Raw genomic sequence first — 144,179 nt, forward strand, 5'->3', positions numbered from 1 at the left:
CCCCAATTATTTCTCTAGATACAGATGGTATTATGCCTGATTATTGCACTGATGGAATTAGCAAGTCCATTAAGGTTGATCATCACCCCCATGTTGCTGTAAGGATGTACAAATAATTGTTGATGATTATATGCTAAACTATGTTGTACCTATAAAAGATTTCAAGTCCTATATTTTCTGGCACCTTCAGAATTTGATGCATTTATGTAGGTTTCTGTCATTCCATCATAGTTATAACTTGAGTAAATAGATCTAGTATCTATTATAGGAAAAGGGAACACTGTGCCATCTTCTTGTGCAAAAAAAGGGTCAGTTTTCCTAATAGCTACCATCTGAAAGAAGGTTAAAAAAAGAGAAGGAATTATGGAATTAAAACTGGGTATACAAATTCCCTATTGACATAGCTCTTCTGGGACTGATTTCAGTACCCTCTATGCCTAATATCACAGTAGTAATGTTAATTGACTATATGGGGGGGGGGGAATGACCTATTCATTTCAATTTATTTTTAAGATTCCCACTTTATGTTGAATGTAGTTCATAAAGGAATATAAATTAGCAAATAAGGGGCAGCTAGGTGGCACAGTGGATAGAGCACTGGCCCTGAAGTCAGGAGTACCTGAGTTCAAATCCAGCCTCAGACATTTAATAATTACCTAGCTATGTGGCCTTGGACAAGTCCCTTAACCCCATGGTCTTGCCAAAAATAAAAATAAAAATAAATAAATTAATTAACAAATAAGATGTGGTTCTTTCCTTCATATTACTTAAAATTTAGTGATGCTATTAAGACATATATACAAATAAAATGAATGAAATTGGGATTTAACAAGTGCATAATTAGAAAATAAAAGATAGTTGTCATGAAAGGTGAAGAACAAAGAAAGAAGAGAGCATTTGAGTAAAGATAGGGACATGCCATTTAGACACAGAGAACACTATATGAAAATAGCTAATAGATCCCTTTGACTAGAACACATAATGCACTACATGTGGGGGAAAAAAAAGAAAACAAGGGGAAAAAAGTAGATTGGAGCTACATGTTAAAGTTCCCTGATTTCCAGGTTAAAGAATTAATTTGTACTTTTTTTTTGGTGTTGTGGATTTCCTTCCCTTTATAGTCTTTACCCTGTAGTTAACCAGTTCAACTCTGCATCACCCTTTTTCCTTGAGTTCCTTATGTATGTGTCCTCCCCTGTTTATGACAGGACAATCTTCTAAGTTGGGTGACCCCCAACATCTGTCTTCTTCCATGTCCTTCATGTCATTCTAAAGGGGAAAAAAAGAAAAGAAATCAACCAAGTCACATAACAGTGCTAATTACTTATGTGTATTTATTGCCTGTAGCTAAACCTTCACTGATACACATCAGCTATTTTATTGTTTTTTTGATTGAACTTATCTTGCTTCTCACTGACTGTTCTGAACCTTCTCTTACCTTGAGCACTCAATGCCACATAAATTCATTGTCTTTCAGCAGATTATCCTGCCTCCTAGTTGGCCAAGAAATCTTTTACTCAGGGGCCTTCTACATCTTCACCAGTCTTCTCTACTCTTCTATACATGTTCTAGTCCAGAGATATCAAACTTACAGCCCTGGTCCATAGTATTCACAAGTGTGGCCAAACTAGATTAAAATGTAATTGATAATTATATAACTAAATTAATGCATAACCCCCCCACAAAATGTGTTTTTCTCAATCAATATATGCCTGAAGGGGTCCTTTTGTATTTTTGTGGACCCTACTTCTATTTGAGTTTATCACCACTGTTGCAATTTCCTAAAAATGTGATAAAATTTTTCCTCTGTCAAGGCTATACATTTCACTTATTCCCTCCTCCTCCATTTTCACCTTCTTCCTCTTTCTTTCCTATTTACTCTCTGTTTCTCACATACATATTTATATGCTATATACATATATATGTCTTTGCTTTATATATATTTAGGTATGTATATATACACACATTCACTCTTTTATATAGGCTTGGCTATCTCTCTTCTATCTTTAATATAACAAGCACATCCTTCATCCTTCTGCTCAAGCTACCCTTAAATATTTTTCTCCCCATTCATTCTCAAAGTCAGCATGGCACAGTATATAACAGATAAAACCTGAGACTAGAAAGATCTGACTTCTCAACTTGTCTGTCTTTGGCACTTAAAACGGGAGGCTAGAGTTGAGTTTTCAACATCTCTGAGTCTCTCTAGTTCAAGGATCCTTGAAAGTATTGATTATTGTCCTTGCTTTTCTCATCAATAAATGCTCATTTCCTTGCAATAAAATTCCTAATGTCAACATAAAATGAAACTGCTTACTCAAATATTTATATAACCTTAATATCAACCAGTAGGATACAAAGCAAAACAAGAGTCCTAGGTCTAATGGAACTCACAATCAAGGAAAGACAATACACCAAAAACTATATAAAAATAAATTATACACAGAATAAATAGAAAGAAATTAAGAGGAGAAGTTATAGAATTAAGAGGGATTTGAAAGACTTCCTGTAGAAGGTAGAATTTTAACTAGGAAATGAAAGAAATGGGGAATACAGGTAGAACAGAATAAAAGTGAATTCCTACATGCTAGGTGTCTACAGTAAAGACTGAATAGTCATTTGTGAATATTTTCTAAAGGAGATTTTCATTCATGTATGCTTCAGCCTTAATGTAAAGGTAGATCTGAAATGGTAGGGAAAAGATAGAGATTTGAATGAACTTTACCAAATTCCCCTCCAAACAACTTTAAAAAATATTTCAAGATGAATTATAGAATGGCAAAACACACAGAGGGATGGAGTGGAACAAATTCCTATCCCAAGACAAATTACAAGGTTGGTAGAGAAGTAATTGGCGGTGGCAGCTACTAGAACTCTAAGCCCACAGATAGGAAAAGAGTGACCACTGATCAGAAAGGGAGTATAGGGGTCCCTTTGCTAGCACTGGATAAAGAATTCTGTTGCATTGCCTATATGTAAATCCAGATCACAGACTTAACTTTCAGTCCCAAGATGAAAAGGAAGACAAGAGCAAAAGAAGTTGACCATGGGGACCAGGGACGCAGTTCACAGTTCTAGCGAAGAAAAGAGTGCATGTGATTGTTCACAAACCAGAGCACAAGCAAGGGAGTAAGCATATATCTTGTTAGTTCATATCATCATGGAAGAATCAAAAACTTACAGATCCCCAGATTAGCTCACTTGCTCTTCAGAATATCTTGTTCCAAGCCCTTTGATCCTTTCATGTAATGTAAGCCGAAGCTTAGAACAGTGCCTTTTATCATCCTGCAAACAGAACCCAAATTTAACACAAAGTTAAAAGTCAAGAAATATAATGATAAAATGGAAAACATCAAAACAAAACAATCTTACTGTGGTGATAGGGATGATTAAAATGAAAACTCAAACCAACAAAGACAGAACTCCTACATTCAAAACTTCAACAAAATGATTATTAGTAATAGACTTCACCAAAATTTTGGGAAGACCTCAAAAATATATTAAAAATCAAATAAGAGAGGTAGAGGGAAAATGGAGGGAAGAAATTAGAGTCATGCAAGAAAATCATTGAAAAAAGGGTTATCAACTTGTTTAAAAATATACAAAAATTCAGGAAGAAAAATAAAACCGTAAAATAAAAAAAAAAAAATAGGTAAAAGGCTAAAAAAGCACAAAAAAAAAACCACTGAAGAAAAGAATTCCTTAAAACACAGAATTGGCCCCATAGAAAAAGATGTACACAAATTCACTGAAGAATAGAAGTCCTCTTTTGGCCAAGATAGTGGAGTGAAGACAGGCACAATTCTAAAATCTTCTGATCTTTCCCCATATATGCTATGAAACAAAACTCTTAGAAATCCAACCAAAAAAACCCAGAAAGAAAAGCCAGGAGAAAGAACATCTATCTCAGGATTTGTCTTCTGCAGTCATGGGTGAGTCCAGTCACAGAGGTTGGATCAGCCATGGATCAGCCTGATCAGCAGCAGGGTTGGAGGCTGGGAGCCTAAGGGACTAAGGGCCCAAAAACAGGACCTGCTTGATCAGCAGTTGGGCTAAAACCTGGTTGACCATGGGGTCTTGGGTCAACTAGGGAGCAGAGGCATTGGTGTTGGCTCTGACCATCTGGAGCTTGCTGACAGGGCTCGGGGAGTATTCCGGTGCAGGAGAGCTGTGGATATCATCCCTGGGCTTCTCTGGTTGGGAGTCCATGTCTCCATTTCAGCTGAAGCTTCTTCCCAGAATAAACACAATTAGAGACCTTCTGCATCAGGCATAGGTGTGTGAGAAGCAAATAACCACTCCTTCTGACAATAGGGAGAGTGACAAACTCACACCAAGTTATAGTCCACCACTGACTGAAGACAAAAGTATTTAACAGCTTCAATCACTACCTCCAGGCCACAGAAGAGGGCCTCAATCAAGGTCACAGACACTCCAGAAAAGCAACCAGCACCCCCTACTGACAAGCTGGAGATACTACACTCAGTGAGTAAAGGCTCTAGGGATTCCAACACCAAATCTCTGTGAACCAGCCCCTCCCCAACTCAAGGTCTTAGAAAAATGAAGAAAGGCCATCAGAAAGGTGGATCCATAGAAAAAATCTAGGAAGAAAATGACTCTAACTCAGAGAAACCTAGACCCTCTGAGGAGAATATGATCTGGTCTCCAGCACAGAAAGACTTTCTTGAAGAAATAAGGAAAGAGTTTAAAAATCAATTGGAAAATCTGGGAAAAGAAACCCAAGAGAAGATTAACACCTTGCAACAAGAAAACAATCATTGGAAATTACAATTGGACAAATAGAAAATGAGACTAATTCTGTCAGCTCCTCAATTGGACAAATACAAAAAGGAAATAATTTTCTCCTAATGACAATTGGCCAAATGAAAGCTATTTCAAAAATAGAATAGACCAATTGGAAAAGGATTGCAAAAGGCAAATGAAGAAAACTCTCTAAAAATAATAACAATGGAGTCTGTGGAAACTAATGACTTCATGAGACAGAAAGTCTATTAAACAAAATCAAAAAAATAGAAAAAATAGAAGAAAATGCAAAATAACTCATCAGCAAAAACACTGAATTCGAGAATAGATTGAGGAGGGACAATATGAGAATTATTAGTTTTCCTGAAAATATCGAAGAGAAAAAAAAAGCCTGAACTTAATATTACAGGATGTAGTGATGGAAAATTGCCCTGATATCATGGAACAAGAGGGCAAAATAGTTATCGAAATAAAACATAGCTCCCTTCTGGAAAGAGATCCTAAAATGAAAACACCAAGGAATGTTACAGCCGAATTCCAGAACAATCAGATAAAAGATAAAATCCTGCAAGTAGCCAGAAAGAAACAAGGAGTCACAGTAAGGATTATGCAGGACCTGGATACATCAACATGAAAGGATCAAAGGGCTTGGAACAAGATATTCTGAAGAGCAAGTGAGCTTGGAAAACAGTCAAGAATCCATCATCCGGGAAAGCTGAGCCTGCTTTTTCAGGGGAAAAGATGGACATTTAAGAAAATGGAAGAATTCCAATAATTCTTAAATGAAAAGGCAAGAGCTTAATAGAAAATTTGGACATCAAACAGGAGGTTCAAGAAACACATGAAAAAGTAGAAAAAAAGAGGGGGATAAAGAAAAAGAAAACTTCTATCCAATGAGATGAAACTGGCTATATCCCAGCATGGGGAAAAGATTCTCATAACTCTTGAGAATTGTAATCCTAACAGAGAGAATATACCTAGTCAGAAGTGATGGAAACTCATGACTTATCCATGAGACTGCTATCCAATGGGATGAAACTGACTTTAGCCCTATTTGGGAGAAAGACTCTAATAACTCTCAAGAATTGTCAGACAGAATGATTTCAAAACTCTTCCGCCTTAAAAAGGGGGATGGGAAGGAGTCAGGAAGAGGGAGGAGACTGAATGGGGAAATCTCATTACATTGAAGAGGTACAAAAGACTTAGGTTTAATAGAGGGGAAGAAAAGAAGAGCTGTGAAACATGTGAATCTTCCTCTCATCAGACTTGACTTAAAGTTAACTTACACACACACTCAGTTAACTTAAAAAACATTTAACATTTCAAGGATTAAAAGGGGAAAAGGTGAGGGGAATGGAGACAGGGAGGGGGAGAAAAAGTGGAACTAACAGAAGGAAGGGAAGGGAAAAGGGGAAAAGTAAAAGGGGAAAAGAGGGGAGGGGGTGGAAATAGGAGGGAAAATACACTGAAGGGAGTGGTATTCAGAAACAAAAAATACTGGGTAATATGGATAAAGGGGAACCAAGGGGGAAAATACAGAGGAAAGATAGCTTAGAGGACAATAAAGATTTAGTAATTATAACTTTAAACATGAAAGGGATGAACTGTCCTTTACACCATAAGCAAATAATAGCCTGGATTAAAACATTAAAACCCTACAATATGCTGCTTACAAGAAACTCATTTGAAGCAGATATATACATATATATATATATATATATATATATATATATATATATATAGAGAGAGAGAGAGAGAGAGAGAGAGAGAGAGAGAGAGAGAGAGACTAAAGGTAAAAGATTGGAGCAAAATATATTTTTCTTCAGCAGAACTGAAAACAGCAGGGGTAGCAATCCTTATCTCAGACAAAGCAGCTTCCAAAATAGATAATGTTAAAAGAGATAAGGAAGGAAACTATATCCTCCTGAAAGTTATCATAGACAATAAAGTAATTTCAATACTAACTGTGTATGCATTCAATTGTATACTATCCAAATTTTTAGAAAATAAGTTGAAGTAGTCACAGGAGTATATAGACAGCAAAACTCTACTAGTTGGGGACCTTAACCTCCCACTCTCAGATTTAGATAAATCTAATCATAAAATAAACAAGATGGAAGTTAAGGAGGTAAATAGCTAGTTAGAAAACCTAGATATGATAGACTTATGGAAGAAATTTAATGGGGATAGAAAGGAATATATCTTTTTCTCTGCTGTACAAGCCACTTATACAAGAATTGATCATATACTAGGGCCTAAAATGCTAATAATAAATTGCAGAAGGGAAGAAATAGTGAATACATCTTTCTTAGGTCATAATGCATTCAAAATCATGAAGAGTATTGGACCAGGGAGCTATAGACCCAGAACTAAGAGGAAAATGAATAACCTCATTTTAAGGAATGAGTGGATCAAACAACAAATTATAGAAAGAATTAATTACTTTATCCTAGGTAATGACAAAAATGAAACAACATACTGAGTTTTATTATATCTTTAAATGCTTACAAGAATAAATTATAGAAAGAGGAAATCAATGAACTGAATATGCAACTAAAAAAAACTTAGATAAAGAACAAATTAAAACTCCTCAATTAAATACCAAATTAGAAATTCTAAAAATTAAATGAGAAATTAATAAAATCAAAACCAATCATTTAATGAATTAATAAATAAAACCAAGAGTTGGCTTTATGAAAAATCAATAAATTTGATAGACCTCTGGTCAATTTGATTAAAAAAAGAATGGAGAATCCCAAATTGCCAGTATCATAAATGAAAAATGTGAACTTACCACCAATGAAGAGAAAATTAAAGTAATAATTCAGGATTATTTTGCCCAAATTTATGCCAATAAATTTGACAATCTATGTGAAATGGATGAATATTTGCAACAATATAAGTTGCCTTGGTTAAATGAAGAGGAGATTAAATACCTAAACAAACCTATTTCAGAAAAAGAATTTCAACAAGCCATCAATGATCTTCTAAGAAAAAATCTCCAGGGTCTGATGAATTCACAAGTGCATTCTACCAAACCTTTAAGGAACAATTGTTTTCAATTCTATATAAAATCTTTGGGAAAATAGGGGAATATGGAACTCTGCCTAACTCTTTCTATGACATCAATATGGTGCTGATACCTAAACCAGGAAAAGTTAAAACAGAGAAGCAAAATTATAGACCTATCTCCCTGATCAATATAGATGCAAAAATCTTAAATAAAAACTTAGCAAAATGATTACAAGTTATCACCAGAATAATACATTTTAACCAAGTAGGATGTATCCTAGGAATGCAATATTAGGAAAACTATTGGTATAATCAATTATATCAAGAATAAACCTATCAGAAATTATATGATCATATCAATAGATGCTTAAGAAGCTTTAGACAAAATACATCACCCATTCCTACTAAAAACACTAGACAGTGTAGGAATAAATGGACTGTTCCTTAGAATAATAAACAGGATCTATCTGAAACCATCAACAATTATGTTCAAAGAGGAGAGGCAAGAGGCATTCCCAATAAGGTTGGGGTGAAACAAGCATGCCCATTATCACCATCACTATTCAATATCATATTAGAAATGTTAGCTTCAGCAATTAGAGAAGAAAAAGAAATTGAAGGAATTAGAATTGGGAAGGAAGAGACAAAACGCTCACTCTTTGCAGGTGACATGATGGTATACCTAGAGAAATTCCAAGAAATCATCTAAAAAACTACTGGAAACAATTAGCAATTTTAGCAAAGTTGGAGGATATAAAATAAACCCTCATAAATCCTCAACTTTTCCATATATGACAAGCAAGATAAATCATGAAGAGCTAGAAAGAGAAGTCACATTCAAAGTAAACTCAGACAATAAATAATACCTGGGAGTCTATTTGCCAAGGCAGACTCAGAAACCTTTTGAAAAGAGTTACAAAACACTTCTCACACAAATTAAATCAGATTTAAATAACTTGGCAAGCATCAATTGCTCATGGATAGGTCGAGCTAATATAATAAAAATGACAATTCTATCAAAACTAAACTACCTGCTTAGTGTGCTATCAAATTTCCAAAACATTACTTTAATGAGTTAGAAAAAGTTGTAAATAAATTCATATGGAGAAATAAAAAGTAAAGAATTCCCAAGGATTCAATGAAAAAAGTGCAAAAGAAGGTGGCTTAGCCCTACCTGATCAAAAAATATATTATAAAATATCAGTCATCAAAACTGTCTGGTATTGGCTAACCAAAAGAGTGGTTAACTGGTGGAACAGACTAGGTGCAATAGCAGGAAATGACTATACTACTCTGCTGTTTGATAATCCCAAAGAATCCAGCTATTGGGATAAAAACTCTCTCTTTGATAAAAAAAAAATGCTGGGAAAATTGGGAAATAGTATGGAAGAAACTTAGATTAGACCAACATAAGATCCAAATGGATACAGGATTTAGATATAAAAACAGTAGTATAAGCAAATTAGAAGATCAAGTTGTACCTAACAGCAAAATGGGAGTGATGTTCAACCCTGAAGGACTTGCTCATTCCATCAGTGCAACAATTGGGAACAATTTTGGGCTGTCTGCAAAGGAGAGTACCATCTGTATCCAGATAAGGAGCTGTGGAGTTTGAACAAAGTACAAGGACTATTCCCTTTAATTTGGAAAAAAAAAATCAGATATCTTATTGTCTGATCTTGTTACCTCTGAGAATTCTGTTCTCTTGAAGGATATGATTTCTCTCTCATCACATCCAATTTGGATCAAGGTACAACATGGAAACAAAGTAAAGACTGATGGAGTGCTATCTGTGGGGTGGGGGTGGGGGAGGGAGGCAAGATTGGGGGAAAATTGCAAAACCCAAATAGTATCTTTAATAAAAATAACAAAATAAAAAAAGAAGATCAAGGTGTAATTTACCTGTCAGATCTTTGGAAAGGGAAGCAGTTAATAACTAAGGAAGACATGGACAACATCACTAAAAGAAAACAATGTGATTTTGATCACATTAAATTAAAAAGCTTTTGCATAGACAAAACCACTATAACTAAAATGAAAAGAAATGTAGTCAACTGGTAAACAATTTTTACAACTAATGTGTCTGACAAAGGATGCATTTCTAAAGTATACAGAGAACTAAGGCAAATTGAAAAAAATAAAACCTATTCTCCAATTGACAAATGGTCAAAGGATATGCAAAGGCAATTTACAAATAAGGAGATCAAAGCAATCTATAGTCATATTAAAAATTACTCCAAATCATTACTTGTTAGAGAAGTGCAAATTAAAGCTTCTCTGAGGTACCACCTTATACCTCTGAGACTGGCCAATATGACCGGAAAGAATAATGATCATTCTTGGAACAGTTGGGGAAATCTGTGACACTATTACATTTTTGGTGGAGCTGTGAACTCATCCAAACTTTCTGGAGAGCAATTTCGAACTACACCCAATTTGCAACAAAAATGTGCATATCCTTTGATCCAGCAACACCACTTCTGTGTCTATACTCTGAAGAGATCATGAAAAAGGGTAAAAACATCTCTTATACAAAAATGTTCATACCAGCCCTGTTTGTAGTGGCAAAAAATTGGAATCAAGTAAATATCCTTCAATTTGGGCATGGCTTAGCAAACTGTGACATATTTATGTCATTGAACACTATTGTTTTATTAGAAACCAAGAGGAATGGGAATTCAGGGAAGCCTGGAGGGTTTTGCATGAACTGATGCTGAGTAAGATGAGCAGAACCATAAAAACACTGTACACCTTAACAGCAACATGGGATGGAGTCAATGATCAAGCTTCATGGACTCACTCATTCCATCAGTGCAACAATCAGGGACAATTTGGGAACTCTTAAATAGGGAATATTACCTTTATACAGAGAAAGAACTGTGCAGTTTGAACAAAGACCAAGGAATATTACCTTTTATTTAGAGAAAAAAAAAACTGATATCTTATTGTCTGATCTTGCTATCTCTTATACTTTATGTTTCTTCCTTAAAGATATGATTTCTCTCTCATCATATTCAATTTGGATCAATGTATACAATGCAAACAATGTGAAGACTGGCAAATTGCCTTCTGTTGGGGGGGAAGTAAGATAGGAAGGAAATTTGTAAAACTCAAAATAAATTAATTCTTTAAGTACATAAAAAAGATTCACTTTGTGAGATGATCGACTATGATGGAAGCAGCTACTTTCAGTAGTTTAGAGATCAAGAACAACCCTGAGAGATCTACTATGTACAATGCTATCCATAAGCAGAGGGAAAAACTATGAATTCTGAATGGTATGTTCACTTTTTAAAAACTTCCTTTATGTTAAAAAAAAAAGTATTCTGTACAATTGAAAAAATTAGTTTAAAAAATTTCACTGAAGTAAACAATTGCTTCCGAATTAGACTTGGAGGTCAGCTAGGTGGTATAGTGGCTAGAACATAGATCTTGGAGTTAGAAAGACCTGAGTTCAAATCCAGCTCAGACCCTTAATCTTTGCTTAGTTGTATGACCTTGTTCTAGTCACTTAACCCTAATGCCTTGCAAAATATATAAAGCAGGGGCAGCTAGGTGGCATAGTGGATAAAGCACTGGCCTTGGACTCAGGAGTACCTGGGTTCAAATCCTGTCTCAGACACTTAATAATTACCTAGCTGTGTGGCCTTGGGCAAGCCACTTAACCCCATTTGCCTTGCAAAAAAAAAAAAACCTAAAAAAAGGCAAACAAATAAAATTGGACTTGGACCATTAAGAATTAATAGTTTCATGAGATACCAAGAAAAAAATAATACAAATCCACAGAAGAAATGGAATGGAACAAAATGTGAAATATTTCATTGGAACTGAACCTAGAAAATAGATTGAGATGATTTAAAATTATTATATTACCTTAGAATAATGAATTAAAAACAAAAGTAATTTAGAAAACATCCTACAAGAAATTATCAAAGCTTCAAAAATTATTTTACTGAGCTAGAAAAGATAATACCTAGATTCATATCAGTGGCAAAAGGCAAAGAATATCAGGGTAATTAAGGGGTAAAATGCAAAGGAAGGCAAACTAGTCATACCAGTTCTAAAATTAATTAAAGCATCAGTCATCAAAACTGTTTGGTACTGGCTAAGAAATAAAGTGGTATATCAGTGGAACAGATTAAGTGCAAAAGAGACAGCAGTAATTGACTATAATAATCTATTATTTGATAAACCCAATGATTCTAGTTTCTGGGATTAAAAAAAAATCACTCTTCAGTAAACATTGATGGAAAAACTGGAAGATAGAGGAGTAGAAACTATGCATAAACCAATATTTCACATCCTTATACAAGATAACCTTGAAATGGGTGCAGAATTTAGACAAAAAGGTTATAATATCAAGTCATTCCCGAATTGATAAATGGTCAAGTGATATGAATAGACAGTTTTGAAATGAAGAAATTAAAGGTAGAAATAATCACATGAAAAAGTACTCCAAATCATTATTGATTAGAGAAAAACAAATTAAAACAACAATGAAGGTCACCTCACACCTGTTAGATTGGCCAAGATGAGAAAAAGGGAAGATGATCACTTTTGGAGATATTGTAGGAAGATTGGGACATTAATGCATTGCTAATGGAGTTGTGAATGGCTCCAACCATTCTGGAGAGCAATATGGAACTATACTCAAAGAACAATAAAAATGTTCATTCCCTTCGACCCAGCAGTTCCAATTCTAGGCCTATATCAAGAGGAAATCATTAAAAAATGGGCAAAGTCTCACATTTCCCAAATATTTACAGCTGCTTTTTTTATAATGACAAAGAATTGGAAATTGAGTGGATGTCCATCAATTGTAGAATGACTAAACAAGTTATGAGACATGAATACTATGGAATGTTATTGTCCTATAAGAAACCGTAAATGATCAAACTCTAGAGAAGCATAGAATGTTTTACAGGATCTGATGCTGAGCAAAGGGAGCAGAACCAATAGAAAAATGTACATATGAACAACAACATTGTAAGATGATGAACCTTAATGGAAGCAGCTCCTCTCAGCAGTTCAGAGAGCTATGATAACCATTTCAGACTGGCTTTGGACAATTGTATCACAATCTAGAAGAAGAAAAACAAAACAAAACAAAGCAAAACAAAACAAAACAAAACAACAACACAAAACAACCCTTCAGAATCTGATGAACACATTATAAAAATTATCTCCTATATCTCTTTCTTAATTCTAATTTCTCATACTGAAAATGACTAATCTGAAAAAAATGTTTATCCAAAATATGTATGTGTAATGTTAATCTGACTGTTCACCACTAAGGGGAGGGTGGGATAGGAAGGGAGGGTGGAAGGAAATTGTTCAACTTAAAAATATACATGTGCATATGGATGAGAAAAATAATAAATAAATTAAAAAAACAAAAAAGTTATAATATAAGCTAATTAGAACAAGGAAAAGTTTTCCTGTCAGGTCTATAGAAAGTGGAACTGTATATGACCAAAGAGTAACTATATAATAATCAAACTGAATAATTTTGATTACGTTAAATTAGAAATTTTTTGCACAAACAATGCCATTGCATATAAGATTAAAAGGAATGAATTAATCTCATAAACAAAACTAAGATTTAGTTTTTTGAAGGAGGCAATAAAATAGATAAACCATTGGTTAATTTGATTAAAAAAGAAAGAAGATAATCAAATTGCCAGTATCAAACTGAAAAGGGTGAACCAATCACCAATGAGAAGGAAATTAAGGAGATAATTCAGATTCACTTTGCTGAACTGTATGCTAATAAATTGGATAACTTGAGTAAAATGGATGAATATTTACAAAAATATAAATTGTCCAGATTAAAAGAAGAGGAAATAAATTACTTAAATAACCCCATTTCAGAAACAGAAATTGAAGAAACCATCAATAAACTCCCTTAGAAAAAGTCTCCAGGTCCAGAGGTATTTACAGGTGAATCTTACTAACATTTAAGGACCAAATAATTCCTATTCTACATAAACTATTTAAAAACAATAGACGAGGAGTTCTTCCAAACTCCTTTTATGACACCACATGGTGCTGATACAAAATCAGGAAGAACCAAAATAGGCAGTTAAAATTATAGACCAATCATCCTAATGAGGATTGATGCAAAAATCTTAAATAAAATCTTAGCAATGAGGTTACAGCAAGTTATAAGTAGGATAATGCACTGATAAGGTTGGATTAATATCAGACAGGCAGGGATGCTTCAACATTAGGAAAACATTCAACATAATTAAGCATATCAAGAGAAAAACCAACAGCAACCATGTGATTTTCTAAATAGATGCAGGAAAAGCCTTTGATAAAATATAGCACTCATCTTTTTAAAAACACTTGAAAGTTTAGGAATAACTAGAGTTTTCCTTAAAAAATAAATAGTATCTATCTAAAACCATCAACAAATATTATATTTAATGGGAATAAACTGAGCATTTTCAGTAAATTCAGGGGTGAAACAAGGATGCCCATTATCACCATTACTCTTCAATATACTATCAGAAATGCCAGCAGTAGCAATAAGGGAAGAAAAAGAAATTTAAGGAATTAGAATTGTCAATGAGGAAGCACAGCTTTCACTCTTTGCAGATGATATGACAGAATACCTAGAGAACCTGAGAAAATCATCTATAAAAAAATCCCTTGAAGCAATTAACACATTCATCAAAGTAGCAGAATATAAAATAAACCCATAATAATCTTCAGAATTCCTATAGCAAAGATATTCCCATAACAAAGCCCAAGAGTAAAGAAAGAAAGAGAAATTCCACTTAAAATAACTATAGAAAACATTAAATACCTGGGAATTTATATTCTAAGACAAAGGCAGAAACTATATGAATACAATTATAAAGCACTGCTCACTCAAATAAAGTCAGATCTAAATACCTGGAAAAATGTTAAATATTCATGGTTAGGTCGAGCTAATATAATAAAAATGATAATTCAACCCAAATTAAATTACTTATTCAGTGCCATACCAATCAAACTACCAAATAACAACTTTACCAAGCTAGAAAAAAATAGTAACAAAATTCATCTGGAGCAACAAAAGGACAAGAATAGAGGGAAAAAAATATAAAGGAAGGTGGCCTAGATCTACCAGATCTAAAACTATATTCTAAAGCAGCAGGCATCAAAACTGCCTGGTACTGGATAAGAAATAGTGTAGGATAGGTTCAATAGAAACCACAGTAAATGACTATAGCAATCTACTATTTGACAAATCCAAAGACATCAGCCTCTGGGACAAGAACTCACTATTTGAGAAAAATTGTTGGGAAAACTGGAAAATAGTATGGCAAAATCTAGGCATAGATCCATATATCACACCCTATACCAAAATAAGGTCAAAATTGGTCCAGGATTTAGATATATAGAGTGATTCCAGAGATAAACTAATAAGCCAAAAAATATTCTATCTATCTAATCTATGGAGAAGGGACAAATTACTGACCAAACAATAATTAGAGCACATTATAAACTGTAAAATGAATGATTTAGACTATGTGAAATTAAAAAAGGTTTTTTTTTTATCTAATAAAATCAATTCTACCACAATTAGAAGGAAAGCAGAAAGTTAGGAAACAATCTTTACAACCAGTAGTTCTTACAAAGCCCTCATATCTAAAATATATAGAGAATTGCCTCAAATTTATAAGATCAAAGGTCATTTTCCCCTTGATAAATGGTCAAAGAATTTGAACAATTTTCAAATGAAGAAAGTAAAGCTACATATATGTATATATATATATATATATATATATATAAACATATGAAAAAAATGCTCCAAATCACTATTGATTGGAGAAATGCAAATTAAAACAGTAATGTGCTATCATTTCACACATACTATTTAACCAAGACGAGAAAAAAGGGAGGATCATCAATGTTGGCAAGGTTGTGAGAGAATGGGGACATTGATACATTGCTGGTGGAGTTGTGAACAGATTCAACCTTTCTGGAGAGCAATATATAACTATGCCCAAAGAACAATAAAACTGTTCATATCCTTTGACCCAGCAATTCCAATTCTAGGTATATATATATAGAAAAAAATTATCAAAAAATGGAAAAGTATAATATGTTCTAAAATATTCATGACTTCTCTTTTTGTAGTAGAGAAGAATTGGAAATTGAGAGGATGCCCATGTATAAATGTATAAACAAGTTACGGTGCATGAATACTATGGAATAATATTATTCTATAAGAAACCATAAATGGTTGGACTCCAGAGAAGCATTGGAATGACTTATGGCTTCTGATGCTGAGTGAAAAGTATAGAAACTCTCAACAACAACCTTAAGAGATAAACAACCTTAATGGAAGCAGCACCTCTCAGCAGTTCAGAGAGCTAGGAAAAACTATATTCAACTTATATTTTCCCTAATCTGAGGAAGGAAACCAAAAGAAAACAAAACACACAGAAAAAAAAATCACTTCCGAATCTGATCAACACTTTATAAAAATTTTGTCTTATGAATCTTTCCATTAATCCTAATTCCTCATTCCAAAAATTTATAATTTGTAAACATGTTTGACAAAGTATGTATGCAAAATGCTAACCTGATTGTTCCCTGCTGAGGGGCGAGAGGTGGGTAGGAAGCAATGTATTGAGTTGGGAAACAATTTTTACAGTTAGTGTTTTTGAGAAAGCAATCATTTCTAAAGTATAGAGAACTGAGTCAAATCATGTGTGTGTGTGTGTGTGTGTGTGTGTGTGTGTGTGTGTGTGTGTGTGTAAAAGAAGTCATTCTGCAATTGATAAACGATATAGAAAGATAATTCTCAGTAAAAGAAGGCAAAGTTTTCTGTAATCATATGAAAAATTGCTCTAAATCATTATTGATTAGAGAAATGCAAATTAAAACAGCTCTGAGTTACTACCTCACACCTCTCAGATACTGCAATAAGACTAGAAAGGAAAATGATCAATGTTGAAGAGGATGTCTCAAAACTAGGACACTAATGCATTGTTGGTGGAGTTGTAAACTGATCCAACATTTCTGGAGAGCATTTTTGGAATTATGCTTAAAGGGTAAATAAAAAGTGCATACCCTTGATAAGATCTGTATCCTGAAGAGATAATGAAAAGGGCTAAAAATTCCACATGCCCATGCTCTTTTGGTAGTGACAAATATTTGGAAATTAAAGGGGATGTGCATCAATTGGGAAAAGGCTAAACAAACTGTTGTACATATATTTGATGGAACACTATTATACTATAAGAAATCATTAGGGACGGGATTTCAGAAAAACTTGGAAAGGTTTATATGAATTTGATGCTGAGTGGAATGAGCAGACCTAGAACATTATACACATTTACAACATGAGGTGATGATCAACCATGAGGGACTTGTTCATTTCAGCAGTAAAATTAAACAAAGAAAATATTCAAAGAGTTCTGATGGAAAATACTATCCATTTTTAGATAAGTAACTGCTGAATTTAAATAAAGATCAAAGCTTAATAGCTTCAATTTTTAAAAGTTGTCTCTCATTTATTCCCCCAAATGTTTCTTTTTTCCATTTGGATTGATTTTTCTCTAACAATATAGATTTATGTATAGTACGGTTATAAATATAGAGCTTATATCAGATTGTTTTCTGTCAAAGGAAAGGGGGAGGGAAGGGAAAGAGGGAGAAAAAAATTTTAAAATTAAAATCTTGCTGGCTTAGCCTAACCAGATCTAAAAATATATTACAGAGCATGAATCATCTGATATTGGTCTGGTATTGTCTAAGAAATAGAGTGGTAGATCAGTGGAACAGACTAGGTGCAATAGCAGGAAATGTTTATAGTTGGATATGCTATTTGATAAACCCAAAAACTCCAGCTATTGAGATAAAAGCTCTTTCTTCAATATAAACTGTTGGGAAAACTGGAAGTTAGTATGGAAGAAACTTGGATTAGACCAACACCTCACACCCTATACCAAGATAAGATCAAAATGGATACAGGATTTAGACATAAAACGCAATATTATAAGCAAACTAGCTGATCAAGGAGTAGTATACCTGTCAGATCTATGGAAAGGTAAGTAGTATATGATGAAGGAAGAGATAGAGAACATTATTAAAAACAAAGTAGATAATTTTGATTACATTAAATTAAAAAGTTTTGCACAGACAAATCCACTCACTGTAACCAAGATCAAAAGAAATGTAGTAAATTAGGAAATAATTTTTGCAACTAGTATTTCAAACAAAGGACTTATTTCTACAATATACAGACAACCGAGTCAAATTTTCAAAAAAACAAGCAATTCCCCATCTGACAAATGGTCAAAGGATATATGCAAAGGCAATTTATAGATGAGGAAAACAAAGTGATCCATAGTCATATAAAAAATTTCTCTAAATCACTACTTATTAGAGAAATGCAAATTAAAGCATCTCTGAGGTGCCACCTCACATCTCTCAGACTGGCCAATATAACCAGAAAGGAAAATGATCATTGTTGGAAGGGATGTGGAAAATCTGGGACATTATTACATTGTTGGTGGAGCTGTGAACTCATCCCTTTCTGGAGAGCAATTAGGATTTATGACTAAAAGACAACAAAAAATGTGCATACCCTTTGTCCAACAATACCACTACTGTGTCTATACCTTAAAGAGATTATGAAAAAAGGGTAAAAACATCACTTGTACAAAAATATCCATAGCAGCCCTGTGGCAAAGAATTGGGAATTAAGTAAATGTCCTTCAATTAGGGAGTGACTTAACAAACTGTGGTATATGTATGTATGTCATGTTGTTCTATTAGAAACAAGGTGGAATGGGGATTCAGGGAAGCATGGAAGGATTTGCATGAACTGTTGCTGAGTGAGATGAGCAGAACCAGAAAAACATTCTACACCCTAACAGCAACACTGGAGTGATGATCATCTTTTATAGACTTACTCATTCCATCAGTGCAACAATCAGGAACAATTTTGAGCTGTGATGGAAAATACCATCTGTATCCAGAGAAAGAAATGTGGAGTTTGAACAAAGACCAAAGACTATCACCTTCAATTTCAGAAAAAATGTCATCTCCTTATGTAATTTTGCTATTTCTTATGCTTTAATTTTCTTCTTTAAGGATATGATTTCTCTCTCATCACATTCAACTTAGATCAATGTATACCATGGAAACAATGTAAAGACCAACAGACTACCTTCTATGGTGGGGGGGAACAAGAATAGGGGAATAATTGTAAAACTCAAAAAACTCAAAATAAATAAAATCTTTCTAGAAAAAAACTCAAAACCCTGCAAAAAAATCCCAAAAAGATTGGTAAGGAAAAAAAGAAGATTTCAGGGAAAACTCCAAATAGCTTAGACCAGGTTTGTTCAACTTTTCTTTAAAAAATTTATTTAAGCAATAGACAATGTATTTTGATTTGCAATTTTAGGGATTGTTCTGTGGTGTCTCCATTTCATTAACTAAAGCATTTAGTAAATTCACAGTGGGTCTCAGAAAATTACATTGCAGCAGGTCTATAGGCAGCATTTTGGAAGGCCCTGGCTTAGACCTATAGGGTAAAATTAAAAAAATGTAAGAATCCAGCAATCATCTTCTACATTTACATGGTTAAAAAAAAGCCAAATTACAGAGCTCATATGTCAAGGAGGAAATATTGAAATTAACCAGAAAGAAACAGTTCACAAATTGTAGAACCACAGTCACAAAATTTGATAGCTTCTACATTAAAGGAAATGAAGACTTGGAATATGATCATCTCAAAGGAACAGGAGCAGGAATTATAAAAATCTCCTATCCAGCAAAACAGAGTGGGACATGAATAGTCAGTGAAACAGAGTTGTAGTCATCCCTCATGAAATGATCACAATTCAAAAGAAAATATGACTTTTACAAAAACAAATTAAGATATAAACATAAGGGATTTAATATCTTAATAGTTTACACCCTACATGTACTTTAGCATATACATTGATTTTCCCTCAAAAACAATAACCCTCAAATACTCATCATCAGCTACTCCTCCATCTCATCCCAGTTTCATACACAAAATGGACATAGCCTTGACCTTGTCATCATTGAGAAATTAATATCACCTCTATATTTAAGAATTCTGAGATCCTTTTATCTGGCAAAATCCTATTTTTAATTATTTTTATATTTTTATTTTAATTCATATACTAAAAACATTTTCATAACATAGTATGATAAAAAAGACACATGATACTGCAAATCTATTATGTTCAACTTGCTATTTCTTTTAAATATATAAGAAATATTCAGTCTCAATTACTTTCCTTTAGATATTTCCCACTAATGGACAAAAAAAAGTAACATAGGTATTTCTTACCTTAATCTTAGTTTTGCACTGATGATAGTGGTATTGATATTGCTATTATTGTCATTATTTACTTTGACATTTTGACCAGAGTCATTCCGTGGGCCAAATGCAACTAATAGAGTGATTCTGCATTGGCTATTTGGTGACTATTTCTTAACATATACAAAATTTGATAGAGTAAAGAATATCTATCAGATCTATGGAAAGGGGAGAAATTTATGACCAAACAAGATTTAAAGTACATTATAAATTGCAAAATGGATGATTTTGACTATATTAAATTTAAAGTTTTTGCACTAATAAAACCAATGCTGGCAAGATTAGAATGAAAACAGAAAACTGGGAAACAATTTTCTCAGCTAGGAGTCCTGATAGGGGTCTCTTTCCTAAAATATATGGAGAATTGAATCAAATTTGTAAGGTTGTAAGTCATTCCCCAAATAATAAATGGTCAAAGGTTATGAACAGGCAGTTTTCAAATGAAGGAATTAAAACAATACATAATCGTATGAAAAAATACTCCAAATCATTACTGATTAGAGAAAGCAAATTATGAAGCACCACCTCATACACATCAGATTAGTTAGGAAGACAAAAAGAGAAAATGGTCAATGTTGGAAAGATTGTGGGATTGGGACATTAATGCTCTGCTGGTGGAATTGGGAACTAATCCAACAGTTCTGGAGAGCAATATGGAACTATCCCAAAGAGCAAAATAACTGATCCTACCCTTTGACCTAGAAATAACAATACTTTAACCTATATCCAGAAGAAACGATAAAAAATGGGAAATGGCCCATATGTTCCAAAAATATTCATAGCAACCCTTTTTGTAGTGGCAAAGAATTGGTAATTGAGGGGATGTCCATCAGTTAGGGAATGGCTGAACAAGAAATGGTGTATGAATATTATGGAGTACTATTGTACTATAAGAAAGCATGAATGATCAGACAGTATAGAAACATGGAAAGAGTTATATGAACTGATACTGAGTGAAGGGCGTGAAACCAAAAGAACATTATATATATTAACAACCTGTGAGTTGATCATCCTTGATGCATATAACTTCTCTCAGCAGATCAGAGAGATAGGACAACCCTGGGAAACCTGTTATGTACAATACTATTCACATTCAGACGAAGAAAATAAAAACAATCAAAAACAAAGAAAAACCTACAGAATCTGAATGTACATTATGTTTACTTTTCAAAGATTTCTCTTATGTTTTTCTTTCCTATCTCATGGTTTTCTTTATTTCTCATACAGGAAATAACTAATCTGGAAATATATTAAACACAAATGTATATGTAAAATGATCACCAGACTATTCACTGTTGAGGGGATGGGGGTGGGCAAGGAGGGTGGAAGGAAATTATATAGTTATAAAATGCATATGCATGTGGATAAATGTTGAAAACTTTCATAACATGTTATTGGAAAAATAAAATATCAATTGTGAAAAAAACAACATTCACCTATTCCAAAATTGATCATGTACTATGACACAAAAACCTTATAATCAGATACAGAAAGGCAGAAATAATATACATTTCTCAGATCATGATGCAATAAAAATTAAATGTAATAAAGGGTCATAGAAAGATAAAAAATAACTAATTGAGAAATTAAATAACTTTATCTTAATGGGTGGATCAAACAGAAAATAATAGAAATAAACAATAATTACATTCATGAAAATGATAATAGTGAGACAATATACCAAAATTATAGAATGTAGCCAAGGCAGTTTTGTGGGGAAACTATATCTCTAAATGCCTATAGGAATAAAATAGAGAAAGAGGAGAACAATGAATTGGATATGCAACTAAAAAGCTAGAAAAAAGATGAAATTAAACATCCCCAATTAAATACCAAATTAGAAATTCTTAAAATCAAGGGAGAGATTAATTAAATTGAAAGCAAGAAAACTATTGATCTCATAAATAAAACTAAGGATTGGTTTTAAGAAAAAGCCAATAAATAAGACAAACTACCAAATAACTACTTTACCAAGCTAAAAAAAATTTCATCTGGAGCAACAAAAGATAAATAGCAAGGGAACAGAATTAAATAAAATGTAAAGGAAGGTAACCTAGCTCTACCAGATATTAAAGTATACTGTAAAGGAACAGTCATCAAAACTGCCTGGTATTGATTAAAAAATAAAGCAATGGATCAGTGCATTAGGATACATTCAAAAGAAGTCTCAGTAAATGACTACAGCAATGTACTATTTGACAAACCCATAGACATCAGCATCTGGGATAAGAACTCACTATTTGACAAAAATTGTTGGGAACTGGAAAATAGTATGGCAAAAGCTAGGCATAGATCAACATCTCACATCCTATGCAAAAATAAGATCATAAAGGGTACAGGATTAAGACATAAAGAGTGACACCATATATAAATTAATAGATCAAGAAATACTCCATCGGATCTATTTAAAGGGGATAAATTTATGACAAAACAAGAATTAGAGCACATTACAAACTGTAAAATGATTGATTTTGACTATATTGAATTAAAAAAGTTTTTTTTTTCCACAAATAACATCAGTGCTGCCTAAATTAGAAGGAAAGCAGAGAGCTGGGAAATAATATTCACAACTAGGAATTCCAATCAGTGTCTCATTTCTAAAATATATAGAAAATTAGGTCGAATTTATAAGGTCACAAGGCATCCCCCAATTGATAAATGGTCAAAGGATACGAAAAAAACAGTTTTCAAATGAATACATTAAAGCTCTATATAATCACATAAAATGATCCAAGTCATCATTGATTAGAGAAATGTAAATTAAAACAACAAGGAGGTATCATCCCACACCTATCAGATTGACCAAGATGAGAAAAAAAGGAAGATGGTCAATATTGGAAAGGTTGTGGGAGGATGGGAACATTGTTGAGTTTCTGGTGGAGTTGTGAACAGATCCAAACTTTCTGGAGATCACTATGGAACTATGCTCAAAGAGCAATAAAACTGTTCATATCCTTTGACTCAGAAATTCCAATTCTAGGACTATATACAGAAGAAATTGTAAAAAATTGGAAAAGTCCTGTGTTCCAAAATATTCATAGAAGCTCCTTTTGTAGCAGAGAAGAACTGGAAATTGAGGGGATACCCATAAATTAGGAAATGGCTAGACAAGTTATGGTACATGAACTCTATGGAATACTAATGTATAAGAAACCATAAATGGTTGAACTCTAGAGGAGTATGGAATGACATAAGAGATCTGATGCTGAGTAAAGGGAGTAGAACCAAGAGAACAATGTACACATCAACACCATTGTGAGATGAAAAGCCTTGATGGAAGTGCCTCCTCTAAGCAGTATAGAGAACTAGGACAACTGTATTAGACTGGCTATGGACTATGTTATCCCCATCCACAGGAAGAAAAACAAAACAAAACACACATACACTTTACAAAAATGATCTCTTATGTATCTCTTTTCCTTAATCCTAATTCATCATACTGAAAATTACTAATCTGTAAGCATGTTTTTGAAAATATGTAGCACTGGCCCTGGAGTCAGGAGTACGAGTTTCAATCTGGCCCCAGACACTTAATCATTACCTAGCTGCGTGGTCTTGGACAAGTCACTTAACCACATTGCCTTGCAAAAACATAAAAAAAGAAAAGAAAAAGAAAATATGTTTGCACAATGCTAACCTGACAGTTTGCTGGTGAGGGGTGGGGTTTAGAAATGAAGAATGGAAAGATATTTCATACCTTAAAAATATACATGTGCATATGGATGAAAATAAATAATTCTTTAAAAAAGGAAGGAACAAACATATAGACAATTTAATTTTCTGTGATTCCTTCCTATCTTTTTTCCTTGCTTTAAGTTTTATTGATCCTTTTCTTTTTGCATCTTAATTTTGTGAACTTTTGTTATCCTGATATACTAATCTCTACATACTCAGTAAACCTTTCCTAGAAACAAAATAAAAAAGGAAAATTAAAAAAACAATCATCATAGTACTTGCAACTTACAGTATATACAAATCTCTTCAACCATAATCATTTTACTTCAACAATGAAGTTTCACATATATTATTGTTGTATTTCTTTCATTTGTGTTATTGTAATCATTGTGAGGATTCTTGTTATTTTTCTCTGTATCAGTTGATACAAGACCTCTCATGTTTCTCTGAACTGCCTCATTTATCATTTCTTATGGCACCATAAATTCTATCACATTCATACACCACAGTTTGTTTAATGTTATTGGATTCAGTGGACTTTGTTTCCAGTTTGTTATCACAAAAATGCTCTTATGAATAATGTAGTGCATACAAGACTTTTAATCCTTTCTGTCTTTTATATCTTTCAGTTCTTTTTGTTTTTCCCTAATTATCTTTATAGTTCTATTTACTTTTCAAAGGGTAGGTGTGGTTTAATAACAGTTTGCTTACTGAGAATGGTTGGATTAATTCACAATTCTATCAACAATGAATTAGTGTCCCAATTTTACCACATATTTACATCATTTGTTGCTTTTCCCTTCAATTGATTTTTATCTGGCAGGTATAAAATTATAAGTCAATGTTGTCTTAATTATCCTTTCTCTAATCAATAATGATTTAAAGCATTTTTCTATAACTATAAATTTTTTTATTTCTTTGTTGCAAAACTATTAACTTTGAAAATTTTTCAAATGGTGAATGATTATTAGTATCATATATTTGACAATGTTCTTTATATTTTTGAAATATGGAAACTTTTTTTGAGAAACTATCAGATCCTCTCCTCCCCAACTCTCTACTTTTCTTTTGAGCCTATCTACATTCACCTTATTTTCACAATTTAAGGTAATCAAAATTATCCATTTTATGCCTAACTTTTCTCTCTATTTCTTGTTTATTCTTAAATTACTTTGCTCATAAATCTAATAGGTCATGTATTTATGTTATTCTAATTTTCTCATAATATCTCTCTTCATAACTAGGCTCATACATCATTGCTGAACTCTTTTGGTAAATGGGTAAGATACTGGTACATGTTCAATTTATGTCATACTGCTTGCTCATTTTCCTTACAATTTATAAAAAAAATAATGAGTTCTTATTCCAAAATCTTAAGACTTTACACTTATCAAATGTATGATTATTATATTTCATTGATATCTACACTGTTCTGACCTATTTCTTAGCCAGTACCAAATTGTTACTACCTGATCATTTATTAACTTATAATATAATTTAAGATCTGGTGTTAAACTGTTTTCTTTTGTTTTTTTTGTTCTTCTAAATAACTTTTGTTATACCTCCTAATTCAATAAATTAATTTTTGGTTATTTAATTGAGATGGCAACAAACATAAAAAATAATTTAGATCATTTTTTGTATTGGCCTACCCTATCAAAATATGTAAAAGATCTGCCAGTGTGCATACATATATATATATGTACACACACATACACACATACACACATATATGAATATATACATATATATATATGTATATATACATTAATTTTTTAAATGGACCAGTTTTAACTTTAATGCCTTGGCCCTAATTTATGTTGGGCCAAGGCATTAAATATTAAGTTAGAAATGAGATTTCAGATAAGGATTGCTATCTCTGCTTTTTTCACTTCAGTTGAAGAAAAATGTATTTTGCTCCAACCTTTTACCTTTATTTTGTATGTATCTCTCTGCTTCACATGAGTTTCTTGTAAGCAACATATTGTAGGATTCTGCCTTTGTTTTCACTCTGCTATTCCTTTAAGTTTTATGGGACAGTTCATCCCATCCACATTCAAAGTTATAATTACAAACCCCATTATTGACTTCCATGTTATCTTCCCACTGTTTGTATTTCCCCCTTTTCCCCTTTATCCATATTCCCCTGTATTTTTTCTGAATACCACCACCTTCAGTGTTTTTGCCCTTCTATATCAACCCCCTCCCCATTTTCCCCCTTCCCCTTTGCCCCTTCTTTCTTCCCTTCCTTTTGTTGACTCCCCCTTTCCTTCCCCCCTCCCCTTTTCCCCTTTTAACACTTTAAAGGTAAGTTTCTCAAGTTAACTGAGGGTGTGTATGGTAACTTTAAGCCAATCTGATAAGAGTAAGATTCAGGCAGTTCTCACCTCTTCCCTTCTTCCCCTCTATTGCAATAAGTAATTAAAGTAATTAATGCAATAAGATTTATGCCATTCAGTCCCCTCCATCCTCCCATCTCTTTACTGTCCACTTTTTTAAGGACTTATTTTTAAATCCTTCTATCTGAGTCACAGGAAGGTCATGATTGTCCATCACTTCTGGCTGTTCTCTCTACTAGAATTACAATTATTGAGAGTTATTAGAGTCTTTCGCCTAGGTTAATACATATCCAGTTTCATCTTATTGGATAACAGTTTCTCAAATAAGTCATGCATATCCAGCCCTTCTGGCTATTTAAATTCTCTCTAATAGAGTTACAATTCTCAAGAGTTGTTAAAGTTTTTCTTTCAGGTAGGGATATTGACAGTTTCATCTTATATGATAACAGTTTATTTCCCCTTCCCCCTCCATTTTAAAAAATTTTACCTTTTCATGTGTCTCTTGAATCTCCTGTTTAAAGTACAAATTTCCTATTAAGTTCTGGTCTTTTCTTCAGGAAAAGTTGGAAGTCTCCTATTTCATTAAATGTCCATCTTTCGCCCTGGAAGAGAACGCTCAGTTTTGCCAGATATTGGATTCTTGGCTGCACTCCAAGCTTCCTTGCTTTTTGGAATATTGCATTCCTGACCCTTCGATCCCTTAATGTTGATGCTGCCAGGTCCAGCGTAATACTTACTGTGGCTACTTGGTATTTAAATTGTTTCTTTCTGGCTGCTTGCAGGATTTTCTCTTTTATCTGACGTTTGTGGAATCTGGCTACAATATTCCATGGTGTTTTCATTTTGGGAAACCCTTTCTTGAGGGAATTGATGCATTCTTTCAATGATTATTTTACCCTCTGGTTCCATGATATCTGGGCAGTTTTCCATCACTAAATCCTGTAATAATAAGTCCAGGTATTTTTTTCTCTTCAATGTTTTCAGGAAGACCAATACTTTTTTAGGCAATCTTTTCTTGATCTATTCTCAAGGTCAGTGGTTTTGCTGATGAGGTATTTAAAAATTTCTTTTATTTTTTCAATTTTTTGGTTTTGTTTAACCAATTCTTGTTGTCTCATGAAGTCATTTGTTTCCAAAGACTCATTCCTTTTTTTTAGGGAAGAATTTTCTTCATTTACTTTTGCAATTCCTTTCCAATTAGTCAATGACTATATCAATAAATGCTGGAAAAGATTTTGACAAAATACATCACCCATTCCTACTAAAAACACTAGAGAATGTGGGAATAAATGGATTGTTCCTTAGAATAATAAACATTATCTATCTGAAACCATCAACAGGCATTATGTGAAATGGGGATAAGCTGCAGGCATTCCCAATAAGATCAGGGGTGAAATAAAGATGCCCCCTATCACCACTACTATTCAATATCGTATTAGAAATGTTAGCTTCCACAATAAGAGAAGAAAAAGAAATTGAAAGAATTAGAATAGGGAAGGAAGAGACGAAACTCTCACTCTGTGCAGATGGTATACCTAGAGAATCCCCAAAATCATTTTAAAAACCTACTATAAATAATTAGAAACTTTAGCAAAGTCAGAGGATATAAAATAAACCCTCATAAATTCTCAACTTTTCTGTATATGACTAGCAAGATATAGCAGGAAGAACTAGAAAGAGAAATCCCATTCAAAGTAACTTCAGAAACTGTAAAATACCTAGGAGTCCACCTACCAAAGCAAGACTCAAAAACCTCTTGAAAACAATTACAAAACACTTCTCACACAAATAAAATCAGATTTATGTAACTGGACAAATATCAACTGCTCATGGATAGGAATAAAAATGACAACTCTACCAAAATTAAAATACTTATAGTGTCCTAGCAATCAAAATTCCAAAAAAAATTGCTTTAATGAGTTAGAAAAAATGCAATTAAATTCATATGGAGAAATAAAAAGTTGAGAAACTCCAGAAATTTAATGAAAAAAGTGCAAAAGAAGGTGGCTTAGCCCTACTAGATTTAAAATTATATTATAAAACATCAGTCATGAAGAGTATCTGGTATTCGCTAAGAAATAGAGTGGTGGATCGGAATAGACTTAGGTGCAATAGCAGGAAATGATTATAGTAATCTGCTGTTTGATAAACTCAAAGAGTCCAGCTATTGGGATAAAAACTCTCTCTTTGATAAAAACTGCTGGGAAAATTGGAAGTTTGCATGGAAGTAACTTAGATTAGATCAGCATCTCACACCCTATACCATGATAGTATCCAAATGGATATAGGATCTAGACATAAAAACAATATTTTAAACAATCTAGAAGATCACAGAATAGTTTACCTGTCAGATCTATGGAAAGGGAAGCAGTCTATGACCAAGTAAGAGATGGAGAACATCACTAAAAACAAACCAGATAATTTTGATTACATGAAATTCAAAAGCTTTTGCACAGACAAAAGCACTGCAAACAAGATCAAAAGAAATGTAGTAAACTGGGAAACAATCTTTACAACTAGTATTTCTGTCAAAGCACTCATTTCTAAAATATACAGAGAACTGAATCAATTATTTTAAAAAAAGACAAGTCACTCCCCAATTGACAAATGGTCAAAGGATATGCAAAGACAATTTACAGATGAGGAAATCAAAGCAATCCATAGTCATGAAAAATGGCTCTAAATCACTAATTATTAGAGAAATGCAAATTAAAACATCTCTGAGAAATGAGATTTCAGAACAGAAATTTTGGAGGAGTAACCAGACCTAGTTCAAGTGCATGCAAAAGAAATCTATGGTGGTGGAAGGACAGCTTTGGAAGCAGAGATCTTAATTTGCAACCAATGTGAAGTATATAGTCAACCATAATTTATGAAAACTGAACCAAATGCCAGGAACTGTGCCAAGCACTGAAGATACAAATAAAGTCAAATATAACAGTCTCTATTTTCAAGAAATTCATATTCTATGGGGAAACAATGCAAACAACTATATCCATAAAAGATTTTTAAATTTATTTTTATTAAAGATATTATTTGAGTTTTTTCAATTTCCTCCCAATCTTGCTTCCCTCCCCCCCCCCACAGTAAGCACTCTGTCAGTCTTTACTTTGTTTCCATGTTGTACCTTGAACCAAATTGGGTGTGATGAGAGAGAAATCATATCCTTAAAGAAGAGAAGAGAAGTCTAAGAGGTGACAAGATCAGACAATAAGATATCTGTTTTTTTCTAAATTAAAGGGAATAGTCCTTGCACTTTGTTCAAACTCCACAGCTCCTTATCTAGATACAGATGGCACTCTCCTTTGCAGACAGCCCAAAATTGTTCCCGATTGTTGCACTGAGGGAATGAGCAAGTCCTTCAAGGTTGAACATCACTCCTATGTTGCTGTTAGGGTGTACAGTGTTTTTCTGGTTCTGCTCATCTCGCTAAGCATCAGGTCATGCAAATCCCTCCAGGCTTCGCTGAAATCCCCGTCCCTCCTGGTTCCATAAAAGATTTATAAAATAGATGGGAGGTAATCTTAGAGGATGGAACAAACTTTGGAGAAGACAAAGATAATTCTCCTACCAGATGATGAAATCTGAGCTGAATCTTAAGAAAAGTCAGGAAAGTCACAAAATAAAAATGAAAAGACAAAACAATCTAGGTATAAGGGAAAACTTTTGAAAAGACATGAAGTTGGAGATTGAGTAACATTTGTGAAGAACAACAAAAAGATCAGTTTTGCTGTAGAGAGTGTGTGTGTAGAAAGATGAGCAGGACTGGGAAGGACTCTTTGTATGTGAAACAGATGATTTTGTATTAGTTGCTCATATGAATAAGGATGTTGAACTAGAAGCATGAAATCACTTGTGAGGTTAGCTCTCAATTTATAAATTATGAATTATGAAATTATGAAATAATTGGGAAACTGGAAGCAATACTGCCAACAATAATAACAAAAATAAAGGCAGTAACAATGTGACTTATGCCCATTTTTCCATACCTAAGAAATATTCATGAGAATGTTTTAGTCATATATTAGGGGCATGATACCTGAGAATATCAGAAGAGAATAAGATGATTTTGACAACTGATTTCAAGTATAAAACAAAATATTCACAATAATATAAGTCACTGAGAGTTGTAGGAAACCTAAGATTCCATTGTGTTTATTATTTGTTGATAAAAACAACCCCATTGATATTTGATCAGTGTATACTAAAAGGCTTCTTAAAAGCTCTCCATCAATAAAGAGACAAACTTATGGTAAGATCATAAAAGAGTCCTTGAGAGCTATAACCACAGAAATAAATTTTGTTCAACAACCTTCTGGTTATCATATCAAAAGAAGCATAAAACTATCAAGCATATGCTCACCAGAACTGTTGCCCATGTTCTTAGAGTTTGTCTTGCACATGGTCCAAAGGGAAGAATGATTCTTTATTGATGATTTCTTCTTTCAACTGTTATTAATTGCAAAATTTCACTACTGGGATTACTATTCAATATGATCTGTACTGTGATTATTCAAAATAATTTGATCTAACAATCCACACATGAAAAGAAAAATACTTCCTAGAAAAACTATATTATATTCTTGGCATTTCAAGGGAAAAAAATGAGCTGGACCTAAAATCACATAGAAGGGGGTAGAAAAGACAAGATTACATTTAAAAAGTGTGTGACACCTTTAAAGATTCTAACTTGTTCTTGAATATAAAAACCTCATTATTTTAACATAACAATGTTCTCTCTAGTGGAGAGGGTTTAGTGGTTTAGAGTGTATTAGGAACTGAAGTCAGTCTGAGAGCCCTGAGTTCAAGTCCTATTTCTGACATATACTGAGCAGGTGACAACGGCAATTCACTAAACCACAAGATACAGAAAAATATATATTTTCAGTGGTAGTGATTCTGATCAACAAGTTTATCCCAAGTTTATTAAAGAAATTCAGTTTGCATTAATTCAATCCCATTCTTCCAATGAGTCTACATGTCTACGAATCACATGAAATCACAATTTTTGAATAAAAATTCCAGATTAGTTAAAGAGTAGACAAGAGATACATAGTAGAAATAAGCATACTACAAGTTATTCAACTCAAAGTGACTATATTGTGTGGCAACAATATCTGATAAGCAAAAGGAAGTTTAAGCAATACTATGCAGTATATTAGCAACAAAGTCCATCAGCAAGAAATGGGGGGAAAGAGCCTTTACAGTAACTGTAAATAGCATATAATACTTGGTAGTCTACCTGCTATTACAAACCCAGGTACTATATGAACAAAATACTTTTCACATAAAGTAAGTCAAATGTAAACAACTGTAAGAAATTAATTGTTCATGAGTAGACCCAAGCTTATGTAATAAAAATGACAATTCCTCAGAAATTACTTAGATTATTCAGTGCCATACTAATAAAACTAATAAAAATTCATTTAATAGGTCTTAGAAAAATAGTTACAAAATTCATCTGGAGGAATATATTTTGAGGGAAAGGTGAAAAAAATACAAGGAAGGTGACCTAGCGATGCTACATCTGAAACTATATTAAACAAGTGACATCAAAAATATTTGATACTAAGTATCAAAAGTGTGAAAGAAATAATAGTGATCTACTATTTGATAAACCAAGGACTCGTTATTTTGCTAGAAAAACTGGAAATTAATATGGTACCAACTAGGCTTAGACTAACATCTCACACCCTATACCAAGATAAGGTCAAAATGGATTCATAGTTTAACCTTTTCTCAAAAATTAATTAATTTATTTTTCCAACTACATGCAAATATAGTTTTCAACAATCATTTTTGAAAAGTTTTGAGTACTACATTTTTCTCCCTGTCTTCCTTCCTTCCCTCCCTCCTCTCTCCCTGTCAGAGAGCAATATATATATATATATATATATATATATATATATATATATATATATACACATATATATGTATATATACATATATACATATATATGTGTATATATAAATATATATATATATATACACATATATATGTATATATACATATATACATATATATGTGTATATATAATCTATAAATATAACTATATTTAACATATTTCCATATTAATCAAATTTTGAAAGAAGAATCAGAACAAAGATAAACATGAGAGGAGAAAAACCCACAAAATTTTAAAACAAATTTTAAAAATTAAAAAATAGCAAGCTTTGGTCTGTATTTAGGTGCTATAGTTCCTTCTCTGTAGATGGCATATTCTGTTACAAAACCCTTAAAATTATCTTTGAATACTGGGGTACATGATTTAGACATAAAAATGATGCCATAAGCCAATTGGAAAGGATGGGAGTTTATGACCAAATAAGTTATAGAGAGCATTATAAAATACAAAATGGATAATTTTGATTATATTGTATTTAAAAGGCATATGTACTTAATAAATTTTTTGCTGAATGAATTGGTGACATAATTTCTACTCTCTGGTCAGTTCTCCCATGTATTAAAATATATGTGCAGTATGATAAGTTCAAAGTGCTAGTATCCTTACATTAAAATGTTTTCTAATCCCATCAAGATGATAATCAGAAAATAAAAGGGGCAATATTTTAAACTGGCACGTTGCATTCAGAAGAAGAAAAATAGCATTTGAATGTATTTTATAAGAACTACACTTTTCTACTTTACTATTTCTTTTGCAAAATATGAAAATTCAGTACTAAGCTTAATCAGCATATTCACAATTACTGATTTCTTTGGGAGCAATAGTCTTAGACCCCAACCTCACAATTTACCCCTTAGAAATCTGAGGAAGGATTTTTTGGCCTAGTCCAGCAACACTTGACTGGGTGACTAAACTAACAATTAAGCCTTTGAGAAATTTGAGAAGATTTTTTTTTCTTTTTGGTCAAAATAGCTGCTCATTTAAATTTTCATTTGAGGCTTTAAGATATTTAAGATTCTAGGGTAGATTTCAAGAAAGGAAATATTCTGTTATGCCCCTATAATACTCTCCATCTTGATTCTCTGCTTCTCAAAACCATCCTTCATACTGCCCCCAGAATTTACTTTTATGTTCATATTTGGTCATTTCATCTCCCTGTCCAAAAATTTTCAGTAGTTCCCTATTGCCAGTTAAGTAAAATTCAAATTTTTTTGCATTAATATTTGAAGTAATAATACTTGATACCCAATTTCTCCTGTGGACATCTCCTAAAATCTAGAAATCATTTCATTAATCCCATTCACAACTGGCAAGTTAAATCTTCAAAGCAAGGCATATCTCAGCCCTCAGGATTCTCATGGTAAATATGAATGTTTGGAGTGTCTAAGATTTTTGCTCACAAGTCTCCATCTGGTGTGTTCCCCTTCAATACATGTCAACCAGATAACACTTCCCTATTATAAATTGACCTGTTAATCTCACTATAATATCAACCACCTAATTCATATCGGTCAGCTTTCACATAGGAATATTTATTAAAATTGTATTATATGAACCCAAATATAACAATGACAATAATAACATCAAGGTAGGGGAAAACTTTGCACACCCACCTGATCCTTGTGGAAGAGTACTCAAATATCAAATGGTGAGTAGCAGACATTTTCCCCATGAAATTCACATCTGGTTATGACACAGCCAATGGACATAATGATTTGTAGGAATTTTGATTGTAGCAATCAGTGTTTACATTGCAAAATCACATATTGCTGGACTGGGCCAAGCAAGTCCACCCTTAGGCTTCTAGAAGGTAAATATGTGAAATTGGAGTATCTAAAACTTTTGCTCCCAAATATCTTGTGTTTTCACCTCACCTTTACTGGACTTGGTACTCTAATTAATGGTAGACTCTGGACTCTAATTGTCAGAATTCTTTGATGGATCTTCTGACATTTTGAAGATAAGAGTATATCCTGGTTCATTCTCTTTCTGTTATACATTCACCTAAGATCAGCAAAGAATGAACACCAAGAAACAAAAGCAAGCATATTCAAGGCTATTTGGTGGTTCAGGTGAGGTGATAAGGCAATTATTGAAGTTCTTGCTACTACCTCTTCACCTATGATTCACAACAATTCTTCTTTCTCAAATGATGACAAGGTGCTGGTTTTGATTTTTGTATGCTCACTCAATTCTAACTCAATAGTCAATTAAAATGCCCTTTTAAAAAAAATTGGAACATTGTAAGCTAATAGGAAACAATTTATAGAATTCCTTTACCTTCTCTGGATTGGAGGTGGTATAGTGTATGTAAGTGCTTGGCCTGAATACAGGAAGATCTGAGTTTTGATCTGGTGTCAGACACCTTCTAGCTGTGTGACTTTGGGCAAGTCCCTTAATTTTATTTGCCTCAATTTATCCATCTGTAAAAATAATCTGGAGAAGAAAATGTCAAATTCCTCTAACATTTTTTCAAAGGAAACCACAAAAAGGGTCACAAAGAGTCAAACCCAAACAAAGGAACAATAACAATAGCAACACTTTGAATTGAACAAAAGTTCCCTCCTTTACAGGTCTCCAAAAAGAATGACCAACCTCCTTGTAGATAATTGTGAATATCTTAGGTTGTCATCTAAGTGAAATAAGTGTCAAATATGGATTTAGAAGATCTAGTATGTATCTCTACTCTGCTACTTAAGCAATATAGTATAGTGGAAAGAATTATCATGTTTCTATGTAACCTCGGACAAATTTCTGTCTCCTAATCAATAAAATAGGAATGATAATTGCTTTTGCATAATTTTTATGAAGCTCAGATGAGATAAAGTATGTAAAGTATCATATAAATATTAGTTATTCTTTATCCAGATAATCTTGGGTGAGTCACAACCACTCTGTACCTCAATTTTCTCATTTATAAAATGAGAGCTGGGCTAGATCTCTTCTAACACTAAATGTATGATCCAATGAACCTCAGGGCTATTTCCTAAGAGTTTAGGGAAGAACTACATTTAGATAAGCCCTCTTTGTAAGTAATGACATCAGTTCATAATGTCACCATATGGTCAAACAAGTCCTTCCTCAGGTTTCTGTGGAGGGGGGGTAAATATGTGAGGTTGGAGTGTCTGACTTTTGCTCCCAAATATCTGGTGCTTTTCCCCCTTTCCTTAACTGGACTTGGTACTCTAGTTAATGGTAGACTCTGGACTCCATCAGAATTCTTTGGTGGATCTTCTGACATTTTGAAGCTAATATTATATCCTGTTCATTCTCTTTCTGATATACATTTACCCATGGTCAGCAAAGACCTCTCACTTGAGACCTGGAAATAGTTGAGCCAATGTCACATAGTTCACCAAGTTATTAGTTATAAATTTTCCTCACTTTCATTTCACAAATCAATTCTATATCACTATAGATATTCCTAGATCATGTTGAGCCCTCCTTTGAATAGAGCAGAGAAACTCTCCATTTATTTATGTCCAAATTTTCAAGATTTCAAAGTTTCTCCTAATTCCCCAATCTACCTAATTCCCATATTCATAGATCTCTCCTGTCACATATGGTTATTGTCACATTCTCCCTCGCACATCCAATGATGCAATTACAATGACACATGAAGACACACAGAAACACAAATACTTCAGTCCTCTTTCACTCTTCCCATTTACCAGGCAACTGCAAGGCACATATGCTCTTATTGTATCATCCAACTCCAACTCCCCATAAACAAATTGGCCTAATAACCAATATTCTTTACCCTAAAAACTCTTCTCTATTCTGTATTTACTGTCTTTATCCTGCCCTTCCTTGTGAACTGATAAGAATAGGATTACTTTTTTAAAGATTGCTTGGGAAGTGGTAGAATTACAATAATTCAGTTTAAGAAAAATTTGGCTCTTTCCACTTATGCCACCACTAGCTATGCCCCCATATTTAACTCATAAAATCCCATCTATAGTAGAAACTGGAGGAAAAGGGAATATAGAGCAGTTATAATCATCTTAAGTGAGCTCCCTTCTATTAGAAGCTTAAGGCAAGCCCTAGGGTAATTTTCCTCTACCCCCAGGATGATCATAGTTTAGCCGAATGGGAATATTCTATGTTTTTCAGGTGTCTGAGCAAATAGCAAGTTTCATTCCTGATTTAATATTATGTATTTGGATGCTTCTCTGAGGATAGAAGCAATGAAGAAAGCTTCACATTTCTGGGGAAACATAGAAAGATGGCATTTTAAGGAATGATGAGAAAAAAAAACTTTCAGAATTCAACCAGTCATGTTTTAATGAAACATCGAAAAATCATGCCCTGCTAAATTAATCAAAAGTATAATTCAACATATGATAGATCTAGTTTTACTTGGCTTAACCCATCGTTCATCCTTATGTTCTGTCTGTACAGTAGGAGTGTTTATAAGAAACCAGCAGTTATACAATTTGTGAACTTATTAAAGCTTCTATTTGTTTTTCTCTTTTTCTATTACCCCATTTCTTCTACATACATAAAAAAAATCCTTCACCTCTCTACAGTCCAATTTGTGGATTGTTTCTTGCAAGCAAACGCTTTGCCTTCTCCTTGCTCATTCTAGTTATTATGCATTCAAAGTCCATGACAATATGGAAACAAATCAACAGCATAACTAAAGAATAAACATGGTAGAAATAATGCCTTCCAAATGTTTCAGGTAAGCCAGGTCCTTGTTGAGTTCAGGCAGTCAAAGAAACCTCCTTTAATAGGGATTTTATATGTTTTTTTTTTTTCTCTTTGTGGCACATCACCTTCTGTACCTTGTTATAAAATTGCAATAAACCCAACTTGGATTAAGAAGTTTTCCATGTCAACCCCTTAGGGCAGCTGATTATAGGTCTGACCTTTTGAGATTCTGTGTATTTCCCACTTAATCAGTGCTGGAATGAGCTGCTGCTAAGTAGGATCTATAGCATCCCGATGGGAAAAGGGAAGCCATCTAAAAAATAATGAGTCTCTTTTCCATCCCCTCCCCCCTTCCCATTTTGAGCTCTATTAGGCCATGATAACAGTCTTAATCTGGGCGACACTAAAGCATAACACAACATGTTATGTTTGCATTATACCGGGGATAGAGGGAAGCCAGAGAAGGCTTTTTGGCAGCTAAGAATGTAAATGAAGCTTTACCACTTGGTTAACAAAAACAGCTTCACTTTCCCCTTTTTGGGTAGGAAAAAAATGTTTGGATGAGAAGAGGTCTTGTGAGCTTTTAAGCTCCAGCACCTCAGATTTTGACAGAGTAATTGGTTCCCTGTTGCCTGGGCAATAATACAAAATTGGCACCATCTCCATTTTGTCTTGTTACAGTAACACACTTGGTGGTTTAGGTATAATCTTACAAAGTACTCTGATTTTGGTCATCAGTTCATTTCTCAATAGCTGAGGCCTCTACATGTGGGGTATGTGTGTGTTTGTGTGTGTGTGTGTGTGTGTGTTTTCCCCTTACAATTCTTTTTCTTATAATCTATCCTACTTCTTCTTCCTTGTCCTTTCTACCAACCCCCACCTCTTCCTGGACCCCCAACCTTCCACGAAACTGAACAGCATAATAGATGTAATTAGATCTTCAGTAATAGGACTGAATGGAACAAGCAATGAGACTCCTTCTAGGGAAGCAATCAGTGCATTAGGTCCCCAGGACTGAAACTGCATTTAACAAGGTTTGGGGCTTAGGGATTGTCAGTCTAGGCTTCTATTGCTTCCCCAAGAGAAAGGTCTACCCAGAATGCAAATCTTCATTTACCATTTCTACAAAAGGGAGGAAAAGAACATTAGCTACTTTATTACACACATAATGAAGCGAACTGTAGCTGTTAATATATTTTTTTTCTCTCCTTGGCAGTAAATCAACTGTTCACAAGTGCTCCAAAGGATAAATATGTATTTCATCTGTATTTTAAAACCATTTCCTATGTTTTCATCACCAACTTTTAGAAGAAGATAACACTGAGTGGTGTCAAACAAAAGCAGTCTTTTCTGTTTGCAGGAGCCTACTGACATTTTTCTCAGATGCAATAAGAATTAGGCTAATAACATACTAGAAACCTATATTTAAAATCATTTTGATCAAATATCAATGCATATTCAGCTTGTTTAAAAAATTCCATTTGGTTGTTAGTATTTCTTTTTTATTATACACACATGTAAACACTTGTAAAGGAAAGTGCTCTTCCTATTTATAGTATGGAATGAATTTGAAAAGACCCATAACAGCAAAATGGTCTGTGGGAGAGATTCTTCTTAATCAGTGGCTAATTTCAACCTTTCTCTAACAACAATAGCAATTAGTTATGCTCTCTTCAGAGAGGCAGCAACCAATATATCTGGCTTCATGGTCAGGAAGATCTGAGTGTGAATCCTTCTCCAGACATTTATATATACTCTATGTATTAACTGTATCCCTGAAACATTTTTGCTTCAGTTTCTTCATCTGGAAAATGAGGAATTGTGCTTAATCCCCACTAATGTCCTTTCCTATTCTAATTCCATGATCTCTAAATGACAAGAATATCAATTTTGTTAATGGAAATTGAATCAACTAATGAGATGCATCAACTTAGAAAGATCTGAAGTTTTCTTTATATTGTTTTGTTTCTGGAAGAGTTTTCTAAAGACATAACTAAAACCATCAAGATTTTCATGGGCTATTAATAGGGTCCCTGGTGAGCTAGTCAAATGGGCTGAACATTATGATACCATATCCAATTAACCTATTCATTGTAAATCCAATGGAAATGTTGGAATAATTAATTCAGCTTAAAGAATCAGCATATCTTCCTTCTTCCAATGAAAATTTCTCTCTTTAATAAGTGGTCTAGTCTCACTTCAACAACTAAATGTGGTGAATACTCAGCATATGAAGAAAAGGAAAGAAAAAAAGGAGGGAATTGACATGCAAAGGATGACATATAAGCAAGATACAACTATCCATTCGACATCACAACTTGCCCAATTAAGGTTTCATATATCAGTGGGTAACATTAAAAATAATTAAATAGGCATTTGGGGGGGATTTTACAGAAGTCACAGGAGACATACAGAGACCAGCAGAAAACACAGGGAAAATTTAGAAACTCATAAATGCATAAAATATATGAATTAGCTTTATGTAATATCAACATGTTTCATCTTTTAATACCAAAATAATTCAGATTTCTTTGATATGAAGGAAGAACAAAGAAATTTTATGTGAATTTTCCAGATTAACCCTCATGATGTGGAAGGGATGACTGTATATCCAGGATAAAAGGATTGTGAAAATATTTTTTGTAGAAGGTGGGACTTTAGAAGTGACTTGAATGATATAAGGAAAGCCAGAATGCAGACATGAGGAAAGAGAGTTCCACCCATGGTAAGACAACCAGTGAAAATACTCTTTCAAACTTGATTGGACTGAGCCTTATATACCAGTCTGTCATTAGCCTCTTACTTCAAACTTTTCCTGTATGATAGATCCTATCAAGCTTAACCTTTACTAACAAGGGCTTAGATGAGAATTCAAAGTAATTTTCACTCCATGAAAATAAATTTTCCAATGAGGACTTTAATGGAGAGTTAGAAAACTCCTTCAAAATCTTTACTAACTAAAAAAATTAATTAAAAATCATTTTATGAGCTTTCCATATGCTAGATATTTTTATAAGTGCTGGTAAAACAAATATAATCAAACAAACTAGAATGTACCCTAAATCTGTATACATTCTAAAAGATGAAAACTATACATATAGGGTTGAATGGTGACCAAGGACATGCTTTGGTAAAGGGAAGACATACAGAATGCTGATTAAAATTATATGGAAAACATATAATATGCAATCCTAGGAATTAATGTTAATATTTTTAAAATTAACTTCCTTAATACTTTGTTAATATCATAGTCATTTGTATATATCACCACAATTGCTGCCTTCCAAGGAATGTGATGATAAATGCTTAAGAATTGGCTCTGGGGCCACTAGAGCACCAGCTCTGGAGTCAGAAGGCTCTGAGTTCAAAATGGCCTCAGACACTTAATAATTACTTAGCTGTGTGACCTTGGGAAAAATCACTTAACCCCATTGACTTGCCAAAAGAAAAATCCAAAAGCTGGCTCCCCAGAAAAAATAAAGTTTGATCTGCATTAATATTTTCTTCTCTTTCTTAAGCCTAGACAATCAGCAATGCAACAAATCTAGCCATGATTTATAACCTTTTCTGATTTCTAAAACGTAAGTACCCACAACAAAAATTTGACACTACACCACAGGCATTGTACCTACTCCATTCGCCAAACTAAATAATGTTACCTAGTGATAAAATGTAAAGAGGAAGTTCCTTTTGCTTATTACATTCCAATTAGGAGGAATTCTTTTATTATTAATAACATTTCTTGCCTAAATCAATTAGCATTATTATGAGAGGTGGGGGGAATAAGCATTTATCCATAATCTACTATGTTTACTCATTGTACTTGATGCTTTACAATCAACATCTCATTTGATCCTTAAAATTACCCTACAAAGCAAGTGTATTTTCCTTATTCTTATCTCAGTTAAGAAACCTGAAGCAAATAGAGGTTAAGTGACTTACCCAGAGTCATATAACTAGGAGTAGTAAGAGAAGGTAGCTATATTGAAGTACCAGGTACTACATTTAAGACTTTCACAATTGTTATCTAATCTGATCTTTCAAACAACTTGGGGAGGTAGGTCCTACAGTTATTACTATTTCCTATTTTACAAATGAGGAAACTGAGGCAAATGGATTAAGTGATTTACCCTATCATGCAACTTGTTAAATGAATAAGACTAGAAACAAATTCAGGCCTTCCTGATTCTAGACCCAGAAGTCTATTAAATTCAACTCTATTCAACCAGCTGTCTCACTAGTTATAAATAAATCCTATATACCTCCATGAAACAAGCATAGATATTTCAAGAAGTTTGACAGGAAGATTGTTTTGACCAGGTGTAAATTTGGTTTTACCTTGAAGCACTTGTATAAAAGTAGGCACTAATTCAAAACCAGAGAGAATTTAAGGGTCTGCCAGTAGAGAGGAAAGAATTGGACCATGAGTTACACAAGAAAGAATCAGTAGCACAGAGCAAGCAATGAAGAGAGAAAGAGAAAATAGAAATAGGCTACTGCAGAGAAGGTGGAGACTGAGAAGGGTTTCTGACCTTCAGATATCTTAGAGCAGAAGACAGTAGTGACATAGCCCAATGATCTTACAATTTACAAAGGCAAAGTCAGAAATATTTTGAGGTTTTTTTGTTTGCTTGGTTTTTTGTTTTTTTGTTTTTTTTTTTTTTTTTAGTTTTTGCAAGGCAATGCAGTTAAGTGGCTTGCCTAAGGCCACACAGCTAGGTAATTATTAAGTGTCTGAAGCCAGATTTGAACTCAGGTACTCCTGGCTCCAGGGCCGGTGCTCTATCTATTGTGCCACCTAGCTACACTAAAGTCAAAAATATTTTTGAAAAACAAAATGCTGCCCCAGTAGATTGGTACTATATTGAAGCCAGATTAGAAAAGACAAACCAAGAAGCTTCAAATAGTAAAGGAAATCTCAGGCTGAAATTGAGGCATATTTTGAGGGAAATAGTCTATATTATAGTGATAAAAAAGGGCAATCTAGCATGCATTGTAAATAACAGAGGGTTATGCTTCACATGAGGATCCCCCCAAGATAAAGAATATTCCAAATGGATTTGGAGCTGTTCTTAACCCACTTCTAGTCCCAAGTCCAGAATCCAAGCCCAGAGTGATCTTCCAGTGCTGCCAAAGGTTCTAGTGATCCTTGAGGAGAATAGCATATTTCTACCACTTTGTTCATGTTCAGGAATTTGGATCATCTAACAAAAAACTTATATTTGTTTACCAATCGATTGCTATCAGCCTCTATTAGTTGGAACCCACATGTTTCCTATTTCTTTGCTACAATAAAAATTGTTGCTATGAACTTCTTAAGGTAGAATATCTAGCAGTTGAAAAATTTTGGTCAAGTGAATGAATCAATTCCATTTAATAACTCTAAAGTATTTTATGTTTGGACCAATTCTTAACTCCACCAAAGGTGTCCAGTTTGCCTCTCTCTTCACAGTCCTTCCAATGCAAAATTTCCCGCCATTTTTATCATTTTGACATCTTGCAGGATATTAGATAAAATTTCAGAGTAATTTTAATTTTAACTTTCACAATTATTTGTGATTTAGAGCAAGTTTCTATATGAGTATTGATAGTTATCTTTATTATAAGTTCGTTGTGAATATTCCTTGATGTGAGGCATTGGGGAATGACTCTTTTTAGTATATTTGTGTCAATTCTATATATACATACGTATGTGTGTGTGTGTAAATTTTTGATGCCAGATTTCATTAATGATATTTGATTTTAAAAGCTTTTCAAATTATTATTCTAATTACAGTTCAAAGTGTTAGGACAAGCTCTTTTTTGGTTAAATTCTCCTGAAAAGTAGTAATGTGAAAATAATACCTTGCTGTATCATTTGCATTTCTCTTGTGTACTTCTGTCTTATTACATTTCTGTTGACCTTAAGTGCATTTATTTTTGAATCTGCAAAAGGTCCCCCAAAATATCTCTGAAAACATTTACATGAAAAGTGCACTGTCCATACTGGAAGCAGAGTCCTACTTTAACAATTTTGTTGTACTATTTCACAGCAAATTTTTCTTTACTTATTTGTGTGCAATTTCTATCAACCCCATGGAACTTGAGCTCTTGGAGGTGAGGAATAGAACCATTTCATTTTTGTCTTTGTATCTCTTGTGACTTGAACCTATTAGACACTTAATATTTGTTTAAAGCCACAAGACTGATTAAACTGTGGTTCTTGAGTTTATTCAAGGGACATATTGCAGATTTAAAATTAACAATTTGAGTTAAAATCAAGCCATAGACTGAGAAAATAAGTAAATAATCAAATAAAAATCTGACCATAGAAAGTTACTATGGTGACATGAAAGATCAAACAAATGAAGATAATAAAGTCAAAGCACTTATATTCAAAGGCTCCAAGAAAAAAAGTTAACTGGTTTTAGGCCATGGAAGAGCTCAGAAAGCATTTTGAAAATCAAGTAAGAGACATAAAAGAAAAATTGGGAAGAGAAATGAGATTGATGAAAGAATAATGTGAAAAATGACTTAGCAGCTTGTTTGTCACAAAAAAGTACTGAAGAGTACCTTAAAAAGACTAAGGCGAATGGTAAAAGTGGAATTAAAGACCAGTGAGGAGAATAATAGTAAAGAAGGTACAAAAGTTCACTGAAGAAAATAGTTCCTTAAAAATTAAAATTGAGCAAATGAGAAGTCAAGAAGCAGTAAAATAAAGTCGAAAGAATGACAAAAATAGGAGACAATGTGAAATAACTCAATGGAAAAACAATAGACCTAGAAAATAGATCCAGGAGAGATTTAAAATCATTGGACTTCTGAATGTCATAAGCAGAAAAAAGAGCCTAGTCATCATACTTTAAGAAAGTATCAAGGAAAATGCTGATATTCTAGAACAAAAGTATAAAATAGAAATTGAAAGAATCTATCAATCACAATCCAAAATAAAAAATCCCAACATGAAAACTCCCATAATGATTAAAGACAAATTCCAAAGTTCTCAGGTCAAGGAGGAAATATTGGAAGTAGTAGGAAAGAAATAATTTAAGTATTAGGGAACCACAGTCAGTATTGCACAAGATTTATGATATTCTTGGGAGCAAAGGAGCTAGGCTAGCAACCACAAATTACTTACTCACCAAAACTCACCAAATATAATTTTTAAGGGGAGGGGAATGAATATTCAATGAAATAGAGGATTTTCAAGCATTCTTGATGAAAAGACCAGAGTTGAATAAAAAATTTAACTTTCAAATACAAAATCTATAAGAAGTATGAAAAGCAAACAGGAAAGGGAAATCATAAAGGACCAAGGTTAATCTGGGCTACATTATTGAGGCAGATAGTTGGAGCATAAATAAAGAAAGAGGGTAGAGGTGTGAGTTGAATATTAGAAGATGATATGTAAAAAATAAAATTAAGGAATCAGAAAAGAATTGTTAGGAGAAAGAGAAAAGAGATATAATGGAGTAAATTATCTCACATAAAACAGGCAAGGAAAAGCTTTCAAAATATTGAGGGGAAGAAGAGGGAGGTGAGAATGTAAGTGAACCTTGTTTTCCTCAGAAGTGACTCAAAGAAGGAATAACATACACATTCAATTGAGTATGAAAATTTATCTTACCTTAAAGGAAAATAGTTGAAGAAGGGATTAGCAAAAGAGGGTAGAGAGCTGATATAGGGGAAGACAGATTGGGTAAGGAGGTAGTAAGAAGCAAAACAATTTTTAGGTGGAACAGGGTAAAAGGGGAGAGAATAGAAAAAGCAGAAGGAAATGGAATATAGGGAAATACAGTTGGCAATAGTATCTGTAGAAAAAAATTGAGGCAAGTTTTTCTGATAAAATTTTCATTTTTAAAACATATAGAGTACTGAGTCAATTTTATATAAAAAGTCATTCTTTTGATTAATGATCCAAATATATGAACAGTTTTCAGATGAAGTAATCAAAGTTAATTATAGCTATATGAAAAAAACCTCAAACTTGTTATTGACTATTGAAATGTAAATTAAATTAATTCTGAGATACTATCTCATGCCTACTAGATTTTCTAAAAGGATAGCAAAGGAAAATGGCAAATGTTGGAGAGGAGGTGTGTAGTTGTGAACTGAGTCAACTATTCTCTATAGCAAAGGGCTATAAAAATCATTGACCTAGCAATATCACTACTAGGTTCATATCCCAAAAGATATTAAAACAAAAAGGAAAAGGAGCTATATGTACAAAAGTATTTATAGCAGCTCTTTACTAGTGACAAAGAAAATTCAGGGGTGTCCATTAAATGGGGAATGGCTGAACAAATTATACTATGTGATTATTATATACTATTGTTCTCTGAGAAATGATGAGCAGGACAATCTCTGAAAATCCTGAAAAACCTTGCAAGAGTTGATGCAAAGTGAAATGTATGGTGAACAAAATAGCAATACTGTTAGATGATCAGCTGTGAATGACTTAGCTGTTCTCAGAAATATGATTCAACGCCACTGTGAAGCACTTATGATAAAAAATGCTTTTCATCCAACTAATGTCTGAATACCGGGTGAAGGATACTTTTTTAACTTTATTTTTCTTAAGAAAATTTTTTGGGGGGCATGTTCAATATTCAATATTTTCTTTCACAATGTGACTATTATGGAAATGTTTAGCATGACTACACACATATAACTTATATCAAATTGCTTTCCTTCTTAATGGGGGGAAGAAAGGAAATAATTTGAAACTCACAGTTTTAAAAATCAATATGAAAAATTGTTTTTCCATGGAACTGTGGAAAATTAAAATGTTAAATACATCTTAAAAAAGAAAAAAAAAACATTTATTTCCCTCCACAAAAAAAGAAAAAAAATTCAAAAATTTCAAACCTTAGTGTGTGAAAGGATAGTTTTGCTACTAACATAAATTGGAAAGATTTCAGAGGAGACATTAATTACATGGGATGTCAGGGTGGGATAAATAGAATAAATCCCACCTTGTACATGTTCCAGTTTGAGCTGCCTATGGGACATCCAGATAGAGATGCCAAGTCATTTTGGATCTCCTCCTGGATTTAGCATAATGTTCTTTCTGTCACCCCTTTGTTTGTTGAATTGATTCAAGTTGAATTGAGGGGAAATTGAAGTGGGTGCAGTTTGTGTATAGTCTTGTTAAGGTCAGTAGGGTAGTGTTAATTATTCGGCAGAGGTATCTCAATAAATTAAACAGTCAAAAAGAGTGGATGACCTCTGAAAAATGCCTAACAGAGCTAGGTGAGACCTAATTATCCCTGATAGTTCTGGTCCCCAGTGCAGTAGTTTCTGAATTTGATACATTTGAACTGGCAATAAGATCAGTTGATGCAAAGGCTAATGGGTTGAGTGAGAATAAAAAGGATTTCTGTCCTCTGTGGTTTGGCAGGGCACAGTGTTATGTTCAGTAGAATAAAATGCAGGTGAGTAGGTTAGATAAATTATTTACTAATAAGGGGACAAAGTAAAATTGGAATCCTGTCTGCAACTATTTTCATGAAATCTTCCACAGGAGCACTAAGTCCAAAGTTCATTATAAGATAATTTTTCTTTTGAATTATCAGTAAAGGGTCTTTCAACCAGGAAGAGTTAGTAGGTCACCATTATGAGTGTATCTGAAATGAAAGCAAATATAAACCATCTGTCAGGCTGTAGTTGACATAATAGAACTAGATGACTTAGCAGTAGGAGGAAAAGGTGAGGAGGGGACAATTGATATGAGCCTCCACCCAGAAATCTGGAAAAATACCTCCATTCAACTCCCAGAAGGATGGAATAAATGACAATGAAATGAACATTTCTCCTGAATTCTCTAAACAATGTTTTTTATAATTGTGTGAAAACTTATTCTGATTACAATAACAACAAGAAAAAAGGTATAGTAAGTAATTTTTCCAACTCAGGACAATAAAGAATGAGCTCTTTAATGGTGCTGGACAGGAACACAGGAGCAAGATGGAAGAGGCTTCTGAGGTCAGGGGCTTAAACAAAAGTGACATCAGTGGTAATAACAACAGCAACAGCAGCAGGGATTGTAAGAGGACAACATTTATTTAGAAGATCACAGGAAGTTCTAGTCCTAGCACTGGGTATAAGACCTAGTGCTATTTGGCAGTTCCTTTGTTCCAGTTATAAGTCACAGTTCAAAGATGGAGAGAAGTATGAAAGCAAAGGAGCAGAAATTCTACCTCAGTAATGACTGGAAAACAGACTAGGAGTTCAGAGAACAGAACTGTTCTTGGATCATATCACCTTGGATCATATCAACATTAAAAACCTAAAATCCTCTATATAGACCTGCAGAAACTCCTGTTAGCCATTCCTCCAGAGATGAATAGAACCTTATTCTAACATAAAGCACAAAGTCCAGAAATAGTTTGGGAAAATGAGAAAACAAGTAAAAAAAGAACTTGACTATGAATGTTTCTATTCAAGATATAAACGCAGGAAAAAAAGACAATGACTTAAAAAAACTCTTCAAGCAAAACCCCACAGGGAAAAAAAAGCAGATTGGGCACAAGACCAAGAAGAATCTCTAGAAGAGCAAAAGTAAAAACATAAAGAGAACCAATTTTTAAAAATCAAATAAAAGTGTTAGAGGAAAGAAAGAAGAGTAGCTTAAGGAAACTATGAAAAAGGAATTAATAACTGCATAGAAGAGCTACAAAAATACAAAAGAAAGTAACTTTAAATATCACAATGCTCAGGTGAAAGCTAATGACATTATGGGATATCAAGAAACAATAAAATGAAGTTGAAAGACTGAAAAAATGAAAGAAAATATAAAATATATTATAGGAAAAGCAAATGCCTTGGATAATACATTGAGGAAAGAGAATTTTAGAATTATCAAACTACCTTAAAACTATGATCAAAAGAGAGGCTAGACATCATGTTTCAATAACCATGATGCCATGATGTATCAAAAAGAAATGATGAAAAAATAATCAAATTATATATATATATATATGTTCATGCATGCATTTATATCCATATACCCATACAAATAAGAAAAATCAGCAATAAATGATTTGTAAGCATCCAAAATCCAAAGATCTTCCGAAAAATATCTAGCATGATTGAATCCTTAAATTCAAATTCTCCATGAGTTGCTCCATAGACACTTTAATTCTGATAAATCCAGGAACTTTCTCATGCATCTCATAGAAGGGTTGCTCTAATGCCATCTCTATTGTATTCTGCGTGTTTCCTCAAGTTTTCATGAATGGCCAAGAAAGACTAAGATTTCTCCTGGTCTGGTTAACAGTTACACTTCTTTGCCTAAGAACTCACAGTTAAAAGGAACAAGGGCCTCTGATAAATCACGCAGTACTACTTCTTATGGGCCAGCTACCACTACATAACACATGCTAAGATTCCTTGAAGAGTAGAAAATTTTGATTATGTTTGTAGAGTCTCCTTTCAAGTTTTCTCTTTGGTCCTCAGCTATGTGAGATCTAACATCACTAATTCAACTTAAGCCAGAGTCACTGAATCCTCTCTCCAAGTGCATTTGGTGCTTGACACACTGGTGCATGAGACAACCACCTTAATGTGAGCCCATAAATATGTGCAGCTTCTTTATGTTAATAACAATATTCCAATATGGGTGGTTTTCTTTGTAATATTATGCCTTTTATTTTTTGTCTTTAAAAACATACTGCTAGGTATGATGCCATAAGCCAATTATACCTGTTAAAATAGGATAAGCTGAGACTAGTGGATCAGTTAAGCTCAAGAGCATGGAACTGCAGTATATGAAACTAATTCAAGTGTCCAAATCAAGTCTGACACCAATATAATGGTGTTCTGGCAATAAAGGACCACCAGATTGCCTAAGAGATATTTATCAGTTCAATTTCAAAATGGAGCAAGTCAAAGGTCCCATGCACATAGCTCAATAGTGACATGGAGCTAATGATTGGTTGAGAGAGACCCACTCCCCTCTATTCTAAGACATCCATAGAACTGAACAAACTATAAAATGGGTGCCTTGCCTTGGAAAAATCTATTTTTTGCAAGGCAATGGGGTTAAGTGACTTGCCCAAGGCCACACAGCTAGGTAATTATTAAGTGTCTGAGACTGTATTTGAACTAAGGTCCTCCTGACTCCAGGGCCCTAGCTACTCTAAAAAATCTATTTTTAACATTAAAATATATATTCTTTCTTAAGAATATATGTCTCCTTAATTAGTTACTGACAGGCATGCTTAATTGCCCCTGATGTTCCATAAATTGAAACTAAATAACTGGTTTTCTAAAGAAAAAAATGTGTATCTGACCTATTTCAAAGTTTAATCTTTATTTTAATTTTAATTATTGAAATTATTGTAATTTTCTCTTTCACTTCCCCAAGCCTACACAATTGATAAAATAATAAATCAAACCCTAATTTGTAGCATTTGTACTTTTTTGTTTGTTTGTTATTATTAAGTGTCTCAGGCTGGAGTCAGGTACTCCTGACTCCAGGGCTGGTGCCCTACCCACTGTACCACCTAGTTGCCCCTGCATTTGTACTTTCTAATGTATAATTCTAATACTGAAAATTTAGTAATTGGGTTTTTGAAATTTGTTTGAGTTGGCTGCCGCAGGTGTTTGGCTGTTTCCTGAGTTAATCTCCTTAATTATGAGTAGATAACTCACAGGAAGTAATCTTTAAGATTTTAAGACTTTACCACCAATTTTATGAACAAGCTTGGGGAACCATAACCTTTGACTCAGAGCAGCTACAAAAGGCAAATTAATCCTCTAAGATGCTTGCTTCTGACTTTTTTTTTAACAACTGTACTAAGCAAGGTCACCTCTAATTTTTTTTGTCAAGCTATTAATAGATGACTAGGGTATTTGAGCAATAGAAACTTGACACACAGAAAGATTTTAGGATTGTCTCCTAATAAAATCTACAACAAAATTAAATTAATCTGATACATATTAATGACCTGAAAATAATTTATTAATCCTATGGTAATGGGGCCATAAATGACAAACAAATTTCATAAATGACTAAAATTAGTATTACTTTAAGACAGACAAACCCTTTTCATAATGTTTCATTTCTATTGACGAATTCTACAATGAATAAAAAAATGAAGGAAAGCATATTTATTGAGAATGTAGAATGTACCAAACTAGAGACACAATTGAAAAAATAAATAGAAAAATATTTTTGATAAAGTGTATAGTATAATAATTTGATTGTATATATATATATACATAAAATATATATTATATATATATATATATACATATATAAACTGTCACGAAAATCATGTAAAAACAGCTGCATTCCAGTGGGTTTTCCAGAAGTTGGAGTCTATGTCTTCATAGCAATTTCAATCCCCAAAATTCACATGGGGAGAGGTGAAGATTTAAATTCCAAAAACTATATAGTTCAAACCTTCTCAGTTATCATAGGAGGAAATTGAAGACTAAAGAAATGAAGTTGTTTGCCTGAGATTACAAAGATGGTGTCAGCGGAGAGACTGACTCTGTAACCAATCTTCTTCCACTACCCTTCACTAAGAGAACAGGGAATGGGAAGGGAAGGATAAAATCTTTCTTTTTTCAAAACTATGTGTGATGTGTTTTAAAAAAAGTAAGAGAGAGCTGGTAAGGTTTGATAATCAAGAGATCTGAACTCTAAGGCAGTTTCTTCCATTAATTCAGGAAAATCCCCTTCAGTTTCCCCTGTCCATAAGAGAGACTTCAAATATTTTCTCTTTTTTAATATACCCTCCCTGAAAAGAAATTGCCCATTCCCTGCCATTCCCTTGCCTTGTGTATCACAAGATTGATGAATTTTTCAGGAGTCTTCTGATGAACTATATGAAGAAAAACTATGACACGGAGAGAGACTCTAAAAAGCCATAAAGCCCACCTAAAGATGGAGTAATCCTTAGGACCATTTGTATTCAAGTAAGACAAGGGAAGAAGCTGGGAGGAGAAAAACATAAATTTTTGAGTCCATAACCTGGTCAACAAAGTTTGGAGTTATAAAAATGGAAAAATAAGCATAGGCAGAGACCAAGGATATAGCAAAAAAGATTAGGTTCATCTCTTGGAAGAGTATGGTAAAAGTGACACTGCATTATGGAAAGAAAAAACAAAGAGGTGTTGGAGCCAAGATGATAGAGTAAAAGCTTGGACTCACCTAAACTTTCCTTCAAATCCCTCCAAATAACTTTAAATAATGATTGAACAAATCATAGAGTGGTGGAATCCTCCAAAAAAGATGAATTGAATTAATTTTACAACTTAAGACAACTAACTTAGAAAGTCATCAGGAAAGGTCAGCAGGAAAAGAGAGGAGTACATTCCAGTGTAGGCTGCTCTAGTGTAGTCAGACCCCTAGAAACATAAGATCTGCAGCAGTAATGGCTTCCAGATCTCTCATCCCACAGATACAAAGACAGTTTAGAGGGTTAGCAGAAAAGGAAATTCATACCTGAGTGAGAGTAAGAGCATAGTTCATCACAATTCATTCTAACACCCAATGTTAAAAAGCTAAGACCAGAATTCCAGTCAGCATTGGAAGCAGTTGCATCTAATTCCTCAGGTGATAAGGGCGCTGAACAGCATGTCAGAAGATTACAAGGGTCTCTTTTCTTGCCCTGAGGACTCTATTGCTTTGCCCATACTCAGATCTGGGTCACAATTTGAGGTTCTCGACCTAAGAAGAGGAGGATCAGTAACACACTAGAGCTTGCTACTGACAGGGAGCAGGACCCCTCCTCTAGCTTCTAGGGCAGAAGAGAGTGTTTGTGGACACTCACAGATCAGAGCTCAGATCAGGAAAAGAATAAACACCTCACCTAAGATCATACAACCTTGGAAGAACTGAAAACTTGCAGGTTACCAGAAGTATCTGAAAATAGCTGCACAAGATCTCAGAAACTTGGAACAGTGCACTGTCTGTCCTGGTAGCAGGCTTACTTTAACAAGGAGTTCAAATCAAGTCATAGTTTGTCAAAATGAGCAAATGATAGAAAAAATATCTGATCATAGAAAGTTGCTATGGAGATAAGGAAAATCAAAAGATGCTCTGAGAAGAAGATAACAAAGTCAAAACTTCTATAACAAAAGCCTGCGAGAAAAAATATTAATTAATCTCTGGGCCTTTCAAAATGATTTTGAAAATCAATTAATAGAGGTAGAGGTAGGGGAATAATTAGAAAGGGAAATGAGAGTGATGCATGAATAACAAGAAAAACAAGTCTACAGCTTGTTAAAAGACACACACACACACACACACACACACACACACACACACACACAAATACAGAAAAAAATAGCACCTTAAAAATCAAACTGGTCCAATGAGGAGAATACCTTAAAAAACAGAATTGGTCAAATACAAAAGAGAGACACAAAAGTTCACTGAATATAAAAACTCCTTAAAAAGTAGTATTGGCCCAATGGAAAAGAAGGTTCAAAAGCTCACTGAAGAAAATAATTTCTTGAAAATTAGAATTGAGCAAATGGAAGCTAGAGATTTTATGAGAAATCAAGAAACAATGAAACAAATCGAAAAGAATGGAAAAAACAGAAGACAATATGAACTATCTCATTAGAAAAACAAGTGACCTGGAAAATAGATCTAGGGAAGACAATTTAATAATTATTAGCATAACTGAAAGCCATGATTTAAAAAAAGAGCCTAGACATCATCTTTTAAGAAATTATCCCTTGGGCAAATCACTTAACCCCATTGCCTTGCAAAAACATAAAAAGAAAAAATATGATCCTGAAACACTGTCCTGATAATATAGAACCAGAGCATAAAATAGAATCCACCAATCACCTTCTGAAAGAGATCTAAGAATGGATATTAGAAACAGTCAGAAAGAAACAATTCAATTTTTCTTTATCCATAGTTAGGATAGCACATGATTTAGCAACTTCTACATTAAAGGATCTGAGGGGTTAGAATATTATATTCCAGAAAGCAAAAGAGCTTTGATTAAAAAAAGTTTCAGATAGCCAGATAAATTGATAAATCTCTTTCAGGTGAAAAGACTGACATTCAATGAATTTGGAGTGTTTCAAACTTCTGAGTTGAATAGAATATTTGACTTTCAAATACAAGAATCAAGAACATAACATAAAACATGAAAAATTAAGCAGGGAAGGGAAATTAAGGGACATAATGATGTTGAACTATTTATATTTCTGAATGGTAAATTGATACTAGGAGTTCATGCAATTTTTTCATAATTAGGGGAGTTAGAAAGATTGTATATAAACAAATGTATAGTGTGAGTTGGTATGTAAAAAATCAAATTTAAAGGACAGGAGAAAGGGAAAGGGGGAGGTGGAATGGGTTAAATTATCTCACATTAAAGAGGCAATAAAAACTTTAACAGTGGATGTTGAGTCCCTTTCTGGACTCTTATGTTGAGTTTCTGTTGGTTGAGTCTCACTTCTGGACTCCCTCTATCTTCCCCAGGTGAGCTTTGGAGGTCCAGGATACAAGGATGACAAAGGAGACAAGTACTCCATCAAGATCTCCAAGTGCACTATTTATTTACCCAAACACCAGTGCTTAAATTCCTTTTCAGTCTCTAATCCACTCCCACTCCTGGGGTACTTAGTAAGATAAGACTGGTGCTCAAGGACACTAGGTGAAGATAATTTGCAATGCTCTCATGCACAACAGTCTCTAACAAGTGGATGAGAATAGAGAGGATGTGAGAGAGAGTTAACCTTACTTTCATCAGAGTCAGCTCAAACAAGGAATAATATACAAACTCAGTTGGGTATAAACATCTATTTTATCCTACAGGAAAGCAGGAAAGAAAGGAATAAGAGAAAAGGGCACAGAGGAATAATGGAAGGAGGGCAGATTGGGAGAGGAATAGTGAGAAACAAAATACTTTTGAGGAGGGACAGGGTAAAAGAAGTGGGAGAATAGAATAAATGTGGGTGGAAGGATAGAATAGAAGAAAATTAAATTAGTAATAATAGCTGAAAATATTTTGAAGCAAATTTCTCTGATTAAGAGAAATTTTTCAAACATATAGGGAATAGAGTCAAATTTATAAAAATAAGAGCCATCCTCCAATGGATAAATGATCAAAAGATATGAAAAGTTTTCAGATAATGTTATCAATGCTATCTATATTCAAAAAATGTTCAAACTCAATGTTGATAGGTGAACTGAAAATTAAAACAATTCTGAGGTGATAACATATTTTAAATTAGTCAATAGTAGAGAAAAGGAAAATGACAAATGTGGGAGGGGATGTAGGGAAAAAGAGACATTAATGCACTATTGGTGGAGTTGTGAACTAATTCAACCATTCTGTAGAACATTTCGGAGCTCTGACCAAAGGAAAATAAAACCATGTATGCCCTTTGACCTAGCAATACCACTACTAGTTTTTACCTCAAGATAAGAAAAACAAAATGGAAAACGATCTATAGTACAAAAAGATTTATAGCAGCTCCTTTGTGATGGAAGGAAATTGGAAATTGAGGAGATGCCCATCAGTTGGAGAATGATTAAACAAATTGTGTGGTATGTGATTATAATGGAATACTTTTCTACTTAAAGAAATGATGAACAGGATGCTCTCAGAAAGACTTACATGATCTGATGCAAAGTGAAATGTACTGTGTGCAAAATAACAACAATACTGTAGGATGTAAAGATAAGAATGACTTAGCATTTCTCAGAAATATAGTGACTCAAAACAACTCTGAAAATCATTTGATAAAGAATGCTAGCCATCCTCAGAGAAAGAACTGGTGGTGTCTGAATACAGTTAGAAGCATGCTATTTTTTTACTTTATTTTTCCTGAGATTTCTTTGTTGGTGGTTGGGGTCTAGGTTTTATTTCATGACATAAGTATTATGATGTTTTTCAGGACTACAAATTTTTAACTTGTATTAAGTCGCTTGCTTGTTCAAGGGAGTGAGGGGGGAAATGGAGACTGGGAAAGAATTTGAAACTAAAAGTTTTAAAAACAGATGATAAAAATTCTTTTTACATGTAGCTGAGGAAAATAAAATATTAAATTAAAAATAAATATAGATTAAAGAAACAACAAAATGTATCTCTAACAAAAACAAATAAAAAGAGCCAAAGGGAGCAGAGGTAGAGATATGATGGAATTGAGTAGAAGACTTGAATTTTTGAGCTAAACATAAAAGGAAACGTGTCATACAAAATATAATGTAATTAATTGCCTGGTTTTATCCAGCAGGATAGTCACCAATAAGGAGTATTCTTTTCTAGTGTATATGATAAAAGATCTGCTCTTGAGGCATCTAAGTGGCATAATGTACAGAATGGTAGATGTGAAGACAGGAAGATAAAAGTTCAGATTCTATCTCAGGTACTTACTTAATGAGTGATCCTAAGTAAGTCGCATAACTTTCCTCAACCTCATTTTTTTTTTCTGTACAAGGGGGATGATAACAAATAATAATAGTAGGACTGTTCTTAGGGTAAAATGAGGTAACTTGTAAAGTGCTTTGTAAATTATAAGGTATCATTTTTGACTATGATTTACTTGATTCTTCAAACCTTAAACCTTTTGATCCATATGTTGGAAAGGAATATTGATGACAATCCATTTGATGGTGCCAGATAATTCCTAGATTAAATGAGAGCAAAGAGCTACAGACATATAAGAACAAATAAGAATCCAAGTTATCTTCACTGGGTTCTTAGTGCAGACATATAAGAACAAATAAGAATCCAAGTTATCTTCAATGGGTTCTTAGTGGCAGAACGGGGATCCTTAGCAAAAGATTTCCTGTTAAATGAAGGACTTGGACTGGCTCCATAAAGTTCCTTCCACTTCCATATTTTATGATTCTATTACAATGTGATTGTATCTTTCATACATGAATCACTGGGCAAAGGTTAGGAGAACATTTAGGATGAATTGAGTTAAATAAAGGAGATTGTACTTAGGACCTTAAAAATTGTTGGGAGAAGATGGTAACCTTAGAGATAACTCCTCCATTTCCCATAGTTCTTTGACCCAGAATATCAGATTGGAACCAACCTCTGCAATTTATTCATACTATGAAATAATAATTAGTGGCTCTAATTTAAGAATTGAAAAGATTTTCCTTATGATATCTATGTGAGGTAAAGGTATAGGCAGTAAGTATGATGTTGAAAGAGGACTAGATATGGAATTAGGTCGTCTAAGTTTAAAACTGGCCATATCATTTTATATATATATATATATATATATATATATATATATATATATATATATATTATGTACATGTAATGCATATGTTGTGCATATATATTGTATATATTAAATTTCCTATATTATATATATATATATATATACTAAATCTCAAGAAAAAACATGACTTTGAAGGAACTTCTAGTTTTAAGTCTCAATATTTGCAATGCAAGTTTTAAATACTAGGAAATTCAAATATCAAACCTTTAAGTGACTAACATATTTAAACAACTATGTCTGAGATAGGATTCAAAGTGATATTTAAAAAAAATTATTCCAGGGGGTGGCTAGGTGGCGTAGTGGATAAAGCACCGGCCCTGGAGTCAGGAGTACCTGGGTTCAAATCCGGTCTCAGACACTTAATAATTACCTAGCTGTGTGGCCTTGGGCAAGCCACTTAACCCCATTGCCTTGCAAAAAAAAATATTCCAAGTCTTATTCCATTATGCCAAGTTTTTTTGGGGGGAGGGGAGAATTAGAAAGTAGGATAACATAAAGATGCAGGATTGGAAAGGAGGCAATTTAATTAAATTTTTTCTCCTCCTTATTGGGGTGGGGGTGATTTGTGGGGTGTTATTTATGGACCTACAATTTCATCTGTTTGGGGATTTTCTGATAGGGTAATTTCTTCCACCAAGGCAGATTGACAAATTATCTGGGACCCTTAGATTTAGGCAGTTGCATGAATGTAGGGGTCAAAGGATAAATGGAGAAAGAACTAAGAGATTTCTTGCCCATGGTCACAAAGGTTGAACTAAGGTTTCCTAAATTCTAAGTTTAGCACGCTCTCCACTATGCCATGCTTCCTTTCCAAGGACAACTTTTTATAGATTAATGAAAGCTTAGGGCAAACATATTTTTGTTTAGAATGTCTGTACACTTACAGCAGAGTGGGAATGTTGGGGATAAATATAGAAAGTAGACTCAAAAGAGATCTGCAATACACACACACACACACACACACACACACAAACACACACTTTAATTATGACCATGTAATACAACAATGTCAAACCATGTTCTGTAGGAAAAACAAAGATCAAATGTCATTAGCCTTTCCCATAGGTCAAGGTTATCTTAGATTGGTGGGTAGCTGACGATGCACAGTAATAATCTTGTATTTCCAACCTAACCCTTTCAAAAAAATCTAATTTCTTATTGTAAAAAAATGTAGAGGAGTACAAAAATAAATCAAATCCAGAAGACACAAATAAATCACCATTCATAAAACATGTGCAATAATGGGAAGGAAACAATTGGGCTAGGGAAAAAAGCCAAGCAAGAAGATCCAAATAAAGCCTATGTGAATGCAACCGATTAGCATTAAGATCACAATTTGAACCACATGAAAATCAAGCTCGTTATGGATATTGCCCTTGTATTTGGTGATCATTAATCCACCCTGGAAGGATTTCAAACCCAGTCAATTGTCATGTCCTTTGCCAAATGAATTGCTGAGCAGCAGGGTAAGACTGATGCTGAGAGAGGAGAGTAAAATTCAGAGCCTTTTCCAGCTAGCTTGTGGGAATTTCAACGTAGCAGTGTTCTTACCAAGCAGACTAAAGACAAAGGGAGAGTAAAAACTGTTCCTTTTGTCTCTTACATAATCTTTTAAGAGTTGTCGCTCTTATTAAAAACATTCTGGTATTTTTTGTTTTAAGATCTTTGTTTTGGAGTAAATGCATCCTACTTCTCACTCCTACAGAGTAATCTCTTGGAACAGAAATTTCAAAAAGTGATGGAGAGAAAGATACAAAGACAGAGAGACAGAGAAAGACAGAGACAGAGAGTTCTGTAAAACAAATCACAACAGTTAAATGTGAAGGCATATGCAAATTTCTGTACCTCTAGTTTCTCATTAATGCATTAATTTCTCTTGTTTTTAGCAGCTTCTATTTTGAAGACAAACACACACACATACACAAAATCTTTTTTCTCTGTTTTATGACCACCTCGCAATACCTTGCATTTATGTTTTCCTGTAGAATTGTTTTTGTATGTTAGATCATTAATTATTTTGTCTACTGCTTTGATATATCTTCTGACTACAAATATTTGGTACGTAACATTTGTCTAGTGCTTTGGAATTTTCAGGGTATTTTTCTTATGTATTATTTATTATTGTTATTGTTTGTCCTTCATTTTAAAAAGACCATGACATCAGGAGGATGAGGTCATGACATGCACATGAATTGGATTTGAGTGAGCAGGTGCTTTGCAAAGTAACCAATCTTGCTTTTTCTCTCTGGAGACATCTGGGTCCAGTACTCATATATGAATCAGGACAATTGGGCATTGCTCTGATTATGAGGCAATCAGGGTTAAGTGACTTGCCCATGGTAACACTGCTAGTAAGTGTCAAGTATCTGAGGTCAAAACTCAGGTTCTCTCGACTCCAGAACCAGTGCTCTATCCACTGTGCCACCTAGTTGTCCTGTATTATTTATTAGAGAAGTATCAAAGAATAAAAGTTGTTATGACTATAAAATTAATCACCTGTTAGGTAATGAGATGATATGCTTAAGGAATAGATAGACTTAGACGTGAAAAGCATCTCTTGAAGTAACAAGGTAACTGTATCAATTATTCCATTTATGCTTCATTTGTATAAGAAAAATGCTCCTTTTATCTCTCCTTATACTTTTATTTTTTTAGAATCATCCCATCTAGCAGTTAAGTCCAAGTCTTTCTTTCGAACTACCCAAATAATGAGTATTGATAACATTTTCATATATGAGAAGTAAACAATTTGACCACATTGGGTCCCTTATAATTGGTTTTTAATGTTTACCTTATATTTTTCCTGAATTGTATATATCAAAATTTCCATTATGTTCTACTCTCTTTGTCACCAATATCTCCAATTCTTTCAGTTGCTAAATCACTAAATGTCATTTTTATTTTTTTTTCAGTTCAGGATTATACCTAACCTTGCTGGGTAAGTTACACTTGGTCATAATCAAAGTTCTTTTGCTTTATAAAATATAATATTTCAAGACCTATAAATATGTCAACTTGGAAGTTGCTAGATCTTATGCAATACTGATTGTAGTTCCATAATATTTAAATTTGGGTTTTTTTTCTTATTGCTTGCAATATTTCTGTTCTTAACCTGGGAGTTTTGAAACTTGACTATTATACTTCTGCAAGTTTTCCTTTTGAAATCTCTTTCAAGTGGTGATTGGTGGATTTTATCTATTTCTACTTTCCCCTTTTTGCTTTTAGAATGTCAGGTCAAATTTCCTTGATAATTTCTTATCATGTTGTATCGATTCTTTTTCTATCATAATTTTCAGGTGGTTAAAATATTCTTACACTATTTCTCCTCGATCTGTTCTCCAAATCAGTTGTTTTTCTGATGAGATGGTTTACATTCTATTCTAGTTTTCCATTCTTTTGATTTTGTTTTGTTATTTCTCGGTTTTAGAACATCATTATCTCCCCAAATCTAGATTCAGAGGACTTATTTTCTTCCTTAAGTTTTTTCATTTTCTATTTCAAGTTAGTTAATTTACTTTTTGTAATTTTCTTGATTTTCTTGGATAGCACTTTTTCCCCCTAATTTTCCTCAGGCTCTCTTAATTGATTTTAAAGTCCAACAATTACTTTTTCTTTTCTTTTTTTTGTGCTTGAGGCCATTTGTCATTTCGCATTGAAAAAGGAATGACAATTTAGTTCCATTATCTTCCTTTGAATATGAATCTTGATCTTCCCTATTCCCATACTAACTGTGGTTGGATACTTCTTTGCTTGCTCATTTTTATTTTGTAACATTTTGTTTTGAGCAGTTATTTGTATAATCAAGTTCTAGTCTTAAGTTGTGGGGAATGATACCCCAACCCTTAGGTTGTTTTTACTGTTATTTTCTGAGATCTATTTCAGGACCCAACTTTAGACTCTTCCCTCCACTTCTAAGTCTAGGGTCGCCAGTCACACTGACCTACAAGTGATCTTGTTTTCTGCTGTACCTCTGATGTCTACAAAATTCCTCTCTGCCCTGGAACTGAATATAGGGACCTGATCTTGTGAGTGTTCACAGGCAATAAGGTCCCTGTTTCTCTGTCACAGAGCTCACTCAGCATTTATTAGCTCCTTCTTCCTGCAGCTGCAGCCTGGAGCAATTTGGTCAGCACCATAACACTTGTCATCTCTTGACAATGAAAGTTCCTTCCATCTTCTCTTAGTCAGCACTGTCACTCACATTCTTAGTGGGGTGACAACTTCTGAGGCTCAGGCTGCCTCCCAACCCAATTGTTCCCAGGGCTTGTTCAATGTAGATTCTGCAAAGTCAACTTTGAAGTATTTGTACTTCACTCAGACCTATCCTCTGCCCTAGGAGCTACTTGAAAGTGTATCATGATGGGTGTCACTCCTGGGTATTGGTGTCTCCATGCAGTGATATCCAGTCTTGGAGGATGGCACAGGTTTTTCCAGTATGCAGCTTTGCAGGGGGACAGGGGTCTTTTTGAAACACTAGTCTTATTTATTTATATAACCAGTCCCATGGCTGGTAGCTCTCTGCTGGCTCTCTGCAGTCTGCCCTATCCTGAGCGCTTGAGTCACATCCCCAGTACACATTCCCATCTTTGCATTCTGTACTCCTGGGCTAGTGATCTGGCCCTTCTTTCCCAGACCTAGGTTTGCCAACCCAGGGGCTGAAGTGTGTTCTTGGTCCTTTGGAAATGTCCAACCCTGCAGGTGGTCTTTCTCTCCCCTTATCACTTATAGGTCCTACCTCCTATGGGCTCTCAGTTGGTGGGATCCGCCCACTGAGGGAAACCAGGCAATGGCATCTTCAGCCCACTCTGAGAGAAAGTGTAGAAAGAGCCTGAAAGGGTTGGCAAAACAGGTATAATTGGAGAAAGAACAGAGACCTAAGGGGGTTGTGTGGCTTCTTCTTCCCCATAGGGAAAATGAGACTTAGGAAGGTTAAACAGTTTCCCCAAAGTCACGCAATTAGTAAGAGTAAAGAGATGGGATTTGAATGGAGTTTTTCCTACCATATGCTGGCTAATAAGCTAAAATTTATATATATATATATATATATATATATATATATATATATATATAGAGAGAGAGAGAGAGAGAGAGAGAGATAGAGATATAGAGATATAGATATATAGATATATATATAGATATATAGATATAGGTATAGATATAGATATAGATATAGATATAGATATAGATATAGATATAGATATAGATATATATAGATATAGATATAGATATAGATATATATAGATATAAAACCTGATTTGATCTTCCCAACAACCCTGAGAGGTAGATGCCATTATTATTCACATTTAACAGTTTAAGAAATTGTCATCATTTCACAAGACTATTCTAACCTCACTACCATCTAGTCATGATGATACAATTAATGCCCAGAAAGAATTGTGAAAGGGCAGCGGGCAGCTAGGTGGCTCAGTGAGGTGGATACTTGGTGCAGTGGGGGGACGGCTATGTGGCACAGTGGATAGAGCACCAGCCCTGGAGTCAGGAGTACCTGAGTTCAAAACCGGCTTCAGACACTTAATAATTACCTAGCTGTGTGGCCTTGGGAAAGCCACTTAACCTCATTTGCCTTGCAAAAAGAAAAAAAATGAGAAGCCTTTCAAATCTGGTAGATCCTGACAACCTGCTATCCCAGGCATTACTTTGAAGTATTCCTGGTCACCTCCACACCATCATGAAATGTCACAGTACAATTTTTTTTGTACTTAAAGATTATATTTATTTTATTTTGAGTTTTACAATTTTTCAACTAATCTTACTTCCCTCCCCCACCCCCCCATGGAAGACAATTGACCAATCTTGACATTGTTTCCATGGCATACATTGATCCAAATTGAATGTGATGAGATAGAAATCATATCCTTAAGGAAGAAACATAAAGTATATGAGATAGCAAGATCAGACAATAAGATATCAGTTTTATTTTCTAAATTAAAGGTAATAGACCTGGGTCTTTGGTCAAACTCCACAGTTCTTTTTCTGGATACAGATGGTATACTCCATTGCAGAGAGGGCCAAATTGTCCCTGATTGTTGCACTGATGGAATGAGCTAGTCCATCAGCCCCATGTTGCTATTAGGCTATACAGTGTTTTTCTGGTTCTGCTCATCTCACTCAGCATCAGTTCATGCAAATCCCTTCAGGCTGGCCTGAATTCTCATCCCTCCTGGTTTCTAATAGAACAATAGTGTTCCATCACATACATAGACCACAGTTTGCCTAGCCATTCCCCAATTGAAGGACATTTACTTGATTTCCAATTTGTTGCCACCACAAACAGGTTTGCTATGAATATTTACCCCTTTTCATCATCTCTTCAGGGTGGTACTTCTGGATAAAAGGGTATGCACATTTTTGTGCGCTTTGGGCATTAGTTCCAAATTGCTCTCCAAAAAGACTGGATAAGTTCACAACTCTACCAACAGTGTATTAGTGTCCCAGACTTCCAAAAGCTCTTCCAACAATGATCATTATCCTTTCTGGTCATGTTGGCCAGTCCTAGAGGTCTGAGGTGGAGAAGCTATAATTTTCATTTCTCTAATAAGTAATGATTTAGAGCAATTTTTCATATGACTATGGATTGCTTTGATTTCCTCAGCTATAAATTGCCTGTGCATATCCCTTGACCATTTATCAATTGCGGAATGACTTTTTCTTAAAATTTGACTCAGGTCACTGTGTAGTTTAGAGATCAGTCCTTTGTCAGAAATATTAGTTGTAAAAACTGTTTCCCAGTTTACTACATTTTTTTCGATCTTGGTTACAGTGGTTTTGTCTGTGCAAAAGATTTTAATTTAATGCAATCAAAATCATCTACTTTCTTTTTAGTGCTGTTCTCCATATCTTCCTTAGTCATAAACTGCTTCCTCATACAAAGATCTGACAGGTAATCTACTCCTTGATCTTCTAGTTTGTTTATAGTATTGCTTTTTTATGAGTAAATCCTGTATCCATTTGTATCTTATATTGGTATAGGGTGTGAAGTGTTGTTCTAATCTCAGTTTCTTCCATACTAACTTCCAATTTCCCCAGCAGTTTTTAATTGAAGAGAGAGTTGTTATACCAATAGCTGAACTCTTTGAGTTTATCAAACAGCAGATTACTTTAATTGTTTCCTGCTATTGCACTTAGTCTATTCCACTGGTCCACCACTCTATTTCTTAGCCAATACTAGCCAGTTTTGCTGACTGGTGCTTTATAATATAATTGCAGATCTGGTAAAGCTAAGTCACCTTCTTTTACACATTTTTATTGGGTCGATGGAAATTCTTGACTTTTTCTTTCTCTATATGAATTTATTTACAACTTTTTTCTAACTGATTAAAGTTTGGAGTTTTGGAATTTTGATTGGTAGGGCACTAAAAGGGTAGTTTAGTTTTGGTAGAATTGTCATTTGTATTATATTAGCTAGACCTATCCATGAGCAGTTGATGTTTGCACAGATATTTAAATCCTATTTAATTTGTGTGAGAAGTGTTTTCTAATTGTTTACAAAGTTTCTGCATCTGCTAGGCAAATATACTCCCAGGTATTTTTTATTGTTTGAGGTTACTTTGAATTGGATTTCTCTTTCTAGCTCTTCCTGCTGTATCTTGTTAGTCATATATAGAAAAGTTGAGGATTTATGAGGTTTTATTTTATATCCTGAAATTTTGTTAAAATTGCTAATTGTTTCCAGGAGATTTTGGATGATTTCTTGTGATTCTCTAGGTATACCATCATGTCATCTGCAAAGAGTGAGAGTTTTGACTCTTCCTTCCCAATTCTAATTCCTTCAATTTCTTTTTCTTCTCTTATTGCTGAAGCTAACATTTCTAATACGATATCGAATAGTAGTGGTGATAATGGGAATCCTTGTTTCACCCCTGACCTTATTGGTAATGCCTCCAGCTTCTCCACATTGAATATAATGCATGTTGATGCTTTCACATAGATACTGCTTATTATTATAAGGAACAGTCCATTTATTTCTACACTCTCTAGTGTTTTAGTAGGAATGGGCGCTGTATTTTGTCAAAAACTTTTTCAGCATTTACTTATATTATCATATAATTTCTGATTGGTTTGTTGTTGTTGTTGTTGATATAATTGATTATACTAACATTTCTCCTAATATTAAACCAACCCTGCATTCCTGGGATGAATCCTACTTGGTCAAAATGTATTATCCTAGGGATAACTTGTAGTTGTTTTGCTAAGATTATGTTTAAGGTTTTTGCATCTATCTTCATCAGGGAGATAGGTCTATAATTTTCTTTCTCTGTTTTAATTCTTCCTTGTTTTAAGTATCAGCACTATATTGGTGTCATAGAAAGAGTTACTCAAAGTTCTATCTTCCCCTATTTTTCCAAATAGTTTATATAGAATTGGAACCAATTGTTCCTTAAATGTTTGATAGAATTCACTTCTGAATCCATCAGGCCCTGGAGATTTTCTCTTAGGGACTTCAATGAAGAATTGTTTAATTTCGTTTTTTCTGAGATAGGGTTGTTTAGGTATTTGATCTCCTCTTTATTTAACCCAGGCAACTTATATTTTTGCAAATATTCATTCATTTCACTTAGATTGTCAAATTTATTGGCATAGAGTTGGGCAAAATAATTCTGAATTCTGAATTTAATTTCCTCCTCATTGGTGGTGAGTTCACTTTTTCATATATGATACTAATGATTTGGGCTTCTTCTTTGGTTTTATTTAATCAAATTGGCCAGAGGGTTATCAATTTTGTTGATTTTTTTCATAAAACCAACTCGGTTTTATTTATTAATTCATTAGATGTTTGATTTCAATTTTATTAATTTCTCCTTTAATTTTTAGAATTTCTAATTTAGTATTTAATTGGGGAGGTTAATTATTTTCTTTCTCTAATTTTTTAGTTACATATTTAGTTCATTGATTTCCTCTTTCTCTAATTTATTCATGCAAGCATTTAAAGAAATAATATATCCCCTGACAGCTGCTTTGAGTGAATCCCATAGGTTTTGGTATGTTGTTTCATTATTGTCATTATCTAGGATAAAATAATTAATTCTTTTCTATAATTTGTTGTTTGATCCACTCAGTCTTTAAAATGAGGTTATTCAGATTCTAATTAGTTCTGGGTCTATATCTCCCTGGCCCAATATTGCAGATGTTTTTTATCACAATGTGATCTGAGAAAGATATACATAATGAATACTCATTATTTCTGCCTTTCTGCAATTTATTATTGGATTTTTATGCCCTAGTCTCTGGTCAATTTTTGTGTAAGTGCCATGTATTACAGAGAAAAAAGTATATTCATTTTAATCCTCATTCAATTTCCTCCATAAGTCCATCATATCTAGTTTTTCTAACAATCTATTTACCTACTTAACTTCTTTCTTATTTTATGATTCGATTTCTCTAAATCTGAGAGTGGGAGGTTGAGGTCTCTAACTAGTAGAGTTTTGCTGTCTATGTCTTCCTGTACTTCTTTTAGCTTCTCCTCTAAGAATTTGGATGCTATACCATTGGGTACACACATGTTGAAAACACTATTGTCTATGGTACTTTTAGGAGAATGTAGTTTCCTTCTTTATCGCTTTTAAGGATATCTATTTTTGCAGCTGCTTTCTCTGAGAAAACGATTGGTATCCCTGCTTTTTTTCCAATTTTGTAGAAGCAAAATATATTTTGCTCCAACCATTACATTTACTCTGTATCTGCTTCAAATGAGTTTCTTGTAAGCAGCATATTGTAGGATTTTAGTTTTTATCCAGTCTGCTATTTGCTTACATTTTAAGGGAGAGTCCATCCCATTCATATTCAAAGTTATAATTACTAATTCTTTATTGCACTCCATGCTATCTTCCCTGTGTTTGTATTTTCCCCTTGTTTCCCCCTTTTTCCATATTCCCCAGTATTTTGATTCTGAATACCACCCCCTTCAAGGTATTTGCCCTCCTATATCCAACCCCCCTCTCATTTGTCCCCTTTCCCTTTTTTCCCCGTTTACCTTCCCTTCCTTCTGTTAGTTCCCCTTCCCCCCTCCTTGTCTCCATTTCCCCCCTCCCCTTTCCCCCTTTTAATCCTTGAAATGTAAGATTTTTTTGTTAACTGTGTATAAATTAACTTTAAGCCAAGTCTGATGAGACAATGATTCATGTGCTTCTCATCTCTTCCCTTCTTCCCCTATATTACAATAAGTATTTTTTATCTCTTAATGTAATGAGATTAACCCCATTCAGTCTCCTCCCTCTTCCTATCTCCTTCCCATACCCCCATTTAAGGAGGGGATGTTTTTAAATCATTCTGTCTGAATCATAGAAAATTCTGAGTATCCATCACTTCTGGCTATCTATATTCTCTCTAATAGACTTACAATTCTTGAGAGTTATTAGAGTTTTTATTCACAAGGTAGGGTTAAAGGCAGTTTCATCCCATTGGACGGCAGGCTTATGAATAAGTCATGAGATTCCATCACTTCCGGCCAGGCATATTCTTTCTGTTAAAGTTACAATTCTCAAGAGTTATGAGAATCCTTTTCCCACATTGGGATATAGGCAGTTTCATCTTATTGAATAGCAGTTTTTTTTTCCTTTACCTCCCCCTTTTTTTACCTTTTCATGTGTCTCTTGAACCTCCTGTTTGACAGCCAAATTTTCTATTTAGCTCTGGTCTTTTCATCATGAATTTTTAGAATTCTTCTATTTTGCTAAATGTCCATCTTTTTCCCTGAAAAAAGCAGGCTAAGCTTTGCTGGATAATGGATTCTTGGCTGCTTTCCAAGATCACTTGCTCTTTGGAATATCTCATTCCAGGCCCTTTGATCCCTTAATGTTGATGCATCCAGGTCCTGCATGATCATTACTGTGTCTCCTTGATATTTAAATTGTTTATTTCTGGCTTCTTAGAGGATTTTCTCTTTCATCTGATAGTTCTGGAATTTGGCCACAACATTCATTGGTGTTTTCATGTTAGGATCTCTTTCCAGAGGGGAGCAATGTATTCTTTCAATAGCTATTTTTCCCTCTTGTTCCATGATTTCAGGGCAATTTTCCAACATTAAATCCTATAATGATAAGTCCAGGCTTTTTTTCTCTTCAATAATTTAAGGAAGACCAATAATTCTCAGGTTGTCCCTCCTTTATCTATTTTTAAGGACAGTGGTTTTGTTTATGCGGTATTTTACATTTTCTTCTATTTTTTTCTATCTTTTGGGTTGTTTTTTTTAACCAACTCTTGCTGTCTCATGAAGTCCTTAGTTTCCGCAGACTCCATTCTTATTTTAGAAATGAGTTTTCTTCATTTACCTTTTGTAACTCCGTTTCGAATTGGTCAATTCTGTTTTTGAAAGAGCTTTCCATTTGAGCAATTGAGGCATTGAAAATATTATTTTCTTTTTGTATTTGTCCAATTGAGGATCTGAGAGTATTATTCTCCTTTTTTACTTCTCCAATTGAATTTTCCAATGATTTGTTTACTTGTTGTGTTAAACTTCTCTTGCGTTTCTTTTCCCCAATTTTCCAATTGATTTTTAAACTCCTTCATTATGTCTTCAAGGAAGTCTTTCTGTGCTAGAGACCAGATCATATTCTCCTCAGATGATCTAGGTCTCTCTGAGTTAGGGTCTTTTCCTTCTAAGAATATTTCTATGGATCCACTTTTCCACTGTGCTTTCTTCATTTTGCTAAGACTTTTTGTTGGGGAGGGGCTGGTTTACATAGGTTTGGTGTTGGGATCCCTAGAGGCTTTACTCACCAAGTGTAATATTTCCAGCTGACCAGTAGGAGTGCTGGTTGCTTTCTCTGGAGTGTCTATGACCTTGATTGTGACCCTCTCCCTTGAGCTCCCTTGAGGGATTGATTGAAGCTGTTATATAATTTTTTTCTTCAATCATAGGTGGAGTATACCTTGGTGTGAGGTTATCACTCTCCCTATTGTCAGTTGTGATAGTAATCAGCTTCTCACACACCTGTGCCTGGTGTAGAAGGTCTGTAATTGTGTTCATTCTGGAAAGAGGCTTCACCTGAAATGGAGGCATGGACTCAGAATTCCTCCTTACCAGAGGAGCCCTGCAATGGTATCTGCAGCTCTCCTGTACTGGAACTCTCTCCCCTGCCCTGTTGGTAAGCTCCCCATGGTCAGTGCCAACACCAATGCCTCTGTTCCCTAGTTGACCCAAGTCCCCATGGTTGAGCAGGCTCTAGCCTGGCCACTGACCAAGCTCCTGTCCAAGTCTGGTTTTTGGGCCCACTGGCTCCCAGGCTCCAGCCCTGCTTCTAATCATGCCGATCCATGGCTGACCCAGGATCCCAGGTTCTCCCCCATTCATTGCTCTCAGCAGAGTTCATCCTCTATGTCTGGAGTCACCCATGACTGCGGAAGACAAATCCTGATGTAGATGTTCTTCTCCTGAATTTTCTTTCTGGGTTTTGTTGATCGGATTTCTGTTCAGAGGTTTGTTTCATATCATATATGGGAAAAGATCAGGAGATTTTAAAACTGTGTCTGTCTTCTCTCTTCCATTTTTACTGGAAGTTAAAAAAACCCAGGGAAAGGCCTGCAATATACTATATGGTCCTTCTATTCAGGATTAATGGAAAGATATGTTTAAGGATTTCATAGGATGAAACATCATGAAGGTGACACATTTTACTTAGGTGTCAAAGAAGTTCCTACACTGATACTGATCATGGATCCATCTTAGTATGGAAGGGGGGGAGTATCCAAGCTGAAGTTATCAGGTTTGATTACACATTTAAATGCATCTTTTTACCCTACTATGAGGAAGGTCTATGAGGAAGTTCAGATATGACTATCTTAGAGGGAGTTAAGTAACTTACCAGCTGGAGTAAGGAAAATTTGATTTAAAATCTTACTTCAGATTGTTTTTTAGTTGGGTGACCCTGACAATTCATTTAACCTATGTCTGCCTCAGTTTCTTCAACTGTAAAATGGAGATAATATCATTTACCTTTGATGGTTGATGAGAGGCTCAAATGAGGGAAATTTGTAGTGCTTAGAGTAAAATATGGAACAGTAGCCCTTTGAGAAATTCTTCTTTTCTTGCTTCCTTCTTAGTTTTACTTTTTTTATTTTCTTCAGTGTTCAAAACAGTGTTCTGTATATAACAATAATGTAATAAATGCTTGATGATTGAAGGATATTAGTGATTTTCCCTTGCCTTTAAAGGGAGCTCCTTAGTTTTAAACATTAAATAATGACATGTAGAATTTTTAAAAGCATTATCATTCAATCAACTTTCTATTCACTATCAACACAATAGTGAATGTGGATAAAATGATTCTTGTCAAAGTGCTACCTAGATAGTAGTTGGCTTAACTGTCAAAGGGCAGCTACATCTCTACAAATGCATCCTAACACAACCTTTATTGAGTTTATAGCATAACTCTTGGTTTCATGGTGACAGAACTTATACCCAATGGTGTAACTGGGAATTTTTCACCTAAGACAAAAGTGGTTGATGATAACCTAATCCTGGGGCTTTGAGAGAGAGACAAACTCCCAATACTAAGGGAGAAGTATAACAGTTCAAGAGGTCACTGGAGAATTGTAAAGTGAATTATGCTTATGATAGATATAGTTTGGTTACCTTGGAGAAAAAGTGTTTCCTCTCTATGTATTGGATGCCTGGGGCCAAGTTCTGTTACTCCAAGTTAGTTACAATAAGCTTAAGTCATGAACTTTCCTTGCATTTCATTTGAACTAATGTTCTGGGAACATAATTTAGTTAAAAGTTTTCAATGTCAAGTGGCTCACTATAAATTTGAGTAACATATTAGCAGATCCAACCTTGGATGATTTTTCTTTATTTGTATTATTTTTAAAAATTTGCTTTCAGGGCTTTGTGAGAATCCCTTTTCTGAACAAGGATCACTTCTCTGCTTATGCAGTATTGTCTGCTAATTTGATTGTACTGTCACTGGGTTTCCCAATGGAGAGTATCTTGGGGAGCAAAGCCTAGCAAACATTATCCTTTGCAGGTGAAGTCTAATTAACCTCTCATCCCATTCAGTTCATTTAAGCTGCAAGTCTGAACTTGCCTCTGCCCTCTAAACAGAACAATACTTGCTTAACATCTCATTAGTCAAAAATAAACAGCCACTGTAAAGCTTCATCAACTCAAAATTCAAGGGACCCAAAATAATCAAGCTAGAACTAAATAGGTTAAAATTATCTGTCATCCTATTTTAATGGCAGGAGAGCAGAACAGCTAACAAACTTAGATCTGCAGCCAAACAATCTGTGAATGACTCTGATTAGCCATCAATATGAGGAAAGTAGGCAGGGACTGGACTGAAAGGTTAATTTACTAACAACTTCATCATCTTTCCATCCTCCGCTGCTGACAAGTAACAGAGGTCATTAACTGTGGCAAACAAATACATTTCTATGAATTTGTAACCCATTTTAGAGACTCCATATTTCAAAATGGGCATATTTCAACATAAAAAATCCCTGTTATGGAAAAAATTTTGTAAACTGTCAAGTACTATGTAAATGTGTTAATCAGTACTATTATTAATATTGCTAATTTCAGAGAAATTTCTTCTATTTTCACTTGAGTGTATATATATATAGTATTTCAATATTCTTCATTTTTTTATAATTTAAAATGATTTATTTAATATTAATCATTTCTTTTAATTATAGGATATACTCTTAGGAAAAGAATTATTTTTTTTCCTTTGCTGAAAATTTCTTCAGGAAAAAAAACTTGAGTTCCAAGCCCTAACTTAATCATTTTTCCTATTTCCATCTAGGGGAGTGACTTTTACATGGAACACTATTTTTTTAAAGCAATAGAATGTTTATTAAAGATATTATTTGAGTTTTACAGTTTTCCCCCAATCTTGCTTCTCTCCCCCCACCCCCACCCCACAGATAACACTCCGTCAGTCTTTACTTTGTTTCCATGTTGTACCTTGATACAAATTGGGTGTGATGAGAGAGAAATCATATCCTTAAAGAGAACAGAATTCTCAGAGGTAACCAGATCAAACCATAAGACATCTGGTTTTTTTTTTTCCAAATTAAAGGGAATAGTCCTTGTACTTTGTTCAAACTCCACAGCTCCTTATCTGGATACAGATGGTACTCTCCTTTGCAGACAGCCAAAAATTGTTCCCAATTGTTGCGCTGATGGAATGAACAAGTCCTTCAAGGTTGAACATCACTCCTATGTTGCTGTTAGGGTGTACAGTGTTTTTCTGGTTCTGCTCATCTCACTCAGCATCAGTTCATACAAATCCCTCCAGATTTCCCTGAAATCCCATCCCTCCTGATTTCTAATAGAACAATAGTATTCCATGACATACATATACCACAGTTTGCTAAACCATTCCCCAATTGAAGGACATTTACTGGATTTCCAATTCTTTGCCACCACAAACAGGGCTGCTATAAATATTTTTGTACAAGTAATATTTTTACCCTTTTTCCTCATCTCTTCAGGGTATAGACCCAGTAGTGGTATTGCTGGGTCAAAGGGTATGCACATTTTTGTTGCAATATTATTCATTGGTGAACAGATTTGGGCTATAATGTGTCTATGCATATCTGTCAGGAGATCGTCATAAATCTCCTGTTAGTATCACAGGATTATTCACATATTCACTCAACAAACATTTATTGAATAAATTCTATGCTTAATCAAATATGCATCTTAAGATGCATAAGATTGCAAAAATATTTTTTTTTCTGAAAGCTACAGTTAAATTGGTCTGCTAAGTGTTCTTGATGTAAAATATACCCTTTGGTCTTTCTCTTTGCACAGGTGGACCCTCCTACCCAGAATGCTCTCTTCATTCATCTCTACTCTTTGAACAACACAATTCAGGCCGTTCCCCCAATTATTGATGCTTATTCCCGTTTTGAAATCACTTTTCATTACTTTTGTGCTTGTGTTCCCACCTTTAAGTATAAAAAACTCAGTTCCTGAGAATAGTAACTGGTTTGCATATTTTATTTATTTTTTGTGATTGCCACACTGGATCATAATAGAGTCAACTAAGACAGGTTCAGTGAACTGATGGTTAAATGTTCAGTATGAACATTTAGACATTGCAAGAGGCAAACACTACAAATCAGGGTTTGGTTTATCAACTTGCTGATTGTCTAAGCTCAAGAAAGTAATGGTGAATGTGTTAATAATGTAGATTATATTTGGGTATGTCCTGATACACATTTTTATAGGAGATCCAGTTGGGGGCATATCCTAACCCCCGTACCTAAGATGATGCACAAAGCAAAGACTTGATAAATATTTGTTGAAATGACAATCCATTTTTAATTCTTCAATAATTTACTAATACATTATGAATTTACTTCAATAATTTACTAATGTTAGGTGCAACTTGTTTACTGATTACAATACACATATATACAATTTGACTTAGAATAAAAGACTATCATTCAATAAGGTGTCTTCACTCAGGCCTATGTTCGAAGTAAACAGATCTATGACAATTTGACCACAAAGATAACTCGGTTCAGTGACCCTCTAATTATGAAAACCAAGTGAGGCATAAAATAGGCAAATAAATGCTTACCAAAAGGGTCCAGCATTTTCATGAAAATTTTCTTTTGTAAAATTCAAATGAAGTATGGATTTCTTCTGGTAAGGTCTTACCAACAGATATTTCTGTTTGACCTCTTATTTTGATAGTATCAAACCCTAGTTCATTTAGTCACTCCTCAGTGATATTCATAATATCTCAAAAGAAACTGACCTGTCTACTCAGGAAAAAATTAAGGTCCATTAACCGGACTATTACATGAAACTGGTTGTCCAGTTCATTGATCCTTAACATATGCTTACAAATTTTTATTAAAAATAATTTTCTTTTCTTGTTATAAAAGATGTCAAGAAGTGTTTTTACTCCATTGTACCAAGTTAATAAGGAATGAAGCCCTTAAGTCAGCTTTTAGGATGGCTAGATATTGATTGAATAAAGGATAAACTACATTTAGGCCTTGGTAGTCCTTAACAAAAGCCTAGTGGGGAGGGGCAGAGCAAAGATGGCAGAATGGAGGCAGAAATTTCGAGAAGTTCTTTCCCACAAAACTCTAAATGCCTTAAAATTATGATTCTAACCAAAATCTAGAGTGAGAGGACCCTCAGAAAGAGTAAGTGAAATAGTTTTCCAGTCCAAGACAACTTTGAAAACTCACAGAAAGGATATACTCCACCCTGCAGAATTCAGTATATACCATCAGGGGAAAAGATAGATGTTAAATGAAATAGAGGACTTCTAGAAATTGCTGACAAAAAACCAGAACTGAACAGAGAATTCAATCACAAATATACATCCCAAGAATTTCATAAAAAGATAAATGAAACAAATAAGAAAATAAAAAGTTGGTCAAGACCAACAAATTGTATAGAACCCTAAAAGGGAAGATATCACACCCATAATTCTAGAGAACTTTACTTCTCACGAGATAATTCAAGGGTCTAATATAATTGAAGAGATTGAACTTAAAGGATATGGGTATAGTTGGGTCTTGCCTCTGCAATGAAGAAGTCCAAGATGACATCACCATGTTTGAAACAAAAAATCTTATGAAAAGCAAGGTTGTTTACTCCAAATTTAAATGTCTCACTTTCCTTTGAACTATTTTAATTCTGCTTTTCTCACAAAGCTTAGCACTTTCTCTGATAAGGTCATCATATCCTAGGGTCCTGAGTCAGTGTCTCCCATACCCTATAATCAATTGTAAAGTTCTTAAGTGAGACCTTCAGAGCCTCCCAGTACCTAGAGCCCTTTAAGATTCTTGTAGGTAAATAAATCAGCTTTTGACTTAATCTTTTCTTCCCTTAACAAGGGATTAAGGACCCTAGGTGGGGGGGGGGGGGGTATGAGAGAAAATAGACCTGGAGGGAAGGGAACAAACAGTCCAAGAAATAATTTGACTTTGATTGATACTTTGACTCATGAGGATTTTGTGTCTTACTTGGGTACTTGAAAAGGGAGTAAGGAAAAATGATTACAATTACAATTTGATGTAATTTGAGACAAAGACAGAAGAGTGTGAACACTGAGTAAATTCTATTCTATAAATTTTGCGCAAAGAGGGAATAAAATACATTCCCACTCGGGTTTAAAAATCTATTCTAGAGAGCAGCTAGGTGGCATGCTGGATTAGAGTACCTGCCCTGGAGTCAGGACAACCTGAATTCAATTCTAGCCCCAGACACTTAATAATTACCTAAATGTGTGACCTTGGGCAAGTCACTTAGCCACAATGCCTTAAATAAAATAAAAAAACCTACTCTACGGGGAGGGAAAGAAGGAAAGAAGGGACTGATAAAAGGGAAGGCAAAGGTAAAAATATACTGAAAGTTTGAAATTAAATTAAAATTTGAAAGTTAAATTTTAAAAGAAAAGTTAATGGAGAAAGGGAGTAAAAGTTTAGTGAGGAGGAATAAGAGGAAAGAAAAGATAAAAATACAAATGAAGAATGATAACATAGAGGGAAATACAGAATTAGTCACCTTAACTGTAAATATGAATGGAATGAACTCTCCCATAAAATGTAAGCAGATAGCAGAATGGATTAAAAACCAGAATCCCACAATATAAAAACATATTTGAAACAGAGAGATACACCCATTTAGAGAGAAAAGGAGGGTCAAAATATATTATGCATGAAATTGAAATAAAATAATCAGCGGTAGCAATCCTGATCTGGAATAAAGTAAAAGCAAAAATTAATCTTATTAAAAGAGATAAGGAAGGAAACTACATCTTCATATGAGGCACCATTTTCAATGAAATTATGTCATTACTAATTTGTTATTGCATCCAAAATCCCAAAGGAAAAGTTGAGTGAATTACAAGGAGAGATAGACAGCAAAACTTTAGTAATGGAATACCTCAACCATGCTCTCAGAATTAGATAAATCTAACCACAAAATAAATAAGAAGGAAGTTAAGAATGTCAGAAAAATCATAGAAAACTTAGATACAATAATTCTCTGGAGAAAACTCAATGGGGACATAAAAGAATATACCTTTTTCTCAGCAGTACATGGTACCTATTCAAAAACTAATCATGTAGTAGGGCACAAAATACTTATAATCAAATGCAGAAGAGCAGAAATAAAAAATACACACTTCTCAGTCCATGATGCAATAAAAATTACATGTAATAAAGGGTCATGGAAAGGTAAAACAAAAACTAATTGGAAACTAAATAGCTTAATCTTAAGTAAGGGGTGGATCAAACAGCACATAATAGAAATAATCAATAAATTCATCCACATAAATGATAGTAATGAGTCATCATACTAAAATTTATGTGATGAAACTAAGGTAGTTTTGAGGGGAAACTTTATATCTCTAAATGCTTATGTGAGTGAAAGAGAAAGAGGAGATCAATGAATTGGGTAAGCAACTAAAAAAGTTAGAAAAAGAAAAAAATTAAAGATCCCCAATTAAATACTAAATTAGAAATTCTGGACTTCTGAACAAGATGGTGGATAGATGCCAGGCACAATCCTAAGATCTTTTGGCTTTCCCCCAGAACTAATATGAATCAAGCCTCTTATCAGAATTTAGATCTGCAAAGAGAAGAACATCTACCAACAAGGTCTGTCTCTGGTGACATTGGGGAAGCTGGGGGCAGAGAGCAGAATGCCAGCACAGGGGCAGTGAGGGGAGGCCCAGAAACTAACGTCAGAACATCCACAGAAGCTTTGGCTGTGTAAGCAGCAGGCAGGAGAGCTGCAGCTATGCTGGAGGGAAAGTTCCAGTGCAGTGGGAGGCATAGCTCCATTGTGATAGCTAGACATTGATACAGTCAGCTAGACTGATCTGGACAACCAGAGCTGCAATTCCTCTTATTTCCAGTTGAGTCCCCTCCCCACCATCCCTGTGGGAGAAAGTGACTCTTCCCAGAACAAACACAGTAATAGCCCCCCCACCCTCCCATGCCAGGCTCAGGTGTGGGCAGATCTTTTTCAGTGCTGAATTAGGATTAAGGAGATTAACTATATTGCACAAGGTCCCAACACATGTTGTTCAAGGATAATCAGATCTTACTGCCCCCTCTCCCACCCCAAGCCTAGGGAGTCGACCACAAATCCAGGTCTCAGACACTCCAGAGAAAATGTTTAGCATCCCCTACTGGCTAGTCCACTTGGAGACACTAAGACTAGTGAACAAAGCCTCTACAAATTTCAACACCAAAGGTCTATGAACCAACTCCCAAAACAAAATCCAAGAAAAGACAGTGGGGTGGGGCGCTTCATTAAAGCTAACTGGAATAAAGAGAGATCTAGAACTTCTGAGGAGAATATGAATTAGTCTCTAGACTAGAAAGACTTCTTAGTCTTCTAAGAAGATCAGGAAGGAGTTTAAAACTCAATTGGAAAAATTGGGAAAAGAATACAAGAGCTAATTAATATTTTGCAAGAGAAAATTAGCATCTTGCAAAAAGAAAATAAAAATACAATTGGAAAAAGAAAATAATTCTCTACAAACTGCAACTGGGCAAATGGAAAACTTCTAAAAAGGAACAGACCAATTGCAAAAAGAGTTGCAAAAGATAAATGAAGAAAATTATTCTCTAAAAAAAAGATTGGAATCTATGAAAATTGATGACTTCATGAGACAAAAATAATCTGTTAAACAAAACCAAAATAATGAAAAAATTGAGGCAAATGTAAAATACCACATTGGCAAAACAACAAACTTAGAGAATAGAGCCAGGAGAGACAACTTAAGAATCATTGAGCTTCCTGAAAACACTGATGAAAAAAACAGTCTGGATTGATACTTCAGGATATAGTGAAGAAAAACAGTCCTACTATCAAAAAACCCACAGTGCAAAATAACTATTGAAATAATACATCAATCATCTTCTGAAAATCTCAAAATGAAAACACCAAAGAATATTGTGCCCAAATTCCAGAACTGGCAGATAAAAGAGATAATCCTGCAAGGAGCCAGAAAGAAATAATTTGAATATCAAAGAGCCACAATAAGGATTACACAGGACTGACTGCATCAATATTAAGGGATCAAAGGTCCTGGAATATGGTATTGCAAAGAACAAGGGAGTTTGGAATGCAGCCAAGAATTCACTGTCTGGCAAAACTAAGCGTTCTGTTCCAGAGGACAGGATGGACATTTAATGATATAGGAGATTTCCAACTTTTCATCATGAAAAGACCAAAGCTAAATAGAAAAAATTGAATTTCAAGCAGGAGACTCAAGATATAATTGAAAAGGTAAAAAGTGGAAAAGGAAAAAAAAACCTGTTATCCAATAAGATGAAGATGGCTATATCCAAAACTGAGAGAAAGATTCTCATAACTCTTGAGAATTTTAAATCTATTAGAGAGAATACACATAGTCAAAAGTAATGGGCACTCATGATTGTCTGTGACTGATAGAATGACTTAAAAACAATATCTCCTTAAAAAGAGTGAACAGTAAAGAACAGGAGGATGGAGGACAATGAATGGGTCAAATTACATTATATAAAGAGGAATAAAGGACCTATTTCAATAGAGAGAAAGAGGGAAGAAGATGAGAACAACCTGAATTTTACTCTCATCATATAAGGCTTAAAGAAGGATTAACATATAAAGACTCAATTAAGTTCAGAACCTTATCTTACCTTTCTAATATTAAGAGGGGAAAGGTTGAGGGAGGAGGAAGGGATAAATGAAAAGGAGGAAAGGAAGGAAGAAGGGGGGAAGGAAAGGAGAAAGAAAGGAGAGGGAATAAGGGGGTTGATATAGGAAGGCAAACTCAATGAAGGTGGCAGTATTCAGAAACAAAATACTGGAGAATATGGATAAAAGAAAAAAGGGAAAAAATAGAAAGAGGGAAGATAGTATGAAAGGTAATAAAGAGTTAGTAATTATAACTTTGAATATGAAGGAGATGTACTCTCCCTTAAAACATAAGCAAAGTGCAGAATAGATTTAAAACCAGAATCCTACAATATGCTGCTTACAAGAAACTAATTTGAAGTAGAGAGATACATTTAAAATAAAGCTAAAAGGTTGGAGGAGGATATATTATGCTTCAGCTAAGTGAAAAAGACAGGGGTAGCAATCCATATCTCAGACAAAACAAGTGCAAAACTAAAATTCATTAAAAGAGAAAAGGAAGGAAACTATATCCTCCTAAAAGGGACCATAGATAGTAAAGCAATCTCAATATAAATATGTATGCACCAAATGGTAAAGCATCTAAATTCTTAGAGTAGAAGCTGAATGAGTTAGAGGAAGGCATAGACAGCAAAACACTACTGGTGGGAGATTTCATCCTCTCTCTCTCAGAATTAGGTAAATCTAACCATAAAATGTATAAGAAGAATGTTAAGGAGGTAAAAAGAATGTTAGAAAATTTAGATATGATAGACCATTGGAGAAAACTGAATATGCTTAGGAAGGAATATACTTTTTTTAACTGCAGCATGTGGCACCTATACAAAAACTGAACATGTACTAGGGCATAAAATCCTTTAATCAAATACAGAAAAGCAAAATATTGAATACCTCCATCTCAGATCATAACGCAATAAATATCATGTGCAATAATGGGCCATGGAGAAATAGACCTAAAACTAATTGGAAACTAAATAATGTCATTTTAAAGAATGAGTGCATCAAGCAACAAAAATTATTGATAGAATTAATGATTTTATCCTAGATAATAACAATAATGAGACAACATACCAAAATTTGTGGGATACAGCCAAGGCAGTTATTAGATGTATAGTATATCTTTAAATACTTACTTGAATAAAATAGAGAAAGAGGAAATCAATGAACAAAGCATGCAATTTAAAAAATTAGATAAAGAACAAATTAAAAACTCACAATTCAGTAACAAATTTGAAATTCTGAAAATTAAAGGAGAATTTAATAAAATTAAAAGCAAGAAAACTATTGAATAAATAATCATCAGATTCAGTAGGGGTGTTTTATTTTTTTCTGTGTGTTTTGTTTTGTTTTGTTTTGCTTTTCTTCCTCTGGTTGTAGATGATATAGAACATTACCAGTCTTATACAGTTGTCCTAGTTCTCTGAAGTATCATGAAGAGTTGTTTGCATCAAGGTTGTTCATCTGATAATGTTGTTGATGATGTACATTGTTCTCTAGGTTCTACTACCTTTGCTAAGCATCAGATCCTGTATGTCATTCCATGCTTCGCTAGAGTCTGACCATTGATTGTTTCTTATAGAACAATAATATTCCATAACAATCATGTGCCATTCTTGTTAAGCCATTTCCTGATTGATAGGCATCCCCTGAATTTCCAATTCTTTGCACTGCAAAAAAGAACTGCTATATCTTCAATTTCAAAAATTATCTTATGTACCCCATAATTTTGCTCTCCCTAATATTTTATTTTTCCTCAAGATTTTGCTTTTTTCCCATTCAAATCATTCACTTTTGATTAACGCATAGCATGGAAACAATGTAAAAATTATTGGATTGCCTTCTGAGGGGGAGAGGGGGGGAGGGAAGGAAGGGTGGGGGAAAAGGTATAAAATTCAAAACCTTACAAAAAACGTGCTAGGTAGAAGCCACTATTGAATATGTTTGAAAAAATAAAATATTTATATAATTAAAAAAAAACAAGTAAGGAATTCTGAAAATCAATGTAGAGATTAATGAAACTAAAAGCATGAAAACCACTGATCTCATAAACAAAACCCCATAAATAAATCTAACATTTGATTCCATGTAAAAGCCAATAAAATAAACAAATCTTTGGTTAATCTAATTTTTTAAAAAAAGAATGATGAACAAGTTGCCAGTATCCAAAAAAGGGTGAACTAATCATCAATGAGGAGGAAATTAGAGACACAATGTGGAGCCACTTTGCCAAATGATATGCCAATAAATTGGATAACCTAAGTGAAATGGATAAATATTTACAAAAATATAAATGGCCCAGATTGACAGAAGAGGAAATAAAATACTTAAATAACCCCATTTCAGAAAAAAGAAATTGAAGAATCCATCAATACACTCCCCAAGACAAAGTCTCCATGTCCAGATGGATTTTCAGGTGAATTCTATCAAACATTCTACTTAAACCAGGAAGAACCAAAATAGACAAAGAAAATTATAGACCAATCTCCCTAATGAATATTAATGCAAAAAATCTCAAAAAAAATTAGCAATGAAACTATAGCAAGTTATTATTAGAAAATGTACTCTGATCAGGTAGAATTTATACCAGGTAGGCAGGGATGAATTAATATTAGAAAAACACTCACGATAATTGAACATATTAGTAGCAAAATCAATAGAAGTCATATGATTATTCCCCACAGATGCTAAAAAAGCCTTTGATAAAATACAGCATACATTCTTATTAAAACACTAAATAGTTTAGGAATATATGGAATTTTCCTCAAAATATTAAGGAATATCTACCCAAAATTATCACCAAATACTATTTTTTGTAGGAATAAACTCAGAGCATTTACAGTAAAATCAGGGGTGAAACAAGGATGTCCATTATCATCATTTCTGGACAATATAGTATTAGACACACTAGCTGTAGCAATAAGAAAAGAAAAAGAAGTTGAAGGAATCGGAATTGGCAATGAGGAAGGAAAGCTTTCACTCATTGTAGATGATTTGATGGGATACTTAAAAAACCTGAGCAAAACATCTAAATAACTCCTTGAATCAATTAGCAATTACAACCAAGTAGCAGGATATAAAATAAACCCTCATAAATCATGAGAATTTCTGTATATGAACAACAAAGCACAAGAGCAAGATATTGAAAGGGATGTATTTAATGTAAAAATATACAATATTAAATACTTGGGAATCTATCTCCCAATGAAAACCCTGAAACTGTATGAACACAGATATAAAGCACTTTCACTCAAATAAAGTCAGATTCTATATAATTGGATAAATATCAGTTATTCGTGGTTAGATAAACTAATATAATGGCAATTATGCCTAAATCAAATTACTTATTCAGTGCCATGACAATCAAACTACCAAATAACTCCTTTTCTAATATAGAAAAAAAAGTAACATAATTTATCTGGAGCAACAAAATGGCAAGAATAGCAAAGGAACTGATGAAAAGAAAATGTTAAAGAAGGTGGCCTAACTCTACTAGATCTAAAAGTATACTATAAAGCAACAGTCATCAAAACAGCCTGGTACTGTTTCAGAAATAGAGTAATGGATCAGTGGATTAGGTTAGGCTCAAAAGAAACCACATTAAATGAGTACTACTGCAATATACATTTGACAAATCCAAGGACATCAGCTTCTGGGATAAGAACTCATAAGTTGACAAAAAATTGCTGGGAAAATGAAAATAGTATGGCAAAATCTAGGCAAAATATCATAACAACTCTTTTTTGTCGTGGCAAGGAATTGGAGATTGTGGGAATTTCAATCAATTGGTGAATGGCTAAACAAGTTATTGGCTACTATGGAATATTATTGTTCTATAAGATATCATCAATGGTCAGTCTGTAGAGAAGCATGAAATGACTTAGGGAATCTGATGCTGAGTGAAGGGAATAGAACAAAGAGAAAAATGTACATATCAACAACAACATTATGAGATGAACAGTCTTGATGGAAGCAGCTCCTCTTAGCTATCTAGAGAGCTAGGGCAACTGTTTTAGACTGTCTATGGACTATATTATCTCCATCCAGAGGAAGAAAAACAACAAAAAACCCATTCAGAATCTGATAAACACTTTATACAACTTATTTCTTACGTATCCTTTCCACTTAATCCTAATTACTCATACCAAAATATGATTAATCTATAAACATGTTTGTCAAAAATATGCATGTATAATGTTAACCTAGCTGTTCACCTCTGGGGGAGGGGAGTGGAAAGGGATTGTGGAAGTAAATGTTGTAACATAAAAATATCTATGTGCATAAGGAAGTCGAGGGGAAATTGGGAAGAAAAATGAGAGCTATGAAGGAAGATCATGAAAACCATGTCAGCAGCTTTGTAAAGGAGATTCAAAAAATACCAAAGAAAATAGCATGTTAAAAAACAATTTAGGTCAAATGAATAAAGCAGTCCAAAAGATAATTTAGGAGAAGAATCCCTTAAAATGTTGAATTGGCCAGATGGAAAAGGAGAGTTAAAAAAGCTCTCTGAAGAAAATAATTTCTTCAACTAGAATGGACCTAAGGGATGTTGATCACTTTAAGAGAAATCAAGGAACAGTAAAAGAAAACCAAAAGTATGAAAAACTAGAGGATAATGTGAAATATGTCATTGGAAAAGCAACTGAACAGGAAAACAATTCCCGGAGAGATAATTTAAAAAAATATTTGGCTACCTGAAAGTCATGACCAGGAACAGATTTCAAGAAATTCTCCAAGAATATTGCCCTGATATCCTAGAAGCAGGTGGTAAAATAGAAATTGAGGTAATCTACCAATTATCTCCTGAAAGAGTTCCACCCTCCTAAGAAAAAATAACTCTCAGGAATATCATAGCCAAATTTGAGAACTACTAAGTAAAAGAGAAAATATTATGATCAGCCAGAAAGAAACAATTCAATATTGTGGTGTTACAGACAGGATTAAGCAGGATTTAACAGTGTCTACATTGAGGCCTTGTTGGACTAGGTATATGATATTCTGGAAGACAAAAGAGTTTGAATTACAAAGGAGAGTCAACTACCAAAGAGAACTGAACATCCTCTTTCAGGAGAAAGGTTGAAATTCAATGAAATAGGGGATTTTTAAATTTTCCTGTTGAAATGACCAGAGCTGAACAGAAAGTTTGATCTTCAAGCACAGGACTTAGGTGAAACATAGAAAGCATTCACAGGAAGGTCTAATTATGAGGAATTTAATGATGCTGAACTACTTGTATTGCTGAATGACCCTTCTCATTTATTAGAGTTGTTAGAAGGAGTGTATATAGAGAAGGCACAGGAAGGATCTGAATACAAAGGTATATTATAAAAATGTAGTCAACAGGCAAAAAAGGGGTACACTGGGAGAAAGGGAAAGGAGAGGTAGAATGGTTTAAGATATCTCATGTAAGAGCCAAGGAAAAATCTTTTACAATGGAGTGGAAGGCGGGAAGGTAAGGGGAATGATTGAGCTTTCATTCTTATTTAAAGTGGCTCAGAACAGAAATAACACTCAATAGGTATAGAAATCTTTCTTACCCTAGAGGAAAAAGGAGAGAAAAGGTTGAGAGAAAGGGGACAGCGGGAGGGAGTGGGGGTGTGCATGTTGGAAGAGAGGAAAGATTGTGGGAGAGGGGAATCAGATGCAACACACTTTTGAGGAAGGATAGGGTGAAAGAAGAGAGAGAATAAAATAAATGGAAATGTGGAGGAATAAAATGGAGGGAAGTACTGTTGGCAATAGCAACTTTGAGGTAAAAATATTGAAGCAACTTCTCTAATGGACTCATGATCCATCCCAGAGAAAGAGCTGATGGTATCTAAATACAGACGGAAATGCATTTTTTTTCTTTCTTTTTCCCTAACTTTCTTTTTCTTGAGGATTATCTTTCTTTGTAGGAACAAAGGGGAGTGGTTTATTTTGCAAAAATATTAATGTAGTAATGTGAAAATAAATAAATAAAATTCATTTTTAAAACGTTAAGCTATCTAGTTTTGGTGTCAGTCTAAAAGACAGTCATCTCTAAATGTGTAGAAATTGTTCTCAGTGAGTTTAAAAAGAGAACAAACCCTATTATAGAGAAGGAACCCAGACCTTAACAAATCTCTAAAGTCTGAAGGGAAGGTGAGGGAGAGGTATGAGAAGGTAGGGAAAAAAGAGATTATTTTTCTACTTGCCACCACTTCCGCCAGATAATTATATTTAATATCATGGCACCATATACAGTTGAAAATGATTCACTCAGTAAAGAGCAGATCTGTAGTTAAAATGTAAAGCAGGTCCATGGAGCTTTCTTTAACAACCTACCCATCAGAGAATAAATATGCAGTTTGTTTCCAATATAATTATAGATTTATTTATTTATTTAAAAATCTGGACTTCAGTAAGTGGAATGGATATTGATAAAAATTATTCCAGAATGAAGTATTGAAAAGCAGATTTCTTTCACTTTCCTATGGGATAGACAAAAACATATAGAGAAGTCAGAGGATGATGACAGTATGTGCAATATTAGAATTCTTTAGGAAATCTTCTCAAATAAGGATTTCAATTACTATAAGATGCTAAAAGTAGACATTGGGATGTTTTTTCTATTGTTCCATGATTTCAGTTATGTCCTCTTATTCCTGACTCCATTTGATATTTTCTTGGCAGAGAGATTAAAGTGGTTTGCCATTTTTTTCTTCAGCTCATTTTAAGAATGAGGAACCTGAGGCAAAGGAGGTTAAGTTCGGAAGTGTCAGAGACTAGATTTGAACTTAGGTCTTCCTGAATCCAGGCCTTTTATTCCATCCACTCAACAACCTAGCTATCCTGTAATTTCTTTCTGGTGGTCAGTCATTTCAATCATGTCCAATTCTTTATGATGCCAAATCTTCATGATTCTATAGACAAGTTTGATATCAAGACAATAATCATAAAGAATTTTTGTATATGTGAGGTACTCCATTCTAGCATTTCAAAATATAACTTACTGTCTCATTTAAAAATATTTCTATCAAAAAACATACTTTGCTAATTATATTTCCTTGTCTACATAAAAAAACTTCATTCAAAAACAAACAAATATGTACTTAAAAGATCATCCTGGCTACCTTCCTTAGCAGTAGTTGTTTTTAACTCAGATTACTCAGAATTTAATATCATCACAACTATTTAAAAGGTTTTTTGAAGACTATAGTGGCTATAACTTTTTAATGAAGTTTATAATTTTATTCCCTTCAAAAGATTATAGTAATTTATAAATGGAAATAATATAGGAGATTTTTGTAGGAGAAGAGAAATAAAATGATATCATGAGAAGAAAAAGAATACCAAATCTCTATTGCTAGTATTATGAAAAATATTAGCCACAAGTATTGTCTAAGATAGTACCTGACATTTATAGGAAGTTTTAAGATTTGCAAATTAATATACATACAAACACATACATGCACATACACATAAATATATAGTTATGCATAATTATATATATATAGTTATACATATACATATATTGAATTCTCACAGAAATATTCATAAGGGCTTGGAATTATTATTATTATTTTCATTTTACAGATGATAAAACTGAGTCACTGATTTGTTAAGTTATTTTTCCCAGGATTACATGGCTTATAAATTTCTGAGGTTAAGTTTTGAACTTAAATCATCCTGACTTCTAGTTTAGTGCTCTTACCCACTGTGCCACCTAATTATCTATAAATCTATGCCCCATATTTATACCTCTCTATTGATGTATTATATAGTGTGTTTTCTCTTCCCATTGACTTCCTGCTCATTGCCAGTGCATTTGTGGGAAGGTATGCCCCCAAGATTTTTTTATCTTATATTGTTTATATTACTATTGTTCTTTCATAACATGTACATAATTGACTTTGCTTAGCTCTACATCTGGCTGACTAGATAAAAGCTAAAATTCTGGGAAAATTCATAAACTAGAATTTGGCAAATACATACCCCAAACCTGAGTAGTCAGTCCCTTGGACCAAACTTGTACCCAAATTATTGTGTCACTTTCAGTTGTTTCAGTTGTGTCCCACTCATCATTTGAGGTTTTCTTGCCAAAGATACTGGATTGACTTTTCACTTTCTCCCCCAGCTTACAGATGCAAACTTTGAGGCAAACAAGATGAAGTGACTTGTTCAGGGTCTTATACCTAGTGAGTGCCTGAAGGCATATTTGAACTCAGGAAGAGTTCTACTCTGAATCTTGGCCAGGCATATGTTCTCTTATTCTTCTCAATCTTGAGTGTGAAGAAACACTTCTAAAATTCTGGTTTGAGTTATCTAAATTTTAGTGAGTTGGGTCATTGCCTCATATAAAACAACATAGTAGAAGAACTGGAATGAAATTAGGTCCTACATTCTAATCCTGAGTGATATTCCTGAACTTTTTTGTGATCTTAATTTATTTCCCAAAGATTCAGTTTCCTCATCTATAAAAATTAGCAGACAGATTAGAAAATCTCTAAGGTCATCTAGGGAGAAATCATAATCTTGTGACTATTCCAGAAAATCTGGGATATATGAGCCCTGTAAATGCAAAACATAGACTTTGAGGAATTTGATATCATATTTCCCCCAATGCTGTAAGGCATCCCTTTCTACTAAGTGACTGATGGAAGTAGTTAGGAAGTAAGTTGGGGGGGGGGGTGTCTGTTGTATCTTACTAGAATCTCTGGAGAGACAAGAATAAACATTTACAACTTGGAAACTGGCAAAGGGGACAAATCAGAGACTTGATTTATTGTTAGACTTTTGTTTTTTGATTGTCTGGACTTAAGAAAATGATTTCTTGTTATTCAGGCATGTCTTTATGACCCCATTTGGGGTTTTCTTGGCAAAGATACTAGAGTGGCCTAACATTTCCTTTTTTAGGACATTTTACAAATGAGCAACTGAGGCAAACAGGATTAGGTGACTTGCTCATGGTCACACAGGTAAAAGTGTCTGAAGTTTCATTTCAATTCAGACAGATGAGTCTTTCTGACTTTAGAGCCAGTACTCTAGCCACTGTGCCAACTAGCACCCTTAAAATAATTGAGATTAAGAAAATTTTAATAATGCTTATTAAATTTAAAAAGTATGTTGAGATTTGTGCAGTATCAAATTATTAAACATTTACCAGAACATCTCTGGTTGTGTTTATGACAGAATAATCCCAAAGAAATAGCTCAGTTATTTTTATGACATCAGAGAAAAAATTGTTGCTTCAATATAACAAAATTAATTTCTATTAGCTGAACATGATTTTTTGCTTTTTTTTATCTTTGGTTGTTTTTTTAAAGTTGGATGGAGGATAAGGGTAGGTTGAGATGAACCTTCCCCAAAAGGATCATCTTGAAGCCAAAATGTATTTATGCTTAATCTCAAATCTCTGTTTTATAAATGAGTAACTAGAAAGGAGGAGGGATTAAGGAATTTGCCTGAAGTCAACCAGCTAGTTAATGACTGGGCTAGATTGAGATCACAAGTGTCCTGCCTCCCTTGTAATGCATTGTTCTTCCCTTATACCACACTGCCTCTCATGAAAAGTTTGATTCCAGAACAAAATGTTCTTCTTTTTTGCTGTGTGTAGACAGTCTTAATTTAAAGATCTTTTTAATGTACTGCTATCAAATTAGCGACATGTTAGTGTACTATCTTGGCTGGGCTGTTAAATGAGGCTTTAGCAAATATCTACTCTGAATCTTGGCCAGGCATATGTTCTCTTATCCTTCTCAATCTTGAGTGTGAAGAAACACTTCTAAAATTCTGGTTTGAGTTATCTAAATTCTAGTGAGTGGGGCAATTTTTAAATATCAATTATATTTTTAGAAATTTCAGAAAAAATCTCAGATCCCTTAAACAACGACATATGTTCTTTCTTTCCCATTAACTATAGATAAATACCAAGTACAAATGTAAACTTTGTTTGGCTGCTAAGACAAATAGTTGGGTACAAATCTTTGAAATGATTCCAACCTCACTCAAATCCCAATATAGAAAAAAAAAAGATAAAGATGAAAGGTAGCTGTAATTGAAAATTTGAAATGACACATTGAGATTAAATTCCTATCCTGCGTACCCCACAAGAGACCACTTCTATTTCTTTTCACCATTTACATGCAATATTTGTAAATTTTATGCAATTTAGTTCATAGACCATCTGCACTTAGTTTTCTAGGCTGCGTTTTCTATCTTAATTCTCTACACTCACCTCCAGTTTTGTTTATTTTCTAACTAAATTTTTATCAAATAAAATTTCTCTTCAAAAATTATTTGTTTTTCTCGGGTTTTTTTCTTCTCTATTTTTCTATTTTATTTTGTATTCCACTTCCATAGTTCCATTTGATGTTCTTGTTTTCTGATTTCAGACAGCTCTATTTTCCTCTCCTGTGTTTTCTGATCCCTTAGATGCTCTTTTATATCTGGCATTTGCGTGATAATATCAGTGTCCCAAAGAATATTTGGTTTAGCTAGTATTTTTTAAATAATTTTGATCTCCAGGCTCACTTTGCTATAGCAGTCTTAGATTGTCATTTTATTCCAGTGGCACCAATTTTTTTTTCTTACTGATTCCAAGGAAAAATAAGCAGGAATAGGCAGCTCATCAACCCTACATGCCCCAATTCTATTAAAAAGACATATTGGCAAATGCCCATTGGAATTGCAGTTAAAAGATCTGAATCTAAATCCTAATTCTGCTGTTTATTAGTTGCTGGATCCTTCTGAACCTCGTCTTCTTCATCTGTAAAAATGGGATAAAAATGTCTACATCTTACATTTACTATTTATCATGAGAGTCAAATAAGAAACCATATATCAATAAAACATAAGAAAATTAATATTGTGATCTCATCAATTTAGAAATTGCAATGCATGACTGCGTATCCTCTTATTCTTGACTATGCTCTGCCAAAAAGTGGATTCACCTTCTTTGGAAACCTTTGATTTCTATCAGCATTTTTAAGTTTGACCACTTCTCGTCTATCCCTCTTGCCACATGCCTACTCCATTTTTTCTTCTTCTTATAGAATCCCTTATTGCTACCCTTCACATTTATCTTCATGTTACTCATTGAGAAATTGCAGTAGGCTCACATCCAACACACACACACACTTCTCTATAGACCTTCGTATTATACTAATTTTTAGTTTTTTGGAAACAGTGGTAAATATACAAAAGAAATTGCTTTAATAAATGACAGTTTTGAAAATGTTTTATTCAGAATTGCATATTAGCCTTTATCAAGGGTATTTAACCATAAATGATTTATGGTAGTAAATGGGTCAGTGGGAAAATTCATGTAGAGAGTAAATGTGAAAAAAGGGTGGAGATAAGTCATATATCTTGACTTTGTGGAAAATTCAACATGGGAGAAGTCTTCTTAGACAAAAGGAAAAGAATGTGAGAAATGGGAAAGCATAACCTTCTATTTTCATCTAGTCAAAGTTACAGAAATGCTAAGCAGTTAAAGGATCAAAAGGATAGGAAATCAAGGGCAGTGTAGTTTAATCAAAGGAGTGCTGAACTCAGAATCTCAATATGACTTCAAATACTAGCTCAGTCACTTGTTATCAATGTGAATTTGAGCAAATTATGTAACATCTATGTACCTCACTTTCCTTCTCTGTAAAATCAGAGGTTAGATTCAATGAGCTCTAAGTTTCTTTCAAACTATAGATTTATCTCCAAATCATTTTTCCCCTATAATCCCAGTCAGTGGGTAGTATAAGCTTGTCTCAGAGGCTTAGCCATCAATCTAGCTATGCTGTCAAGCATTCTCTTTGGCCTAGATAGGTCTAAACTCTGCCCTGGATATAACTGAAAATATGACCCTGAAAAGTTTACTTGATATCTTTCTGTTGAGTTTCTTCAACTGTACAATGAAGGAGTAGGAATTTCTGGACTCAAAATCCCTTCCAATTTTCAGTCTATTGATCCCTTATCTTACTAATTGTTTACATAAATCTGAGATAGGTAATCTCTCTTAATTGTTGCTCCCTTGTTTTTCAATTATGTACAATTCATTATAATCTTATTTAGGATTTTCTTGGAAGAAATACAGAAGTTGTTTGCTATTTCCTTTTCTCACCCATTTTAGAAATAAGAAAACTAAGGCAAACAGGATTAAGTGACTTGCCCAGAGTCTGATAGATTTGAGTTTCTGATAGATTTGAATTTAGGAAGATGAGTTTCCCTGATTTCAGATCTGGTATCACTGGGCCACCTACCTGCCTCCTCTCTTAATTAACAAGTCATTATTGAATGTTTATTTTGTGTTAGAGTCTGCTTTAGTTTTAGGGGATACAAAGACAGGAATAAAGCAGTGTCTTCCCACAAGAAGTTTATATTCCATTGGAGGATAATTGGTGATCTAAACCTCTGTGTACCTATTACTGGAACCCATATGTGTCCCTTACTATCTTGGTATATTTGTATTCCAAAAAATGTGGTTTAGACTTAGCAATCATATTTTTAAAAAATCTAACTCTTTTTCTGTACTTTATTGCCAATGTGCTTAAAAATATACACCATCAGGTGAAAATATTATGTGTGTAAAATGCATTACTCAACAATAGGAGTAGGAGGAGAGGGGAGTTACAGAAGGATATTCTAGACTAAGAAGACCACAGTCAGATGTTCAAAAGCAAAGGTGATCTGAGGAACTGAGGGAAGTTACAGCATGAGACAGCTATAACTTGAACAAACTTGGCTCAGACAAAGTTAATAAATATGTTGATTGTTTGATTGAATAAAATGTGATGGGTGGGGTGATTCTCTTGTTGGATGCCTGGTAAGATTATTCTAACTTTATTTCATTGGTGACTTTCAAGGTTTGGGGGCAAAAAGATATTTAGACAACAAAACTCACATCACAATTCTCTCTTGGTTTCAAACTTGATGGAAAAAGCCTGATCAAATTTCTAACAAAGTCTAAAACATGAATGCAATCAATCATACCCTAGTGACTTGAAAGAAGAAATGTGCTTCACTATATTATTACCTTGCTAAGAAATGCTCTATTCTGTGACTAACTATAGTATAACGTCCAACATTGAAAAGTGCTGAAGGAGGGAAATATTTGGTCTAGACTGTTAAACTGAGATTGATACACAGTCATTTTTGTTCAGTTGTAAGATGGCATGTTTTTAAGTGTGTCCTTAGCTAACCATCATCATTAATCTTTTCCTCCTAATTAATAGTTCCAACAAATAAAATAAGATATGCACATGCAAATCCTAAAATAATAATATACCACTCTCTACCTTATTTCTCAGTAAAATTGCAAATTTCATGAAACTTATGGTTTTGCCACTTGTATATATTTGTATTATTTAAAATATACTTTATTCTAGAAATCTTTACAGAGTGAAAATTGATTTTAGTAGCATTAATCACTGTTTAAAATTATTCTCCTGTAACAGACTATCAATAATGTATTTTGGCAATCAATTTTATTATAGCATTGACAAATAGATGACATATGGAAATCAAATACGTATTCAGTAACTTTAATTTAGAGTTTAGCTTAAATATGATTGAATAACAACATTGCCAAATATTAACAGATTTGTACCAGGATAAGTTTTTCAAGCTACCTAAAAACATAAGAATCTAATTTCTGATGTGTTCCCAATTCATTATTTAAATTGACTTTTCCATCCTTGAGCTAATTCATTTATAGCCTATTTTGGAACATTTTGCTTTGTGCAACTCTTTAAAAAGTAATGTTTACCATGCCTCTCTCCTTTTCTTTGCCCAGAGATGAATATTAAAAATGTCAGAATTTGAAATGTTATGTAATTTGATGGGAACATTGGACCAGATTCAAAAAAGGGATATAACAGATACAGATATTTCTCATTTGTATAGTTTTAACAAATAGAAGGCCCTTCTGTTTTTTATTTACAGTATAATACAATTTACTTTTGCAGCATCCTTCATATAATAGTATCACAAAATAATTCACAGTCGATTACAGTCAAGACTATTTATCTACCCTTGAATTTTAACAAATAGATTTTACCCAATTTCTTTTTGGGCCATTTTTCTTCCTAACATGAATTTAGTACTTGTGAAAGGTGCTAGATTGATAGCTCAATTGAATGAAAACCTCTATTTATCCACAGATGAGGTATGGCATAGGGAACCACACTGCATAATTACTAAAGCTCTGTACTGGGGGTGGTATATTTACTTCTCCACATAGGCACTACATGTAACTGCAATTATTGTTGTTAGGAGCTAAGTGGCTCTACAGAGAAAACATATTCATTACAAAACCACATATATCATGCACATTTTTAGCATACTTAGGAGGGAGCAAAAGCATGGCATTGGATGGTTGGAATCTTACCAGAAAGTTTTCACTTTCTGAAGTCAGGAACATGAGCTTATTTAGTGATATATAAAAAATAAAACATTCAATAAATGAATTAATTAAAAACTCCAACTTTCCCAGCAATGTCTCCAAGACTGCAATTTCTACTAATGGTTTTGATTTTACATACTGAAATGTTTCACTTGTGTATGGTATATAAAAATGTTGAACAGCTACAAGTTTTCCTTTTAAGTGGTCAAGTCAGGTAATTGCAACCAGGGATACAGAACAGATTGCTGTAATGTTTTCCTCATATTTATGAGTTGAATATGTACCATGATGAATCCTGGATAAGTTTGTTTTTTAGTTTCCATTGTGTTCCAAAGGCTCACATCTGCTATGGTTTGTGCACATGTATGTTTAAAGTTATCCATGAACTTCACAGAGAAACCCAAGACATTCTGTATTATGGCTTTTTAAAGAAAATTGTTTGTGACTTTTTCTGAGTCAGTACATATGGTTGTGGGCAGCAAATTCTGAGTGTCCGAATTAGATCCTCCCTAAGAAACACTTATTTTAGACTGGAGCTTTTTTGCCATAAGGAGGGGTGCTTTCCAGTCAAAACATTAAATTAACAGCAAACTGAAAGCTCTTGTCTTTGTTCATACTTCATTGATTGTCAACAGCCATACGTAAGTGATAAGGAAAGTGTCAAGAGTACTTGCCCACTGGACCAGGTCCCTGACTGTACACATCTGGCCCTGTTAACACCCTCATTTTACTTTTGCTTTTTTGTTGTGATTACTGTTGTATTCCATATGAAGAGAAATGGAGACACAAAAGAGAGACAGAGAGAGACATAGAGAAAGAGAGAGATATTGAGACGGAGGGAGAGGGAGAGACAGATAGAGACAAAGAGACAGAGAGACAGACAGACTGACAGACAAATATAGACACAGACAGAGACACCGAGGTGTGTGTTTAAGGTTAAAGTATACATATGATTGAAATATTTGTCTCTTATAAAAGTATTGTTTTTTGTTTTTTTATATCATTTGTTAAACATTTTCCAATTATCTTTTAATCTGGTACAAAAGCATTTAACTCTTTTCAGAGAATTTGACACTTCTGCTACCAAACTTTTTTCTTAAAAAAAAAAAGATGAACAAGTTTAGGAATAAATTAATAAAAGTAACCTCAGGCAACTTACCAGAAGGAATGGAGACAGAGACAATAGGAAAATTTGAAAACTAAAACCTCATTTTCAGAAATACAAGTGTCCTGCTACTATTTTTAATAATACTTTTTTTCAAAGGTTGCATCCATTAACCCTGCACATTCCACGGAGCTATAAAACAATATAAAGGCTATATATGTAATGAGGGGGAAGAGGGAAGGTAGGGAAGAGGATTGAAAACAGATGCTATAATTGCCCATTTTTCCCCATTGTTCTGGATTTTCAAGGAATGATTAAAAATGAAATAAAAAATGCAGGGTTACAGATCATCAAAAATAACAAAATGCCCATTATGATAAAAAAAAATTGTCTAATGAAAGAAATCCCTAAAGTAATATATGTGTGAATATGTATACAAGTACGTGTATACATATATATGTATGTTTGTATGTATAATATATATGTGTGTGTGTGTAGAAAAATATTGCTAAAGGTTACATTTAATAACCTCATACACAAGCATACACACAAACACACACACACACACACACACACACACACACAGATAAGCTACAAGAGCTAACACCAAAGATAATGTAAGCCTCAGTAATGAAACCCGTGATATTTCTATGAACAAAGGAAACTAGAAAGTGCAAATGTTTTCAATGATAATAAAAGAAAAGGAAAACTCAAAAAAGAGAGGGGAGTGGAGGGTGGGAAAATGCTTCCTTAAATTAGCAGCCTAGACTCCCTCACAGAATTCTGGAATAACAGAATGGTCCCATCAGAATTGCATCTGTCTGAGAGATTTCCTAATTAATTAACTTCTTTCTTTTTCTGACTCTGAGCTTTGAAATTATTGTGAAAAAAGAACATTTAGTCTTACTCAAAAAGAAAACTCTCCATTTGATCTAAAACTAGTTCTACAAGTACCAAATCTATCCATTTATAAGACCATTTAGTATTAGTCTTAGAAAAATGTGATACTAGAATGAAGTTCCTGCAATAATGCCTTGTAAGATGTATAGTCCACCTCACACAGTCCTTAGAGCAATGGCAAGAATGTCCAACCTGTACACTATAAAAGCACCTCCTTTCCCTCTACCCATCCCTGCCTCCCAAACTTGTACTGCCATGGCAACTGCAGGCAGAACTTGAACTTCAATAAATTTAGAGATGACTTAATTAAATGCTTGACCAAATATAGCAGGCTAATTTTAAGTTGATAATTTTGCATGACCCACAAATGATGTTATAAATATCCAAATGGTCATGGAAGATAAAAGGTTCCCCACCCCTGCCTTAGAGGATTGTAGGAATAGGGGCTAAAGATAATGTTAGTATTTTCCCTGAAAGAGGAAACCATTTTTTTTCTACCCCAAGTAGTAATGACACAGAACTACACCCTAAGGGGTCATTCGTAAAATTTGCTGAGAAGTAAGTTTAGAATAAACAAAACATGAAAAAATTATTAATTTGCAGAAGTTAACCTATGCTAGGTCACTGTTGATAATTAAATGTGTTGCTGATGTAACCAGGCTATCTCAAATTTATCCAGAAGCTCCCAACTTCCATCCAGGATATCGGAATATCTCCTAAATCCCACCAAGGAGAGAAAAATGTAACTAAGATATATTTTGATTGTTATACTCTCTATTTGGATACTTTTACTTTCTTCATTGTAAATGCAGAAATGTCTTCTTATCTAAAGATGCAAGTAAATCTCTTAAATGACTATTTGGGCCTGAAGAAGAATACAAACAAAGTATAGGAGCAATTTAAAAGCCAAAGACCTGTGGATCTAGATTTTACTAATCTGGTAAAGTAGAAAATTATGGAAGTTATTGATTCAAATTTAAAAAGCATTGTCTTAAAAAGCATTATTGTAAAACAGAGAACTGGGCTTAAGTCAGAAATCCTAGAGTTGAAATCTCTTTACTCTGTGATCTTTCACAATTGATTTGACTTGGAGTCTCTGTTTGCTACTCTGTGTTATGAAGATAATCATAATATTGAAAATAATATGTAACCTAGTCAACAGATATTAGGAAGATGAAAGTAAAAGGTATAATAAGCACTTTAAAAATTGTAAGCTACTCAACTTTAATTTCACTGATATACTCTGTATACAAATGAAAACTTCGTTATACTTTCTCCTGTATAATTGTTGTTCATTTTTTTGGTAAATTTTCTAAAAAATATCTACCAAGACTGATAGAGTTCTTTTCCCTTGTTCTGTTAATATTGAAAATGTAGCATATAGGTTGTCCATTTATTGCATTTAATTATTGCTAAATAACCACTCCACTTCATTTTTTGATAACAAACCTTCAATAATGTCCTTTATGATTATATAACTTACTGACTAGTCATGAATGGAAATATAATTAGCCTATTATCTTGCATGAAATGTCTATTGCTTTTGGGTCTCTACAAATTTATATTCTTCTAAGATCATGAAATCCCATGTTTCATCATATAGCTTCTTTTGTAGACTTGAGCTGCTTAGTATCATTTTTTTTCAAGCACAATTCTCCAAGTATAATGTAATCCAATATGTTCCTCCTGGTCAGTACTAGTTCTATCTCATTGTCTATCTTCAGAACTCAAATACATAATTGACTAAAATGTTTGGTTGATATTTTTACTCTTCATTATTAAATAACCTACTTTCTCAATTATAGAAGGCATGTTTTCCCTTTACTGACAAATTTTTTCCATTTGATTTTGGATGAAACAACAAATTCCAAATTTGTTTAATAATCAAATGATATGGTATTATATAATCATGGCTATTTCCTCCATTGAGGAAGATTATTTACCCAGAATAATGTAGTATGTAGTTTGCAAGTGTTTCTACACCTAAAAATGTTTCCACCCTGAGGTCAAACAGGTAATGAGCCTGTCTGAACCCACTTAGACTGGTTCTTAAATGCCAGATATAGGAAAGAACTGTAATATTTTCATTTAACCAAAATCTAGGGTCACTTCTTCCTCACTATGTTGCAATATTAGAGTAGAACTTTAATAAAAAGGGGGGGAGAACATAGAGAAAGAAAGAAAGAAAGAGAAAGAAAGAAGAAAAGAAAGAAGAAGAGAAAGAAAGAAAGAAAGAAAAGAAAGAAGAAAGAAAGAAAGAAAGAAACAATTTACACCTAGTAACTCTGTGATATAGTTTGAATATTCTTATGTTACTGATAAAAAGGTTCACATGCCTAAGATAACAAAGGTCTGAAACACATCCAAGGTCATCACTGTTAAATAATTTTTGCGTGTGCCATGATCTCAGTTTACTTTTAAATACAAAAATCAATATGTATATATATATATATATATATATATATATATATATATATATGTATATATGGAAGTCAATTATATTGAAATACAATATTCAAAATCTTAAAAAAATAAGTCCCACATTTCCATATAATTATTGTCCAGGTTTTTTCTATAAGTTCTCCAAAAATGATGCTCCACTGCATTGCAGTATAGATATATTTTTCTATTTGGTGTTAAAAATACTTTTTTTCATTTTTTTGCACTCATTATTACTTTCTTTTCAGGTGTTAATGCAGAAAAACTAATAAACTGGGTTTAGGAATGTCATTCTAACCAATTACTAAGGGAAAAATTTAGTGAAAAGGATAACTTCCTTCAACTGTTTACTGATGATGATGATGATGATGATGGTGATGTCTCTCCTTTGTTTTGAAAGAAGAACGTGACATCATGGACATGATGTCATGATAAGAACATGAATTGGATTTAGCTGATGGGACTGTGCTAAGTCAACAACTTCACTTTCTCCTCCAGAGCCATCTTGGTTCTGTGGTCAGATATGAATCAAGACAACTGGAGATGGCCTTGTATGTGAGACAGAGTTAAGTGACTTGCCCAAGGTACACAGCTAGTTAGTGTCAAGTGTCTGAGACTGGATTCAAACTCCCATTCTCCTGACTCCAAGATCAGTGCTCTATACTCTATTCCACCTCTGTCCTACATTGACTAATATTTTTCACTGAAATGAGCAGTGTTTTAGCCCTATCTATCTATCTAGATATAGATTTATATATATATATATATATATATATATATATATATATATATATATATATGCATACATACTCACACAGAGACATATATACACTTTACCTACACATAGGGCTATGCATAGGTGCAGAAAAAGATATATATATATATATATATTATATATATTATATATATTATATATATAATATATTATATATACATGTTTTATATACACATATTGAGATAAATATAAATATTTGTATACTTTTGTTTAAATATATATATACATGCATAAATCCTAGTGATAAGTTGCAAAGTATCTTTTCCACTGAGCTAATATTAATTAAATTAAAACATACATAGTATGGTGAGATTTTGTTTTGTCTTTTCTAAGGCACATTTTTAAAGCACTTTTCAAAAATGCCTGCTTCTGTTTCAATCACCCCATTCCATGAATGGAGCTGGTGTTTCTCTCAGTGGGAGATGGTAGAGTAATGAAGCTACCCAGCAGGGACCCTGTTGGATGATTCAAACTAGAATGGAGAAGAATGGCTTCCTGTTCAGAAAGCATCCTGAATCAGAAATATTCCAAACTGTAGTGAAATAACCTTGTGATTTATCTTTGGGGAATAGCATTTTCTTAAGTGAACTAGATTTAAACAGATGCTAATTGAGCATAAAATGCTGCAACTTGGAATTCAACAGACTCGGGATGTAAATCCACTGGGCAGGAGAAATGTTGACCTTTGCATTCTACAGAGCACCTGGCAACGTCATGCTATGGCCTCAAGCTAATTACCAGGTAAGAGCAATTTGGAAGAAGGATAAATGTTAAACTTCTTTCTAAACAGGAAAATAATCCTTCTAAGCATCTATATTTTCTCAATAAAATAGCAGGTTTTTTGAGAGTTCAATGCTTCTTTCATTCTGATTTAGTCAGCTAATTTTAATCTTATCTTTGGTTGGGTTAACCTACCCCCATAGTTAAATCATAGATGTCATAGATTGCAGAGCTTTGCAACCTGCAGTCAATAAACTTTTTAAAATATTTTGATAACATTATTTCCTTATAACTTGTTTCCTTCATAATTTATATATTTTATGCCTTCAAAAACATTATTTTGAGAAGTCCCTAGGTTTTACCTGACTACCCAAAGAATTCATGACACACAAAAATGACTAAGAACACATACCTTAGAATATTAGACTCACATTTTTTTAACAATAGCATATCAGAACTCTCATTTTATCAATTAGGGAACCAATTCCTAGGTAAACTAAGTAACTTGCCTAGCATTAAATGTCATTTAGTACTGGATTCTTTGTCTCTTGGGAGAAAGAAAGATGTATTTGTAGTCAGATGACCTAATGTTAAACTTCAACATTTCTACTTATTGCTTATGTGAACTTAGGCAAGCCATTGCTCTCCTTTTCTGGGAGTATTAAGCTGGATCAACTTTTGGTTCTCTTTCAATTTTAAATCCAATGTTCCATATAACTAGTGAGCACTTTAGCCATTTCTATCTATAGTGCTCTGATTCAACTTCAACAAATGTTTACGGGATTATTATGAATACAGCAATGGGCTAGATATTGACAGAAAAATAGTAAGGTATGGTTGCTGTTCCCATGGAATTCCACATGCAATAGGAGTATACAGCATATATTCTAAAAGCACAATTCTCTAAAATACAATGAGGAGCAAGAGATAGATAGATAGATAGATAGATAGATAGATAGATAGATAGATAGATAGATAGAAAGATAGATAGATAGATAGATAGATAGATAGATAGATAGATAGATAGATAGATGATAGATAGATAGATAGATGATAATAGGTAGATAAATGGATGGTAGCTAGATGCTAGATAGGTAGATATGATAGATGTATAGTAGATATTTAGATAAATTGTAGATTCATGACTAGATAGGTCATAGATAGATGATAGGAAAAAAGTAGATAGTAGAGATGATGGATATATGTGTGTGTGTGTGTGTGTGTGTGTGTGCGTGTGTGTGTGTGTGTGTGTGTAATTAAGTACTTATTATATATCGGTTGAGAATTTTTCATTAAATACCTCTATGTGTAAATACTGTGCAGAGTATTGGAGATGCAAATATAAGAGCTTATATTCAAATGGGAGAAAACCATATATATAAAAGGAAAAAGGAAGAAAGAAGGGAGTTTATAAGGATATATTGTTATATAGCTATAATTTTTTTTAATTTACTTAGTTCTCATTGTTTTTATTTTCTAGTTTCTAGTATCTAATATCTGCTCATTTGGTTTCTGATTCAGACCACCAAGGATAATGAGCCCTTGTCATCTCTCTGTGTTTAAAGAATGTAATACAGTGGTATATGTCAAGTCTTTCATTGGAAATCAGGGGACATGGTTCTGTCTCAGGCAACATGATTTTTTACATGTTATATAACTCTAAAACTGAGTTATTGTTTTTTTAAACCTTAGGATTTTGAGGAAGATGTTTTATAAACTTCCATAGAAATGCTAATTATTATTTTTGTCTGTAAAGTAACTGGTCACCCAAGTCCTTCCCTTTATCCTGGTCCTACTTGACCATCCCCTATTAACTCCTACAATAAAATAACTATTTAAACAGCTACTACTAAGTATATTACTATTGCATACAAAACAACATGTTATGGTAATCCAAAGAAGACACAGCCACTACTCTCAATGAACTCATAATTTTTTTCCTTTTTTTGTTTATTTTATATTATTAGAATAATCTTGTTTTGAGAGTAGAAATAAACCCCCTCCTCCCCCCACCCCCACAAAGTATGAGAAATCTCAAGAACAGTGAGAGGAAAAAAAAGTGTACTTCAGTCTGTGTTTAGATTTCAATGGCTCTGTCTCCGGGATGAGTTTCCCTTTTTATGATAAGTCCACCAGAGAAGTTGCTTCAATATTTTTGCCATAGTTGCTTTTACTAGCTGTATATAACTCCACTTGTTTACTCCCCACTTGCATGTATTCTATTCTCTTTCTCATTTCATCCTGTCCCTGTTCAGAAATGTCTTGTATCTGAGTACCCTCTCCCACAAACTTCCCTCTCCTATCACCTACTTCACCCTTCCCTCCTCGATTCCTCCTTATACCATCCTTTTCCTATCATTTCTCTCTGGGATAAGATAGATTTCTATACCCTATTAAGTATGTATGCTATTTCCTTCCTGAGCCAGTTCTGATGAGAATAAAGCCTCACTCATCCCCCCTCGCCTTCAGCTGTTCCACTCCTTTGTAAAGATTTTTCTTGACTCGTGTCAAATATCTTCTTCCTTTCCTTCCCCTTCCTTCTGGTACTTTCCTTTATCACCCATTGACTCCATCTTTTTACTATATTACACAATTATATATATATATATATATATATATATATATATATATATATATATATATATATATATATATATCTCCTTCCTGTGCCTTGTCTATATATGCTCCTTCTAACTGTTCTTATAAATGACAAAATTCATATGAGCTATCAGTATCTTCTTCCTATGCAGGAATACAAGCAGTTCAACATCAATTAAGTTCCTCATAATTAGTCCTCATTCACACCCACTTTGGTTCACCTGAGCACTGTACTTGGATATCAAACCTTCTGCTTATCTCTGGTTGGTTCAATAAGAAAGTTTTAAATTCTCCTCTTTCTTTGAAAGTCCATCTTTTCCCCTGAAAGAGTATCTTCAGTTTTTCTGGGAAGTTGATTCTCGATTGTAATCCAAGATCTTTTGCCTTTCAGAATATTCCAAGCCCTACAAGCCCTTGAATGTAGATCTCTCCAGATCCTATGTAATACTGACTATAGAACCACAATAGTTGGACTGATTTTTTTCTGTCAGTCTTCAGTATTTTCTCTTTGACTTTAGAATTTGCCTATAATATTCCTAGAACTTTTTCTTTTGGGATCTCTTTCAGGAGGTGATTGATGAATTCCCTCAATTTCTAGTTTACCCTCAGCTTCTAGGATCTCAGGGCAATTTTGCTGTATTATTTTTTTTCAAAAATGAAGTCTAGGCTCTTTTCCTGGTCATGGCTTTCAGGTAGCCCAATAATTTTTAAATTATCTCTTCTGGATCTGTTTTCCAGGTCAGTTGTTTTTCCAATGAGATTTTTCACATTTTATTATAATTTTTTTGGCTATAGTTTTATTTCTTCCTGATTTCTTGCAAAGTCATGGGCTTCCTTTAGTTCCATTCTGGATTTAAAAGAGTTATTTTCTTCAGGTAATTTTTTAATCTCTTTGTCCAGCTGGCAAATTCTGTTTTTTAAGGCATTCTTCTCATTTGCTTTTTGTGTTGCTTTTCCCATTTGGCCTAAACTGTTTTTAACGTATTATTTTCTTCAGTATGTTTTGTATTTCTTTCAACAAGTTGTTGACTTGGTTTTCACGATTTATCTGTATCACTCTCATTTCTCCTCCTAATTTTCCTCTATCTCCTTTAATTGCTTTTCAAAGTCTTTTCTGTGCTCATCCATAGCCTGAGAACATTTTCTATTTCTCTTGGAGGTTTTGGGATATAGAAACTTCAACCTTGTCATCTTCTGAGTATGTATCTTGGTCCTCCATGGGACCAAAGTCATTTTTTATGGGTCAGATTGCTCTTTTTCTATTGTTTCCTCATTTCCTCAGATTGATTTATCTCACTTCTAAAACTCTGGGGGGGTTTGGGGGACAATCCACAGGGAACTTAATTCTTCCAAGGTCTCATGAGAGGCTCTGATTGCTCTCTTTCCTGTGCTCTGGAATATGGATGACCACAGCCCTGCCCTCTGCCCTGGCTGTAAGGAGGGTCCCTGCTCAGCTATGGTAGTATAGGAGCCCAAACTGCAACCTGTACCTAAGTGTGGGCAAACAACAGAGACCTGCTCCAGGGAGAGGAGAGAAACTGCAGTCTCCCCTAACCCCCTTACCATCTGTGGGCTGAGAGCTCTGGAAGTACTGGGTGGCTCCACTGATTCTCGCTGCAGGCTTTCACTGCAGGGCTGCTCTGAAGCTGATGCTCCACTCTAGTGTGGCAGAGTTCTCGCACCACTCCCTCCAGCTATCCCCAGTGATACCTGGGCCAAGAAATCTGGAAACCTCTCCCTCTGTTAGGAACCCAGGTACCCAGCCTGGCCACTCTGTGCTGCGGTTGCACTATGCCTCTGACTCTTTCCAACCCCGGTCTTAGTGAAAAAGACTTTTCCTGAAGAATTTCTAAGTTGTCTTGGACTGGGAAATTGTATCACTCAGTTTTTCTGTGAGTTTTGTCCCTCTAGATTTTGGTTAGAATCATAATTTGATGGCTTTTGAAGTTTTTAAGTAGCAAGTTAACAAGTTTCTGGGAATCACTACCTTCACACTACCATCTTGGCTCCACCCCATAAACTCAATTTAAAAGGAATTACTTTTCTAAAAATTGCCCCCCAAAATAGGAAAGAGCTAAAAATCCTTAGAATTTTTCAGCTAGAAGCTTAGAGATCATCTAGTATGTATTAGGGAAGAGTAGTTCTTAACCTGGGGTCGTTGAACTTTAAAAAATAAATATTTTGATAGCTATTTCAAAATAAGTGACTTTCTTTGCAATTCTATGTATTTTATTCTATATATTCAAGAACTTTATTCTGAGAAGGGATGCCTAAGCTTCACCTGGCTACTGTAAGGGTATGATACATGCAAAAAGATTAGTAACTCTTGATATAATACAACTGAAGTAAAACCATAAGAATAGAGCAGTGCCTGAAAATCTTTTCTCAGTGTGTAGGCATCCTTCTCTACATCTTTATCTAGATGTTTTAGGAATAAATTTCAACAATTTAAATCTTCCAAGGTATTAGAGAGTCACTATGGCAGCTGGAAGAAAAGGGGAAAATTAATAAAATGAAGAGAGAGAGAGAGAGAGAGAGAGAGAGAGAGAGAGAGAGAGAGAGAGAGAGAGAGAGAGAGAGAGAAGGGGGATAGGCAGACAGACAGACTAAGAGAGAATGATATGGCAGGGGCAGCTATGTGGAACAGTGAATAAAATAATGTTGGTTCTAGAGTCAGGAAGACCTGACAATCAAACACATTATCTGTGATCCTGGGGAAATGACTTTAACTCTTTATGCATCATTTTCCTCATCTAGAAAATTGAGCTGGAGAAGGAAATGCAAAGCACTCTATTAGATCCCAAATGGGGTCACAATGAATCAGACATGATTGAAACAACAGACCAACAAAAATGTACCAAGCACTTTGACTTTACATTTATTATCTAATTTGATTCCCACATAATCCTGGGAGATAGGTGCTATTATTATTTCTATTTATAACTGAGGATCCTGAGGTAAACAGAGATTAAAGGACTTTACCAGCATCACACAACTAGTAAGAGACTTAACCTAAATTTGAACTCAGGTCTTCCTTCATCCTGGATAGGTACTCTATTCACTGCTCCATAGAGCTTCCCCCATCCCCTCCCACAGCCCCCAAGTCCCTAGTCACTGCAGAAAGTATAAAAATGAGTGGAATCATTTTTAGAGTTCCTGCCTGTTATGGAGGATTTGATGTATGTATATAAGTATGAGCAGAGTGGCAACAAAGGGGATGAGCTAGAAAATAACACCAACTTCCCTCAGGAGTAAATTTTGCTGCTGTGATTTTATATATTAGCTGAAGTATGAATGAAAGAACTAAATTATAATGGTTTCTTACAAATATGGCTCCTATTCTTGAGGATCTTATCACAAACAAACCATTATCTGTTACATTCATAGGAAAAATATTCCATTTTCAAGAATTTAATGATTAACAGATTATAGGTTGATTCCTTCTATGATCTGAGAAAATATTCATATTCCAATTTTTCCCAAAAATTTATGAGATGCTAAAATAATGATTCAAATCTCAGAGTTCCTCTTTGCTCAACACAAATATGCAGACTATTTGTGATAACACTCTAATCAGAAGCCTCTTGAAGGAATCTCCAAGAAGACATAATCCATAATAAATAAGAACTAAAGAGACTGAAATCAATCTGTCAACTAATAAGCATTTTTAAAAATTTAATAGACATTTAAATGATAAACACTAGAGGTACCAAAAGAAAAAAAAAATGGAACATTCCTTGTGTTCAAGAAGCTTATATTCTATTGGTATCTCAAAACACTTTTGGGTTAAGAAGTTGAATCAAATTTTCTGATCTGAACCCAGTATTGTGGCATGAGAAATCACTCTAATTCGGAATTAAGTAGAACAATCTAATAATCAGTATAAGAAAAATTTGTCTTTTCAAGTCTTATTCCCAGTGAGGGAAGTCATTGGAAAAATCTCCTTCCCAGGGGTTTGCCAGTTGTTTCTGCTTCTTTCTCCTCATCTCCCACTTAATATGTATCCATTTGTGGGTACATAACAACTTGCCTTCTATGCTTCCTGTGTCATAAGTCATTGTCCTTTATCTCTATTCTAATAAGGGAAATATTTTATTCCTATGTATGGATTTTCCCCTCATTCTTTAACCACTTTGTTTATTCTTTTTTAAAAATGTTATTGATATTTTATTTTTCCAAATACATGTTATGGAAGTTTATTCAACATTCCACTATCTGCATATGTATATTTTTAAGATAGAGTTTCCTTTCACCCTCTCTTCCCAACACATTCTCCTCAGCAGCGAACAGTCAGGATAATATTGCACATACACATTTGTGTTTAAAATGTTTACAAATAAGTCACTTTTGGTACGAGGAAGATTAAGGGAAAGAAGTACATAAGAGAAATTTTTTTTTAAAAAAGTGAATTCAGTGTTCATTAGATTCTGAAGGGGTTTTTGGTCTTGTTCTGTTTTGTTTTGTTTTGCTTTTCTTCATCTGGATGAGGATAAGATTGTCCATAGCTGGTCAAAGAGGATTGTCTTAGCTCTTCAAATTCCTGAGAGAAGCTGCATCCATTGAGGTTTATAAATTCACAATGGTGTTGTTAATGTGTACAATATTCTCTTGGCACTACTCTCTTTACTCAGAATCAGATCCTGTAATTAATTCTATGCTTCTCTAGAATCTGAATATTTATGGATTCTTATATATCAATAGTATTTCATAATATTCATATACCATAACTTGTTCAATTATTCCCCAACTGATAGACATCCCCTCAATTTCTAATACTTTACCACAACAAAAAGATCTCACATGAATATTTTGAAACACATGGTACTTTTCCCATTATTGTATGATTTCTTCCAGATAAAGGCCTAGTATTGGAAATGATGGGTCAAAGGGTATGATCAGTTTTATTGTCCTTTGGGAATAGTCCCATATTGCTTTCCATAATGGTGGGATCAGTTCACAACTCCACCAGCAATGCATTAATGTCCCAATCTTCCTATCTTTCCAACATTGCTCATTTTCCTTTTTTGTCATCTTAACCAATCTGATAGGTATGACATGATACCTTGTAGTTGTTTCAATTTGCATTGCTATAATCAATAATGAATAGGAGCTTTTTTCAAATGATTACACACACACACACACACACATACAAACACACACACACAGAAACACACACACACACACACACACACACACATATATATATATATATATATATATATAATTTAATTTCTTAATTTGAAAACTGACTATATCATTTGACCATTTATCAATTGGGGAATGGCTAGTAACCTTATAAATTTAATGCAATTTTTTATATATTTTAGAAAGGAGACCTTTATCAGAACTGTTAGATGTGAAGATTGTTTCACAGCTTTCTGATTTTCTTCTATTTTTAGAAGCATTGATTTTACTAGTGCAAAAACTTTTTGATCTAATAAAATGAAAATCATTCACTTTGCACTTTATAATATATTCTAATTTATGTTTGTTCAAAAATTTTTCCTCTTTCTATAGTTCTAATAGATAATTTCTTTGTCTATTAATTTATCTATGGTGTCACTCTTTATGACTAAATCCTGTACCCATTTTGACCTTATTTTGGTATAAGATGTGATTTGAAGGTCTTTGCCTAGTTTTGTCACAATTTTTTCCAGTTTTCTCACTAATATTTTATCAAATAATGAATTTTTATCTCAGAAACAAATTTTGGGGGGTTTGTCACACAGTAGACTACTGTAGTTATTTACTACTATTTCATTTGAACCTATTCTAATACACTATTCCATTACTCAACTTCTTAAGCAATACCAGGCAGTTTTGATGATTGTCCCTTTATAGTATAGTTTTAGATCTGGTAGAATTAAGTCACCATCCTTTACATTTTTTTCATCAGTTCCCTTGCAATTCTTGACCTTTTGCTGCTCCAGATGAATTTTATTATTTTTTTCAGCTCTGTAAAATAATTATTTGGTAATTTGATTGATCTGAAACAGAATAACTAATAATTTGGCCAGTTTTTCTTTATATGAGCTCGACCTAACTCTCCAATTTTTTTTTAATCTGACATTATTTGGCTGAGAAGTGTCTTGTAATTATATGCATACACTTTCTGGGTTTGCTTTGGGAGGTAGATTCCCAATTATTTAATGTTGTCTACAGTCATTTTAAATAGAATTTCTCTATCTCTTGCTCTTTGGACTTTGTTATTCATATATAGAAATGCTAATGGTTTATGTGGGTTTATTGCATATTCTGCTACATTGTTGAATTTATGAATTGTTTCAAGAAGTGTTTTAGATAATTTTCTCAGGTTCTATAAGTATGCCATCATAATATCTGCAAAGAGTAAAAGTTTTGCTTCCTCAATGCCATTTCTGATCTTTTCAATTTCTTTTTCTTCTTTTATTGCTAAATCCAGCATTTCTAAAACTATATTGAATAGTAATAGTGGTAATGGGCATCTTTGTTTCACCCCATATTTTATTAGAAATCCCCCTAGTCTATCCCCATATATATACATATATGTGTATATATGAAATATTTGCTGATGATTTTAGATAGATATAATTTATTATTTTAAGGAAAACACCATTTATTCTTATAATTTCTATTGTTTTTAATAGGGATGCATGTTGTATTTTACCAAAGGCTTTTTCATAATCTATTGAGATAATGATTTCTGTTGATTTTGTGATAGATATGTTCAATTATGTTCAGTGTTTTCCAAATATTCAACCATATCTTCCTGGCTGATATAAATCTACCTGATTATGTTATATTATCCTGGTAATAACTTGCTGTAATCTCCTTGCTAAAATTTTACTTAAGATTTTTGCATCAATGTTCAATAGGGAGATTGGCCAATAATTTTCGCTGTTTTGGTTCTTCCTGGTTTAGGTATTGGCACCATTTTAGTGTCATAAAAGGAATTTGGAAGAACTTCTCCTACTCTTTTAAAATAGTTTACATGGAATAGGAATTAATAGTTCCTTAAATGGTAGAATTCACTTGTAAATCCATCTGGACATGGGGACTTTTTCTTAGAAAGTTTCTTGATGATTTCTTCCGTTTCTTTTTCTGAAATGGACTATTTCAGCATTTAATTTCCTAATATATCAATCTGGGCAGTTTGTAATTTGGGAAATATTCATCCATTTCACTCAGATTATCAAATTTTTTAGCATACATTAGCATACAAAGTAACTCTAAATTATCTCTTTAATTTCCTCCTCACTGGTGGTTAGTTAACCCTTTTAATTTTTGATATGAGTAATTTGATTTTCTTCTTTCTTTTTTTTTCAGATTTACCAAAGGTTTATCTATTTTGCTGGGTTTCTGTTCATAAAAGTGATTCAGTTTTATTTATGAGATCAATGATTTTCTTGCTTTCAATTTTATTTTATTACTCTCTCCCTTGATTTTTAGAATTTCTAATTTGATATTTAATTGAAGATCTTTAATTTGATCTTTTTATAGCTTTTTTTTAGTTGCATACCCATTTCATTGATAACCTCTTTCTCTATTTTATTCATATAGGCATTCAGAGATATAAAGTTTCCCCTCAAAACTTCTTTGGCTGCCTCCCATAAATTTTGATGATATCTCATTGTCATCATTTTCTTGGATATAATTATTTTTTAAAAGAAAGATTTTATTTATTTTTGAGTTTTACTATTTCTTCCCTATTCTTGCTTCCCTCCCCCTACTGCCCACAGAAGACAGTCAATTAGTCTTTACACTTTTTTCCATGGTATACACTGATCTAAGTTGAATGTGATGAGAAAGAAATCATATCCTTAAGGAAGATAAAGTATAAGAGATAGCAAAATTACATAATAAGATGACAGATTTTTTCCCTAAATTGAAGGTAATAAATAGTCTTTGGTCTTTGTTCAAATTCCAAAATTCTTTATCCAGATACAGATGGTATTCTCCATCGCAGATAGCCCAAAATTATTCCAGATATTTGCATGGATGGAATGAGCAATTCCATCAAGGTTGATTTTCACCCCCATGTTGCTGTTAGGGTATAAAATGTTTTTATGGTTCTGCTCATCTTGCTCAGCATCAGTTCATGCAAATCCTTCCATGCTTCCTGAATTCCTATTCCTCCTGGTTTCTAATAGACCAATAGTGTTCTTGGACATCAATATTGATATAATTAGTTTATGAATTGTTATTTGATCCACTTCTTATTTGAAATTGTTATTTAGTTTCCAAATAATTTTTGTCATATCTTTCTATGACCTTTTATTTCATGTAATTTTATTGCACCATTATCTGAGATGTATACCTTTATTATTTCTGCTTTTCTGTATTTGATTATAAGGCTTTTATGCCCTAGTAAATGGTCAGTTTTGGTAAAGGTGCCATAGACTGATGAGAAAAAGGCATTTCCTTTTCTATCCCCTTTATTCCTCCTTTTTAATTTTTGTAGTTAGATTTATCTAGTTCTTAGAATGAGATGTTGAGGTCTTCCACTATTATGGTTTTGTTGCCTATGTCTCCTTATAATTAACTCAGTTTTTCCTCTAGGAATTTGGATGCTATAACACTAGGTCCATACATCTTTATTAAAGAAGTAGCTTCCGGATCTGTGGTGCCTTTTAAGAAGATGTAATTTCCTTTCTTACCCGTTTTAATGACATCGAATTTTGCTTTTGCTTTTTCTGAGATGAGGTTTGCTCCCCCTGATTTTTTTTTATTTCAGCTCAAGCATAATATATTTTGTTCCATCCTATTACCTTTACCCTGTATGTCTCTCTCTGCTTCAAATATGCTTCTTGTAAACAAGATATTGTAGGATTCTGGCTTTGAATTCAGTCTGTTTTTTTCTCCAAATTTATAGGACAATTCAACCCAGTCAGATTTATAGTAAAGATTACTAATTCTGTATTTCTGTCCATGCTATCTTCCCACTTTTATATATTTCTCTTTCCTTTCCTCTTATTCCTCCTCACCAAAATTTTATTCCCTTTACCTTTAACTTTTCTTTTAAAATTTAACTTTCAGTATCTTTTCACTTATACTTTTTCTTTCCCTTTTTTCAATCCCTTTTTCCTTTTTCTTTCCCTTCCACCACCTGCTCCATACCCTGTAACATATGACAGATTTTTAAAACCCAGGTGGGAATGTGTCTTATTCCTTCTCTGGGACAATTCTATTGAATAGAATTTACTCAGTATTCACACCCTCTCTTTTTTCCCTCTAAAATTATAGCTCCTTGTGCCTCTTCACCTGATGTTATAATTCAATCAAATACTATTATACTGGTTCCATCAATCACTGCTTCATTAATTGATTGCTTTATAAGCTCAAAGTACTAATAAAGTACAGTCAGAGATTGATTGATTGATTGATTGATCTATTGTTTGAAAAAAATGTTGCCTCAAAGTCACTAAGTACCCTCCCCTCTTCTATCTCATTACAAGCAAATTTCTCAAGAGTCTTGAATTATTTTCAATAGTAATCATTGTTTACCTTAACCCCTTTTCAAGTACCCTCCAAAGACACACAATCTTCATGAGCCAAAATATCATCCAACTTGTAATTATTTCAGGAAACATTTGTATCCTTTCCCCCATACCTCCTTTCTCCTACATTCTCCCCTTTAGTTCCCCACCCATAGTACTTAACTCCTTGTTAAATAAAGTATGGATTAAATCTAACCCGGATTTAATTAACTATAGAGTCTCAAAGTGCTTTAAGTACTGGGAAGCTCTGAACATCTCACTTAAGAACTTTATGAGTGATTGTATGATATGGGAAACACTTACTCAGGACCCCAGATTATGCCCTCAACAGAGAAAGTGCTAAGCTTTGTGATCAAAGTAGAGTTAGTCAAAGGAAACTGAGACACTTAAATTTAGAATAAACACCCCTGCTTTTCAAAAGATTATTTTTGTCTCAAATATGGTGATGTCACCTTGGTCTTCTTCAATGGAAACATAAGACCCAACTATACAGATATCCTCTAAGTCCAATCTCTTCAATTATAGTCAACATTTTAAGTATCCTAAGAGAAATACAATTTTCAAGAGTTATAATTATTATAGCTTCCCTTATAGAGTATATACAATTTGATAGTCTTGCCTAACATTTGTTTTGTTTTATTTTTTGTTTTGCCCTTCCCCCTTTTTCATTTGCCTTTTTATGTATCTCTGGAGTCATGTATTTGACAATTGAATTCTCTGTTCAATTCTGATCTTTTTTCAGTATATTTTGGAAGTCCTCTATTTTATTGAATATCCATCTTTTCCCCTAACAGTATATACCCTCCCCTGACAATATATACAGGGTAGGAAATTCTTGGTTGCAATTCTAGGTCCCTTGCCCTCCCACATATGGTATTCCAGATCTTCCAGTCCTTCAGTGTTGAGACTGATCAGTCCTGTGTAAGTCTGATTCAGTTTCCTTTGTATTTAAATTGTTTCTTTTTTCTACTTGCAGTATTTCCTCATTTAATTGAAAATTCTTCAATTTGGCTATAACAGCCCTTGGAATTTTTATCCTGGGGTCTCTTTCTGTAGGAGTTCTGCTTATTCTTTCATTGGCTATATCCTCTTCTTGTTCTAGCAGATTTGGGCAGTTTTCCATGACAATTTCCTGCAAGATATTATCCAGCTTCTTTTTTTAATCTAGATTTTCAAGTCTCCCAATGATCTGTAAATTATCTCTCCTGGATCTATTTTCCAGGTCATTTGGTTTGCCTAAAAGATACTTTATTTTTTTTTCAATTTTTTCAGCCTTTTTATTTTAGTGGATGGAATTTTGTTGTCTCATAATTTCATTGATTTCTATTTGTTCAATTTTTATTTTTAGGGTTTTATTTTCTTCAATTAACTTTGTTTTTCCTTTTCCAATTGGTCAATTTTATATTTTGAAGAATTATATTCAAGTTCTGGCTAAAATGGTGGAGAGAAAGCAGGTGCTGTCTTAAGCTCTCCTGCCTTTCTTTCAGAACTAACATGAATCAAACCTCTTAACAGATTTTCAAGCCACAAAACCTAGAAAAGAACTGGGTAGAAGAACATGTCCCAAAAAGGTACATCTCAGGGGAATTTCAAAGAGCTGGGGAGAGAGACCAGAGACCTAGCATAGGGGCTGTGGGGTAGAGTCAGGGGATTAATCTGTGTGCATTAATCTGAGGTATTTGCTGTTTGCCAGGTGAGCTGTGGGAGAATATTGTGACTTTCTCCAAAACAGACAGCTTCCCTCTCCCTCCCCTCCCCCTCTCCATGTTTATACCTTGCCCCAAGGCTCAGGTGTGAGTATCAGATCTCCCCTAGTGCTAATTGCATATTAAGTAAATTTACTATCTAGCTAGGGCCTAATACACATTGTTCAGGACAGTACAGATCCTGCCACTCCCCCCAAAACCCCCAGGATTAAGAAGTGGACCATTAATCAACATCACAGACAATCCAAACCTTCTGGCATCTCCTATAAGCCAATCCACTGAGTAACCCATTGAAGTGGACAAGATCTCTAGGGATCTCAACACCAAAATTCTGTGAATCAGTCACTCCCCAAACACAAGGTACTAGAAAAAGGGACCAAAATGATTGAATGACAGCACCAAATTGGGGGGAGAAGAGGGTAGGAGCATTGACTGTTACCTCAGAAACTGATATTGAGCCTTGCAGGAGAATATGAAATTATGTACAGTCCAGAAAGACTTCTTAGAAGAGATCAGAAAGGAGAAACAGAAATCAAACAGAAAATTGGGAAAAGAAATGCAATAGAAAATTAACATGCAAGGAAAAATTAATATCTTCCAACAAAAACACAAATACTTTGAAAATACAATTGAACAGATGAAAAAAGAATATAATTCTTTCAAAAATACAATTGGATAGGGTCATCTAGGTGGCTCAGTGGATAGAGCACCAAGCCAGGAGTCAGGAGGACCTAAGTTCAAATCCAGCCTCAGACACTTAATAATTACCTAGCTGCATGACCTTGGGCAAGTCACTTAATCCCACTAGCTTGTAAAAAAAACTAAAAAAAAATACAATTAGACAAATGCAAAAAAGATAACAACTCCTTCAAAAATAGAAATGACCAATTAGAAAAAGAGATGCAAAAGGTAAATGAAGAAAATTCTTTTCTAAAAAAAACAGATTGGTATTTGTGGAAATTAATGACTTTATGAGACCAAGAATCTGTTAAACAAAATTTAAAAAACCTGACAACGTAGTAGAAAATATAAAATACCTCACTGGCAAAACAACAGACCTGGAAAATAGATCTAGAAGAGACATTTTAAGAATCATAGGACTTCTGGAAATGCCTTGAAGAGAAAAAAAAACCTGGGACTCCACAATACAGGAAATAATGAATAGGAATTGTCCTGATATCCTGGAACCATAGGGCAAAACAGTCATTGAAAGAATTCATCAATGCCCTCCTGAAAGATACCACAAAATTAAAACACCAAGGAATATTGTGGTCAAACTCTAGAACTAACAAATCAAAGAGAAAATCCCATAAATAGCCAGAAAGAAATAATTCAAATACCAATGAGCCACATTCAAGAATACACAGGACCTGGCTGCATCAACATTAAGGGAATAAAGGGCATATGATAATGCCAGAGAGCAAGGGATCTTGGAATGGAACAAAAAATTCACTATCCAGCAAAACTGAGCTTTCTATCCTGGGGAAAAGATGGGCATTTAATGAAATTGGAGACTTTCAACTTTTGCTGATGAAAATACCAGAGCTAAACAGAAAATTTGATCTTCTAATGGGAGACTCAAGAGATACATGAAAAGAGGAAAGGGGGAAAAGAAATAAAAACTGTTATCCAATAAGATGAAACTGGCTATATCCCCTGTGGGACAAAGATTCTTACAACTCTTGAGGACTGTAACTCTATTAAAGGGCATATACTTGGCCAGTGGTAATGGACACGCATGACTTTTCTGTGACTGATGGAATGATTTAAAAATAATATCGCATTAAAAAGAGTGGATGGGGTGACTAGGTGGTGCAGTGAATAGAGCACCGGCCTTGGAGTCATTAGTACCTGGGTTCAAATATGACCTCAGACACTTAATAATTACCTAGCCGTGTGGCCTTGGGCAAGCCACTTAAACCCATTGCCTTGAAAAAAAAGAGTGAATAGTAAAGAAAAGGGAAGGGGCAGCTAGGTAGTGTAGTGGATAAAGCACAGGCCCTGGAGTCAGGAGTACCTGGGTTCAAATCTAGTCTCACACTTAATAATTACCTAGATGTGTGGCCTTGGGCAAGCCACTTAACCCCGTTTGCCTTACAAAAAAAAAAACCTAAAAAAAAAAAAAAAGAAATGGGAGGTAGGAGGAGATTGAATGGGGGTAAATTATATCACATGAAGAGGTGCAAAGGAGCAGCTATTGTAATAGAGGGGAAGAACAGATTAAGTGACAACTACTTGATTCTTATTCTCATCAGATTTGACTCAAAGATGGATTAACACAAACACACACACACATTCAGTTGAGATTAGAAACTTATTTTACATTTCAAGTATGAAGAAGGGAAAGGGGGATGGGGGAAGAAACACAGAAGGAAGGGAAGGAAAAAGGTACAGAGAGAAAGGGGAAAGAAAGGGAAGGTTGGATAAATGGAGTTAAACACACTATTAAGAAGCAAAATACTGGGCAATGGGGATAAGATAAAAAAGGGAAAAACAAACAGAGGGATGAGCTCAGGGAGTGCAATAAAGAATTAATAATTATAACTTTGAATGTGAAATGAATGAACTCTCCCATAAATTGTAAGTGGATACCAGAGTGGATTAAAGACCAGAATCCTACAATATGCTGCTTATAAGAAATGTATTTGAAGCAGAAATATACACAAAGAGTAAAGGTAAAAGGCTGGAGCATATTATATGATGCTTCAGCTGAAGTGAAAATGCAGCAAGTTATCACTAGGATAATACATTATGACCAAACAGAATTTATTCCAGATATTCAAGGTTGGCTCAATATAAGGAAAACTGTTCAACATAATTGACCATATCGATAACAAGCCTAACAGTAATAATATGATCATTTCAATTAATGCTGAAACAGCCTTTGACAAAATACAGTACCCATTCCTACTAAAAACACTCTAGAGAGCACAGGAAGAAATGGGTTGTTCCTTAAAGTGATAGGCAGTATCTATCTGAAACCATCAACAAACAATACATGCATTGGGGATAAGCTAGAAGTATTCACAATAAGATCAGGGGTGAAACAAGGATGCCCAGGATCACCACTACTGCTCAATATTGTATTATAAATATTAGCTTCAGGGGTGGCTAGGTGGGGCAGTAGATAGAGCACAGGCCCTGGAGACAGGAGTAACTGAGTTTAAATCTGGCCTCAGACACTTAATAATTACCTAGCTGTTTGGCCTTGGGCAAACCACTTAACCCCATTGCCTTGCAAAAACTTAAAAAAAAAAGAATGTTAGCTTCAGCATAAGAGAAGAAAAAGAAATTGATTGAGTTAGAATTAGGAAGAAAGAAACAAAATTCTCACTCTTTGCAGATGACATGATGACATACCTAGAGAACCATAAAAGTCATCTAAAAACTACTGAAAACAATTAGCAACTTTAGCAAAATCTCAGGTTATAAAATAAATCCACCTAAATCCTCAACATTTCTATATATTACCAACAAGATATAGCAACAAGAGTTAGAAAGAGAAATCCCATTTAAAATAACATCAGAAAACACAATGTTTGGGAGTCTACCTGCCAAGACACACTCAGAAACTTTGTGATAAGAACTGTAAAACATTTTTCACACAAATAAAATCAGATCCAAATAACTGGGAATATATCAATTGCTCATGGATAGATCAAGTTAATAAAATAAAAATGACATTTCTTTCCAAATTAAATTAGTAATTTAGTGCTTTTTCTAATTAAACATCAAAAAAATTATTTTAGTGAGCTAGAAAAAACTAAAACTAAATTCATATGGAGAAACAAAAAGTCAAGAATATCAAAGGATTTAGTGAAAATAATGCAAAAGAAGGTGGCTTAACTTTACCAGATATAAAATTATATTATAAAGCATCAGTCATCGAAACTGTCTGGTACTGGCTAAGAAATAGACTGGTGAATCAGTGAAATAGATTAAGTACAAAAGGGACTACAGGAAATGATTATAGAAATATGCTTTGATCTAGCAATATCTCTCCTCAGTCTTATACTCTGCTGAGATCAAGAAAAAGGGTAAAAACCCCATATGTACAAAAATATTCATACATCTCTGTTTGTAGTGGCAAAGAATTGTAAATCCATTGGTGAATGGCTGAACAAATTGTGGTTTATGTATGTGATGGAACATTATTTTTCTATTAGAACTCAGGAGGGTTGGAATTTCTGAGAATCCTGGAAAGCCTTACATGAACTGATACTTAGTGAGCTGAGCAGAATCAGAAGAACATTCTACAGCTTAACAAAAACATTGAGGTGATGAGCAACCTTAATGGACCTGCTCACTCCATCAGTGCAATAATCCAGAACAATTTTAGGGCATCAGTGATGGAAAATACAATTTGTATGCAGAGAAAGACTGTGGAGTTAAAATGAAGACCAAAGATTACTACCTTCAATTTTTAAAAAGTCGTCTTATATATTATATAATTTTGCTATTTCTAAAATTTTCTTTCTTCCTGAAGGATAAATTTTTCTCTCAACACATTCAATTTTGATATGTATGCATAACATGGAAACAAATGCAAAGACTATCAGATTGCCTTCTGTTGAAGGGAGGAGGGAAGGGATTGGAGGGAGGAGGAAAATTGCAAAATTTAAAACCTTGTGAAAAAACAATTGGTAGAGGACCATCTAGGTGGTGTAGTGGATAGAAGACCAGCCCTTGAGTCAGGAGTATATGATTTCAAATCCAGTCTCAGACACTTAATAATTACCAAGCTGTGTGGCACTGGGCAAGCCAATTAACCCCATTTGCCTTGCAAAATCCTAAAAAAAGAATGGTAGAAAATGCTATTGTATATAATTGGAAACCAAATAAAATATTTGTATTTTAAAAAGAATTATTTTTACTTTTGGGCTGGAGCCAAGATGGTGACAGGAAAAGGGTCTCTCTTAGGTGCTCTCTCTCAAAACTTATAAAATAACGACTGTAACTAAATTTTTGAGAGACAGAACACAAAAAGGGATCCAGTAAAGAAGTTCTCTAGCTCAAGGTAACCTGGAAAAAATAGAAGAAAGGCTCCAGTCTAGTGGGTTGGGGGGGCGGGGCTGCCAGAGTGAAGGAACTTCAGCCTCCCAGAGGCAGCCCCCAGGGTGCTGGCAGCTGCAGCTCACAGCAGAGGGGCAGTTTCCTGACCTACACCCCGGGGAGCACCCATGTGAAGCCTAGCCCCCAGGCTACTCAGCTTTGAGTACTCAGTCTAGGCAAGGGAGTAGAGAGAGACTTCTGAGGTCTGTCCTCTGTCCCTGGACCAGGTCTCTGTGGCTCTGACCACATTCAATGCTGATTGCAGTCTAAGACCCACATAGAACAGCAGGGTTCCCCCACCTCAGCCCCATAGCAGAAGGGTACACTTGTGGTCATTCACAGACCAGGAGGGAGGACAGAGCCTCATACACAAGAAATCCTTGTGGGAGGTGTGTCTCAATAATACCCAAAAGCTCAGGAAGCACCCCAAGACCAGGCACAGGCTGGGGAAATGACTAAACAGAGAAAATAGCGGAATTCCATTGGGAAATACTTTATCTATGATCCCAAGAAGGATCAAAATACTCAGTCACAAAATGAGGAAGTACAAGTTCCTGCATCTAAAGACCCCAAGAAAAATGGAAATTGGACTCAATTTCCTATTTTGAGCTATGACAGCTCCAAAAATGTTTTGAAAATCAAGTGACGGAGATAGAAGAAAAATTGGGAAAAGAAATGGGAGAGATGCAGGTAAAACATGAAAAAAGAAGTCAGCAGCTTAGTCAAGAAGATACAAAAATGCTGAGGAAAATAGCATGTTAAACACCAGCTGAGCCCAAATGGATAAAACAGTTCAAAAAGTTATTGAGGAGAAGAATGCCTTATAAAGCAGAATTGGCCAGATGGAAAAAGAGATAAAAAAAAGCTCTCTGAGGAAACCAAATCCTGAAGATCTAGAGTGGAGCTGAAGAAAGCTGCTGACTTTACAAGAAATCAAGATACAATACTTCAAGACCAAAAGAAAGAAAAATTAGAAGAAAATGTGAAACATCTCATTGAAAAAACAACTGATATGGAAAACATATTCAGGAAAGATAATTTAAAAATTATTGCAAGTCATAATCAGGAAATGAGCCTGGACATAATTTTTAAAGAATTTCTACAGGAAATTGCTCTGATATCCTAGAAGCAGAGGACAAAATTAAAATTGAAAGAATCCGCTGATTGCCCCTAGAAAGAAATCCAAAAAAAAAAAAAAACCAACATGCAGCAATATTACAGCCATGTTCCAAAACTCCCAAGTCAAAGAGAAAATATTACAAGCAGCCAGAAGGACATAATTTAAATATCATGGAACTGCAGTCAGGATCACACAGGATCACACAGCAACTACATTAAAGGCTTGTAGGGCTTGGAATATAATATTCTGGAAGACAAAAGAGCTTGGGATTCAAACAAGATTCAACTACCCTGCAAAACGTAATGTCTTCTTCCAGGGAAAAAGATGGACTTTCAATGAACCAAGGGAATTTCAAATGTTCCTGTTCAAATGGCCAGATCTGAACAGAAAGTTTGATCTTCAGGTACAGGATTTAGGTAAAGCATAGAGAGCAGAGGAGAAAGGTAAAATATGAGGGAATTAATGATGATGAACTATATGTATTCCGGCATAGAAAAATGATATTAATTATACTCATATGAACCTTCTCATTTAATAGAGCAGGTAGAAGGAGCTTTTATGGATTAAGCACAGGAGAAAGCAGAGTCTGAAGATATAATATATTGTAAAAATGGAATCAATGGCTAAAAGAGAAATGTAATGGGAATAAGAGAAAGGAGAGGTAGAATAGGCTAAGATATTTCATATAATAAGATTTTTTAATACAATGAGCTATTGCAATGATATGGAAGGGGTGAAGGCGAGGGGGAATGAGGGAAGCCTAGATCTCATCAGAGATGGCTAGGAGAGGAAACAGCATATATACTCAATAGACATCTAGAATAAGAAGGAGAGAAGAGGGAAGGGGGATTGTGGGGAATGTTAGTGATGGAGGAGAGGGTGGACCATGGTGGAGAGTGGTCAGATAAAACACATTTTCTTTTTTACTTCTTGCAAGGGGCTGGTATTGGATTGCCTGTCTGGGACCACAGGGCCGGGTGGTTGCTGGACCTTAGGGGTTGTATGTGGGCTAGGGGCCTCTTGGCCCCAGGTCTGTTGATCAGTCTTCTGTTCCACTCAGTTACACTACAGATCATTTAAGAAGAGGGACAGAGGGAAATGAAAGAGAAAATATAGTGTATGGCAGTGGGGAAGTACAAATGGAAGGAGTTACAATCAGCAATGGCGGCAGTAGAAAATTATGGAAGTAACTTTTGTGATGGACTTATCCTAAAGAATGTGATCCACCCACGACAGAGCTGGTGGTGTTGGAACACAGACTGAAGCACATTTATTATTGTTGTTGTTATTATTATTATTATTATTATTATTTTGGGGGGTTTTGTGTGTTGGATGGGGTTGGGTGGCTTGCCTGGGGTTGCACAGTTGGGTGATTGTTGGGTGATTTAGGCAGAATTTAGACCTGGATGCTCCTGACTCCGGGGTTGTTGCTCTGTCCACTGCACCACCTGGCCACTCCTACTACTACTACTATTACTACTACTACTAACATTTTATTATTATTATTATTATTATTATTATTATTTTGTTTTGTTTCATTTTTTGGTTCTTGCAGGGTAGTGGCATTGGGGTGGCTTGCCCAGGGTTGTAGAGCTGGGTGGTTGTTTGGTGTCTGGGGCTGGATTTGGGTTCATGTGTTCCTGACTCCAAGATTGGTGGTACTTCCAATGTGCCACTTAGCTGCCATTATTATTATCATTATTATTATTATTATTATTTTTATTTTTTCCTCTTTACTGTATTGCTCATGAGGGTCTATATTTTTTAGGAGGAGGGGGTATTATGTTTACTCTTAAACAAGAATATTTTAATAATGTTTTAAATACCATCATTTGTCCAAAAATAAAATAAATATCAATTTAAAAAGAATTTCTTTGTTCATTTTTTCATAATTTTATTGCATAACTCATTTCTTTTTTCCATTTTTCTTCTTTCTGTCTTCCTTGGTTTTTAAATTATTTTTTAAACTCTTCTATGAGTTTCTGGATTTCAGTCCAATTCAAAGACTCTTTTGACACTTGCTCTGTGAATAATTTTTCATTAACTTCTTCTGACATGTCAATGTTATCATATTTATCTGCAAAGTAGCTTACTATAGTGTAATAAATGTATTATAGTAATAAGTATAATAATAATATACTTATTTTGTTTTTTTGCTCATCTTGAAATATCTGAGCTTTTATCCTGGAATATAAGGAATATAGACCCCAGACTTTTATATTTGGGCTAGGATCTGATCCCTGGATTGTTGTTGGCCAAGATGTTGCCTTTGCAGTCCAGACCTTGCCTTTGCAAAGATGTATTTCCTCTTTTTTGTCCAAATTTTGACTTAGCATTGTTTTGTTCCCAACACAGTCCTGTCTTTTGCCCTGGTATTCCCAGATTTTGTTTGGGGTTAGGAATCTCCTTGTTAGCTTGTTGCCTAACTGCCTGGACCTCTGCTGTAGTCATGCTTGTCAGGATCTGGATTGCACTGTGTGCACTGGCTTTCTCTCTCTCTTTCTCTCATCATGCTGGGCTTTACTTCTCCCTTTTCCCTAAATAGACCTTCCCTGAAGCTCCTCCATGATGTCTATCATTGAAAATTTCTTTGGATCTTCTCTTTTTCTGGTTGGGATCTGTATCTATAATGACCATGTAAAGGCTTCATTTAGCTTTGGTATGGAAAAGCTCAGTGAGCATGTTAGCTTCACATCACCATCTTGAATGTGTATGAGAAGTTCTGCTTTGTTTATTCTGAGATTTCATTTTTGACCCTTTTGTTCTTCCCAGGGGTTACTTTCTCTTTCAAGGATCCTATTGCTTCCCCATTCCCTCCTGTTACCTTCTCTTTATTCCAATATTTAATGATCGAGGAAGACAAAACAGATTGTTTGCTTGCTGCCATCTTTTGATAAAATGATATGAGTACTGACTTTAGAATCAAAAGATATGTATTCAAATCCTACCGCTGAATAGGATGAACTCAGTGAAGTCACTTAATTAGCAATCTGGGTCTCAGTTTTTCTTTGTAGAATGGGGAGAGGGTGCCAGACTAAATTAGTGCTAAGTAATCTTCCACTTCTTAATCCATGACCCCATTCTTCTTGGTCACTGACACCATTTAGGAAATAAAATGAATGTTCATATATGTCTAATAGAGAGAACAATACAATAAAATACATAATTACATTTAAAAGAAGATAGCACAGTTTGAAAGTATGGGAAGAATTCAGACAAAGATCCACAGAACAATTAATAATATGTATGGGAACGTGCATTTATATAAAATTTGAATTTTTATGTAGAATTTTTGAATTCATTATCACAGTTTATCCTAGCAACAACCTTGTGAAGCACCTTGGAAATATTATTCCTAAAGATCAAGAAATCTAGGAGGTTCTCTGGCCTAACGGTCTACAAAATTTATGGCCAATCAGCCCCACCAGACCTAAACGGTATAAGGCAGTTATAACAGATTCTCCTAGAGCAGAGATTTTAAGTAGTACTTATTTCCCCATTAGAACAATATTAGGAATATTTCAAAATCAGAATAGTGTCATATTCAATTCAATTCAACAGATTATGTGGCCTCTACATACAAGGCAGCTCTGACTTTAAAGGCAAGGCAACACAGCCAGGTAATTAAGTGTCTGAGGCTGGATTTGAACTCAGGTACTCCTGACTCTAGGGCCGGTGCTCTATCCACTGTAACACCACGTCTCCCTTTTCTTTTCCCTTTTAAATATATTCACATAGGAATGTTTCCTAGTGGTTAGAAAAGAAAGTTAATAGGAGATATCCTAGTGCTGTTATAAAAAGGTATCAATAAAATTTTTTTTAAAGAAAGAATATTCTTGCTCATGAGAGATTGCTAGTCATTTTAACTGTAGTTTTTAAAAAAAGTAATCAAGAAAATGGCATTCTAACTCATCCAAACTTTCTGGAGAGCAAATTGAAGAACAATAAAAATGTGCATGCCCTTTGATCCAGCAATAGCATTACTGCGTTTATAACCTGAGGAGATCATGAAAAATCATAAAAACATCACTTGTAAAAATATTCATAGCAGCTCTGTTTGTGGTGGCAAAGAATTAGAAACTGAGTGAATGTCCATCAACTGGGTAAGGACTGAACAAATTGATATATACATATATATATATATATATATATATATATATATATATATATATATATATTTTTATGCATGCTATGGAACACTATTGTCCTATTAGAAACCAAGAGGGATGGGAATTCAGAGAAGCCTGGAAGGATTTGCATGAACTGATGCTGAGTGAGATGAGCAGAACCAGAAGAATATTGTACACAATGACAAAAACATGGAGTTAATGACCAATCTTAATGGACTTTTTCATTCCATCCATGCAACTATCAAGGACACTTTTGGGCTATCTGTGATGGAAAATACCATTTCTATCCAGAGAAAGAATTGTGGAGTTTAAACAAAAACCATACTATTACCTTTCATTTGAAAAAAAACATCATTATCTTATTATGTAATTTTGCTCTCATATTTTTTCCCATAAGGATACAATATGTCTCTCAACACATTCAACTTAGATCAATGTATAGCATGGAAGCATAGTAAAGACTAATAGACTGCCTTTTGCATGGGGAGGGTGGAGAAAAGCAAGATTAGAGAAAAAATTGTAAAATTCAAAAATTTATTAATAATTAAAAAATGTCATTCTAAACAGCTGAAAACCATTCATTCATTTTACTCAATTTGTTAAACAATATATTCTACTAAATTCAGGACTCAATTCTGGTTGGTAGGAAGAGTTACAATGTTTAGATAAAGCATGGTCTTTGTGTTCTTAGAGTTTTTAATCTAGGATAGGAATGCAATGCAAGGGAAGGCATACACATTGCATATTTTCACTGTTCTGTGTAAGACTGCATAATCATGGAAGTTACCTCTAAGTCAGAGGAAATGTATAGCATGACTAATAAAGTCAACTTCATGACAATGTATCTGGCAAAGGTGATTTGCTTTTCAGGTAACTTTATGGATCCTGTTGACTACCCATGCATTTTACAAAATTAGCGTCCTGTATATATTTTGAAACTACACTAGAATATGAATTCTTTGAATGAATGAAAAATTGAAAACATTTCTATTAAGTGCTTACTGTTCAACAATCACTCTGCTAAGCACTAAGAACTAAGACCAAATGGAAAAAGCAAAACAGCACACTCTTAAAGAACACATACTCTAATTGGAAGAGACAACTGAAATAAGAGGGCTTTGCTACAGGATGGATGCAAGGCCAAGGTGTTTCTGAGGGTACATTTGTAGAGAAGATGTTAAGACTTGGTTGGTTTGGTGACTAGGCAGAGGGTAAGATATATTAGTCTTCTATCTTACCACAAAAATTGCAGTTCATGATTCCATGATCATCCAAGACAAATGAGTGACAACTGGAGAACTGAAGGATCCAGAACCACAATGATTGGGAAGAGGTGACTAGTGCCGAAGTCTGGGGTAGATTTAGCAGTCTGAGATTCCACAGCTAGACTGAATTTGAGCTCACAACTTTTGACACCAATCCTATTCACTTTTATAAATAGCTGTCTGCAAAAGATCAGGAAAGACTTCACAAAGGAAACAAGATTTAAATTAGTGTTTAAAGGATAGGTAGTAACTTAACAGTCAAAAAAAAAGAAGTAAAGGCATTTTAGGAATAGAAAAATCAAACATGAAGAAAGGGCATAAGAGGATGAGGTCATAAATTAGTTTGGTTTCACCACAGAGTCTATTGGGGATTGAAATAGGACATAAGAATGGAAAATTTGATTGGCAACAGGTTGCAGATGACTTTAAAAGCAGAGCAAATAATTTTGAACTTGAAAATTGCTGAAAACTTTCATGAATCCTTCAGTGATAAAAACATACATTTCACTATTTTTAAAAAGTTTTCATTGCAGAGATTTGAAATTTAAATTTCCTATTTACTGTAGTCTTAAAACAAATTGAGGCTTGCTTTCTCTACTACCACAGTTGGTTGAGCCAGAGGAGCAAGATTCTAGTAACTCCTCTTCCATTTACCATCTGAGTGACCTTGGTGAAGTCATTTAATTTTGTTTTTAGTTTTTGCAAGGCAATGGGGTTAAGTGGCTTGCCCAAGGCCACACAGGTAGTTATTAAGTGTCTGGGGCCAGATTTGAACTCAGGTACTCCTGACTCCAAGGCTAGTTCTCTATCCACTGTGCCACCTAACAGCCCCGAGTCACTTAATTTTTTCAGGTCTCTTTTCTTCATCCACAAAGTAAGAATAATATAAATGTTAGTTACCTCATTGGGATTTTATAAGGCTTATATGAGATACAGATTTTTAAAAGTACCTTTCCATTTTACAGAGAAGGAAATTGAGGCCTAGAGAAGTTAAATGAATGGTTTTATATTACACAGGTAATAAGTAGCAGAGCAAAGAATCTCAACCCAGATTCTTTGTCTCCAAAACCAATATCTGTCCACTGCACCATACATTGAATGTAATGATTTTAATATAGGCAACATATTCTTCTCCCACCCTTCACGTGTGTATGTGTTTTTTTTTCCTTTCTAAGAAAACTCATTTTAATAGAATGTTCTCCCTATAAGGGAATTTTATATTCAGAGTAGTATAGAAAAATCTAAAACTCATCAAAGAGATTTTACATATTTCATCAGAAAAAATATCATACATATATATATACATATATATATGTATATATATATATATATATATATTTGCAGAGACATACTGACCAGCAGTATAACAAAAGCAATATTATATTTTTTTCTCTTGTTAAAATAGTGTTCCTGTATGCCCAAAGCGCAACAAAAATGTGCATACCCTTTGATCCAGCAATACCACTACTGGGTCTATACACTGATAAGATGATGCAAAAAGGGTAAAAACATCACTTGTACAAAAGTATTCATAGCAGCCCTGTTTGTGGTGGCAAAGAATTGGAAATCAAGTAAATGTCCTTCCCAGCAGGGATGGGAATTCAGGGAAGCCTGGAGGGATTTGCATGAATTGATGCTGAGTGAGATGAGCAGAACCAGAAAAGCATTGTATACCTTAACAGCAAAATGGAAGTGATGATCAACCTTGATGAACTCACTCATTACAACAGTGCAACAATCAGGGACAATTTTGGGCTCTCTGCAATGGAGAATATCATCTGTATCCAGAGAAAGAACTGTGGAGTTTGAACAAAGACCAACGTCTATTATTTTAATTTAGAAAATAAAAACCTGATATCTTGTCTGATTTTGCTAGCTCTTATACTTTATGTTTCTTCCTTAACAATATGAGTTCTCTATCATCACATTCAATATGGATCAATGCATACCATGGAAACAATGTAAAGACAGATAAATTGCCTTCTGTGGTGGGTAGGAGGGAAGTAAGTTTAGGGGAAAAATTGTAAAACTTAAAATAAATAAAATATTTTTAAAAATAAATAAAATAGTGGTCCTAGACCTAAGGAGTAGAGCCAAGATGATAGAGTAGAGGAAACATTCAAGCAAGTTTCCTAATGTTCCCTTCTAAGCAACTTTAAAAAAAAATGAATTAAAATATGGGGTAGTATATCCCACAAAAGATCAGAGTGAGTCATTCTTCCAAGACTGGGCTATTAAATGGAGGATTTGTGACATGGAGGTGAAGGCTGCCTGAGAATCCACATGAATGCAACACTAGTGATGAGAACTGGTGCTGGTAACAGGAGCAACAGTAATTTTGGGAACTCTCAAGTTCAAGATGAGAAGGGAATCTGACAACTGAACAAAAAGAGATTACAGAGGACCCTGTGCTAGCACTAGTTCTGGACACTGTTTGGCAGCTTTATTCCAAATCCTGCTTTTGGGTTACAGTTCAAGATGGAAAGAAGTGCTTTAAGTCACAAGGGAGCAGGAGCACTAAGGAAAGTACCAGTTGCAATTCCAAAGGATCAGGGATTATTTCAAGGGAGGGATCAAAATACAGACCAAGAGAATAGTGACCTCTCCCCAGATCAATCACCTTGGAAGAACTGAAAAATTCTAGACACTAGCTTTCAAATCAAGAGCGCAAAAACCTGAAGCTTGGAAAAGTGCCTCTGCTCACCACATGCCAGGAAAAAACATAAAAACCCAATTGGGAAGAATCTATTATGCTTCAGTTCTGAAGAAAGTGAAGAAGTGAAGAAAATGAAAAAAAAGTCAGGGCTGGCAATCATTATCTCAGAGAAGTCAAAAGCAAAAATAGTCCAAATTAAAAGCGAAACTATAAAATACTGGGAAACTATAATCCACTTAAAAGGACCATCAACCTTGAAGAATTATCTGTGTCAAGTATATGTGTAAAGAAATAGATACAGATACAGATACAGATACAGATACAGATACAGATACAGATATAGATATAGATATAGATATAGATATAGATATAGATATAGATATAGATATAGATATAGATGAAGACATAGACATAGTCATAGGCATAGGCATAGACATGGACATGGACATGGACATGGACATGGACATGGACATGGATATGGATATGGATATGGATATGGATATGGATATAGATAGATATAGATATAGATATAGATATAGATATAGATATAGATATAGATATAGATATAGATATAGATATAGATATAGATATAGGTATAGGTATAGGTATAGGTATAGGTATAGGTATAGGTAAAGGTATAGGTATAGGTATAGGTATAGGTATAGGTATAGGTATAGGTATAGGTATAGGTATAGGTATGGACATGGACATGGACATGGACATGGACATGGACATGGACATAGACATAGACATAGACATAGACATAGACATAGATATAGATATAGATAGATATAGATGATAGAGATAGAGATAGAGAGAGAGAGATAGAGATAGAGATTAGATAGATATAGATATAGATATAGATATAGATATAGATATAGATATAGATATAGATATAGGTATAGATATAGGTATAGGTATAGGTATAGGTATAGGTATAGGTATAGGTATAGGTATAGGTATAGGTATAGATATAGATATAGATATAAGTATAGGTATAGATATAGATAGGTATAGGTATAGGTATAGGTATAGGTATAGGTATAGGTATAGGTATAGGTATAGGTATAGGTATAGATATAGGTATAGGTATAGGTATAGATATAGATAGATATAGATATAGATATAGATATAGATATAGATATAGATATAGATATAGATATAGATATAGATATAGATATAGATATAGATATAGATATAGATATAGGTATAGATATAGGTATAGGTATAGGTATAGGTATAGATATAGGTATAGGTATAGGTATAGGCATAGATATAAGCATAGGTATAGGTATAGGCATAGGTATAGACATAGGCATAGACATAGATAGATAGATAGATAGATAGATAGAGGATATAGATAAAATTCAAATTTCTAAAAGAAAAGTTAAATAATGAAAGAAGGAAATAATAAAATTATACTAGTGGCAGACCTCTACTTTCTCATCTCAGAGTTGGATTAAATATGACCATGAATTAAATTAACATTGAAATTAAAGAGATGAATAGAGTATTAAAAAATTAGATTCGATAGGTTGATAGATCTATGTAGAAAAACTAAATGGAAATTCAAAGGAATTTTCCTTTTTCTCAACTATATATTCACCATTTAGTTATAAAGACTTCACAAATAAATGTAAAAAGGCAAAAAAAACCAAATAACTCTTTTTAGATCATAATACAATAAAAAGTAAATTAACTAAAGGACCATGGAAGCAAGATTAAAAATTAATTAAAAACTAAATCTAATTCTAAAGAAGAATGGGTCAAAGATCAAATCATAGAATCAATAATTTAAAGAATGACAAAGCAATAGACCTATATATATATATATACTTATATATGTATATATGCAAAATAATTACAAAGGGAATTGTTTCTTTTATTGTCTCAATGAATTGTTCATGCAACCAAAAAAAATTAAAGAAAGAATGAACAAAAATATTTAATTAAACATCAATGGAATTGCTGAAAAATTAAAAAATAGTGATAAAATTGCAAGTGAAAAATACTCATTGGCTAATAAGTTGTTAGAAATTGGTCTTATGAGGGGAAAAACCTATATAAACCATTGGTTAATTTAATTTTAAAATTAAAATAACTAAAGTAAAAGATTAAAAAAATAAAATAGCTTAGTTACCAGCATCAAAAATGAAAAAGGTGAATGCACCATCAATAGATGAAATTAAAATAATTATGAGGGGTTTTGTCCCATTATGTACCAGTAAAACTGATGCTCTAAGTGATATGGAAGAATATTTGCAAAAATATAAATTGTCCAGATTATCAGAAGAGGAAACATAATACTTAAATAACCCTTATCTAGGAAAAAGAAATTAAATATGACATAAATGACTCCCTAAGAAAAACTTCTCAATACTAGAAGATTTAAAAGTGAATTCTATCAAACATTTAAGGATCAATTCCAAAACAACATAATGTACTTGAGAGGGTCTTAGCTGTGTGGCCTTGGGCAAGCCCCATCTGCCTTGCAAAAATATAGAAAAACAAATCTACTTGAGAGGGATATGATGCAAATGTATTTTTGATACTAAACAGTGAATAAAATAGAAAAAAAGGTATAGACAGATTTCCTAATGATTATACATTCAAAATTTTAAAATAAAATACTAGCATGGCAATTACAGCAATAAAACACAAAAATCATACATTATAGTATGAAGAGATTTATAAAAGGAATGCAAGATTGGTTCAATAATAAAAAAAACAACAGAAATCACATGATCATATCAATAGATACAGAAAAGTGTTCTGACAAAAATACACCACCTGGGGCAGCAAGGTGGCACAGTGTATAGAGCACTGGCCCTGGAGTCAGAAGTACCTGAGTTCAAATCTGACCTCAGACCCTTAATAATTACCTAGCTGTGTGGCCTTGGGCAAGCCACTCAAACCCATTTGCCTTGCAAAAACCTAAAAAAAAAAGAAAAAAAAAGAAATACACCACCTATTCTAATTATAAATGAATAGATACATCTAAAATAAAAGAACAAGCATCATCTTTAACAGGGATAAACTAGAAGTCTTCCCAGTAAGATCAGGGATGAAGCAAGAATAGTCTTCATTATGACTACTATTCAACATTGTTTTTAGAAATTCTTGCTATAGAAATAAAATATGAAAAAAGAAATGATACAGTTAGAGAATTCCAGAACTTAAACTAAAAATACTAGTTGAAATAAGTAACAAACTAAGCAAAATTTCAAGAGGTCATACATAAATCATCAACATTTGTCTATTTTTATCAACCAAAACTAAGAAGAAGAGAGAGAAAATGAAATTCCACTTTAAATAAAGAGAGCATAAAATACTTGGGACTCATCTTGTCAAGACAAATCCAGAAACTATAACAACATAAGTAAAGATACACTTCACTCAAGTAAAAATAAATATAAGTAATTGAAGAAATATTAATTGCTCATGTAGGCTGAGACAATATAATAAAAATGCTAATTATATCTTATTTAATTTATTCTATGTCAAAGAAATTAAATTATTTTTTACTTAGAAAAAATATTCCCAAAATTCATTTGGAAGAACAAGTCAAGAATGATGTCAAGAGTATCTCTAAAAAAAAAATTGAAGGAAGGCAACTTAGGAGTTATATGAATTGATGAAAAATGAAGTAAAAAGAATCAGGGTAACGTTGTATACCATGACAGCAATATCATAATGATGATAAATTATGACTGACTTAGCTGTTCTGATCAAGTCAATATTTCACAATAATTCTGAAGGCCAATGAAGAAAATGCTATACGCTTCCAAAAAAGAGAACTGATAAACTCCGGGTACAAACTGAAGTCTTTTTTTAACCTTTTTATTTTTCCTGAGTTTATGGATTTTTCTTTTGTAACATAACATGGAAATGTGTTTTGCATGATTCAATGGTATAATTAATATCATATTGCTTGCCTTCTCAAGGGGTAGCAGAAGGGTACCGGGGAAGGAGAGAATTTTTTAAATCAAAATTTTTAAAAGGAATATTTAAAAAGTATGTAATTGTGAAGTATATAATGAAATAAAAACATTTAAAATACTGTTTTTGAATAAATGAACTGATGTTACTGAGAAAACTTAAACTTGACCTATGATCCTTTTGTGCCCTGAGAACATGTATATTTGATTAAGATATGTGACCAATATCTGAATGGATTGTTATTTTCTCTTAAATGCTTGACCACAATAAGGAAGCCTGATGTAATTAATGGGCAACTGACATTGGAATCAAGAAAACATGATTTCAAGTCCTGCCTTGGTGCTATTCAAGACATGTCATTTAAACTTCTTTATATTCCAACAAACTGAGTATATCAGTCATAAAAAAAAATGAAATCCTAAGACTGTAAAGATCTATCAACTATTTGACTATTATCATCTCTCTTCTATTATCAATCATTGATATTATTTATTATCTGTTTTTTATTTCTCTCATCACTTTATTATTTCTGCACCATCTTTGAATGTATATATACATTTATATTATATACTATATATGGATATATACACTATACACATATACATGTATGTCTTTTGTTATTGTTTTTTCAGTTATTTTCCAGGTGTTTCTTACTGTGACTTTATTTGGAATTTTCTTAGTAAAGTTAATTCAGTGATTTGCCATTTCCTTCTCCAACTCATTTTACAAATGAGGAGACACAGTTAGTAAGTCTGAGGCTTGATTTTAATTTGGGAAGAGGAGCCATCCTGACTCCATGTCTGGCACTCTACATGGATCCTCTGCACCACCTAGCTGCCCTTAAGTCTGTATGCGTACATATGTGTGCATGTTTGTGTATATACATATATATATATATATATATATATATATATATATATATATATACTCTAATCATCCTTTGATTTCCTCATTTCAGTTATCCTTGTCTTTTCTCACAAAGTTGTTGAGATCATATATGTAAAATTACTTATCAACCATAGACCATCATATGAATCTCAGAAGTTGTTGGCATTATTATGACTCTTGACTTCATGTCTAGTCTCCTGACTGTCTGCATTCATAAATAAAGAGTACTCCTTAAAGTCAGGAATCCTGGGTTCAAGCCCAATTTATGACACAGACTGAGCTGTTTGACCCTGGTACAGTCTCTTGACCTCACAGTCAATGCTCTAAGACTACAAATTACAGAAAAATTGCCCAATGGCAATAGTATAGGTACTTTCTTTACTGGGAAATTCTCAAGGCTAATGAAATCACAGGTCCATAACTACATTCATTCTGTAAATTGAAAAAATCTAAGCTTCCCTAATAGGTGATTGGATCCCAAGACCTTTTCCTTTTTTTGTTTATTCACTTCTATTTACTAATTAAGGTAACCTTTGAATGCTTGACTCATCTAAATCTTACCACTGGTGGATTCAGAAGCAGATTCTTCTTTATTGAACAGAACATGTTATGTATACCCTTTATTTCCCTCTCATTCTACCTCTATGCACTCTACCCCAAAATGAAACTGGTATGATTCTATGACTTTGACGTGCAATAAGTTACAAACATGCAGCTGTCAACCAGACTAACCTGTAGGTGATCAGAACCAAAAAGAGCAGATTAGAGAAAGAAAAGTCAGAACACAACATAAGTTTAATTAATTTCAGAATGAGGAAGAGGACATTTGCAAATGGAAGCCACATTTCCTAAGAAAGAGGATTTGTCACTGCTGATGCTGGGGACACTTATATACATGAAGGGACTTGACCACAACACAATCATTCTTGAGTCTTGAGACGATGGTACGTACAAAATATTTATACCAGCTCTTTTGGTAGTGGCAAAGTATTGTAAATATAGGAATGTCCTTCAATTAGGGATTGGATCAACAATTTGTATATGTAATTCTAGTTTTAAAAAATGATGAGCAGTATGACTTCAGAAAAACCTCAGAAGTCTTATAAGAACTGATGAAAAATGAAATGAACAGAATCAGAGTATCATGGTTCTCATGGTCGGCATTTGAAGGCATTCTTGGGTCTTGTGGGAACAGTTATTTTCTCAAGTCTTGAGGGTCATAGTTACCCTTTGAGGTTCAGAACCAGAGTTTTCTAATGGAAACATAAGTGCTGTACAAAAAAACAAGGATTATAGCATGTATTAGATAAACCTGGGAAATAGGGGATGTTAAATCCCTGAGTGGACATCTGGTGCTAGTCCAGACAATACACTTTGCCAGAGGATGAGATCATTCCAGAGCACAAAGGATTATTGTGCAGAGCTCAAGACAAAAACTTGTTGCTGGAACTTGGTTCTAGAAACAAGGTATTTCCAAAATATTTTGACAGAACTTTATAATAGTAAACAGTCTGGGGATAGTTCTGTGATTTTACATTTCTGAGAAATAATTACAGAACAGTTTTCATTCTCTTGCCCCATCCCTTTTTCCTCCACCTCACACACACTTTATCAATGAATCTGATACCATGCAAAATGGGATAGATAATAAGTATTCAAGATACAAAGACAAAAATTAAATATCCCTGGATTTACATTCCATATGAGGAAACAGAATGCTTGCATATCAATTAATAAATAAACATTATTAAGTATTCACATAATCAAGGCACTGAACTAGACATGAGAAAGAGAAATGCAGAAAACAGACTAATCCTTTCTCTCAAGGAGCTTGCATTCTAAACAATAACAGCTTGTCTGTACTTTCAATGTGTGTTTTGGATGCTAGAATACTATACTTGGAATTAAGAAAACCTGAATTCATATCCCTCCTTTTAAATTAATGGTGTAACACCAGATTAATCATTTAACTTCTCCCTTAAATCAGTTTCCTCATCTGTAGAGTGAGGTTAATAGTATCCCATCTATCTCATAACTGGTGTGAGAATGAAATGAGATAGTGTATTAAAAGCATTTTGTAAACTTTTTTATTTTTATTATCATTATGGTTCATTACTTAAATAAAATGAATAGAGAACCTTAACACTAGATTTAATTTCTGCTGACACATACTTTGTGGACCAATGGAATGTGGTGGTAGTAACAATCCAGAAAATAACTCTCCTTGATTACGAAGAATTCAGCTTGGACAGACACCTGCAAACCACATGACCTCTGCTGTACCCATTCCATCAGGTCTTCTTTGTTAGTCACACTACATCATTGAAAACATATTTCTATTTCCTCTGAGTATGAGAGGTAATTTCATTGCTATGCTTGCTCAGTCTTCCCCAGTGCAGGGAATTGTATAATATTTGTGCCCAGCTTTTAAAGAACCATTTCTCTTTTCTTTTTCTATCCTTTTTTTTAACCTAAAATTTCAATCGGCCTTTGACACAAAAGTTCAGTATTTCACCCATTTATGAGACACGGTTTTCAGAGTCAGAATATTTAGGAATCCTTGGTCTTATTCGGATGCTGCCACATTTATAATGATTTTTGTCTGACATAATGCAAATGAAACTAACTTGAAACGAGAGCCAGTAAACCAGTAAATTGTTTTGCGCCTTAGCTGTTCGAAGCATGCTAAGAATGTTAGAACACATCACCAGCAAAACTAACCAGAAGCATTGGCTGCAGAAAATTTAGAACAATTTTTTAAACGACATTAGATATTAACACTTCCTTTTTCTTCTTAGAAGATGAGTTGATCCTTTCTAATATGCATTAGAAACAATCTACTCATTTGATGAAAGGTTTTCAAGGCACGGATAATGGGCCAGGCTGGTTGTCTACAGGAGCAATTAACTGAAGCACACGAAGTCTATTTTAGTGGCCTATTTTCTCAGGCCAGAATTCAGTGTAATTATCCACATTAGAGGAATTTTCTGAGATAGAAGAGAGGGCCATAAGTCAAAGGGAGCTGAAGTTCACCCTGGAGAATTTAACTAACTGTTTGGTTTTATAATTCTCCATCAAATATTCTCTACAGTATCAAAAGGAATCATTTCTGGACTAGCCTCTGAGAGCCTACAGTTTTGTGATTTCCTGGACACCAAACAAAATGTGAGTATTATTTCCTGCTCAGCTGTTCCTACATGTTTAGGCTGTCTATTTGAATTGATAATGCTAATTAAATTTTTGATAAAAGATGACTCATTTTGCCCAAACCATGAGCCTTCCTCTGAATTCCAAATGCTATGAATATCAAAACAAAATTCTGTGGTTAAGACTTGAGCTTGAAAAAGAAAAATATAGCCTGAGATGCAGAGATTCACAAAACTGAAGCTACATATAAAAATATGAATTTTGTCAATGTATGGAAAGATGACATCTTTGCCATTGACATGATCTCACATAGGGACATCACATGGGAGCCCATCAAGAAAATTTTAATCTCCATGGGGTTTTAGCTGAGATCTGCTCATGTGTGTAAATCAATTGATCAATCAATAAACATTTAAGTATTACTATTTGTTATGCACTGTGAAAGACTGGTACATATATGCAAGTATACATGTAGGTAAAATACACACATGTATATGTTTATATATATATATATACATATATATATATAATTGAACATATGCATATATTCAGTAGAATGTTATACTATTGAAGAAGAATACATATGTCAACAAGATTTTGCCAGAGATGCAACATCCCCCCCCCCAAGAAAGTTCAACACAGGTTGAGCTTCGCTGCACATTGATAACTTTTTTTATTATCCTAGTAAAAGATACCAATCTTTTTCTTATATTAGTGTCCTAGATTCAGATGGACTTTTGTTTCCCTCTAGATATTTTAGATCTGCAATCAAATGCCAGAGGGAGAGAGAGGGAGGGAGAGGGGGAGAGAGGAGGGAGGGGGGAGGGAGAGAGAGAGAGAGAGAGAGAGAGAGAGAGAGAGAGAGAGAGAGAGAGAGAGAGAGATTTTTCATTGTTCCTATCATATTTCTAATGATATGAAATAAACATATGCCCAATTTCACCAAGATTCGGTTGGTATTTACATAAGAGATGTTATGAAATATGTCTGCAACCAATGTACTAAGTGAGAGCTAAATTCAACCAGTTTGAAGGTCTTTAATAGTACTACAAAACTCTTATTTCCAGAGTGAAGGCATTGATTTTTTTAATGAAATGCCTTCATTCCTCAACCCACCCCCCTCCCCCCCACAGTTCTAATATATTTCAAGCATCAATGAATTCACAGTAAGAGAACTGACTGTGGGGCTGAGAGGCAGTTCCTCAAATCCATTTTTTCTTTCCTTTTGACATTATGACAGAAGGTGCCCTTTTCTCACATGAGGTGAAGGATGAATGAGGGGAAACGAGGGCCAGGAAGATGGTAATGGAGATCAGTGCAAGGCTTAAATGACTATAGTTAACATAGCAAATAAGGCATGTTCATTTAAGGATATAATAATATCCAGGATAATGAGAGGCTTTCTCTGACATATGAATTCATCTACTGTTTATTCCATTAATTTACTCTTTTTCTGAGGAAATATTGTAAGAGATGCCATGTCAAGAGTCCCAGGTCAGATCCAAGACATAAGTTGTTGGATTTTCTGGGGTAGAGCCAAGATGGTAGCTTAAAGGTAACATGGTTCCTCAGATTTTCTCTACCGAAGATAAATGAAACCTCTGCATGGACATAAAAACTACAGCTTCCACCAAGAAAAAGAGAAGCTCCAATGAAATTTTCCATGTTAGACAGTGCAGAGTATCTATAATAAAAGTCTAGCCCTTGGTGGGGGGGAAGTAAAGACCACAAAGGCAGAAGTGCAGGAAAGGTGATGGAAGGCTTTTAGCCACAGTATAGTCCAGGTTCTGACAGCCTGATGATTACAGGGGTCCAGGCAACTAGATAGCAAGCCATCAGGGAGAAAACTAGCAACCTCAAGCAAAGTCTCAACCCTGGAAACACCAGAAAAAAAGACAGGACTGGGTTGGGAGTAAACCACTGAATAGACAGAACCTGGACATAAATTATGAAAATTATGAAAAAGAAATAAACCCCATAAAAATAAAAATAACCAACTGGTAAAAGAATATAATTCTTAAAAATTAAAATTGACCAACTGGAAAAGGAAACACAAAATTGAAGAAAATAAAACCCTAAAAATTAGAATTGAAAAAAATAGAAACCAATTAATACCAGAGACTACAATATTCCATCAAACAAAATAAAAAGGTTGAAAAAATTGAAGAAAATATAACGTTCAGGAAAAACAAATGACCTGGAAAATAGATCCAGGAGAGAAAATCAATAAATCATCAGACTACTAGATCAAAAAAGAACCTTCAAGACATCATGCAGAAAATTATCAGGGAAAATTGTCCAAATCTGCAAGAAGAAGAAGCCAATGAAAGAATACACAGAACCCCTCCAAAAACAGATCACAGAGTAAAAACTCCAAGAGCTGTTTTAGCCAAATTCAAGAAGTCTCAAATTAAGGAGAGAATGCTGCAAGTAGCAAAAAAGAAACAATTTAGTTTAAAAGGAAACAAAATCAGACTCTCACAGAACTTAGCCTCAATTGAAGGATCAGAAGACCTGGAATGTCATCTATCAGAGGACAAAGGCCTTAGGCTTACAACCCAGAATTTACTAACCTGCAAAATTCAGCATATACTGACAGGGAAGAAGATGGATGTTCAACAAATTAGAAAACTTCCAAAATTTCCTGACCAAAAAAAACAGAACTGAAAGGATAATTTAATTGTCAAATATAGGACCCAAGAGATTCATGAAAAGGAAAATGAAAATGGAAAGAAGAAAAAAACAAAATATAACAAAACAAAACAAATTTTGGTCAAGATCATAAAATTATATAAAATATAACACATAACTCTTGAGAATTGTACTTCTCTTAGAATAACTAAAGGATCAAAAATAATTGAAGAGATGGGAGTTATAGGATGTGGGTATTATTGGATCTTTTCTCTCCATTGAAGAGATGACATCACTATATTTGAGACAAAAAAAACCTGATGAAAAATAGTGTGGTTTACTCTAAACTTAAGTGTCTCAACTTCCTTTGACCTCCTCTAATTCTACTGTGCTCACAAAGTTTAGCATTTTCTCTGATGAGAGCATCATAAGGTAGACAGGCCTGAGTCAGTGTTTCTCATACTTTACTATCAAATATAAATTCTTAAGTGAGATGTTAAGAGCCTCCCAGTACTTAGAGATCTTTGAGATTCTTTTAGTTAATTAAATCAGTGTTGTACTTAATCCATACTTTACAAGGGGTTAAGTAGCCTGGGCGCAGGAAGTGTGGAAGTGAATATGCTTTGGAAAAGGTACAAAAAATGACTATAATTTGATGTAATTCAAGAATCTTGAAAAGTGTACTCCTAATGAGAAAGAAGGCTGAAATTACTAAGGGACTTTGAGACAATGCTGTTATTCAAACAATCAAGAAATCAATCAATCTGTGATGGCATTTTGATAACACTATGAGTGCTTGATGAATCCGGATTAATAGTACCTGAGTGAAAAATAACACTAGGTAAAGAAGCACAAGGATTTATTGTAAGGGACTGTTGTGTGTGAGAGTACTGTAAACTTTCATCACCTGGTGTTCTTGAGCAGAGAGCATTATTTACTGGTTGTTTGTAGAGTGCCACTGGAGTGGGAGTGGACCAGGGACTGGAGAGGATATTTAAGCACTTGTATTTGGTTCAATAAATGGGGGTCTTGGAGAACTTTAAGGAGAACTTGTCATCCTTGTCTCCCATGCCTCCCACCTCCTTCAACATTCACCTGGGTAAGAATAAGATAGTCAGCCGGAACCTAACACTTTCTGAGCAGCTAGTCTAACAGGAAATGAATAATTTATAATTTTAGAGGAAAGGAAGGGAGGGTGTGAACGCTGAGTAAATTCTGTTCTATAGATTTGGCCCAGATGGAATAAGATACATTCCCACTTGGGTTAAAAAAATCTATCCTACTCTACAGGGAAGGGGGGGAGAGGAAGGAAAAGATAAAAGAAAAATGGACTGATAGAAGGGAAGGCAAAGGTGAAATAAGTGAAAATAAACTGAAAGTTAAATTTTACAAGAAAGTTAAAGGGGAAAAGGTAACAAAACTTTGTAGAGGAGAAATAAGAGGAAAGGAAAGGGGAAAAATATAAATGGGGAAAGATAAAATGGAGGGGAAATACACATTTAGTAATTTGAACTTTAAATGTGAATGGGATGAACTATGCCATAAAATGAAAATGGATAGTAAAATGGATTAAAAACCATAATCCTACAATGTGTTGTTTTCAAGAAGCACATTTGAAGCAATGAGATAGTAAAGTTAGAAGGATGGGGCAAAATATACCACACTTTAGCTGAAGTTAAAAATAACAGAAGTAGCAATCCTAATCTCAGATAAACCAAAATCAAAATAAGATCTCATTAAAAGGGATAATAAAGGAAACTGTATCTTCTCTTTTTTAGGTTTTTTTTTTTTGCAAGGCAATGGGGTTAAGTGGCTTGCCCAAGGCCACACAGCTAAGTAATTATTAAGTGTCTGAGGCTGGATTTGAACTCAGGGTCTCCTGACTCCAGGGCCAGTGCTCTATCCACTGTGCCACGTAACTGCCCTGAAACTACATCTTCTTAAAAGAAACTATAGGTAATAAAACTGTAATATTATTAAACATATATGCACCTAGTAGTATAGCATCCAAATTCCTAGAGAAAAAGTTGAATGAATTACAAAGAGACATAGATACCAAAGCTCTAATTATTGGGGACCTCATCCCCCTCTACTAGATAAATCTAACCAAAAATTTAACAAGAAGGAAGTTAAACAGGTGAATGAAATCTTTGAAAACCTAGAGACAATAGACCTCTGCAGAAAACTTAATGTGGATAGAAAACAATATCCTTTTGCTTGGCAGTACATGGCACTTATGTCAAATCTGACCATGTACTAGAGCATAAAAAAACATTTAATCAAATGTTGAAAGGCAGAAATTAAAAATGCATAATTCTCAGACAATGATCCAATAAAAATTATATGTAATAAAGGATCAAGGAAAGATAAATCAAAAATTAATTGGAAACTAAATAACAATTTTAAATAATGAGGATCAATCAACAAATCATAGAAATAATCAATAATTATATCCAAGTAGCTAATAATAATGAGATTTCACATCAAAATTTATGAGTTTGAGTCAAGGCAGTTTTGACGGGAAACTTTATATCTCTAAATACTTATATGAATAAAATAGAGAAAGAAGAAATCAATAAATTAGTTATGCAACTAATAAAGTAAAGGGGGGGAAAAACAAATAATGATCCCCAATTAAATACCAAAGCAAAAATTCTGAAAATCAAGGGAGAGATTAATAAAATTGAAAGCAAGAAAGCCATTAATCTAATAAATAAAATTGAGTTAGTTTTATGAAAAATTCAATAAAATATATAAACTGGTTAATCTGATGTGAAAAAGAAGATAACCAAATTATCAGTATCAAAAATAAAAAGGGTGAATTAGCCTCCAAAGAGGAGGTAAATTAGCCTCCATTGAGGAGTAAACTAGAGATGATTCTAAGCTACTTTGCCCAATTGTAAGCCAATAAATTTGATAACCTGAATGAAATGGAAGAATATTTACAAAAATGCAAACTTCCCAGATTAATAGAAAAGGAAATGATTTACTTAAAAACCTCATTTCAGAAAAAAAGAAATTGAAGAAACCATAGATAAACTCCCTAAGAAAAAGTGTTCAGGTCCAGATGGATTTGTGGATGAATTCTAACCAAACATTTAAGGAGCAATTGATTCCTATTTTACATGAACTATATAAAAAATAGAAGGTATTCTGCCAAATTCTTATACCTGGAAAAATAAAAACAAAGAAAAGTATAAACCAGTATCCCTAATGTACATTGATTCAAAATTCTTAAAATTTTGGCAATGAGATTACAGCAAGCTATTATTACTAGGATAATATACCATGATCAGGTCAGATTAATACCAGGAAGACAGGAATAGTCCAATATTAGCAAAACACTCAGTATAATTGATCATATCAATAGCTATGCAACATCCATTCCTATTAAAAACACTAGAATGGTTAGGAATAAATGGAATTTTCCTTTAAATAATATGTAGTACTATCTAAAACTATCAACAGATATCATATGAAATAGGTATAAACAGCATTTTCAATAAGCTCAGGGTGAAACAAGGATAGTCATTATCACCATTACTATTCATTATATATTTAGAAATGTTAACTCTAGAAATAAGTGGGAAAAAAAGAAATTGAAGGAATCAGAATTATCAATGAGGAAGTAAAGCTTTTACTCTGCTGATGATATGATGATCCCATATAGAACCCAAAAAAATCATCTAAAAAACTCCTTGAAACAATTCACAAGTTCAGCAAAGCAGCAGGATATAAAATAAACACACAAATCATCAGCATTTCTATATATAAAAACAGAGTCCAAAAGCAAGATATAGAAAGAGAAATTCTGTTTAAAGTAACTTTAGAAAATATTAAATACTTAGGAATCTACCTCCCAAGACAAACCCAGAAACTGTATGAACACAATTATCAAGTACTTCCCACCCAAATAAAGTCATATCTAAATAATTGGAAAAATGTCAATCACTCATGATCAGATCAAGTTAATGTGATCAAAATAATGATTCTACCCAAATTAAATTGCTTATTCAGTGTCATACCAATCAAACTTCCAAATAACTACTTTACCAAGCTAGAAAAAAATAGTAACAATTCATCTGGAGTAACAGAAGTCAAGATTAGCAAGGGAACTGATGAAAAAAATGTAAAGGAACTAACTTTACCAGATCTAAAATGAAAAAAAAAAATATAAAGGAACTAACATTATCAGACCTAAAACTAAACCATAAAGCCTGGTACTGATTAAGAAATACAGTAATGGATAAGTGGGTTAGGAAAAGTTCAAAGGAAACCATTGTTATTGACTACAGTGATCTACTGCTTGCCAAAGACAAAGACATTAGCTTCTGGGATAAGAAATCACTATATGACAAAAATTGATGGGAAAATTGGAAAATAGTACACCAAAACCAGACATCGACCCACATCTCACACCCTATACAAAACTGAATTCAAAATGGGTACAGGAATTAGACATAAAGTGCAACACTATAGATAAATTAATAGACCAAGAAATACTGTATCTCTCTGATCTATGGAAAGGGCACAGATTTATGACCAAACAAGAACTAGAGTACATTATAAACTACAAAATAGATGATTTTGACTATATTAAATTAAAAAGGTTTTGAACTAAAAAAATCAGTGCTGACAATATTAAAAGGTAAGCAGAAAGCAGGGGAACATTATTCCCAACTAGGAGTTCTGATTTAAAATAGAGAACTTTCCAAATAAGAGAACTGAATCAAATTTATAGGGTTGCAAATCATTCCCCAATTGACAAATGGTAAAATGCTATAGACAGTTTTCAAATGAAGAAATTAAAGTTAAATATAATCATATGATAAAATACTCCAAATCATTATTGACTAGAGAAATGCAAATTAAAACAAATTTGAGGTCTCATCTCATACCTATCAGATTGGCTAAGATGACAAAAAAGGTAAAATGATCTATGTTGGAGAGGTTGTGGGAAGATTGGGACTTTAATACATTGCTGGTGGAGTTGTGAAATGATCCAACCATTCTGGAGAGCTATGTCCAAAGAGCAAAAAAAAAAAAACTTTCAATCCCTTTGATGCCACAATTCTAGTTCTAAGTCTGTATCCAGAAGAAATCATAAAAAATGGGAAAATCACCACATGTTTGAAAATATTTATAGCAGCTCTTTTCGTAGTGACAAAGAATTGGAACTTGAGGGTATGCCCATAAATTGATAAATGGTTAAACAAATTATGGTACATAAATATTATGAAATACTATTATTCTTTAAGAAACCATAAATGGCCAGACTCTAGAGAATCATGGAATGAATTACAGGATCTGATGCAGCACCAAGAAAACAATGTACACAGTAACAAAAATATTGTGAGATCATCAACTCTGATGGATGCAGCTGCTCTCAGCAGATCAGAGGGCTAGGACAACCCTATTAGATGGGCAATGGACAAAATATCCCCATCCAGAGGAAAAAAAAAAATTCTTCATAATCTGATGACCACTTCATTCAGTTTTTTTAAAAAAATATTTCATATGTATTTACCTTAATCCTAATTCCTCATAGCATAAATGACTAATCTGTAAACGTGTTAATGCAAATGTGTATGTAAAATATTAACCAGACTATTCACAGATGAGGGGAGGGGATTGGAAAGGGAGGGTGGAAGGAATGTTGGAACTTAAAAATTTACATAGCCATATGGATGAATGTTGAAAAATTCACAACATGTATTTGGAAAAATAAAATATCAATTTAAAAAAGAGTTCAAGGCTGGGGGACTGTGGTGATTGAAAAGAACCTAGACTTCAAATTAGAATTGACTCAGTTCACCCTGGTTCATGGTTAATGTACATAATGGAGGTAGAAGCCTGGGAACACAGGTTTTGCCTCTGTAATGATAAAGGAAAGGGATGGAGGAGAAAGAAAAAAAGGCATTTATATTGTTCTTTACATCTTCTAGGTACTATACTAATCCCTGTTACAAATAACTGATTCGATCTTCATAAAAATCCTGTGAGGTAGATGCTATCATTATCCTCAATTTCCAGTTGAGGAGACTGAGACAAATAGAGTTTGTGACTTGCCCAGAGTGGCATAGCTTGTACATGTTTGTGACCAACAAAAAGCCCAATTTTTATGAACATGAGGGTATTAATACCACAAAAGATGAGGCTTTCATTTGATTGCTCAATTGTACAGAAGAATGGCTACAGCAAAGTTACAAGTGGATTATTCAGCCTTCTTTCCCCCTGACTATGACTGAAGGAAGAGAAGGCATGCTACAACTCTTGGGGCTGGCATGGGGGGGGGGGGGGATAAAAGACCTAGGTATTGATGGGTCAATAAGGGATTGCATGAAGCTCTGAATATGGTCCTGAGTTCTTTGCTACTTTAGACTCATTAGTTACTGATTTTTGGTGAAGAATTATAAGACTAAGTTGCAGCCTTGTGAACTTTGAAATGACAAGGGAAAAAATACGAGAAGTTTAGGAGCCAGGGTGCAATGCCAAATTTTTCTGATAGCCAAGCTTAGTGAGGAGTGAACTCCTGAGTAACCTACTTGAGCCAGCAGAGATTTAAACACAAGTATGTTATATGAAGTTCATTCTTCCAGGAACTGAGATAGTTTATGGGAGAATGTCGTTGGAGAGAAAGAGAGGAGATGTTTGTACTTCTAGGTGATATCCCCTCAGTACATAACCCTTTGTGAGAAATTTCAGCAAACTCCAGATTTATTTAAGTATGTAGAACATTATAAATTTTTCTATCCTCATCTACTAACTACCTTCCAAATTAATCATATTAAAGAATTGAAAAGGATGTCTAGAGATAAGAGAACATGAGAGAAATTATGTCCTTATACATCATCTTGTTGACTAATAAAGAAGGCATACAATTGTTTCAACCTTGGTAATGAATATTGATTATTAAGAAAGGCACGATAATCTGACTAGCATGGTAGAGTCCAGCTACATTTCAAAAATTTGAACCAGCATATACATATTTACATGTTATGTGCACATATTAGATATTTCTTCTAATATTCTATTTTTTCAGATTTATCTGAAAACATTGTTTTTGCAAATGCGCTCTCAATGACTGGGATTCCAACAAACTCTATTAATTGGGTTTATACCTATGCTCTGAACTTCTTAGAAGCACAGAATCAACCAGAGACTCTTAATTTTAGAATAATTACTCTTGTAGTCTGACAGAAACAAGGAATAGATCAACATCTCACACCTTATACCAAGATAAGGTCAAAATGGGTACATAATTTAGAAACAAAAGATGATATTTAAGTCAATTAGGAGAACAAGGAATAGTTTACCTGTCATATCTAATGAAAGTGGAACAGTTTATGACCAAAGTGAAAATAGAGAACATTATAAAAAAAACAAACTGGATTATTTTGATTACATAAAATTTTTAAAAATTGCACAAACAAAACTGCAATAAACATGAAAAGGACTATAATAAATTGTAAAACAATTTTTGCAACTAGTGTTTCTGACAAAGGACTCATTGCTAAAATATATAGATAATGGAATCATTTATTTTAAAATAAAGTCATACCCCAATTGATAAATGGTCAAAGGATATGGAAAGTTAATTATCAGACAAAGAAATCAAAGCTATCTATAGTTATATGAAAAATTTCTCTAAATTATTTATTGGAGAAATACAAATCAAAGCATTGCTGAGATGCCACTGCACATCTCTTGAATTGACCAATAAGACTAGAAAGAAAAATGATCAATA

The sequence above is a fragment of the Macrotis lagotis genome, chromosome 8, assembly GCF_037893015.1.
Source record: "Macrotis lagotis isolate mMagLag1 chromosome 8, bilby.v1.9.chrom.fasta, whole genome shotgun sequence".
NCBI classification, from domain to species: Eukaryota; Metazoa; Chordata; class Mammalia; order Peramelemorphia; family Peramelidae; genus Macrotis; species Macrotis lagotis.